This window comes from Sarcophilus harrisii, chromosome 5 (genome assembly GCF_902635505.1).
Source record: "Sarcophilus harrisii chromosome 5, mSarHar1.11, whole genome shotgun sequence".
In the NCBI taxonomy this organism is placed as follows: Eukaryota; Metazoa; Chordata; class Mammalia; order Dasyuromorphia; family Dasyuridae; genus Sarcophilus; species Sarcophilus harrisii.
This window is the reverse complement of record NC_045430.1, coordinates 13,857,425-13,980,975: the sequence shown is the minus strand read 5'-3', so window position 1 is coordinate 13,980,975 and position 123,551 is coordinate 13,857,425. Positions and strand designations below refer to the sequence as shown.

Genomic DNA, 123,551 nt, shown 5'->3' with positions numbered 1-123,551 from the left:
CTCCTTTTATCTTCTGTAAAAATCTTTTTTACTCTCCCAAGATCAGCTGAAATGGCTCTTCCTTCAGGAAGCCTTTTCTGACCTTTCAACCAAAACTCTGCCCACCCTGCTCTGAACTCTGCTTTTCTGATCCTTATCAAGCTCATCCTCAGATTGATGATTATAAGCTGTGTGACTCTGAGCACGTGTGTGGCTCTCTCGACTTCGATCTCCTCCTTGGAGATATTAACCCTTGTACTTCAGACCTCAAGGAGTTGTTGTGAGAAAATGTGCTTTGTAAACCTTAATGAACTTTGTAAATGTGAGCTACTACACAAAACTCGATAAATCAAAGATTGAGGATACCTTAGGGCCTAAAAATGAGCTGAGTTTCCCAAGATCCCCCTCTTCTCTTGACCCTAATGGATTCTTATGATGTCCATACTCTTGGCCATCACCTGCCCACCTGGCTTCCCACTAAAAATCCAGAGTGATGGACTCCCACAATTAAAGGAACAGCAGAGGGATCTAGGGGAACTATTCCCAGAACCGAAATTATATTTCTTTCACCAAGCTCTTCACAAGGGTCAACCATGGGCAGACTATTGTGGTTGTTGATCCTCCAGGGACAGGACACTCACGACCTCCTACAGCAGTTCCCTTCTGCTCTTGGACAACTCAGTCTTGGATGGGAAATAAATGTTTATTGCTATCATAATGTTTAGAGCTGGGAGGGATCTTAGAAAATGGAAAGAGAGAGACCTTCGGACAGAGAATGTCAGAGCTGGGAGGGGCCTTAGAGCAGAGACATTATTACCTCTAAATGTCTCAACACGTGTTAACCTGGATAATTGCTAACCCCTGAGGCTTACCACATTCCACCTGCTCCCCATTCCGTGTCCTTTCCCCCCGAGACAAGGAAGGTTGGAGGTAGGCTGGGTATGGCGCGTGCCAGGGCTCCCTTTCACTGCACCCCAGCCTTCAGGCAAGGAACATTCTTTGGTTAATGTTTACCAGGGGTACCGGGGCAGTACACGGGGGCAAGTGAGGCTTGGACTGAGATCTACTTCAGGCCTTGGGCTTCGTCTGCTGCCGTTCATAGGAACAAGCTGTCATCTGGTCCTACTGGTCCTCCTTGATTTTACAGATCAGGGAACTGAGGTCAAGAGATATTAAAAACTTAACCCAAACTCTTACAAGTAGTGGCCTGATTCAAACCCAAGTCTTCAGCCCCCAAAGCCAATCGGTGAATAAGTTAGCTCTTTCCATGGTACTGAATGCAACATGGTGCAGATTTCCACCTTTTTGTTTGAAATGGAAAGACTCAGGCTCAGGAAATACAGAGACAACAAGCAAGACTCTCATTATCCCCAGGGAGGATTCTTGAAATTCTGGTGACCTTTGGATTGGAATTCTGATGACCAGGAGCTGAGTATTAACTCTGCAACTTGCCATGTGGCCTTGCTGATGGCACTTCTACCCATGCCTCAATTTCCCCAACTGTAAAATAGAAATAATACTATTCATATAGTGAGAAGAACACTGAATTTGGACTCAGAAGAACCAGATTCAAATCCTGACCTTGCAATATATTTTCTGTGTGATCTAATGTAAGTCATTGCCCCCCCACCTCTGAACCCCTCAGTTGCTTTGTATGAAAGATGAGGAGGGGGCAGAACTAGAGCTAGGGCCTCCTAGCTCTAAGTCTTCTGTTCAGAAGGTTGAACTAGATCCGTTGGAAGATCCCACTAACTGAAGATCTCAGGGAAAGAGGAGCTCACTATCTCTCACAGCAGAGCTTTTTTTCACTTTCAAAGTTCTCTAAATCTTAATGTTTCTCCTTACCTCACACCAAAGTCTGTACCTTGCACCCATTTTTTGCTTCCAGTTCCATCCTCAAGGATCAAGAAGAACAAATGTAATTTCTCTGCTGTGTGACAGTCCTTGAAATACTTGAAGGCAGTCATCAAGTCTATCCCACCACTACCACCCCCACCCCATCCCCCAATTTCCTTTTTATGGGCTAAACATACCAAGTCCTTCCAATCAATCATCATACAACAAGACCCTGAGTCAATGTGTCTGTCTGGTTACTCTCAAACATTATCAACATCCTTCCTAAAATGACCCTCCCCAAACTGAAAAAAAAAAATTCCAGATATCAAATGACTAAGGGAGAGCACTGTGGGATGGTTGTCTCCCTTAGTCTCAACCCTCAATGAAATCCCATTTGATTTTTTCCTTTGGTTGTCATATCACACTGTTGAATCATAATAATGTTGCAGTCCAATAGGACCCCCAGATCGTTTTCATTTAATCGAATATGTTGTGATTATCTTGGTACCATAGATTAAGTGTTATACTTGGAATCAGGAAGACCTAGATTCAAATCCTTACTCCAAGAGTTACTACTTGTGACACCATAAACAAGGTAAGAGGAAGGAAATGAACATTTATTAAGCATTTACATGCACTAGGGATAGTGCTAAGTGAGTACATGTGAGGTACATGTCATTATTACCACCATTTTCATTATCATAGTTGAGAAAATTGAGTCAGGAAAGGGTTATTTAACTTGTCCAGGGTCACATAGTCAGTATCCAAGACAGAATGTGTACTCAAATCTCTGACTTCACACCCACACTCTATCCGATGCACCACCTCAGTCATCTTTTCTATAAAATGGCATAATAATTCTGATACAGCCTATCTCAAAGGATAGTTGTAAGTCTCTAATGAGAAAATGTGTACAAAACATTTTGCAGACTTTAAAGCTGTGTATAAATAAATAAATATGCCATAATCCTAATTTAATAATATTAAATTTTCTCCTATTATTCCAGGCTGTCAAGATGTTTTTGCCTGATCTAAATTGGCTGTCCCTGGCTGCTTCATGTCACGTGGAAATTTGATAAACTTATCCAGATGTTGATAAAATATATTCAGCAGAGTAGCCCAAGGACAGCTTCCTGGGGCACTACAGTGATGCTCTCTCTCTAAGCAAACCTTCATCCAGTAAGGATTGCTCTGGGCCTCATCATTCACCCAGTTTTGAAGGCTCCTAACAGCACTGATGTCTGCCCACTATTAATCTCTCCATCTTGGGCCCAAGAGCAACCCAACAAATTTTGTGAAATGCTTTGCCAAAAGCTAAATCAACTCCACCTTCCCCAACCCTTCATCTACCATCTAGGAAATTTGTCAAAAGAAATTAATCTAATTTGTCTAATGTGGATGTTCCTGAAGAAGTCACAAGGGCTCTGCATCCTCTCCTTCCCTTTTTAGATTCAGTAATAATGTTACTTCAAGTTCTATAACTTCTATCTGTGCAAATACACTTTAAATACAAATAATCATAAGTAGATGGTAGAATTTTACTTTGAGATAAAAAAATTTCATCCCACTATATCTTTTTTCATTACCTTAAAGGCTAAAAAAAATGTACTGTGTCAATTAAGGTAGCTCGAACCCTTGAGATATTTTTAAATTTCAGTCCTTCTAATAATAGAACATCCTAGAATTTTATCTGGAAGAAAAATTAAATTTAAATAGCCTAGAGAAATAGCATGAACTTACATAGAAATGGAAGTCACTGATACACACACAAAAAGATCCTTTCAGCTGCATATTAACTTAGCTGAAAATGTAATTATCTAATGTTATCGTGTTTTTATTTATTTTGTTAAATATTTCCTAATTACATTTTATTCAGAATCAGACTGCACTTGTGGGCCACATAAGACCTGAAGACTGTTATTTGATACTTCTAGCTAAAAGTTTCCAACCTCCGATCTCTTTTTAGAAAAAAAAAATAGGGGTAAATAGCCCTCTGAGGTCTGGGGCATTTCTCCCATGTCCTGTGATCTTTCAAAACAGCTTGGCAATCATATCGACCAGTTCTTTCAGTATCATGGCATATAGTTTGTCTGAGCCTGGTGACTTAAATGAATTGAAAGCATCTAGGTGCTCTCTTGCTATTTCCCTAATTAACTTGTTTCAACTCCCTATTAGCCATTTGTCCATCCTGTCCAGCACAACCATTATCCTCCTTGGCAGAGAAAACAGAAGAGTTTTGTTGAGGAGTTGAGTTGTTCTGCCTTCTCTCCAACACTCGTTATCATCATCCCATACAACCAAACTGGGATCTTATTCCTTATTTGAGCATCCTCTTTTCACCAAGGGATTTTTAAGTTCTTTATGCCATTCTTGCCAGTTCTCAGAACTCTCAGCTCATTCTGAACTCCAACACTCCAATTACTAACACTCATAAATAGGACTGTGCTGGGCTTTTGTAATTCATTGATATTACTGTGCCATATTTAACATGTATAGGATTGCTTGCCATCTAGGGGAGGGGGTGGAGGGAGGGAGGGAAGGGAAAAGTCGGAACAGAAGTGAATGCAAAGGATAATGTTGTAAAAAATTACCCAGGCATGGGTTCTGTCAATAAAAGTTATAATTATGAAAAAAAATTTAAAAAGAAAAGTATCTTTGCATGTATTTAGAAAAATAAAATAGAATTAATTATTAGTAATTCATTGATATTACATATCTTGACTAGCAGTATCTATATGTGCCTTTTTAAAACTAAGTTTTAAACTTAGTTTTTAATACTAAGTTGGTCAATGAGTTCCATAGTATCCCACATTAACTTAAAAAACTTAAGGTTTCCAAAGCACTTTATGTATAATATCCCATTTGATCTCTTGTCTCTTCAGAAAACTCTCCCCTTTCCTGATCAGATTTCCCTTTGCCTTTAGAATTTCATTCCTGAAAGCTTTCCATCCCACCTAGCCTGACTTTCTCTATAGAATTTTGGTCTGTGGAATCATCAGTCAGATCCTAGACGCAGAGTTGAAAGATATAATTTAATCCAATTTTACAGATGAGGAAACGAAAACCTCAAAAATGAAAGTGACTTTTAGACAGCTAGGTGATGCAAAGGAAGATTTGAGTTCAAATCTGCTGACTGGATGACCCTGGGCGAGTGATTTAATCTATTTCTGCCTCATCTGTAAAATGGAAGTAAAAACAGCATGTACCTCTCAGAGTTGTTTTGATGATCTAATGAGATACTTGTAAAATGCTTTGCAGACTTTAATACACTGTAGAAATGCTAGCTAGGAAGCAAATTCTTGCCCTTAAGACAGTATTTGAACTAGTTTCTAGGATTTCAAGTTCATTGCTCTATTCACTACACCCTCCTGGCTTGATCTTACAATGATCTTTTCTAGCCTTTCTCAACCTTTATTTATTTAACATAGGCCTCTTGGGCCAGTATTCTGGGGAAGCTCATGGACCCTTTCTCTTTTTTCCAATTTTTAAACATTTTTATGTTAAAGTTTTGAATTTTAAATTCTCTCTCTCCCTTCCTGCCCCTCTCCTTGAGACACTAAGTAGACAAATATAGGTTATACATGTGCATTATGTAAAACATTTCCATATCAGTGATTTTGTTCAAGAAGACTTAAATAAAAGGAAAAAAAATAAAAACTAACACTGTATGCAATCCGAAAATCAGTTCTTTTTCTGGAGATAGATTGTATTCTTTGTTAGTCCTTTTGGACTTTTTTGGATCATTGTATTACTGAGAATAACTAAGTCATGCATAGTTCATCAAACAATATTGCTGTTACTGTGTACCATGTTCTCCAGTTCTGCTCATTTCACTCTGTATCAGTTTGTGTAAGTCTTTACAGGTTTTTCTGAAATCATCCTGCTTGTTATTTCTTATGGCACAATAATATTCCATTACAGTCATATACCACAGCAAAGTTTAGGCACTTCCCAATTGATAGGCATCCCTTTGATTTCCAGTTCCTAGCCACCACAAAAACAGCTACAAATTTTTTGTACAAATAGATCCTTTTTCCTTTTTTGCATATCTTTGGGATAGAGACATAGCATGGTATTTGGTGAATCTAAGGGGATGCAGTTTTATAGTCCTTTGGGCATAGTTCCAAATTGCTCTCCAGAATGGTTGTATAAGTTTAACCAACAATGCATGAATGTCCCAGTTTTCCCACATACCTTCCAACATTTAATATTTATTTTTGTCTCATTAACCTCTCTGTTAAGTGTAGGGTAGTATTTCAGAGTTGTTTTAATTTACATTGCTCTAATCAACAGTGATTGAGAACATTTTTATATGACTATAGGTAGCTTTGATATTTTTGCCTGTTTATATCCATTAATCATTTATCATTTTGGGAATGAGTTGTTTTTTAGAAATTTGACTCAGTTCTCTATATATTTGAGAAATGATGCTTTTATTAAAGATAATTGATGCAAAAAATTTTCCGTTTTCTGCTTCCCTTATAATTTGTTGCATTGTTTTTATTTGTGCAAAGTATATTTTGTCATTTATTTTATTTCATTTGTGCAAATTTTAAAAGAATTTTATATAACCAAAATTATTTACTTTATATTTTGTAATGCTCTCTATATCTTCTTTAGTCCTAAATTCTTCCCTTATTCATAAATCTGACAGATAAATTAGTCCACATCATCTTAATTTGCTTATGGTTTCACCCTGTATAAATCATGTACCTATTTTGATCTTATCTTGGCATACAGTGTGAGATGTTGATCTATATTTAGTTTCCTCTATGTTTTCCAGTTTTCCCAGCAATTTTTTGTTAAATAATGAGTTCTTGTTTTAAAAGCTTGGTTTTTTGAGTTTATTATCATATGCTCACTTATTATCATATGGTCACTTGATGTAATGTAATTTGTATATAAATCTATTCTACTGACCTACTACTGTATTTCTTAGCCAGTTCAGATTATTTTGATAATTACTGCTTTATAGTGCAGTTGAGATCTGGTATGGCTAGACTAAAGCTTCTTCAATTTGAGGTCATGCCTTGATATGGGATTACATAATTGAATGTGGGGGTCATAAAATTATGATTTATTATCAGTAAATGTTTGATTTGTATACGATTTTATATATCTATATATCCAAGATCACATAAAAATTACTCAGGCTAAAAGGAAAGATGAGTGGAAAAAGTTTAAGAAGCACCCAACAAAATCACCCTTCTTTCTGTGGATGGACCTTTCTTGTCAGCTGGTAATTTGCTTCCCTGCTCTTGGATCAATCCTGAAACAGTTTTCTAGTTTTTTGGAGGGGAATTTGGGAGGGCTTCAGAGGATTCCTTCCTCACTCTGCCATCTCAGCATTGGAAGTCTGGATTCTTTCATAGAAATATGCTTTTAAACACATGAAATATGTCAGAAACAAAATTATCAAAAGATTCTTTAAAACCAAGGACATAGATCCCCTGAAATCTATCAACACATCCCAATGGATTCAGCTTAAGAATCCCTATCCTAAGCCCTTTGAGAACTTTTGGTCAAAAATCTAGGTTATCTGGCTATCTTTGACTTTCCTCTCTACCTTTTCCACAGATTCTGAAATGGTGACATCACTTCCCTACAAAGAACCTGCCACTTATTGCTCCAACAATATTTTCTTCTTTGTTAGTTAGAACCAAGTCATGAAAAACAGTTCTCTTTGTTGCTTCTCCTACCTTGAAAGGACAAAGTTATTATCATCAAGATAAGTCCAAAAATTATGAACCATTCTAAAGGATTGATGAAGGAAAATGCTATCCACCTCCAGGGAAAGAATTGGAGTCTAAGTGCAGATCGAATCATTTTTTTTTCCTTTTTTTATTTTTTGGGGGAAGGAGAATGTTTTGTTTTCTTTTGCAACATGACCTAATATGAAAATGCTTTGTATGATTGCACATATATAACATATATCAAATCCCTTGCCTTCTTAAAGAGGGGAGAAGGCAGGGAGAGAGAAAATTTACAATGTTTAAAATTATTTTTACATGTAATTGAAAAAAAATTTAATTATAAATCATTCTGATTTTAGCAGAGTTCCAACAAATATCCAAATCACTGAATATCATCATCCCTATTACATTGCTATTTCCTGACTCCTTCAATTTCTTCTTTCTGACCAGATGGTCTATAGCATGCTCTGATGACAGCAATAGTTTCTGCTGCCTATTATCTTCAGTGACGTACTCTCTACTATTCTTGTCCACTTTGGTTTCTGGATTTCCTCATGTGGGTACTTCTTGCATAATTTCCACCCCCAACTCATTTTTCCCTATTCTGTCCCTTTAAATGTGTAGCTGTATTCCCTTACCAATTATCATCTCAATGATAATTTTAACATTTGTTAGTGTTAGGGTCCCTGAAACCTTGAAAGTTTATTTACACCTTAGATGTTTTTCTATCAGCCTCCAAAACCTTAGGTTTCATTACTAGCACCTTCCACTGCTACTTTTCCTTTACGGGAGCTACCTTGTATCTACTTTGCATGCGTTCAAAGATATAATTGTCTCCCTGAAAATGTAAGTTCCTCCAAAACTATTTCATTTTTGTCATATGCCCAAAAGCTAACCCAGTACCTGGCATATAGTAGGTACTAAATAAATGCTTATTGTGATTTAATCTCTTCTAATAATATAAGCTTCTTAAAGACAGAGAATGCTTTTATTTCCCTTGTATATACCTAAAACTTGACACAGTATCTCCCACATAGTAGAAGCTTAATGCTTATCACCTGATTTTTGTCTCCTCCAATAGAATGTTAAGTTCCTTGAGGAAAGGAAATATTTCATTTTTGCCTTTCTATACCCAAAACCTTGCCCACAATAGATGCTTGTTGATTTGATATGTAGCTTCATAAAGCAGTTGTCTCCCCCCTCCTTTTTTCCATCTGAAGATCTTTTAATTACATTTATAAGGACCGAAGACAAATATAACTTTACCAAGTCCTTGTCAAATACACTCCATCCTAAATATTATTGTTCTATAAAAAATGATGAACAGGCTTATTTCAGAAAAGCCTGAAAAGACTTACACGAACAGATGCTGAGTGAAGTGAGCAGAGCCAAGAGAACACTGTAGACAGTAACAAGATTTTGTAATGATCAACTATAATGGACTTGGCTCTTTTCAACAATTAAGTGATTTAAGGCAATTCCAATAGATTTGGGATAGAAAATGCCAATTATATCCAGACAAGAAATTATGGAAACAAAGTGGATCAAAGCATAGTATTTTCACCTTTTGTTTGTTTGTTTCTATCTTTCTCATGATTATTTCCCCCTTTTGGGCCGATTTTTTTTTTTTCACACAACATGACAGATATGGAAATATGTTTAAAAGGCTCACACATGATGGCTTGCTGTCAAGGAGAAGGGGAAAGGAAAGGAGAGAGGGAGAAAAAAAAAAATGGGAACTCAAAATCTTACCAAAATATTGAAAACTGTTATTACATGTAATTAGAAAAAATTAAATACTACTGAGAAAAAAATAAATGCCTTCCTTCATCAATAATCCACTGTTACCATGGAGAATATACAAATGAGAGCTTTCATTCATCATCTCTGTTTTTCTCATTTGTCTTTCTAAAAATACATCGCCACATTCAAGCCCTTCACCCTCTATCCTCACAGCTTAGTGAAGGAAACTCATCTTATGCCCCAGATAAGTCTTAGCTGCCAGATTGGAGGCCTCCTCCTTGGCGCAATGTGAGATCAGGGTTTTGTAATAAGTCAGAAGGCCGGGAGGTGACACACTAGCTGTGTGAGTTCTACACGACACAGAAGCTTTGGGCCCGATTCCTCATCTGTGCAATGTATGGAGCAGCTGCCCTCTGGTATCTCTTCCAGCCTAGCATCCTATGGGCTAGTCTGTATGACTGTGAAAAGCTTCTTTCTGGATCTTGGTTTCTTCATCTATAAAGTGAGGGATTAAACTAGATAATAAAATCCTTTTAGCTTTTAAATCCTAGGGTCCTTCTGGGATGTCTCCTTTGCCCCAGTTGACAGAGCACCTTCATATCTCATCTGAACCCCCAACAATCTGGGGAAACATATCAGACAGAGATCATTCTTGTCCTCTTTTAGATAGATGAGGGAATTAAGACTCAAGGGGGGTGGTAACTTGCCCTCAGCCTGTTGCAGAAGAAAGGTCAGATTCCCTAGGCGTTACAGGTCCATCTGGTCAGGGGCAAAGAAAACAAGGGTCCCACAGGATCAGGTAAGGTGATCTGAGCTCCAGCAGGGCCTTTTGTTCTCCCAAGGACAGGGACCCAGCTGGCAGACGGCAGCTCCAAGATCAGGAGAGAAACTCGAGCCACTGGGAGCGGGGAGGGGCTGGGCAGACACTGAAAGGCCACAGCAGCAAACGCCCCCTGCGATGGGGAGCCAGACAGGAGGAAGCAAGCCTGGCCAGCCAAGCCCCTCCGAGGGATCTGAGAAGCAGCAGCCAGACACCGGTTTCTGTTACAAATGGCATTTAATTTTCTTCTTTGTACACAGATTCCTAATAAAAAGAGGCTCCTAATAACTTATACACATCAAAATCTCCAGTTTTAGGCAACCCGGGGTTTCCACAGCTTCCATTTAGTATTTTTCAGGGAAACCTAGCTATGTGCAGATGCACACGTGTGTGCAAACGTTGGGGTGAGATTGTACGTGAGAGCATGGAGAGGTGGTCACATGGGAGAACAAGGAGATACACGTGAACATGGGAAAACTCTGCAAATACAGGGAGACCACGTGTTTCTATGTTTTCATACATGGAAGAGACATGGCAACAAGGAGAGTCCATGGGAGGAGGTACGTATAACTGCAGGCAGGTAAATCAGCAGGACAACGAGAACATGTAGATTCACGCCTGAGTAGCCACATGTGCACAAGTCATCAGTGGATTGAATTGTGGGCATATATATCATATAACATGATAACAATGTGGTACAGGAGAAAGAAATCTGGATTTGGACCCAGACGGGCTGGATTCAAATCCTGCCTTTGGCATTTACCACTTCAGAAAGTTACTGCCCTTCCCTGGGCTTGTGTCCCCCTCTGTAAAACGAGGGGATCCCAGATCCACAGCCCTGATGCTGTCTTTGCCCACGTGGGTGAGAATGTATACACATGTGACAAGTGCATCGTGGGTGTGTGTCCACGTATGTCTGTGAACATGGCCAGGGTCACAATAGTGTGACTGCTACATGTCTGTATATACTTGTGTGTACACGTTGGCAGAAGTAAGAAACCTAAATTAAGGAGAAAGACCACATGTGCATGAGAGGCAAGCGTACATACATGTGCATGGGAGCATCCCAGGACAAATCAAAGGGCAGACAGAAGGAGCAGCAGCCAGACTTGCGCCCTTTAGGTCAAGGGCTCTCAACTCTGTTTACATCCTGCGGCCCACAGGCGGGATGCCGATGGATCCTTTCTCAGTATCGTGGCTTATTCACTACATTCATAATTGAAGGCAATACAAAAATTAGATCAGAAGTCGACTAGGTTCACAGACCCCCTGAAATCTCTCCTGTGCACGACATCCATGTGTTCTCACTTGTTTGGGGAGCTGTGGACCCCAGGTTAGGAATCCCTGCTTTCAAGATTTTGCTTAACAGTCCAAGCCAGGTTTTCCTCTGGATAGGAGCCTGGACTGAAAGGCTGTTCAGGAGAAAAGGCGTGGAAATGAAGGACCCACATCCCAACCACTCTGATCCCAGGCAGGGTGCCGAAGGCCCCAAGAGGAGCAGAACAAGGGATCCATCCACCCCACCCACCTCCCAACAGCCAGAGGTCAGTCAGTCTTCCAAGATGGGCAGCTGGGATCACCTCTCAGAGCGAGGGAGGTCTGCACCACCTTCAAAGTGCTTGGAGAAGGAAGGAGTCAAGGGAAAGGAAAGGCAGGTCTGCCCCAAAGCAGGAGGCCCCAGACCAGCTGGGAAACGAGTCCTTTGGGTCACGTGTTCTGCTTTGGGGGCCAACCCCCCGGCTTCCAGCTGTCAGATGTCGCCACATTCCACCCACACGGTCCGGGCCTGCTCCTGCAGAATCCGACCTCGAACCACCTTGGCCAGTTCCTCCGCGTGGGCCCAGGCGTGCGTGTCCACCCGGGCCCAGGAGCACGGCAGGTCCCACAGCAAATGCTCCCCGCCCCGGCACTGCCTCAGGAGCTCCGAGTCTCGCCAGCCCGGGCGGCCCAGCAAACTCCTACCAAAGGAACATGGGGACGTGAGCTGCCGGTGGAGGCCGGCCTGCGGCAGATGCAGCAGTGGCCCCCGAGCTTAGCCTCCAGAGCCACTGTGCTCAGCCTTCCCAGCTCAAATAGGCTGATTCCTGCCTTCTAGAGTCACATCTCCTCGGAAGCTTAGTTTCCCCATTTGTAATACAGCAGTCAAAAAGACCTGAGTGTGGATTTCACTTCAGCCCCCAATTAACTATAGAATTCTAGGCAAGATCTGTGATCTCTCCATGCTTCTGGGACTCCCTCCCTCAGAGGAGACAAGGTCCTTCTCAGCTCCAAACCTGCACTAACCCCATATCAAACCTAGAAAATATTTACCTGCACATCTCTCTACCCAATTAATAGTGATTAAACACATCAAAACCAAAGCTGAGCTCTAAGGAAATACAAAATTTAGAGAGGACACAATCCCTTTCCCTATAATAGGAAATAACTAATAATCCATTTCTATTTCCATTGTGCTTCAGTCTTACAAAAAACTGCCTTCATAATAATGCGAGGAGGAAGGGAGTATCATTTTAAGTAACCCATTTGACAGATGAGGAAACTAAGGACCAAAGAAGGAAGGAAAGTGATAGTCTTAGGATCATACTACAAATAAGAGTCCATGCAATTTGAACTCCAAATGCAGCTTGCTATCTATTTACTGCCTCTAGTTCTCTGTCACTCAGAGCCTCCCCTGCCACCACCACTCCCCAAGCATCCCCACCTTCATTCTCCCAGCTTCTATCCTCCAGTCACTCCCAGGATCCCCCTGGCTTGCTCTTGACCACTGCTGGCTGCTTCCCCTGCACCCCTTCTCCTCCCCTTCCCCAATACACATCCATAGTCCCAGTGCTCAACTTCACCTGATTTCCCGAACATTCTTATCTGTCACATCCACGTGGATGACAATTGGGTAGATCTCACTCCGCACCAGCTCCCTCACACTCTGGGGGCTCAACTCCAGCAAGCAGTGTTTGTTCTAGATTTGGGAGCAAGGGAAAGAGTCTTTTGAGTCCCCTATTCTGCCTTTGGGGTCAAAGACCCAAGCCGCCAGCTTCCAGGGCCCCAGCACTGCCTCCCCACCCACATCATGGCCCCAGATGTAGCCAAGGTCAGGAGAAAATTACAGGTTCTCCACTTCACCCCCATCCAGACAAAATTATCCATCTGGACAAAATGAGGCAATTTAGCAGGAAAAATAACCTGGTCTGAATGTCCTGGGTTCTTGGGAACCTTGGTTCCCATACCTTGGGTATGAGATCTAGGACTAGAAATTACTTCAGAGGTCATGCAGCCCAACTATTTCATGTTTTAGATGAAGTAACTAGGAGCCAAAGGGACCTGGGGGCTTTCTTATGTACCATTGGTCAAGTCATTTCTCAATCTCAGTTTCCTTATCTGATAAATGGACACTTATCAGCCTTGCCCTGCTCAAGACTGGAGGAAATCGGGTCTAAAATCCAAATTTCACGGAGGAGAAAACTGAGACCTAATGTAGAGGTAGTACACAGCAAATTAATAGAGCGTGATAGAATGGAAAGAACTCAGATGTTAAAGAGTCCGAATTCTGGATGGGCCCCCTTGGCCACTTATTTACCTTTCTAGGTAAATGTTTCCTCATCTTACTTTTCCAGGTAAATGTTTCTTCATCTGTCATAATCATAAAGGTAACGACAGCTACCATTTCATGCTCACAAGAGCCCTATGTAGTATGTACTATTATTATCTCCATTTTATGGATGAAGAAACTGAGGCTGAGAGAAAGTAACTTGCTCAGGAAAAGCTAGTAAATGTCTATAGTAGGACTTGGATCTTTCCTATACTCCAAGACTTTACTCCATTCCTGTTCTAGTTTCACGATGTTCTGATTCAATTATGTTCAAATGCTAAGAAACTGACCTTTTGGAAAACTACTTTTCCTAAAATGCAAAAAAAAATCCTATGTATAAATATAACAATAATAATAACAATAATCACTAACATTTACATAGCACTTACTATGTACCAGACAATATGCTAAGTGCTTTACAATTATTATCTCATTTGATTCTCACAACAACCCTGAGAGGTGGATAGTCTTATTATCCCCATTTTACAGATGAGGAAATTGAGAGGGAGCTAGTAAGCATCTGAGGCTGGATTTGAATTCGGGTCCTCCTGTTTCCAAGCTCAGAGCTTACCAAGCTGCTTACCTAGCAGCTTACCGAGCTGAAAGAGAAGGCCTAGGAGGTGGGGAAACCAGGAAAGGTTTTGTGTAGGAAGTGCTGATGGAGCTCAGCTTTCAAGAGACCTTGAAATTCTAAAGGAAAACTGTATGAAGGCCCTAGAGATGCCCACACGGGGCCCAAGCTAAGGCTAGTCTTGGCTTCCAATCCACCCCTCCCAGCTCCGGGCCTCCAAGGATCACCGACCATCCCAGCTCTCCCTCTTCATCCCTCCACACCTTTCCAATAGATTCCTGGATGGTCCGGACCCTCACACCGAGACCTTGAGGAACAGGATGGGCCGAGGGGGCGCCTGGTGGCGTGGAGACCAGCGCTTCATCTCCAGTGAGGCTCTCTGCAGGGGGAGATGTGATTCGTTATCCCATCTGCCCTTCCCAGAATTGACTGTCCCCTCTTCCTCCCCTCTCCCTTCCCAGGCCCATCCTTACCCGCTGGACACACATGGAAATCCAGACGCGACGTAGGTAGGTCCAACAGGTTTCGGATTAAGCGGGGGGCCAGGCATTCCGGGGACAGCACCACAGGACGGAGCGAGTTCACCAGCAGGGGCCGGACCAAGCTATAGGGCTTGGTGCTCCGGTCAGGTTCTGAGACAGACAGACAGGACAGCCTTAGCTAAGAAGGGAAAGACTAGCCCGGCCCTCCTCAGGAATCGCCATCAAAACCTTCTCATAGCCACAAGCTAATAGGGTGCAACCTTATCCACCGATCTACAGCTGTGAGGGACCCTTGGGAACATCTAGAGCCCAATGCTCCATTTTACAGATTAAGAAACTGAGGCTCAGAGAGGTGAATCGACATTGGCAGGACCATAGGAGTCTAAAACTAGACTGGAAGGAACCTTAGAGACCACTTGATCCCACTCCCATCTCTTAAAAAGTAGAAAAGTTAGATCCAGAAAGTAAGTGAATTGCCAGAGGTTTCACGGCTTATAAATGACAGCCAGAATTGAAACTCAGATCTTGGGATCATCAGATTTAGAGTGAAAGGAACCTGGGAAATCCGGTTCCCTCATGATACAGAAGAGGAGTCAAGTTTCAGACAGAGAGGAAAGCTCACACATTCCTCTAATTATCAGGGATGGGATTAAATTCAGGGCTCTCTACCCCAAATCCAGGGTGATTCCCATTACATTATAGCTACCTCCATGGGGCTGAAGACCCAGGTTTAGGACACCCCAGGTGTGAGGGGCAGTCCTGTGGGAGGCTCACCTTGGCAAGGGTCTAGCAACAGCTGCTCCTGAGGATCACCCGGCCCCACTGAGAGTCTGGGTTTCACCAGACGGAGCTGGTCTAAAGCACGTTTCTTTAGCTGGGCAGGCAGAGAGAAGAAAAGACAGTAAGGGAATTGACTGTCGTCTGTCCTTGTCACCCATCAAGACAAGTGAACAAGACAGACAGACCTTTAAACAGATAGATAAAAAAAAGGAGAAAGACAGATCCATAAATAGAGCATTTATTAAGTGCCTATTATATATCAGGCACTATGCTAAGAATTAGGATATCAGTACAAGCACATCCTGTTATGTTCTAATAGGGAAAGTCAGGGGTACAGAATGAGAGAGATAACTAGGGTCCCCAGAAGGGCAAGGAGGGCAAGAAGGGCCTAGAATATTATACCAGAATTTCCCTGCCCTTTTCTGTAGCTCCACCACACCCAAAGGGAAATTTGAGGGAACAAAAGGAGCCTCCTGCCCACCCGTTCCCAGCTCCAGCCCCTACTCACATTACTTCGGTGACTCCTGGAACGACCATAATGTGGGCACTTGTCCTGGGCCTCCAGGAGCTGCTGGGCTCTGCAGGGGAGGAAGGTCTCATCAGGGGGTGGGTGTGTTGTCAATGGTGCTGCTCAGTGGGGGAGCAAGAGCATGGAACCCCCCCTTTTCATACCCAGGGCCTTCCCCCCATACCTTGCCAGGGCAAGCCACCCATCCCCCTACATGCCCATCAGCCCTCGGTCACCTCCGGAAATTGGGCACTGTGCCCTTGTCCAGGTCTCGAAGGGTGAGGGGATCGACTCGGGCACAGTACCACTCAGGCCGGCCTTTGTAGGCTGGGTCTACCACACGTAGGATCTCCTGGCCTTTCACACACAGAGCCCGGGGGTCGGCCTGCTCGGGCAAGGGATGGTTGGCTCGGACGTAGAAGGACTCGGCCCCTGACGATCCCTTCTTGCTGGCGGTATCAGATTCTTCCCTAGAGGATGGGCAGCCTGGGCCCCAAAAGCAGACATGTCTATTCTAGGTTCTCTTGTACATCTTCCCCAGTGCACTAACCCAGCCATGATCCCATTTGTGAGGCAGGAAGGACAAGAAACCACAGAATTTCAGGCCAGGAAGAGATGTAGGAGCCATCCAATAGCCACAGCAAGCAGTATAATTATTATCTCCAGTCTACAAATGAGGAAACTGAGCCCCAGAGAGATCATGGGACTTGCCTACAGTCACAGAGCTGGTAAATAACAGAACTTAATAATAATACTCAATAATTTAACACAACACAATAATTTGAACTCATGTCTTGAATTCCAGTTCAACAGTCAGAACAACCAAGTCTTTCCCAACTACAAACCCAGTGCTCTATCCAGGTATAAGGTCTGGTCCCAGATTACACCAACTGCAGGGAAGGTGAGACATAAGTAATCACAGAGAGTCATGGCACAGGGAGGATCGGGGGGCTTTAGCTGAGGGGCAGAAACAGCATGAACAAATGCCTGGACAATCTATTCCACAGTCAGGACAGTCGGGTGTTCAACAGGTATTTACCACCAAGTGCTAGCCACTGAGCTAAGTGGAAGGCCAAAGGAAGGTCCCTGCCCTCAAGAAGCTCTCGTTCTAATGGAGGAGAGAAAATCTATAGAGGGGATAGACAGCTTGAGGGGGACTTGGAAATGCCTTGCTCAGAAGGTAAGACTGGGGCAGTCTGGGGGACCTTGGGAAAGCCAGGAGTGGAGGTGAGAGAACACAAAATTCCAGGCACGGAGACAGCCAGTGCAAGTCCACAGGAGTCAGGAAATGGAATGACGTCTTTGATGAATTGCAGGAAGGCCAGGGGAGCTGAATCATACACTATGTGGAGGGAAATAACTAGGAAAGACGGGAATATTTGGGGTGAAAGATAATGAGTTCTGTTTTGGACATGTGGAATTAGAAACAGTTCAAGGACAACCAATTAGAGATCTCCAGGAGGCAGCTGGAGACACAGGCCTATAACTCAGATAAATGGCTAGGAATATAGGGCTCTGGGAATCAGATCAGCAAGTGAAATAGTAGAAAGAGAGGAAAGAGGGTCCAGGCAGTTAGGAGCATGATATAGATTTAAAAATCAGAAAAGGAGACTGGGGAGCAGTGGTCAGAGAGGTAGGAGAAAAATCGAGAGAGCAGTACCATAAAAACCTAGAAAGGAAAAGAAAATCTGGGAGATTATGACACAAAATGGCAAAGAAATCATGAAGAATAAAGATAGTGAAAGGTCACTGGATTTGGCAACAAGGAAATCACTAGAGAGAGCTATTTCAGTTGAATCATGACATCAGCAGTCATAAAGCAGGGGGTTTGCAAAAAAGTAAGGAAAATAAGTCAAGAAACAGAAGCTCCAACCTTTACTTCCTCAGTTATTTCAGATTTCACCCATTTCTGTACTTAAGTACTTCTCAAGTTTAGCTGAGAAGGGGAGGAGAAAATATAGGATAACAGACAGCGGTAATACTTGAATCGAGTGAGTATTTTTTAAGGCTGGAGTAGAAAAAGCTGTATTTGTAGGCAGTAGAAAATAGCTAGTTGAGAAGAAAAGAGATTGAGGAGAAGTCATAGAGTGAGGGTGACAGAGGGGGCAATCTGTTGGCAGAGACAGGATGGGACAGGACCACTTGTACAAGTAGAGGGGTTGCCTGGGCAAGGAGAAGACTCACTTCTTTCTCTCAGACTGGAGCAAAGGAAAAGAGAATGGAAGATGTCTGAATGATGAGAGATAAGGCAAAGGGGGAAAGAGGGAGCTCTTGGAAAATGGTTTCAATTTTTTCTCTTCAGCTGAGAGGGTAAAGGGAAGTAGTGCTATTTTAGAAAGAATGAGGAAAGATAAGAGGCTTGAAGAAAGTCGAGATTTGAGACTGCCACTGTGGAGAACAAATCAATTAGGAAATAAGAGAATGTTGACCTGATGCAGTGTGTAGTAGCCCCAGTCACTGGTTTCATGATTTCCATCAACACCATTCAGTAGCATGTGAACAGGAACAAAGGAGGTAAATGGTGGGAATAATCAAGGGGTGCAGTTTGGCCAGGTATGATTTGGTGACAAGACAAGAAGGCAAGAGACCTGAAGAGGAGACAGTGTAGGGTTAAACAAGTTCACCGAGGGATCAAGATCGGGAAAGAAAGAGAGTAGAGAGAATGAAAGGATGATGGCCTGGGAAAGGGCTAAAGGAATTGGGGGGCATTATGAAAGGAGGATGGCCTGGGAAAGAGTTAAAGGGTGAAGAAATTGGGGGATAGAAATTGTAAAACAGAGGAAAAGATGGAGCAGTAAAATCTTATGATCAGATAAAGGAATTTCAGAGTTGTTTGGGAACATGGAAAGTCTGGGTGATGGCAAATTCAAAGGCGGGGGCAGCTAGGTGGCACGGTAGATAGAGCACCAGCACGGAAGTCAGGAGGACCTGAGTTCAAATCTGGCCTCAGACACTTAGCACTTCCTAGTTGTGTAACCCTGGGCAAGTCACCTAACCCCAACTGCCCCAGCCAAAAAAAAAAAAAAAATGAAATGTGAAGCATGATGGAAAAGAAAGCCATGGAAACTGAGTAGATTAAGGAACTGAGAGGCTAGGGTGTTTGAAGGAGGATCAGTATCTATGTTGAAATCCCCTAGTGGGATGATAAGAGTTAGAGAATTGAGAAAGACCATGAGCCACGAAGTGAATTTATTTAAAGAAGGAAGAAACACATCCTTGCAATCAATAGATAACAGTCACTAAGATCCCAATAGGGTGAGAGATACAGAGAGAATGAACCTCAAAGATGGAAAAGTTTCTGAGTGATGGTGGTAGAGAGAGAACCTGAAATTAGCCATGGAAAGAAGGGAGCACTACAACTTCCCCACATACATCTGTGAATTGGGTATATGAATAAGAAAAGACTAAACTAAGATTGAGTTTGGCAGGGACTGAAGCCAGCAATAACCCAAGAATGCTGATTCTGGGAAATCTGCATCCCGAAGAGGAATTTGTGGAGGTCACAGGGAGCAAGCCACTAGAGAGCTTTGGATCACTCCACAGCAACTCCAACTTTAGAAGATTTTCTTTTGTTTGGTTTATTTTAAAGCACCCATTTCCTGACAATGATTAACAGTGAGGTCCATCAATCATGATAAAAGACGCTACCCAAAGAAAGAACTGATGGACTCCACATGTAAATAAAAAGCCTAAAGTGGGAGCATGAGCTGATTTCAGTAAACAGGCATGGGAAGAAAAATCCGTCTCCCTTTCTGAGCAGTATAAAGAAAAGAATAAAGTTAAAAACCACTTGAGAGAAGCAAAAAGCCAAACCCAAGAGCTGCCCTCTTGGGGGAAAGAGTATCAGTTGATTCATGATGGGGGAAAAAAAGAAAGAAAAAGAAAGAAAACAAAGAACATCAAAATGAAGCATTTTTTAAGCACACAAAAAAAAGAACAGAATTAAGTCCAGAGGAGCACAAATGATGAGAAGAGTTTTAGAACTAATATGGGCAATTTATTGCATACTTTTTTTTTACACTTTTTTTATTATAACTTTTTATTGACAGTGAATACTTTTCTTTTTTAAAGCTAAGTCTTTTTATGATGATAAAGAATAAAACATTGAAGGAATGCTTATCAATTGAGGAACGGCTGAAGAAGTTGTGGTGCATAATTGTGATGGAAGACCATTGTGTTATAAGAAACGAGGAAGGGGCAGTGTCAAAAAAAAAAATTGAGAAGTCTCTTGTGAACCAATGAAAAGTGAATTGAGCAGCACCAGAAGAAAATTGTACACAGTAACAGCCACATTGTAATAGCGACAAACTGTGAATGACTTAGCTACTCTGAGCAAAGCAATAATCCAAGACAATTCCTGAGGACCTACAATGAAACATGTTATCCACCTATAGACAAAGAACTGAGGAACTCTGAATGGATATTGAAACAATTCTTTTCACTTTCATTATTTTTCTTGCTTTTTTGTGGTAACATGGCTAAAATGGAAATATATTTTGCATGATTTCACATGTATAATTGATATGCTATTTCTTGTTTTCTCAATGGTAGGGGTGGGCAGGAGAGAATCAAAACTCAGTTTAAAAAATTATATATATATATATATATATTTGCTGAGGCAATTGGAATTAAGTGATTTGTCCAGAGTCACACAGCAGGAAGTGTTAAATGTCTGAGGTCAGATTTGAATTCAGGTCCTCCTGATTTCAGGGCTGGTGCTCTATCCACTACACCAACTAGCCCCATAAATAATTTTTTTTAATTAAAAAAAAGCTATAAGGTAATAGAGATTTATAATTATATAAGTCTCTTTTTTGATCTTTATGCAAGGAAATGTTCCTGTTTGATGGTACTGATCAAGGTCAAAATAAAATAGCAAATATTTATATACACTTACTATGTGTCAGATAAATGTTAAGTGTTTAACAATCATTGTCTCATTTCATCCTCACCATAACCCTGAGAGATAGATGCTATGATTCCCCTTCTTTTATAGATGAGCAAACTGAGGTAAATAGGATTAAGTGATTTGCCCAAGATCACACAGCTAGGAAGCTTATAAGATTACACTTGAACTCAGGTTTTTCTGACTCCAGACCAAGTGCTCTATTTTACTGCACACACTAGGAGCTAGGTAAGGAAAACAGGCACCCAGCAGCAGAGAAGTCAGAATGGAGAGCAGACCCAGACCAGGAGGTAGCACCCCCACAGCTCATTCTCTCAGGCTGACCTTGAGTATAAGAACATCCACCCTCTGCTGTGAAATAAGCATGTTTGCATATGTGATCTCTAACATCTCATGAGACTGATTCCCATGATCAAAAGTCTCCCGATACCCAAGTTCTCTTCTAATCCAAGAGAGAATAAACCAGAGAAAAGGGTTAAGAAGAGTAGACTAGTGGAAGAAGGGCAGAGAAATGACCCTGCCCTCCCACTTGGTTAAGGGCTACAGTGCCAGGGAGACTGGCTGGCAGGCCCCTCCTCTTCTACCTTTCTCATCATGGGGCTCCCTCTGCAGACCAGGGTTGAGCTCCGGGAACAATGACAGTCCTCACCTTTCATATCCCGGAAGAAGGAGAAGAAGGTGGCAGCCTCATTGCAGTGTAGGGGGCTCAGCTGGCCCTGGGCATCCTCCCGGTTAGTATTGTCTCTTCTCGGCTGGCGAAACATAGAAAAGGAAGAAGTAAAGCTGTTACCCAGGATTTTAGGGTATTTTGGGTTTTTGAGAGGGAAGGGCAAGCTTTCCAAAACAATCAGGGATGCGCTTTAGGGATCAATGGAACATCCTCCCACTACTTGATATCCTATCCTGTTCCTGTTTCCCCAGGCTGGATCCATTTCCCAATCACAGACATCCTACTCCTTTCCTGGTCTCTGGGGGCTTTATCCTTAATATGTCAGTATAGAGATTAGGTCCAACAATGATCCTCTAGGTTCTTAAATTGAGGCCTAAGAACGTGTTTAAAAAAAAAACAAAAAAAAAATCTTTTAATTGTATTGCCATATGTTTAGTTTCCTTTGGAGTCCTCTACATTTGATCTGATGCATTTAAAAACATGATTCTGGGAAGGGATCCTTAAGGCTACAAAAAAGAACCTTTGCTCTATTCCCTCCCCTTCTAGTCCCACTGGAATTTAAACCTGATTCATCCACCTCCAAGTCAATTACCAGGAAGTTCCCTGTTTAACATCAACCAATTTGTATTCTCTAAGCCAACTTCCTTCAACACATTTATTGCCCCCATTTGGACAGTCTGTAAAGCTTTGTCTCCTTATGAAGCTGGTACATGCCCTGTAAAATTGGATGGGCAGTAATAGTGCAGTACTCCAGGGCTGGGTCTAGAGTCACAAGATTCATCTTCTAAGTCCAAACCTGACTTTATTATATAATATACTTATTAGCTGCGTGACCCTGGGCCAGACACTTAACCCTGTTTGCCTCAGTTTCCTCATCTGTAAAATAAACTGGAGAGGAAAATGGCAAACCACTCCAGTATTTCTGACAAGAAAATCTCAAATGGGGTTACATGTGATGACTGAAAAAATGACTTAAAAAAACAACAAAATTAGACAACCTCAAAAGACACAGAATGTTTGCCCAAGCCATCTCTGGGACCTGTACTTTTTTATGTTAACACTGTGTTTTAATATTAGCTCTGACATTCCATGAGCAAGGTCCCTTCCAGCTCAAACATTCCAGGTTCTAAGGGTTCTCTTAACTCTAACATTCCATGTTCTAAGGGTCCTCCCAGATCAAACATTCCGTGTTCTAAGGGCCTTCCTGACAACAACATTCCATGTTGTAGGAGCACTCTAGCTTTAGCATTCCATTTTCTCAGGTCTATCCAATTCCAACATTTGGATCTAAAGTCCCTTTCCTGAAATCAAGGTAGAGTCGGTAAAGTTGTCACTCATTCAGATCCACTTCTGTGGTGGCCATTACCCAAAAGCCTTAACCAATGATTCAGAATCTGGGATGTTTAGCCTCTAGCTATTCAATCCATGGTTGTCTTGCCCAGTCCAGGTCCAGGGCTCAATCAACCACAGATCTCACCTCTAAAAATAAGTGGCCATCCCTCACCTCCACTGTGGATTCTGTTCCTGGGCCTGACAGTGCTCGGCGTAGAACCACTCCAGAGTGGTTGCTCCCAAGGAAAGATGTGCTATCTGTTCCCTTCTCTTGGGACTCTGGACCACCTGGAGGACTCTGCCTAGATGAGGCTCGTGTAGCTAGTGACCTGAGGGAAAAGAAACAAAGAGGGATGTTAGGGGTTGAGAATCTGAGTCCAAACAATCAATTTCTGAGAATCTCCTAAATCACGGCATTGTTAACCTGGGATCCACAGGCCATGGTCAGATTCTTGAGTCTATGGATTTGAATAAGAAAAAAAAAATCACATTTTAATTTCTGCTAACATCTAACTGAAATTTAGCATTTTATTTAATTATGAATGTGAGGGAGAGAGGGGGGAAATCGGAACAGAAGTGAGTGCAAGGGATAATGTTGTAAAAAAAATTACCCTGGCATGGATTCTGTCAATAAAAAGTTATTATAAAAAAAAATTATGAATGTGAGCAGAAAAAAAAAAAAATGGTTCTGAGAAGGGGCCCATGGACTTCAGCAGTGTGACTGTTCAAGTGGTCCAGAATAAAACAAGGATAAAATCTTCTATGTATACACCCTCTGCAGGCTCTGAAACATCCTCACTGTCTTACAGGAGGAGACAATACAAGAAAGTAGAAAGACTTTGGACAGAAAATGTCATTTGCATTCAGAAAAGAACTATGGAGATTGAATATAAATCAACATGTGCTATGTTCACTTCTTTTTTCTGTTTTTTTTCCCCTCCCATGGTTTTTCCCTTTTGTTCCAATTTTTCTCTCCCAACATGATTCATAAAGCAATGTGTATTAAAAATATTTTTTTTAAAAAAATACAATTAAAAAATGGGGATTAAAGTATCTCCCCTATCTACTACATAAGGTAGGTGTAAGATTCAAAGGAGATAATGGAGGAAGAGGGTTTGGAAACCTTCCAGCTATAGAGATGTCAAATGCTATAATGAAGAGGAGGAGGAAGAAGAGAATTTAGCATTCATATATAGGACTTTAAGGGTTATGTATGATCTCACTTGACAACATACAAGCTTTGCAAACCTTAATGTTAAAGTTATTCTATATTTATATATCTGGCAAATCTTGAATTCATATGTATATAAGAAGTGTTGTTATTAATGTGTAAGCCAGAAGTTTGAATATCAAAGATGACAAAGCAAGAGCATGCTGGGAAGATGGGAAAGTCTGCCTGCAGTCCCTGGTACAGAGGAGGCTGCAGCTGGTGGATCGCTTGGGCTCAGGAGTTCTGATATGAAATAGAATGTCCCTCTCAAGAAGGTAATCCCCCAGGCTGCCTATGGTGGGGCAAACTGTTAGAGAAACAGGGATTAGGTTCAGGAGGGGTTATTGTATCTCCAACTTGGAGGAGACAGGGAAAACAAGAAATGGTGAGCCCATTAAAGAGTTTAGTGTTTGTCAACATGATTTAAAGTGATTAGGAAATACGTCTCAGAAAGAGAATAGAAATGAGTTTTGGATGATTTAGGCTGTCTAGAGAAGGAAAGGTATAGCTGGTGTGGGGTATAGAATGAACAAAGGAAAAGAGGCAGGTGACAAGTTGGCTAGGCAAGAGTCAGGCCAGACCAAGTGAGCCCTCAGACACCATTGCTCTAAAAGTCTGGTTAATAAAGATCCTGTGACTGTCCCCTGATGAACACTATCTCCTACCTCCTTTAGCTTCCTGACCCTTGTTAAAAGCCAGCCCAACATCTGAACCCCCTTTCTCACTTCTAGATGTTAAGAGGGTGAAGATGGTAAATCACAGTAGGGCTGCTACTGCCCTCTCCATCTTGTAACATCTTATAAACACTCAATGCCCTGGGAAAAATGAACAACTCTGTCCACCAACCCTTCACCCAACATCCTCTACTTTGCCCCAGTTTTTGCATTTGCCCTTGCTGTTTTCTTAGGAATGAATGCCCCGGCTTCCCTCTACTTTGCCCATTGAATTCTTCCCACATTTTAAAATCCAACCATCACCTGCTCAGAGGATGTCTCCCCGCATCCCTCAAAAGGCAATAAATTATTTTCCTTCTTCAGACTTCACGTGGTACAAATGTGACTAGCCTATATTCCAAGCTGGAGGGCTTACCCCCTAACATGGACCAGATCTTATTTAAACTTTGTATCTCCTCTCATAACCAGTCCAGGGCTCTGTATACAATAGTCATCTAATCAATGCTTATATTTACTGAAATGGGCATTTTGTTTTCCCAGTAACATATAAGCTCTTGGAAAACAGGAACTTTTTCTTTTTTATGCTTATCTAAATCTCCCACTGGATCATGGGATCACAAATTCAGGGCAGGATAGAACACTAGAGGTCATATTATAATGAACAATAATAACAACGAGCACCTATATGGCACCTATTATGTGCCAAATGCCACGCTAAGCACTCAATTATTATTTCATTTGATCCTCGAAACACCCTCACCACACAACAATAGGTTCTATTATTATCTCCACTTCACAATTAAGGAAAATAAGGCAGACAGAGGTTAAGTGAGTTGCCCAGGTTCACACAACTAGTAACTATCTGAAGATGGATTGACATGGAATTGTATATATCCAAACATAAAATGTACTAGAGGATGTCTGGAGCACTTCTCACCCCCTTCCTATTTGATGAAGGCACTAAGTCCCAGACATAACTTTAATAATCAGAAGAACAATCAAGGGAGCTAGCACCAGAAATCAGGCTCCACACACACACACACGCTGTTCTTCTCAATCATAGCCAAAAGTCCCCTATTCCAAGTTTACCACAGGCGATATTGTCCTTCCTTAGTCTGGTGCTCCAAATAAAAATGGACTTATCTCACTTTACTCATTTGGAAGTAAATCTCCAGTTACAACTCTCCTGTCCCAGGATTGTACAAAGATCTAGTTCTGTGAATATTTCCTCCTGATATAGGGAGGCATGAGGTGACTGACTATAGCAGGATGTGGTGAATCCCAGAATAATAGCAAGAAGAATCTCAAGGCTCCACTTAAAATGCCAGGCAATTTCTTCTAAACCTCAGTCATTAAGCAATAAAACTTTGTGACCCATTGATGATATCCAATTTATCTACATATTTTGAATAGTCACTTGCATGTTATCTCTTTCAAAGATTGTGAGCTCTTAGAAGGCAGCTTCTGGGTGTTTAATAAATGCTGGTTAATTATTGACTAACTGACCAGTTCCTGCTGTGTAGCTGGAGGGCAAGCTTTTCTAGAAAGATTGTTCTCTGGGTATAGCTCTAGGTATACCTGGGCCATCTCAGTTCCTGAGATACTCGGGCATCTTTAGCCCTCAGAAAAGGTAGGGATGATTGTGAGTGACCCACAAAGTGTCAAGACCACTATCCAAGTCCTTTTTCTGAATTCCCAAGGATACCAGGTCTTGTTTCTAGAACTAGAAGAGGGACAAATCAAACACTACTATTTATGGATTTTTACATTTTATAGGAAACTTGGGTCCATTGAGTTGAAGCAACTTACCTAAGGTCATATAGGTAATGACTATCAGAATTTATACCCAGGTTCTTTGCCTCTGAAGTAATTTTTTCCCACTTTCCAATGCTGCCAAGGCAGAGCCAATCAAACATCAGCTGTAATTACACTCCTTCAGCAAAACACTCCTCCCATGCTCATCATATTCTGGGGGTGACCCTGGGCTCTCAATAGCTTTGGAAGGAAAGTACATGCTCTAGCAGATCCTAGCCCTCCCAGGCTCTAGGGACAGGATTGATCCTAAGATTTTAAGCTGGAAGGCATCTCAAAGGTCATTTAGTTCAATCTACTCATTTTTACAGATAAAGAAACCGAGACCCAGAGAGGTGAATTTCCTTGTTCCAGATCACACAAGTGGAAAGCAGTCAAGCTGGGATTCAAAAACAGGAACTCCCTCACCTTAAAAAGCAAGATGACATGGCAGAGGGAGGGGTAAACCTGAAACAGGGAGACCTAAATTCAAATCTTGCCTTAGATATGTACTAGCTGTGCCACCTGAGAGAGGTGCTTAAAACTTCTCCAGGCCTCAGTTTCTTGTTCTGTAAAATGACATGGTTAGATATGGTGACATCTAAGGTCCTCCATCTGGAAGCTAAGATTCCAAAGGCAGCACTCTCTCCACCGGAACTGTTTGTGAAGGTGAAAGGCGGGAATAAAAGGAAATAATAAATAAAGGAAAAAATCTACTAAGCTGAGAGCCTCATGACCACTACCTAAAAAGGGAAGAGATATCATAGCCACAGAAACTCACAGCTAAAGTAACAAAAAGTAGGGAGTCTGCTTCAGTGGACAGAGCATCCACACTCATAAAGCCACACACTCTGCACAATTTATTAATTATTATGATTTTCATTATTATTATTACAATGATTTTGGACCAAACCTGATTTCACTAGTTTAGAAATCCTTCTGCCACTGCAACCATTCCCAATAAGATCAGGAGTGAAACAAGGTTGCCCACTATCACTGTTACTATTTAATATTGTATTAGAAATGCTAGCTTTGGCAATAAGAGTTGAGAAAGAGATTAAAGGAATAAGAATAGGCAATGAGGAAACCAAATTATCACTCTTTGCTGATGACATGATGCTATACTTAGAGAATCTCAGAGATTCTACTAAAAAGTTATTAGAAATCCTTCTGCCAATGTAAAACTAGGAATGCTAATCAGTCATTTATTATGATGTATTTATTTATTAATAAACATTTATTAATCCCCTTCTTGACCCTGTGCATAGAAAGACAAAAAAAAAACAAAAAACAGTTTCTGCTCTCAAAGAGATCATTGGCTATGGTAAATGGCCTAATAAACACAATTCTGGGCTTGGAAAATACAGAGTATTCAACTTCAGACCTTTAACTAATTTCTGAACAAATCACTTTCCCTGCTTGTCTCAGTTTCCCCATCTGTAAAATGCAAATAATAATAACACTCCCTTTCAGAATTGTTGAGAGAATCAAATGAGATAATATTTGTAAAGTAAACCTTAAGGAATTATAGACATTTGAATTATCATTATTACCTAAGAATACCCCGAGCCTCTGAAAGGGTAAGTGTATTGTATCAGAAGTGGGACTTGAATGTGATCTTTCTGATAGCAAGGCCAGATTGCCATTCGCTGGACCATGCTGCTTCTCACGCCAGTGATAGTTAGTTGGTTAGAAAGCAAGAGGATCTTGACCTGGGATTTCACCAGTATAGGAAATCTCCATGAGGAATCTCCCTCACTATCTATAGTCCCAGAGAGATGTTTAGAGTGCTGAGAGGCTGACTTGTCTGAGGTCACACAGCCAGCATGTCACAGGGGGCCCCTGATCCCACGGATTCTAGTCCATTGCACCACGCTGCCTTTCCAGACTATAAGTATCATTTGGAGTATAATAACGGTGATAATTACTGTCATAATAACCGTAATCATCCTCCTCATCATCATTATTATATCTCCATTAAGTTCTCCTCCCAGTATCTCAGCCAAGCTTGAGGGGGCTCCCCAAGGCTAAGACAGCTCTGATAAGTCCCACCTGATAGGTGAGGATTCCAGCTGTTCCAGGGAAAGACTATCTGGCTAAACTCTGAAGAATGTAGTAACAGCAGCTGGCCACCAGGGGGAGGACGCCTTAGCTAATCCCCTGAATTCTGCCCTTGCCCTGTGCTGACCAGTGTCAATTTATGTATCATTGTATAGAGTTATCTACATCTCTAAGCCCCGCTTCGCCTTCCCCTTGTTAGACACTAAACTCCTTGGGCCCGAGAACTTTCTGGGGTTTTGATCTTAGCATTTTAAAAACTACAAAAATTAACATGTTATATGCCCTCCTCATTTTATTGCAAACAGCTGTTTTACAAAATTTAAGTTTGCATGATTTGCCCAAATATTCTTTATCATAAAACCAAACTTTTAACACATTGGATATTAAGTAAATCTTGAGTGAACAGCCCATTTTTCCAAAGCAGGGACCGTCTTTTGTCTTTCTTTGTGTCCCCACTGTGGACAGTGCCTGGCACATGGTAAGAGCTTAATAAATGTTTATTGGGTGATGGAAGGAGAAGGAAGGAAAAAACAGAGAGAGATAGAAAGAGAGAAAAGAGAGGAAAGAAGGAAGGAAGGAACAGAGAAAGAAAGAGGAAAGAGAGAAAGAAAAAAAGAAAGAGAAGAAGGAAGGAAGGAAGAAACAAAGAGAGAAAGAAAGAGAAGAAAGAAAGAAAGAAAAAAGAGAGGAAAGGAAGGAAGGACAGAAGGAAGAAACAGAGAGAAAGAAAGCGAGGAAAGAGAGAAAGAAAAAAGAAACAGAGGAAAGAAGGAAGGAAGGACAGAAGGAAGGAAGGAAGAAACAGAGAGAGAGAAAGAAGGAAAATAGGAAAGGAAAAGGAAGAGAGGAAAAAAAATACTTTTTAGGACCCATCTAACCAGAAAACAGAAATCAAAAAATTAAAAAAACTTAAAAAATAACTTCATTTATATTCTCCTAAACGGAAAACCTTAAACTCTCTCCCATATCACCAAATAAAAGCCAAAATATAATCTTTAAGCCTCAAGGCAAGGACAATTTCCATGTCCAAGCACACTTCTCTCCCTGAATCTTCTTTTCTATTCCCTACTCTCTCCATCTCCACCTATTCTAACCCTCTGTCCATCCCCCTTTAATCTATCTTCTCCCTGTCATTCTATAAAACTTTCTGTAGGGTTAATTATCCTCCTCCCTCTGGATCTAAACCTCCAATTACATCTATTCCCCCTCCCCCAACTCCCTATCTGTCTGTCCATCCCCCATCAAAATTCTGTCTGTCTATCCCCCCTCTATTTCCTGTCTGTCTATCCCCCTCCCAAAATTTTCTGTCTCTCCTCCCATTCCCTCAACCCACATCCCATCTTTGTCCCCTCCCCATTCCCCCCCCTTCCCAGTCCCCCCACACCACCCACTGCCACCTCTCCCCTCCTCCCCCACGGGCCAGGAAAAACCCTGAAACCCAAAAACCCACATTCCAGTCACTGAAACAACCCGCCCCACTCAGCCTACTCAACTCCCAAGAAGGGCCTAGAGGGCAGGAAAAAAGAAAAGAAAAATTAGTTCCTTCCTATACCTTCCCAAAAACTCTCAAAACAAAACAAACACTTTAACCTTTACGTGTATATTTTATTTTTTTTTTTCAGGAAAATTCTTCTCAATTATTCCAACACCAGAAACCAAACGACAGGAAAAATACCCCCCACCTAGAAAACCTTCTACCTCCCTAGGGAAACTCAAACAAAGTAAAAAATGGATGAAAATTTCTCAAAATAACAAGTTAAAAAGTCCTAGATTTGGAACCAGAAATCTAAGTTGAAATCTTGTGAAACCTATATCTTGTAATCTTGGAACAACCCCTTACTGAAATTTAAAAATGAAGGTCAAAAAACCACTCTGGTCTAAATTTCCCAACCCTCCCACTTCCCAAGAAAGAATTCCAACCAAAGTTTCAGATTACCCACAGCTCACGGGTCACCATAACACATGATCAACAAATAGCCCGAGAACGAAACAGGAAGACCGCTCCAAAAAAAATCCAAAGGACATCACCAGACAGTATATAACAAGAATAGGCAAAGAACCATCGAAACTGGCAGAATTCCTTTCTCACTCCAACGTGGGTAACCAGATACTCTAAGTCCCTACCCTTCCTCTATCAATCAAGGCAAAACAAGTATAAACTGAAAAGAAGGTTGTAGTCAGGATCTCCCTCTCTCCTCTCTTTCCACAAACCGGGAAATCCCTCCCCCGCCCCTTCTCTCTCTCTTTGTCTCTCTGTGTCTCTCAGCTTTCTCCCTTTCCTCCCTCCTCTCTCTGTCTCTCTGGCTCTGGTTCTGGCTCTCTGTGTCTCATCTCTTTGTCTCTCTATCTCTGTCTCTGTCTCTTTTTTTCTCTGTCTGTCTCTGTCTCTCTCATCTATCTCTCTCTTTTTCTCACCTCTTTCTCCTTCCTCTTCTCTATCTCTGTCTCTCTATCTCTCCCTCTCTCTCCCTGTTTCTGTCTCACTCATCTCTGCTTGTCTCTCTCTGTTTCTCTCTGTCTCTCTGTCTCTCTCTCTCTTTCTGTCTCTCTCTCTCTCTCTCTGTCTCTCTGTCTCTCTCTCTCTCTGTTTCTCTCTGTCTCTGTCTCTCTCTGTCTCTCTCTGTTTCTCTCTTTCTCTCTCTGTCTCTCTGTCCCCCCCCCTCTCTCTCCCCTCCCTCCCTCCCTCCCTCCCTCCTTCTTCCTCTCTCTCTTTCTCATATACATCCCCATACCCCAAAGGTGGACCCTTCAAAGAAACAAATACAAGTCTCTCCCCCTCTCTAAACCTCAGTTTCTCATCTGTAAAGTAAGGGATAACAGTCTTTGCTCCGCCCGATTCCTAATGAACACCAAAGGCTTAATCAGCACAAAGCTGTAGGTGAAGGCAGCCATCACCTCTCAGCCCAGTCACCCCCCCACAGACAGCACTCGCAGCCCTCTAAGAAAGGAGGGAGCAGAGCTTGGCCAAACAGTACCTATTCAGCACCTCTGAGCCACAGCCTCGAGTGTCTGACTTCCCTGTGGGCCACAGGACATCAGAGGATGAGGATGAGGAAAGCCCAGGAGACCACGGCTTGTGGGTGACGCTCCCTTGAGGGGGAAAGAACAGACATCCAGGTCAGTGCTGGCTCTGAGGGAGGAAGCCCGAAAGCCAGGGGGGATGGGCAGGAAGAGTAGCCCTCTGGGACCTGGCCCCTCCCCTCCCACACACCAGAGCCCAGAGGCCCACAGTCCTAGGGTCCAAGGTCACTATTTGGGGCTCCAGAGCTTGGGTCCCAGTCTTGTTCCTCCCAGATGTCCTCAGGGGCCCCTGAATCCATCAGTGCTGATCTGGTCTCCCTGGTTTGGCAAAGCTACCATCAAATCTGATACTAACAAGATCCCAAAGGCCTGAGTTGAGGGGACGATTTATAAACCAAGGCTAGATTAAACATTACTCAGCTACTCCCCTAGAATTTCGGTCCCTGCGAATCTCACTCCTGCTCCACAGGAGGATCCAACTCAGGGTTTCCCAGGCAAGGGATCTAAGCTGGGTTGGCAGAAGAGAATTAAAACATAAGCCAGAAGAAGGAAATGGGGAAGGTTCCCATCCTCTTCCACCCCTGGGAGCACAGGAAACTCCCTTGGAAAGAGGCATTTGGCTCCTGCTCCCTCTTCACCCTCCTCCTCTTCCAAGGAAGCCCACTGAGACCCTGGCTAGTGGATCCATGTCTGCCCCTGCCCTCCTCCAGACCGTGGGCTTGACTACCTGGTATGTCAGATGTGCTGCTGAAGGACCTGTAAGGAAAGAGAGAGGAAGAAGAGGATGGGGATAAAGTAAGCAGAGAATCCAGACCCAGAGACCAAAGGACTTTCCATCCCCTCCCCCTCATAACATCCCAGATGAGGAGGATGACTCCATCCCAGGGCAGACAGAGCATTGGTGCCCCCAGGGCCTCAGGACCTCAAACTGGCCGTGTGACCCAAAGTAAAAGGGGTCCCGGAGTCATCCCCTGGGCTTGCCACAGCCTCCTGATGGTGGGGGTCCACCATGTACTCTACCTCTTTGGGGGTGCGGGGTCTTCCTCTCGCTGCCGCCGGAGGATAGAGCCAGCGCTGGGGGGAAAGGGCAGGATGGAGAGGCGGTTGATCTCCTTCTCACTGTCCACCATCTCCTCCTGGAAGAAAAAGATTCAACAAGGATGTGGGGACCATTCACCGGGCCCTCCCCATTCCCTCCAAAGAGCTCCTGCTTTCACTCTGCCCCAGTTATGTGATGTTCAGAGGGTCACATCACCTCCGATCCCCAAAGTGCTCATCTGTAAAATGAAGCCCTTTGGATAACCTCATTCAGGCCCAAATCCTGCGTCCCTTTAGCTCTTTTCCCATTCGCAGTTTGTCAGGAGAGCAAGCTTCAGCCAACGTAGGGGCAACACTGGCGAGCCCAAACCGGTCGGCCTCAGAGCCAAGCTCTGCCCTGGCTGCAGGGCCTCCCCTGCCTTTCAGATATACCTCATCCAGGGACATGGGACCCAAGAATCCCAGACCTCCCAAAACAACTCCTCTTTCTACAGGCTGTTAAAGTTTACGAAGGGATTCCTTCTCAACAATCCTCTGCGAACTAAGGAGTGAAAGAACCAGTTTTGTTTTCTCTGATGGGGAAACTGAGGCCCCAAGAAGGGATGTCAGATGTCTAAGTGACAGAGATGGGAAGCAGCAACGGCAAGATAAAATCCCCCAACCCCCAAATCCAGAGCAGTCTCTGTTTCCTTTCCCTCACAACTAGCCCTAATTCCTTGGGGTTCGGCCTCTTACCAAGGTATGGGGCTCAGATCCTCCGGAAGGGGTGGTCTCCCCAGGCACATCTAGACTCCCAAACAGAGAGGGGCACTCACTGAGACTCCAGGTGCTGCTGAGGTTGGAGCACAGGGAGTGAGAAGAGTTGCAGGCCTGAGGAGAAGGGAGAGAAGGTCAATGATGAGCCTACCAAGCCAAAGCTTCCTTAGCACCAAGTAATGGTAGCAAGGAGACAAGAGCAGTCAGCTCTGCCTTCATGGAACCTCCATTCTATAGAGACTCCAACACAGTCGCAGATAAGCACAGCATCTATACAGAATACAGGAAGCAAAAGTCCCAGAGAATGGGCGCCCGTCCCCAGACCACCCTTCCAGATCTTGAAGACTCCTGCTTCACTTTGGGCAAAGTCCAAATTCGGGGTCACATTCTAGAAAAGACACTGACAGCTCCGGCCTTTCCAAAAGAGAGCAAGATGGCCAGAGATCCAGAGACCGTGTCCTAAGGGGATCAGCTGACAGAGCTGAGGATGCTACATCTTAGAAGAGACTCAGTGGGAGCATCTTTAAATATATGAAGGGCCCTTTGTTCTATGGAAGAGCATTAGGTTTGATTTGCCTGCCCCTCAAGTTGGGAAAGAGGCTGGGAAAGAGGAATTGCCAATGGTTAAATTTCATCTCTTTTAATTATAGATTCAGGGCTAGGAGGAAATGAAGAAACAGACCAAGAAGTAAAGGGATTTGTGTAAGTTCACTTAGTAAGTAGCAGAATTATAATTAGTAACACTCATTTATTTCCACTGAGACACGTTTACAACGTTTAGTCAGACTCACCTGAAAGTCTAAGACTAAATAAAGACTAATTAACAAATAAACTAATAATAATATTATTAATAAATAAAACTAATAATAATAAAATAAAATAAAGAACTAAGACTAATAAAGTGAGTTGCCTAGCTAATGGACAGGTAAGAAGTGAGATTTGAACCTGATCTTCCTTCTCCTAAGGCCAGCCTCCCTGCCACAAAAGAGGCTGTTTCCTCCCTTCAGAATCAAGGCTATCCAAAACTAAGCCAGGTTCTTCTGTTAAGTAACAGAACTGTAAGTGAACTTCCCATCATGGAAGGTCTTTAATCAGAAGCTTTTTAGAGATGTCCTATTAGTAGTGATCTCCCCATGATCTCCCCATTGCAGAAGATCTTCCATCAAAAGCTTTTGAGAAGTATCCCTGTTAAGCAATGACCTTTCCAAAATGGAAAGTCTTCAATCAGAAGCTTTTTAGAGGTGTTCAAATAGGGACTGGACCAGAATGATTATGAGTCGCTTTAATCCTATAATTCTAGGCATGTAATAACCCAGCTCCATGTAAAAGAGAGGGAATAGTGAATCGAAGCTCTTTGGAGTCCAAGCCCTCCCCCAAGCCTCTTTCTCAAGGCCTTCTTCCAGTCTTCCCTCTCGTGGCTGGACATCGACCTTCAGTCACTCTAATCCCAGGAAGTCTGAAGGGTCATCTCTATTCTGGCTTTCTTACCCCTTTTGCCTTTCCCAAAAATCAAGGTCCTGGGTCCCTCTACTCACTCTGTCTTCAGAGTGGACAAGATCACTCATACTGTTCTGATGGGCAAGGAGTCACCAATTATAATCTTTCTAATAATATAGGAAGCCACTAGACCTTACCATCTGCCCTGCTTCTGTGTCCTCCACATCCCTGGCCCTTGCCATCTACCCTACAGCTGAACCTTCCCAGCTCCTTGAGAGTATGGACTGTCTGGATTTTCCATCATACACCCAGCACTTGGCTTAGTAAATGTTCTTCATTTTTTCTTTAATTCCTTTAAGTAGCTTTAAAGCAAGTCTGATTGAAACCCAGCACCTCAGGAGCACATGCCCTGCTTCGGCATCCCAGCCCCTTCCCCAGTCCCACACATGCCCCTGGGGTCATTCCTCTCACCTTCATCCCAGCACTGCCCTGGACGCGCTGGAGCTGGGCTTCCAGCAAGCCCTTAGCTCCCTCCAGCCGGGTGACTGTGGTCAACAGCTCATCCCTCTCGGCCTCCAGGCCTCGCACCTGCTTCCGGTACTGGTCCTTCTCAATCAGACTCTTAGAATATTGCAGCTGAACGTGGTCCCGGCTCTGGATGGCCTGTGGGGAGGATTGGAACATATCAAGAAGACTGAGTCCCATTCTGGGCCGCAAATTTAAGGAGTCGTCAGGGGTCTAGCTCTAGGAGACTCAGAGGCCATTTTAAGAGAAGGAAACTGACCCACAAAAGAGACATGAACTATCCCAGAGTGCCGTGGTAGCAGCCGGCCAAGCCAAGATTTGAACTCGGCTCCCCTGCATCTCAATCCAAGACCAGTGCCCATGGGCATCTGAAACCATGGGCTCAAGAAACTGATAGAAAGGAGCCCTTGAGAGGCACTAGCCTTTAAGGTGATTTAAAAAAAAAAAACTGGAGTTGGATTTAACTAATATTTATTCTCTTTCCTTCTTCCTTTTTGGAGGCAATTGGAATTAAGTGAATTGCCCAGTTACACAACCAGATGGAATCCAGGACCAGTGTTCTATCCATTGTAATCCCTCCCCCCCCCCCCCCCAACTAATGTTTATTCTCAATGAATCAAAGCTTAGAAAGGACCTCAGAGACCATCTACTCCAACTCCCACTCAAACCAAATTCCTTTGAGAATGTTCCCAACAAGGAGCCATGCAATCAAAGCAGAAAACCTCTCCTGAGAACTTGCCCCCATACACAAACAGCTGAGCTACACTGGAAAGGGGAGTCCTCCATATCTAATCCTCATATTTATCCCTCTTTGTGAAGTAAGATCAGAGGATTATGGGACTTAAAGAAGGCCTGAACCAATTCCAACGATCTGTGATGATGAGAGCCATCTGCACCCAGAGAGAGAACTGTGGGAACTGAGTGTGGTTCACAATACAACATTTTCACTCTTTTTGTTATTTGTTTGCATTTTATTTTCTTTCTCATTTTTTTCCTTTTTGATTTGATTTCTCTTGTACAGCAAGATAATTGTATAAATATGTATGTTTATATTGGATTTTCATATATATTTACCATGTTTAACATATATTGGATTACTTGCCATCTAGGGGAAGGGTGGGGGGAATGGAGGGAAATTAGAATACAAGGTTTTGCAAGGGTTAATGTTGAAAAATTATCCTTGCATATGTTTTGAAAATAAAAAAGCTTCAATTAAAAAAAAAAAAAAAAAGAAAGGGGGGGGGAAGGCCTGAAGGTCAAAAAAATCTATACCTCCATTTTACAGATGAGGAAGGGTTAAATATCTTGCCCAAAGTCACACAGTAGTAAGTCTTATGACTTCAAATGTGCTCCAGATGCTCTTTACTCTACCACGCTTCCTACCACCTTGATTGGGTTTTTTATTTTTATTTCATTTCTATTTCCAGTTGCATATTCTTCCCCTTCCCTACTCACTGAGAAACCAAGAAATACAATACCCATTTCATATATAGAGTCATGCAAAATATATGTCCCCCATTGGTCATGTTCTGGGGAAGAGAGAGAAACAAGAAAAATATAGAAAGGGAAAAAAAAAAAAAATGCTTTAATCTACACTCCAAGGATGGAGCATTTATATCATGAGTCCTTTGGGACTGTCCTGCCTCCCACTTTTAGCCTTTTAGCAGGCAGAACTCCCAACTGCTCACTCAAATCAAAGAATGCTCAGGGAGAGCCCTCCTCCCAGGGCGATCTGGCAGTGACCACATGGCACAGCCAGGCCCCCAAGGAAGGGAGATGGGAGCTGGGCCACTGACTTTGGCCTGACTGTGCCCGCACCCTTACAAGGCTGCTTGATCAGCAGGTTTTTTTCTCGGCCTCTTTTATTCAGTCCCTGGAAACAGTTTTATTCTCACTGGGTGAGCTCAAGGAAAGAAAGGGAACATCCCCACATCCCCTCCCTAAGCAGGTCCTCAGATACTGGGGGAGGAGAGAGCCAGAAAGGGCCACACCCCCTAACAGCTGGGGGATGGCCAGGAAAGAACCAGCTAGAGAGAGATAAGAAGAAAAAAAACAGGGCTGGGCTGGAGTGTGGAGGGCTGGCCCCTTTCCTGCCTCAAGTCCTATTTCCTCAATCAATTACATTTATTCAAGAGCCCACTAAGTACCAAGCCGGAGATTACAGAAAAAGGAAAAAAAAAAAAAGCAAAATCAGTATCTGCTAGAAGAGTTTTGATTCTGTTTTTTCCCAATGAGAAAAAGAAAACAGATTTTTATCCATTGAAAAATAATTAAAATAATATTCTGAGAAGGTGTATAGAGAGTGGTACATCCAGGATGCATCCAGAGCAAAAGCAGGTAACTAGAAGAGGGAGATTCTTCCGGCAGAGGGGGGATCTTGAAGGAAGCTGAAATTTTGAGTTGAGAGTGAGGGAAAAGACTTTCAGGTGTGGGGGGAGAGCTGGTTCAAAGGCTTAGTATTCTGAAGGTGACTCGGTAAAATTGCCCAACAAGTCGGTAAAAGAGGCGCTTGCTACCTTCCTGGGTAACCCACCCAATTCAAGAGACAACGCCCGACTGTTGGGAAGTTGTTCCTGATTTGGGAGAAGACCTAGTCTGAACTTCCCCTCATTTCCCTACACGCAGGGCCTGGGGGAGAAGCAAACAAAAGCTCCTCCATTAGTGTCTTAGCCAATCGAGGGGCCGGGGTCCCCAGATGACTAGGAAATGGGGCCTAGAAAGGAAGTGACCCCCATAAGAAGAAGGGGCAGTCTTGGCCACCTGGGATTTCTGCCCACTCCAAATTTTGGCTGGATTTTTTTTTTTGCCCTTTTTTTTTTTAAATCATACTTGACCTTGTAGTATTAATCAATCGCCATAAGCATTTATTAACCATGTTGCCTGTGCAGGTGACTTCAGTTTCTCTGGGTCTTAATTCCATCATCTTGAAAATGGGTGAAATGGACTTGATCACTCCTAAGAAAACTTCCAGGTTTACAACTGAGATCCTCCTATAAATCAGGCTCTGTATCAGGCTATGGAAATACCAATTCAAAAATAATTTTTCATTTGCCCTCAAAAAGCTTCCAATCAGGGTCATGGTAACTATACACAATAAATACAAGGTAATAGGGTGGGAAAGGGAGTGGTCAGCTGCTAGGGACTCCAAGTAGTGAGCTGGGAGGGTGTAGAGGGCCAAGTGTACTTGAAACAAGTCATCTTACAACAAGATGTCAACTTGTAGAACGATACTAGGTACTAAGTATATATAAACTAGAGAATCATTATCTTAATTTCACCGAGTTAACACCTTGTTGTAAGATGACTTGTTTCACTTACACTTGGCCCTCTATAGAAGGATATAACACACAATGGGCTAAGTGCAAAAGCAAAAAGACAGGAAGAGAAATTTATCATGAGAAAGAATAGTAAGACTTTTTTTTTAAATCGGCATTTTCTTTTGCAACATGACTAATGTTTTTATGACTTCACATATATAATTGGTATCACATTGCTTGCCTTCCAAAGGGAGGAAGAGAGGAAGAAGAGAGAATTTGAAATTCAAAATTTTTTAAAATGTATGTTGAAGTATTTTACATGTAATTGAGAAATGTTTAATGAGATGAATAAAAATATATTGGGGAAATTAGCAAGAAAGCTACTCAGATCACCAAGAGTATGATATCAAGTAAAATAAAATAAGACTGGAAAGGTAAAGAGTTGATCATGAAGAGTTGAGACTCAAGACAGAGACCTTTAAATCCTATCAAATTATACGAGGGAGCCACTATCATGAGAAGAATAGCAAGACTTTTTTTTTTTTAGTCTGCATTTTCTTTTGCAACATGACTAATGTTTTGCATGACTTCACATATATAATTGAAATCAGATTGCTTGCCTTCTCAAGGGAGAAAGAGAGGAAGAAGAAAGAATTTGGAATTCAAAATTTTTTAAATGTATGTTAAAATGTTTTCCGTGTAATGGAGAAATGTTTAATGAGATGAATAAAAAAATATGGGGGAATTAGCAAGAATGTCAAGTAAAGTAGAATAAGGCTGGAAAGGTAGGAGGGAGTTGAGCATGAAGAGTTGAGATGCAAGACAGAGATCTTTGGATCCTACCAAGTTATACAAAGGAGCCACTAGAAGTCACTGGTCAGGCGTATCCTTTAGGAAAGTCTCTGTGGGGCCTGAGACGGAGTGAGGAGAGTTATACGTCAGGAAAATTGAGGAGGAAGCTGTTATCATAGACCAAGCAAGGAGGGACAGACTGTTCTGGCCACAGGTTAGACGTAAACCTCCTGAGAGCAGGGATTGTGTCATTTTTTCATCTCTATGTTTCCCCGTGCCAAGAACAAGTATTGTCCAACAAAGAAACTTAAATGTGTGCTAATTAATCAATGTCTGCTAAACTGGATCCATTACTTGAAAGGTGGAAGGGCTTGATTTGGAAGAGCCCTTGTAGCCCAAAATCTAGGTGCCTTAGACCTGGTGTGATTTGGGGCAAGTCTCATGCCTTTCCTCTGAGCCTCAGTTTCCTCATCTGTAAAATGGGGGTTGGGATTATTGACCTTTCAATCCCTTCTACATCCCGTAATCCCAAAGCTTTCTGACCCCAAACTCTTTCCACCCCTGGTCTGATGTAACATTTCCTGGCTAGATCTTTTATATCACCCTACACTAGCACCAGTTCCAGCTTAATCTCTAGAGACCTAGAGATCTCATTTTTCCTTCCCCTGCTCTCCTGGCCCCGAGGTCCTGCCCCACCGCTCCCCTCCCTTCAGTAACCCAGGAACAGCAAAGTTGGCTTTTTCCCTCCCAGCAACAAAACCAGTATCTGAAAAGACGAGAAAATCACAGCATCCCAAAGTGTTGAGTTACAGATTTCAGGAAACTCAGCGGCCAGATTAGGGCTATCTTAAGATAAGGTCAGCAGCAGCTTCCTGGACTAACTGGCCCCTTTCCCATCTCGCTCCTATCTAGCCCTGATGTGGCCACACAGCCAACCACCCCCTAACGCTTCAGCTGGACGTCCTTCCCATCCTCGGCCTGGTCTCCCCAACAAGCAGCTCCTTTGTGCTCCTAAAACAGTGGCCTCTCTCTGGCCCCTTTCAGCTCCCTGTCAAGAGCCCTCCAGAGAAGGGCACTCACTGCATCTATTCCTCCTTCATAGAGAAGATGAATAATAATCATATAAAAATAGTCTAAAATCATAAGAATAAAGTAATAATAGCTGCCAGGAATCAGGAAGAGGGAGCTGGTTGATTAAGCCAGCATTTGCATCAGGGTGGTGAATGGACTAGGAAAGAAGGAAGGCTTTCTTTCGGTGGATGTCCAGACTGACCTTGAGCAGATTAGATTACTGAATGTGGAAACACTGTTTGCGGAGGGTCAGTGGGGGGGGGGGGGGGGGGGGGGGGGGGGGGTATGCTGGGGAGAAGGCAGCAGGGATCACAAGACCCTGAAACTAGAGCACAGAAAGTCATCCAGGCACTTTTTTAAACTGAATTTGTAACGTCATTGATAATTAGAATTTTCCAAAATGATTAATGTTTGCTAATTAATTAACGCTTGCTAATTAATCAGTTTGCTGATTAATCCATGAAAAATTCAGAGAAACAAAGTAAAAAGAACCACATTAGGGTTAGGTCAGAGTTAAAGTCTAATGTGGTCCTTGAAGCCCAGGAGATTTCACCAGTCAGTGAATAATTGGGAGAAACCTCAGAGCATCTAGCCCAACCCAAACTTGACCCAGAATCCTTTTCACCAAAATAAGGAAATGTAGCAAAGAAGAGGGAAAGTTAGGTCCAGTCTTGCCCTGCCTCTTGAAACAGGGTCCCAGGAAGCAACAAGGAATGAAAGGTCATTGGGCTTCGGTTGCAACGCCCTCATCCACCCCCTGCCCACTGAAAGGCCAAAGATCATGTCTCTCCCGGACCAGGAGACAAGTCCCTACCTTGGCGGGCAGGGAACAGGTTGGAGGCGAGTGGGGAAGCCCCGTGGGGGAGAAGGGGAGCTCACCTGGTCCCTCTCCTTTTCAATCTCCTCCAGCTGTACCAGGACAGTGGCCATTCGGTGCTTATAGAGGCCACAATCTTTCTGCAAAGTCCGGTGCTTGAGCTGCAGGTCTTCCATCTCCCGTAGGTACTGTGGACGTGAGGGAGAGGGACGAGCATCAGGAAACCGAGCAATCAGACATTTAAAGGTGGAGTTCACCTTTCCATGGAACGAAACAGTTTATAAAGAACTTCCCTGTTTCACAATCCTTAAGAAACTCAAAGCAGATAATGTGCAGAAACTTCCACTAAAAAGGTGAACCAGCTAGGTTGGGTAATCTAATGAATAGAGCAGGGATTCAAGAAGATAGGGACTTCAAATCCTTCTTCAGCCACTTATCAGTCATGAGGCCCTAGCCAAGTCATTTCACCTCAGTTTTCTCATCTATAAAATGGGGATTATAGAATTTTTGTAAGGATCAAATAAAACGACATATAAAGTGCTTTGCAAGCCTTCAAGTGACACACAAATATTATTATTATTAAATGTTAGAGACATTTACCAATAGGAAAAGTTTAGTTGGCTCTATTTGGTAGATCACAGATTTAGAGTTAGAGATACAAAGGTCTTTGGGGGTGTCAACTAGTACAACCCTCTCTTTTTTCCAGTTGAGGAAATGAAGGTTCTCCTTCATTCGATTGTAAGCTTTTTGAGAACAGAGACTTTCTTTTGCCTCTTTTTGTATTCTCCGTGGCTTAGCACACTGCCCAATATACAAGAGACACTTAGTAAATGTTTATTGATGATTAGATTATAAGCTTCTTGAGTACAGGATTTTTTTCCCTTTTTTTGGATCTTCCACAGCTTAGCACAGTCCCTGACACACAGTAGGCACTTTATTGACTGACTGATAGTGACTTCCTAGGTGATACAGCTTTCAAACATGGGATCTGGGACATGGACAGACAAATTCAAGTGCTTTTGGCTCCCCCACACTATAAACTTACAGTGAAGCAGGATCTGCAGGGTTACCAACTAGAACATATGTTCCTTAAGGGCAGAGTTTTATTTTTGTTTCAGTAAGTCCTGGGTCTTGCTTGAGAGATGCTTACTGAAGGAATTTTTAATTCCTAACAATGGAATGGAGTGAGATCAACGGATCCCGTGGGAGTGGACTCCGTGACCTTGGCCCAGTTAGGGCCATGATTCAATAGGCCGGGTCAGCCAAGAACAGGCCCCTCTAGGAGAATGGCCAAACCAGTTGAGGGTTTCGGGATAGAAAGGAATATTACTAAGTCCCCCAGAAACAAACTTGAAAATTGGGAGAACTACTGGATTGACTGACAGATGCCACATGGAGCAAACAGAACCAGAACCGCAAGGATTCAACCCAAAGACCAACGTCGGCTCAGGTGAGATGGGGAGGCAGTGCCCTTCCCCCATCCGAGAGGCTTGGGAACCGCAGCAGGTCTGGACGCAGCAATTGTTGTTCTGGCTTAATAGGAAGGGTTCCATGGGAGGGGACGGGGAGCAGGAAATGACTGTTCCATAGAAACAAAAGGCAGCATCAGTGAGCCTTGTTTTTAAGAACTTATGAGACCCTGGGGAAATGGAGTTAATCAGGAGCTGCCCCAAAGAGGAGTCTGGGAAAGGAAAGGTAGCGGGGCCTGGATTCCAGGCCTGGCCAGGCCACTTGTCCGCAGTCTGATCCTGGCCAAGTCAGTCTCAAACCTTAGCGTTCTCGTCTTCAGAATGGGCACAATCGTGCTCATAAAAACATAAGACAGGTAAGGAATAAATTTATACAAAGAGGAGGCAAGATTAGGATATAATGGAGGATTCCTGAAGGGGATCTTCCTCTCCACTAAACCTCCGTAAAGGAGGAAGGCAGAGGAGGGATTGACGGAAAGCTTGATTGGCCCAGGAGTGTCAAGAAGAAAGATGCAAGGATCCTGTTTCTGGGCTGGTCTAGAAGGGACCTCAAGGGCCACCTATTCCACTATGTGGAAACTGAGGCCCAATGGAGGCAGGATGGAAGGTTACCTTGTCCCGAAGCTGCTCCGCCCACTGGAGCTCTCCCTGGACGTCATGGAGCTTCTGACAGAGTTCCTGGCGATCATCCTGAGCTTCCTTCCAATCGTGTTCTAAGATGTCCAAGAGGATCTGCTCCGAGCCGGGGTCCTGGGGAACCACCACGCACAAACATAGCTCGGACCTCCATCGTATAGTGGGACGAGGCCGCAGGAGGCTCGGGGTCAGGAAATGCTTCCCCTGCCACCATTCCCAACCAGTGCCAACCCACTCATGGTGGAAGGAATAGTGGTGCCTGAGAAAACACGGGTGGAGCAATCCAACGGGAAGCAAACAGAACCAGGAGAAGCATTTCTGCCAGACTGAAAAAATCCCTAACTTTGGAAATCATAAAATCCCCAACCTATGCAACAACCGGCCATGAGGCTGGAGGACCAGTTTGAGGTCTACACCCCACCAGCCAGCTTGGACTCAGCATGAAAGCGAGACACACGCTGTGGATACGGCCAACAGAGGAATTAGTTTTACTCAACTATTTGTGACAATGGTTTTCTTTTTGTTTGTTTGTTTTTTAATTGAAGCAGAGGTAGGAAGAAGAGAAATAAGTGCTTGTTAATTGAAAAAATAAAGCAATAGTAGTAAATGTTCTGGAAAGAACACAGACAGTTAAATGTGGAAATTTGTCTTGCATGACTTCATACGGGTAATGGGTATTGTATTTCTTGCCTTCTCAGTGGGTGGGGAAGGAAGAGAAGTTGGCACTGATAGTAAAAAAAAGTAAAGAAGGAAGGATGAGAGAGGGAGAGGGGTATGGAAGGAAAGAAAGGAAAAAGAGAAAAGGAAAGAAGAAAGGGATAGAGGAAGAGAGGAAGAAAGAAACAAAGGAAGGAACAAAGGAATGAAGGAAAAAAGGGAAGGAAGAAAAGAGGGGGAAAATGAAAGAAGAGGGGAGGAAGGAAGGAAGGAAGAAAGGAAGGAAGGAAGGAAGGAGGAAGACAGGGAAGGAGAGATGTATGGAGGAAGTGAGGGATGGAGGAAGGAAGAAAGAAGGAAAGAAAGAAAAAGGGAAAGAAGGAAAGAGGGAGAAAAGGAAGAGGGGAGAAAGGAAGAAATGAGAGGGGGAGAAAGGGAAGGAGAAAAGGATGGAGAAAGGAAAGAATGTGGGAAGGGAAGGAAGAGGAAGGGAAAGAAGGGGAGGGGAAGGGAGGGGAGGTTCCTTTCTTCCTTTCTTTGGGCCTTATTCTCCTTATCTGTAAAACAAGAAAACTGGACCAAATGATCTCAGCTCTAAATCTACTCTCCTAGGATTCTATGGGCTTCATTTTCCTTTTCTCTAAGAAGAACTAAGTTATTTCTGCTACCTCTATAAGCTAAAGATATTCCGATGTACGTGGCAGCTTCAGTCCCAGGACTGGGAAACACCTTTCTGCCTTCTCTGTTGTATTTCAAAGTTCCTACTTTGAGAACTTTCCTTATAGCTCTTGGGGGGAATAGAAGGTGAATAAATTAATTTCATTTATAGAGGCCCAGAGGCCAGGTCAGATACCAAAGTTGCACAACTAATAGGTGGCCAAATAGGGCTGCAAGCCCAAGTGTCTGCACTCAATGTCCAATATCCTTTCCCCTACTCTGGAGAAAAAGAGAAGAGAAGGGCAGAGGGAAGAGGAGAGCAGAACATTGTTCCTGTTCTCCCCCACCACCAGGAGACTTAATAGGAACAGAAAAGAAGCTGTGTGAGGAGGTCCTGGCCCACCCAAGCTTCCCGGGCTCAGAACCTGTTTAAGGCCTTCCTGAAGTTCTCGAAGGGAAGTGGTCAGTCTCTGATTCTCGGCCTGGAGTTCGGAGATTAAGTCAGGTGCTTCAGGTTCCTTCTCTTCCACATCCAGGGAGGAGGGGGCCGGGCTCCTGGCTCTCCGGAGCATCGTGCACTCTTCCTCCAGCCGGCTCACTTTGCACCGAAGCTGGTCTACCTAGGAGGAGGAGCAGGGAGAGAGAGATGGTCAGCCACTGTGCATGAGAACGTGTGGTTCCCAGCCTTGTCTCAGCCTTTTAATAACAATCAACCCGTCACTAAACACTGTAGATCAGACACAGGAGAACCAAAGACAAAAGTGAGAGGGTCCCTGCCCTCAAATAGCTTACATGCTAACAGAGGAGACAATCCACAAAGGGAAATGATGGCCAGGGAAAGGAGTTGAGGGGTTGGTTAGCTGGCCCATTGAGCAGCTAATCAATAGGCCTTTTCCAGAAGTAATCAAATCCATCAATAAATATTTCTTATCCAAGGCAATCCCAGTAGACTTTGGACAGAAAATGCCCTCTGCATCCAGAAAAAGAACTAAGGAGACTGAATGGAAATCATCACATGCTGGGTTCACTTCTTTTTTCTGCTTTTTAATCTCTCCCATTGTTTTTCTCTTTTGCTCTGATTTTTCTCTCCCAACATGATTCATAAAGTAAATTTATTTACTTTACTTTATTTATTTACTTACTAAGAAAAAAAATATTTCTTAAGCACTTACTCTGGTGACCAGGGAAACAAAGGTATAGATGAGCAATATTCCTTACCTTCAGGGACCTTACATATTATCCTATTACCACACATTCACAGATGATAAAAACAAAATATATGCAAAGTGAATACAAATTATTTAATTCAAATATATTCATTCAGTGTTTATTGGCCATTTTGAAAGTCGCAGCACCAGCATGAACGGCTTCGAATCAGGAAGATCCAGATGCAAGTCTCATCTCATATATTTACTACGTGACCCTGGGCAAATCACTGTGTGTATCTGGGTCTCGCTTTCCTCAAGTGAAAAATGGGAGGTTTATGCCCTTTTATCTCTAAACCAATAACCTTTGTTCTGCAAAGCACTCTTCTTCCCAAGAACCGTGGGAAGTAGGTGACCCAGAGATTATCATTCCCATTTACAGATGAAGGAACTAAGGTTCTCACCCAGATGATTCCCTATGCTGAGGGTCTGAAGCCATGGCAGACAAGCCTCCTCTAGTGGAAAACTCTTCCAGATTCCCCAAGTTAAGAACATTTTCTACCTCTTCAACTTATCTTGTATCTAGTTATCTTTATATGTCATCTCCCACCCCATAAGCCCTGGGCTAGTGACAGGGCAGAGATAATTCTGTTTATTATGTCTTCATGCACAAGTGGCTTGACTATATCTGACCCACTGTAGGGGTTTGGTGGATTGAATTAACAGCATAAGGGAGTGAGAGGAACAGACACCGAACCATTTTAAGGGGATAGAACACATGGTCTTAACAACTCACAATTCTTTGAGACCCTAAAAGGCCTTTAGTGCCAGATGTGGAGTCAAGAACATCCAAGTTTGAAATTATGTCAGAAGAACAAGGTACAGGACCTGGAATCAAGCAATCCTAAATTCTCACCCCAAGCCAAGTAACTCTAATCGAGTATTTTAACCATTGTCTGCCTCAGTTTCCTCATCTGTAAAATGTCTGTAAATTCGTGTAAATTTTTAAAATATCTGTAAAATATCTCCCTTCCAGGATTGTTGTAAGGATCAGATGAGATCACATTTGTGAAATGCTTTGCAAATCTTTAAAGCATTCTCTCCATAAATGGCAGCTATTTATTATTGTTGTTACTATCTGTGTGAGCGGTGACATCCGTAGTTCTGCCATTAACACTAGAAGGATCAGAATTAAAGAATGCTTCAAAGGAAATATTTTTAAATATAGTGCATTCTTTTAATCCTTAAAACAAATAAAATAGAGTAGGATGAAATTTCAGAGTGAAATTATATTACTACATCATATTACATTAATAAATGCATACCAATTACATTAATACAATATTATAGCAATAAAAGTATTATATTAATGAAGTTATATTGATTTCTTAATATGCTATGTTAATATGTTGGTATATTAATATAGTAATACAATGATATATTAATATATCAATATGCTACATTAATATGTTGATATATTAATATATAAAACATTGTTTTAGGGCAAAATTACATTAATATATCATATTATGATAACATATTACATTAATAAAAATTATATTAGTATATCATAGGAATAAAGTATACTTTATATTAATGAAATTATGTTAATATATCAATATGCTATGTTCATATATTTGGTACACTGATATATTAATCTAGCAATATTCTGTGTTGCTATATTGCTATGTTAATATGTAAAATATGGTTTCAAAGCAAAATTATAATATATTTTACATTAATTGATGCACCCCGTCTTTCTAGTGTTAACCCCTGTGTGATCTTAGGCATCAGTTCCTTATCTGGGCCCTCTATTTGTAAAATAAAAGACTGTAATCAATCATTTTTAGGGTTCCAGCTTTGATATTTTGTGTTCTAAGGATCCTCCAAGCTCTGACAGAATCCTCCCACATTGTAGGTTCCTCCCAGCTCAGGTACATTCTGCATGCTAAGGTCTTTTTCAGTTATGAGAGTCTATATTCTAAGGCTCCTTCCAGTCGTGACCATTTCCACTCTCACAGTTGCAATAAATACTTGTCAAATGGAAACTCAAATGACCCTTATCAGTGTCTGGAAGGAATTCCCAGCAAAGCCTATCAAAACATGCAGTTAATAGCCAGTAAAAGTTACAGTATGTCCTTGACAGTCACAAAATTTTATGCTGCAAAGGCTTCCCAGAATTCCAGACTTCTACCAGAATTGGCTGAGCCTCCCATGAGTAACACAAACCAAAGGGCTTAACCCTGCAGTCCTTAGAAAAATGTCAGGTCAACAACAGGGGCAGACAGAAGAATGCACTCATTATTGGCCAAAGGTCTCCATGAACTCATGACACCGAGTCCCCTCCCTCTCACGAGTCTGTCCTTACCTGGCATCCATCCAGGGCAAGCCAGAACCCGGAGCCCTGAGGGTGCCAAAGATGAAGGAATCACCTTGGGAAAGAACACACTCCAGGGAATGGCCCTGAACCTCTCTAAGAAGGATACATACACAGTCAGCCCCGCAAGGATCCTTAACGCTGATAAGAAGACCAGAGTTTGAATTAGTTCTCAGACACTTATTAGCTACACCATCCTAAGTTAGTCACTTAATTTGTCTCAGCCTCATATTCTTTTTATTTTTCAATTGAAGCTTTTTATTTTCAAAACATATGCAAGGAAAATTTTTCACCAAAACTTTGTGTTCTAATTCCCCCCCCCCCACTTCTCCCATACCTCCTCCTCTAGATGATAAGTAATTCAAAATATGTTATAGATGGTAAAAAAAAAAAATATATATATATATATATGTAAATCCAATATAAGCGTAGTATTTATACAATTATCTTACTGCACAAGAAGAATCAGATCAAAAAGGAAAAAAAGAGAAAGAAAAAAAATTCAAGGAAACCACAACAAAAGAAGTGAAAATGCTATGTTGTGGTCCACACTCAGTTCCCACAGTTCTCTCTTGGTCGTAGATGGCTCTCATCATCACAAAATTACTGGAATTGGTCTGAATCACCACTGTTGAAGAGAGCCACATCCATCAGAACTAAACATCGTATAATCTTGTTGTTGTCGTGTATAATGATCTCCTGATTCTGCTCACTTCACTTAACATTCAGTTCCTGTAAGTCTCTCCAGGTCTCTCTGAAATCATCCTGCTGATCGTTTCTTACAGAACAATAATATTCCACAACATCCATATATCAGAACTTATTCAGCCATTCCCCAATTGATGGGCATCCACTCAGTTTCCAGTTTCTTGCCATAAACATTTTTGTGCATGTGGGTCCCTTACCCTCCTTTAAGATCTCTTTGGGATATAAATCCAGGAAAAACATTGGTGGATCAAAGGGTATGCACAGTTTGATAATCTTTTGAGCATAGTTCCAAATGGCTCTCCAGGATGGCTAGATCCATTCACAATTCCACCAACAAAGTATTAGTGTCCCAGTTTCCCCACGTCACCTCCAACATTCACCATTATCTTTTTCTGTCATTTTAGCCAATCCGAGAGGTGTGTAGTAATATCTCAGAGTTGTCCTAATTTGCATTTCTCTAAACAATAGGGATTTAGAGCATCTTTTCATATGAGTACAAATAGTTTCAATTTCTTCATCTGAAAATTGTCTGTTCATATCCTTTGACCATTTATCAAGTGGAAAATGGCTTGAATTCTTATAAATTCAGCTTCAGATTCTTAATCTACAAAATGAGGGATTTGGAATTAGATAGTCTAAAAGGTTTAAATTTACAGTGAATTAAATTTACAATTCTATGATCTTCTGATTTATTGTACTACTGCGGGCAATTCGTTTGAACTCCTTATTTCTTCTCTTATAAAAATGAGAATAATAGCACCTATCTCCTTGGAGAAACAAATCAAATGAAATCACATTGCTTTGCAAGCAAATGCTAGCCATTAGTAGTATTCTTACAGAGAAGAGACTGAGGTTCAGTAATAAGGAGGGACTTGTCCAAGATGAAAAAGGCAGATGAGAGAGAATAAGGACCAACATCCAGCTCTCTTGTTTCTAGTCTAGGACCTGAAGAACTAAGGGCCAGCCCCCTCTCTATATGGGGCTCAGAAAGAAATCTTCATCTTTGCTTCCAGATGAGGAAATATAAAAGGTTGCCGGTAATCTATGTCTATCTAAGTCTAATCACATGTTCACAAGGCAGTCTCTCCCCAGGGTTGGAGAAGAGGGAGTGGAGCTGGGTTATGGCTAACAGAAGACCTGGATAGTTATGTCTGAGATAGAATGTATGCTCCTTGGAGCCAGAGATTATTCTGTCCCTGTATCTCCAACATCTATCACAATGCTTGGCACATAGCAGGTATTTATAAATGCTTTTTAATTAATTTATTGATTATGATTCTCTCCAGTTTCAAGACAACAGAATCCATGCAGTATCTGATGAAGAATCACCTCTACTTCACTTGCGATGATCACAACCAATCTATACTCTCAAGTACAACCAATAGCACAGTCCCAATAAATCTTGGGCAAAAAACACCATCTGTACCCAGAAAAAGAACTTTGGAGATTGAATGTAAATCAACATATGCTATTTTCACTTCTTTTTTCTGGGTTTTTTTCTCTCCTATGGTTTTTCTCCTTTGTTCCGATTTTTCTCTCCCAACATGATTTATAAAGAAATGTGTCTTTAAAAAGTTAATATACATGTATAACCAGAAAAAAATAAAACAATAAAGAAAAAAACAACAGCCACCAACAGCACAGACACACAAATCAAACTTCATGCAAGCTGCCTAGAGCCACACACAAATTACGACAATCCGTCTACAGGCCTACAACAACCTCATAAACAACCACCAAGAGAACCCATAAACTCCACTAGTACATATCTAGTAACATAGCCCAATCTTGGCCCCCCGCTACAACACAGACAGGTCCCTGGAACCCCTTTGTGCATGGATGATGAGAGCCAAAGAAAGCACATATACTCCACCTCTAGGAGAGCGGTTTGGTCTAAGCCAGAAACACTCTCTCATTCCATCTTCCACGTGACTCCCGTCAAGCCTTTATAATAAAAAACGGTGGGGAATGGATGCAAGGGGAAGGAAGGCAGGAAGTGTTTCTGCTTCTTTAGAACAACAAAATGATCCACAATGGGACTGAGGCCCAAATCCTACCCTGAACTGCATGATGCTCTGGCCAAAGGAGTCAGTTGTAGTGATACAATTATAATGATGAAAAAAAAATTTAATAATAATAATGGAGAAGTAGCATGACATATAAATAGAGGGCTGCCTTAGAATCAGAAAGACTTTTCTCTGACACCAAGTGACCCTGGAGGAATCATTTCTCCTTTCTGAGTCTCAGTTTCCCCACCTGCAAAATGGAGGGAGGGGTCAGACTCAGTGGTATTGAGGTCCCTTCCAGATCAAGATCTAGGATTTTTATGTTCTTTATGATTTATAATAACATAGATGATAAAAGAGAGCAAATCACAGGCTCTAAGTGCCCATGAAAACCTTCTAAGACTATGATCCCTGATACAATGATGATAGGTCTATCTATAGCATGTTAAGGTGTTTAAAAAGGAAAAAAAGGTTTAAAAAAAGGCTTTATAGACATTGTAATACTTGTCATATTTGAGTCATACAATAACCTGAGGAGGTAGGTCCTGCCAGTAAAATTCTTCCCATTTTGGAGATGAAGAAATTGAGACCCAGACCAGTAAAGGATCAAGCCCAAGGTCATACATCTTGTAAGTAGCATTTGAAATTCAAACTCAGTTCTCTCCCCCCAAAGCAATGCTTCCTCTACCAAAGGGCTGAAGATCAGAAAAGGGAATTTTAAGGCAGGTTCTTAAGGAAGGATAGCAGAAGCCCAGACATCTCCTCCCCAATCTCCGCTGACTCCCAGGGACCCCTGGACCATACCACCAGCTGCAGGTCTCGGCTGCGCAAGACGGCCGTGTTCTTCTCTTCACTCAACTGGGCCAAGCGCATGGCAATCATGTAGTTCTCCTCCTTGAGCCTCAGGAGCTCCAGGCTGCCCGATTCCCAGTCCTCCCGGAGTCGCTGACACCGTTCTTGGGCCTGCAGTTGCTCCCCTAGCTTGCGTTCCAGCGTGGCCCGCTCCTCCTCCAGAGTCCGAGTTTGGGCCTGCAACTGCTGCTCCCTCTGTAGCTGAGCCTTGCGTTGCTCTCGCAGCCGCCTCACCTCTGTCATCAGGAACTGAGTCAGGCCCTCGGGACCCTCCTCATCTACAAAAGGGCAAAGTGACAAGTGAGCATCCCACACTTTGCTCAACTCCCACTCAAAGTCCCTTTCTATCCAGGTTCCCATACTGGCTGAGTCACTTAAATAGCTGGACAAATCACTCTCAGTTTCCTCTTCTATTAAATGGGAAATAAAGGCATATCAAGATAAGAGGTTTTTAAATTAGAAATCTCTATTTTCCTATCTATCTGACTTGTGCAGTGATTTGAGTCATGTCCAACTCTTTTGGGTTTTCTTGGAAAAGATTCAGGTTTGCCATTTCCTTCTCCAGCTCATTTTACAAATGAGGAAACTGAGGCAAATGGGATTAAGTGACTTGTCCAGGGTCACATAGCTAGTAAGAGTCTAAGGCCACATTTGAACTCAGATCTTCCTGACTTCAGGCCCAGCACTCCACCCACTTCTCCACAGAAACTGCCCCATCTATCTAGCTATCTTGATATAGACATACAGTGAATAATTTTTTGTGGTCTTCTGTAGGATGGAGAGCTGGCCTTAGAACTAGGACATTCTAGATTCAAGTCTCACCTCTGATCTACACAGGCTATCTGACCTTAGACAATTAAGTCATTTGACTACACGATACTCTCTAAGAATGGAATTGCAGAGCAGATGCCGACATATATTGGTGAAGAGCATTTAATTATCGTAGACTTCTTTGTAGCAATGAAATCACAGGTCCAGTCCCTTATCATCTGAGTCAATCTCCTCCAATCTAACAGAGTCGCATCTGAACACTACCCTATCGATTCTTAAATCTCTCCAGGAAAAATGAGACATCTTTCCTCCTTAGAAGTGGAGTACATACCCTGGCAGATCAGGCAGATATATGGGGTATACTTATGCTGAATTGATTATTTTTTTCTTCCCTCTCTGTTATTTTTTGTTATGAGAGACGCTCTCTAGAGAGGGGCAAAGGGATGCTTGGAAATGAAGATGATATAGAAAATAAATGATATCACCTAAAATAATGTAATATCTCAAAAGATGGAAAGGCTATGGAGGTGCTCCCTTATTCCAGTGTTGAGCTTCTCTCTCTCTCTCTCTCTCTCTCTCTCTCACACACACACACACACACACACACACACACACACACACACACACCCCAAGCTCACTCAGGATGTCCTTTCTCCTATCTGCCTTACATTCTTCCTGTTGCTGAACTCAGGCTGATCTATTCTTCCAGAAGAGGAAAAGTCATGATAACCATTCACATTTGTTGAGTATTATAAGGTTTCCAAAGGGCTTTCCTCAAAAATCACCCAGTGAGGCACATGATGCAAGTATTATTATTACAGCTAGCTTACAGTTGAGGAAACTGTACCCTAAAGAAACTAGGGGAGATGGCTTCAAGAATACATAACTTATAAATAGCAGAGTTTGGATTTAATCTCAGATTCTATGGTTCCAAATCCAACATTCTTTCCATGACATCAAGCTTTGTTATCATCTATATAGTACAGAAGAAGAAACAGGCTAGAAAAAAAGGGGCTTGTTCAAAGCTTAACAGCCACCTGGCTGCCTAATGTCCCCTCCCTCTCTTCCTGTCCTCCAATAATCCATGAAACATGCACAAAAGGCCCTCCAGGTCTCATTTGGAATCTCTAGGATCCTCTACTGTATACTTCTTCTCTAAAATTCAAAGCACTCATTCCCAAGGACTCCTTCCTGCAGAGAACGAAAAAAAGGCTTACTCACCAAGGATCATGGAACAGCGCTGAGCAGGTTCCCTCCCTGTAAGTAACGTGAAGTGCTCTGGGTAGTAGAATTCCAGGGACTCCAGGAAAGCCTCATAGCCTCGCCTGCCTCGACATCTCAGGATATCCATCAATCGCCCTAGAAGAGGGATGCATAAAATGAGGGGTTGTAGCTAAAAATGAATGAAGCATTAGAACTTCAAGCTAAAAGAGATCGTAGAGATTATTGATTCCAACCCCTCTATTTTACAGATGGGGAAACTGAGGCCAAGAGAAGGAAATGGATATGTCTAAGGTTACACAGACTGTAAATAGTAGAGTTAGGCATTGGATCAATGCTCAGATATTATGCCCAAAACATTCAGATTTTAGACCTAGTAGTGACCTTCACAGAATTACAAAAGTTTGTAGAAATTTATCGCTAAAGAAACCATAACTTGAGGTCTTTTGAAAGACTGAGAATAGCTCTAAATTTTTATCATCCTTTTGTTTCATCTTATAGAAGAAGGAAGAAAGATGGAAGGAACTTTACATATTAGCTAGGTAGTATTAGGTCTAAAGTCAGAAAGATCTGAATTCAAATCATATCTCTGATACATATTAGTTCTTTGACTTTAAGAAGGTCATTTAATCTGTCTGCCTCAGTTTTCTCATCTGTAAAAGGTGAATAACAGCTGCTGCTTCTTAGGGTTGTTTGAAAATCAAATGAGTTAACATATTTAAAGCGCTTTGCAAAGTAGGACTTAAGTCTTATTTATTACTACTACTACTACTACTACTACTCTCCATCACTTTGGTCCACGTTCCTCATTTTAAGATGGAGAACCAGGGGTCCAGAAAAGGGAAGTCTTTTGCCCAAAAGCAGAGAGCAGAGCTGGAATCTCTAACCCAAATATCCTAACTCCCAGGTTCCCAACGTATGACAATATCCACCTCAGAAGAAAAGCTTCCAACAGTACCTCCCAGGAAGCCTCTCCCTGCTCTCTCCCTCAATCCAGAGGGTCCAGTCCCTCACCAGTTCGGTTGATCCTGCAGGGAAAACCATAGGTGCTTAGGACCTCCTCTTCATCCTGCTCATCAATCACCCGACACTGGCGTAGATACGGGGTAAGCTTGGCGGGGTTGAGGGCTCGTGTCAGCTTGTGCCGGATACCCTCGATCTTCTCCCACAGTTCTTCTTCCTCAGATCCCACCTCCTCCTCCACTTCAGCTGCCAATGGGGACCGCATGGCCGCATCCTCCGAATCTACAATCATGTGGGGAAAATATATAGGTTCCCTATAAGGGTTGGGGCAAGGCAAGGAGATATAGCCCCAGATGGCTAAGTCAATCCATTGAGCCAAAAATAGCAAATATACCTGGTGGTATGGATTACTTCATAAAATCCTAGAATATGAGAGGCAGAAAGTTACATTAAAACCTGGAATGTAAGAATTAGCAGGAACATGAAAACAAAGAATGTCAGAAAGGTAGAGACCTTAGAACATCAGAATTGGAAAAGACTTGTAGAATGTTTCAGATGGAAGAGATCAAAGAATGTCAGATTTAGTAGAAATCTGAGAACACAGAACGTCAGAATTGGGGAGAACCTTAGAACACAGATTGTCAGAACTGGAAGAGGCATTAGAATATAGACTATCACAAGGAGAAAGTATCATAGAATGTCAGATCTAGGAAAAACAGTACAACACTAACTTCAGACCTGGAAAGAACCTTAGAACACAGATTGTCAGAACTGGCAGAGACATTAGTGTATAGAATATTATAAGAAGAAAGTATCATAGACTGTCAGCTCCAGGAAGAACATTAGAACACCAACTTCAGAACTGGAAAGAACCTTAGAACACAAATTGTCAGAACTGGAAGAGATATTAGCGTATAGAACATTACAAGGAGAAAGTATCATAAAATGTCAGATCTAGGAGGAACCTTAAAACACAGAACTCACAGAACTTCAGAACCAGGAAAAACCTTAGAACACAGATTGTCAGAACTGGAAGAGACATTAGAGTATAGAATATTAAAAGGAGAAAGTATCTTAGAATGTCAGATCCAGGAAGAACATTAGAACACCAACTTCAGACCTGGAAAGAACCTTAGAACACAGATTGTCAGAACTGGAAGAGACATTAACTTATAGAATATTATAAGAAAAAAGTATCATAGAATGTCAGCCCTAGGAGGAACCTTTAGACACAGAACATCAGAACCGGGAAGAACCTTAGAACAATGATGTCAAATTCCCCAACCAGATTAAAATGCAACTGGGAAATAATTAACAAAATAAATAAGCATACGGAGATAATGTTCTGTTTCTATTTGAATTGACCCCACCGCCTTAGAGCAGATATAGAATGTTTCAGGTAAAAAGGACTCTGGGTCACAGAGCATAAAATTCCAGGACCGACGGGGACTTTGGAATAGAAAAAGTGAAGGGTGATGGGAATCTTAGGGCCCAGAAGTGGAGCTTAGCAGAGCAGGGAGGGACTTTAAACCATTAGTAATCGGCTTGCCCAGCTCCATCACTGTCTACACTTAAGAGCAGAGGGGGAAGGGACTTAGCCAGATGTGTAGAATGCGTCCATACCATTCCCACTTCCCTCTCCCGCAGGTGCCAAACTCGGCATTTTTGAAATACTAATGGCCTTGGACGATACTCCCCCACAGCAACCCTCCACAGGGGTCCGCGTTCCTGATCTCCTAGCGTGTAGGAGGCGGAGGAGGGGACGGAGCCCAGCTCTGGGCTGGATCTCTCTCACCCAAGGACGATTTAAGTCAGCCCCCTCTCCTCCTAACGAGCAGGGGTAAAAGGGGTTCGGGACGCTGGGAACCCCCGGGGCACCATTCCCGCTTCCAAAACCGGCGAGAGCTAGCTCCCACCGGCTCTTCTCCCACTATCCTTCCCCGGCTGTCCAGAAGCGGTTTCCTGACTCTCCCCGGGGGCAGCATCCTGTCGGCCAGAACACAGGAGTGCTGGGGAAGTGGGGCAGGGGCCCGCTGGGGCAGCAGCCAGAGCGCGTGCCCATCCCAAGCAGGAGGCTCAGCCTGGATCCCCAAGAAGCTCTACGGCTCAGCCCTCCCAGCGAAGGGAGGCCGCCCGCGTGTCCGGCTCCCACCCCGCATCCCCCCGGCCCAACGCCCGTCGCGCCTCGGCCGGAGCCCCCCCTCCGACGAGCTCCTGGACGCTCTCCCCGCCCCACCCTTACCCCGCATGCCGCCCGCGGGTACCCGCCTGCTCCCGCCACCTCGGACTCCGGGGTCCTGCAGCTGGGGCGGAGGCGGCAGCAACTGGAGGCCGGCGGCTGTGCAACGAGGGGGCGGGGCCCTGAGTTCCTCCTCTCCCCGGACCCCAGCCCTGGCGGCCCCTCCCCTTTTCTCCTCCTCCCCCTTCCCTTCTTTCTCCTCCCACCCGACTCCTAAAGCCCCATCCGACTCTAAAACTACTATCCAACTACACACACACACACACACACACACAGTCCTTTCCTTTCCCTCTCCTCTTTTCCTTCCTTCCCTGTCCCTTTCTTTGCGCCCCTCTCCTCTCTCTTCACCCTCCCTTCCCACCTCTCCTCTCCTAGCCCCTCCCATCCCATCCTTCTCCCCCGCATCTCCTCTTTTTTCCCCCATTCACTGGACTTCTGACCCCTCCCCATTCTCCCGGGGGCCACACTCCTCCCCCAGCTTCCTGTTTCCCTCCCTTTTTCCGAGTTCTACCCGCCCACACCTGCCCGGGCCCTCGGGCGCTCCGGCCGCTGGGGGCCCCTAAAGCCGGGGCGTCTCCCTCTCCCCACTTCGCTGCTCCCAGGCTCCTGGAATGCACCGGCAGCCCGCGGTCCCCCCACTTCCCGCAGCCTGACGCGCAAACCACAGTCCCCGGCCGGCCCCCGAGCTTCCCCGCTCGTACCTCTCTCGGGCGGAGATCTGGGGCGGCTCACTTCCCCCTCTAAAGCCTCCGAACCTTCATCTGCGTCCCAAGCGGGAAGGCAGCGTGACCCCGTCCCCGTTGGGGAAGCCCTTTGTGCCCTGCACACCGAACGTCGCTCAGCCTTTCCGAGCGGCCCCAGCTCTAGCTCCGGGCTCTCCAGCGAACCACTTCTCCTTTACGGACCTCAGTTTCTTCATCTGTTTAAAAAGCGAAGGGTGTGGACTAGAAGATTTCTAAGATCTCTTCTGGTTCTAATTTAGATGCTGTGATTAAGGCTTACATCACGCGCGCGCGAGAGAGAGCCTAAAAGTCCTCTAGGGCTCACGAATAGGACCCAGGAGTCCGAACACCTAATCCCTAGATCTTGACTCACCAGGCTGCGCCGATGCCGATTCCTCTTCTTACCGAGTCGTATAAGGGGGAGGGGAAGGTAAATTAGGCTACCGAGTTCCGGAAACAAGCATCCTGGGAGAACTTAGGCAGAAGATAGAGTATATTACACTTCTCAAACCACCACAGATCCATTATCTGATGACGTTCAGCAGCTTCCTCCTCTGTAATGAGAGAGGTCTTAACTTGTGATTTGTAAACTTTAAAAAAAAAAAAATTATAACTATTTCAGTATAGAATTGGTTTCCTTTATAGTATAGGTGTCAAGTTCAAATCCAGCCTCGGACACTTATAAGCTGTGTGACCCTGGGCAAGTCATTTGAAACTCAGTTTTCCCATCTGTAAAATTAGGGTTGTTAGGTTGGCACATAGGAGTTTAAATTTCCTTCAAGTTCTAAATGTATGACCCTAAAATCCTCTGATCTAGAATGAGTGATTATAAGCAAATCAGGAGACCTTATTGCTAGAAACTTTTGCTTTGTAAGCTACACATAATAAACACTTGCAGGAACATCATTTTCTGCTCTCTGTATAGAAATGCACATTTTATTTTCCATAAATGTGAAGGATAAAAATTGAAGAAAAAAAAAAGAATTAATTTCTTTTTAACCATAAGTATTCTTTGGAATTTAAAGACAGCTGGGGGAGAGAGGATGTCCATAAGCTACACTAGACTGGCTGCCATAGTGTATAACCAAGACATAAAACAGGCCAGCTTGGGGGCTAACTGATCTCTGAAATCTCTGCTGACATTTTATGCCTTAGGTCACTTTCAAACTTGCCATTTTACATTCCAAGGAGTGGACTGTCCTGGTTCTAATATTCTTTGATCTCAGAGCCCTTCCAGGTCTTAATCCATGTGCTAAGGTCCTTTCAGTTCAGTTCAATAAACATTTATTAAGTATGAAATAATGCGCTAAACTCTTCAAGGTCTGATTTTATGTTAGTAATATCTGATAATTATTCCTTAAATGTTTTGCAAAGCACTGCACCCTCTGGGATCATTTAATCATCACAACAATACTATCCATTACTTTTCCATTTTCCAAGTGAGGAAACTGAGGCTGATAGGTGCAGTGATGAGTGGATTTACACCCAGAAGTAGTTGTCTGAATCAGGATTTGAACTGAGGTCTCCCACACTCAAGATCTGTTTGTCAATGATTGAGCCATTTTTCATGGCGTGTTCTAAGGATTCTCAAGCTCTGATATTTCATGTTCTAAGGGTACTCCCTTAGCTCAGAACTGCTGACATTCATTGAAGCTGGGACGAATATCAGTGAATAGAGGGCTAGGAACAGAGTCAGGAAGACAGGGGAGTGTCAGACTTTGGGGCAAGTAATTTTAACCTCTATTTGCCTCAGTTTCCTATAGTGTAAAATAGGAATATAGTATCTACCTTCCTTGTGAGGATTAAATGAAATAATATTTGTAAGGGGCCTGGCCCTTCCCAGATCTGTTGGTCCATGTTTTCAGGTTCTCCCCTCTCCTCCAATCTCTGAAATTCCAGTGCTAAGGCCCCTCCCAGTGATGACATTCCCTGATCTAAATCCCTCCCATCACAGACATTCTCTGTTCTAAGCCTCTCTCACCTCTGTTCTAAATCCCTCCCATCTCTGACATTCCCTGTTCTAAGTCCCATCCCAGCTCTGGTTTCCTATGCTTTGATACAGAACAAAGGCTGTTGTTATCCCTATTTGGAAAATGAGAACACTGAGGACTAAAGAAATGAAGTTATTTGACTGGATAGACCCCCTTCCCTGGGTTCCTTAATCTACACTGATCCACTCATTGGTAGTATCAACCAATCAACAAACTGATTATTACACTAAGTCTTTCTGCTCCAGAAGTCTGACAAGGTCCTTGCACAGTCAGATAAAACCTGCCAACCAGCTAAGAGAATGAGATGAAGATGGAGAGGGGCAGTGAAGGTGACCTTGCCATCCTGAAATAAACATTGTTTCCCTGTAGCCCTAGCCAGCCCAAGGAACACTTCTGGCTAATAGCAAAGCCATATACCTCTACATCCCCTACTCTCCCCTTTCCTGGAACTGCAAAGACCTGGTTACACAAAATCTCTTACCAAAGTGAACAAGACCCATAAAAAAAAGCTGGCCCTGGTTACCACAAACAGCATTTTCAGAGCACTATTTTATACAGTGTCTCTAGGGGTCATCCACAAGGACCTTCCCTATTTCTGAACTTGAAATAAAGACCAGCAGAATAAGGAGGAGACAAGGTACGTAGGAAAAATGGGGGAGATTGGAATCAATAAACATTTAGTAAGTACTTACTATGTGGCGGGCACTACACTAAGCCCTGGGGGTATGCAAAAAGAGGCAAAAAGACTCCTGCCATCAAGGAGTAATCTCCTAGGAAAGATGATGTGTAAGCAAACATAAAGAAAGAAAGAAATTTACAAATAAATAGGAAATAATTACCGGAAGGAAGGCACTAGGATTAAAGGGGGATAGGAAAAGTTTCCAGCAAAACAAGGAATTTTAGTTGGGACTTAACAGAAACCAGAACTCCTATCAAATAGAGCTCTACTAAAAAATAGAATATGTTATCTTGTGAGGTAATGATCTCTCTGTCCCTGGAGGCATTCAAGAGGAGACTAGATGACCATCTATCTGATATATTATAGAGGGAATATTCTAAATAGATTGGGAAGTCAAATTGAACAATGTCTAAGGGAGAAGCAAATATAGGGGTCCAATTATCTACAATTCTGAGGCAGTAGGGAACTATACTTTTTTTTTTTTTTTTTTTTTCTGGGGCAATTGGGTTTAAGTGACTTCCCTTGGTCACACAGCTAGGCAGTGTTAAGCGTCTGAGACCAGATTTGAACTCATGTCCTCCTGACTTCAGGGTTGGTGCTATTTCCATTGCCCCACCTAGCTGCCCTGGGAACCATACTTTTCTTTCTTTCTTTCTTTCTTTTTTTTTTTTTTTTAATTATAGCTTTTTATTTACAAGTTATATGCATGGGTAATTTTACAGCATTAATAACTGCCAAATCTTTTGTTCCAATTTTCCCCCTCCTTTTCCCCCTTTCCTCCCCCCATGGCAGGTTGACCAATACATGTTAAATATGTTAAAGTATAAGTTAAATACAATATATGTCTACATGTCCATACAGTTATTTTGCTGCACAAGAAGAATAGTGTACAATTAGCCTGTGAAGGAAATAAAAAATGCAGGCAGACAAAAATAGAGGGATTGGGAATTCTATGTAATGGTTCATAGTCATCTCCCAGAGTTCTTTCGCTGGGCGTAGCTGGTTCAGTTCATTATTGCTCTATTGGAACTGATTTGGTTCATCTCATTGCTGGAGAAGGCCAGGTCCATCAGAATTGATCATCATATCGTATTGTTGTTGCCATATATAATGATCTCCTGGTTTTGCTCATTTCACTCAGCATCAGTTCATGTAAGTCTCTCCAGGCCTTTCTGAAATCATCCTGCTGGTCATTTCTTACAGAGCAATAATATTCCATAACATTCATATACCACAATTTATTCAGCCATTCTCCAATTGATGGGCATCCACTCAGTTTCCAGTTTCTGGCCACTCCAAAGACTGCTGGCACAAACATTCTTGCACATGCAGGTCCCTTTCCCTTCTGTAAGATCTCTTTGGGATATAAGCCCAGTAGAAACACTGCTGGATCAAAGGGTATGCACAGTTTGATAACTTTTTGGGCATAGTTCCAAACTGCTCTCCAGAATGGCTAGATGTGCCATTCACAATTCCACCAACAACCTATCAGTGTCCCTGTTTTCCCACATCCCCTTAACATTGCACATTATCTTTCCCTGTCATTCTAGGCAATCTGACAGGTGTGTAAGAGTATCTCAGAGTTGTCTTAATTTGCATTTCTCTGATTAATAATGACTTGGAGCATTTTTTCATATGGCTAGAAATAGTTTCAATTTCTTCAACTGAGAATTGTCTGGGGAACTATACTTTTCAAACCACTCCACATTTATTAACTGATGGAAGGTTTCTTGCAATTCAAAAATTCTATAATTCCAAGATTCTTTATATTTGTTCTTGTTGTTCAGTCATCTGTCAGTCCCATTTGACTCTTTATGATTGCATTTAGGGTTTTCTTGGCAAATTTTTCAGTGCCACTCCCTTCTCCAATTCATTTTACAGGTGGGAAAATTGAGGCAGAATTAAGTGATTTGTCCAGGGTCACACAGCTAGGTAATATCTGAAGCAGAATTTTTAACTCAGGAAGATGAGTCTTCCTGCTTCCAAGCCTGGTGCTCTTTCTACCTAATCACCCATTCCAAGTTTCTAGATATCTATAATTCTCTATAATTAATTATTTGATCCTAAGATTCTGGGCTACTATTTTCCTTCAAGGCTTCAACGAAACTGATGTGGGTACCATCTTCTAATACTGTATTGAACTTGGTCATGTTTTTCCATAAATCACAGAGAATCTACCTACCCTTTAAAAAAAAAAAAAAACATTTTATAAGGGCTGATGGCTCCCATCTATTATCTCTTGCTCTTAATAAATGAGCTACTTTCCTTTCTTTTTTTTTTTTTTTTTCATGTGGTGCCTGAAGGAGAAAAGTACCACCTCCAACTCTCAGGATAGGTCCCCCAGAGGATCTCTATTTTTAAGGTAGTTGGTGGAACCCCACTCCTAAAGGTATAACTCACGAGCCTTCACTGATTTATTTATTTTTATTTGTTCAGCTCTAGGAATCATTTAGGTCAAAACAAAGATATTTCTCAAGGTGTCATGGTAAGACATCTATTTCTCCAGTAAATATAAATATACCCAGAGTAAGTTGGGAAAGGGATCTGCATAGATATCAAAATCAGAAAGGTCATATATCTAATCTGTCTCATTTGCATTCGTTTCATTGATACCTTCGGTATTGATACTGCCATTGTTTCCAGATGTATACCTGCAATGGGAGCTATTGGTCCCTTTTCAGGGCTGTTCACCCACTTTTGGTGTCTACCTTTCATTCAATTCTCACTTGTGTTTCCAAGAAGCTATAGTGTGCACAGCGGCCATACCCTGGGAAAATCATCTCTGCAGACCTAAAGGGTTAAGGTAGGGGATGAATATCCCAAGCACAGGAAGATTTCCCCTGACAGAATGAGCAAATGAGAACAATTTATTCCAACAACCATGAAAGTAGCTGAAGTGGGTGCTGTGGAGTATCTAGAACTTGGTCAACTATCAGTCATTCTGACTTTTGTCCTATCATTGGACGTTGATGACTCTGGAAGAGAAGGCGAGGCTGACCACTGAGAAACTCTGCCTAGTTAAATCCAATTCACACACTAGTTAAGTCATCAATTAATGAGGTCGTTGATTCTTTTCTCAAGGACAAACAACTCCCATCAAGTCAACTGCCCATTCAGTCAACTCTGGAGATTCTCTATTGTCTTCAGGATCAGATATAAAATCCTTTGCTTGATTTTTAAAGCCCTTTATAACCTGGTCCCTTTCTATCCTTCTTTTTACAACCTTACACCACTCCTTTTCATGTACTTTGAAACCCAGCCATACTACCTGCTTTGTTGTTCCTTGATTTCAAGGAAAATCCTTGAAAATTTCAGTGATCCATCTCCCACTGGCTTTCCCAGCTATCCAGAGCTCTGTGCCTCCTCCCTCTCCAGCCTGCCTGCCCTGGCTTTCTTCATGCCTCCGCTTGATCATCTCCTATAAGTAGCCTTTCCCCATCTCCCTTAATATTAATGCCTTCCCTGAGTGGATTTATAATTTACCATATATATGTATATATCCTACATATATACATATGTGCATTATACATGTGCACATATACACATATCATTTGTACATAGTTATTTGCATATTGGGGGGGACAGACGAGGCAGTCATTTTTTTGACTGAGGCTAGATTTGAACTCAGGTCCTCCTGACTCCGGGAGTGTGCTAGCTACTATATTTTCATGTTGTCTTACCCATTAGATTGTAATTTCCTTGGGGAAAGGGAGTATCTTTTGACCTTCTTTGTACCTCCAGCCTAGCACATAATAGGTGCTTGTTGATTGATGTTCTCAATGGAAAAAAAGGAAATACATTTCACTGTTTTCTAAAATTTATATTGGTGATTACCTTCAATTTGAGTTCAGCTGACTTTGGGTGTTCTTTTTAATCTCAGGCGTTTTACGTGTGACATAATGGATAAAGAGGTGACCAGAGAACCAGGAAGATCTTTGTGCAAGAGCTTTTACTCCACATGAAGGTAAGACACTCAACTTTCCAGGGCTCTAAACCAGCTGTGTCAAGCTCATGGTTCATAATACTCCAGAAGGCAATCTGGACCATTAAAATCTACTTGGAAAATATTTAACAAAATAAATAAAACATAAATAGTATTGACATTGTGGTTTCCTAAGTCAGTATGTTCCAGTGGGCATCCTTATATTTGATTTGGTCTCCTCATTTCTATTTAACTTTGACACCACCGTTCTAAGCAATTCTGATACATGATAAATAGCGGAGAAAGAAAAAGACCCTCCTTGGAAGAGGGAATTTCTCCATCCGGTGTTTCCTTCTATCCATTAAATCCCAAGTCTGTTGTAGCTCTCCCAATATCCTCTTTCATTAGAGTGTTTTTTTCTGACTTCACTCTATATCAGTTCAGATAATATTGTCCTATTTCTCTGAATTCTTCATGTCTATTAAAATTAATGTTTTAATTAATTTCATCAATTTAGGAAGATCCTGGTGAGGAATTTCTTTTGTGGTTACATAATTATAGTGTTCAGGAATTTCCAGGGGGCACTGGAAGGTTTTATGTGATTTACTCCACCACACCCAGTATGTGTTAGAAGGAAGACTTGAACCCAGGCCTTCCTAACTCAGAGACTAGCTCTCTATCCACTGTTAAGTTCCCTGACCTATGTAATCTTGCAGTACCATAACACTCCACTATGCTGGAAAACTATAATTTATGGAACCATTCTTGGAGGGGCATCTACTTTATTTCCAATTCTAAATGTATTATTACACATGACTTTTATGGAAATGTTTTGCACAATTTCACATATGCCTTTTCTTTTTCTTCCTTTCTTCCTTTCCTTCTTCCTTCCTTGCTGAGGCAATTAGGGTCAAATGACCTGCTTGGGTGTGTCTGAGACCACATTTGAACTCAGGTCCTCCTGACTTGAGGACTGGTGCTCTATCCACTACACCACCTAGCTGCCTCCCACATGTTCCTTTTCAACGTGAGGTGGAGAGAGTGAAAGGGGGATAGGGAAGGAATCTAGAACCCAATTTTTCCCTGAGGCAATTGGGGTTAAGTGACTTGCCCAGGATCACACAGCTAGTCATTATTAAGTATCTGAGATCGGATTTGAACTCAGACCCTCCTGATTTCAGGGCTGGTGCTCTATCCACTGCACTGCCTAGAACCCAAAAATTTAAAAACAAATGTAAAAATAATTGTTTTATATATATATAATTTTATATATATATATAATTTATATAATTGTAACTGAGGAAAGTAAAGATATTAAATAAAAAATAATAATTAGACTAAATGTGTTATCACAGAGAGCCTATGATAAGGTCTTTCTATCTTTGTTTTCCTTGGGATGCAAAGTCAGTAGCAAGAGTACCCAACTGAATGAAAGCCTATGAAAAATTTAGTGATTTTTCTTAACTCCAAATCATTTTCCAGAGCAATCAGCCTTCACAGATGATGCATTCTTCTACCTGATTTCCCCTAGTCCCACCAACATTATTTCTATTGCTCAGCCTCTTGGGTACAAGATGAAACCTCATGCTTATTATTTATAATCTAGCTGCATTTCTCTTCTTAGTGATTTGGAGCATCGCCCCCACCCCCCCCACCCCCCATATTTGCCAATCATTTACAACTTATTTTGAAAGCTATTACTATCCTTTGCCTACTTATCTTTTGGGAAATGATGTTTAATTTTCAATACGGATTAACTCCCTGTGAGTCTTGGCTATCAGGTTTTTAACCAAGATATCAGAAGTCAAGGTTTTCTCCACCCAGCAGTTTTCCCATCTCTGAGGGAGGCCTTCTGGGATATATCCTGAAATCTTCACTTTCAGGTGGAGAAACTAGGTTTAGAGTATTTTGTAAGTCTTCCCTCTTAAAAGTGTCAAGAGTCCCCATTCTTATGCTTATCTTATCTCTCTAGTCAGTCAGGGGACAGACCTCATAGCAAAGGCATTTTACTCAAATTCACAAAAACAACCAAACATACCCCTCCCCTAAAATCTGGCACTCACTCTCCAAAAACAGCAGTGGGAGGAGTAGAGGTACCTAGATTACAACTAGAGATACATAAGACACAACTTGCACCATACCTCTGAGAATAGATCTTTAGTTTCTATTGCCTCATTTCTATTGTTCAGCGGGTAACCTGACCTAAAACCCTTGAATCTCAGAAAGTGAAAGGAAATCACCAAGTTTGTATTTAGGTCAAGATTTTCACTAAAGTCTCCTAGCCTCCAGGCTGGGGGGGTTAGGGTTAGGGTTTCCCCTGTAATATTTCTTTCCACTGGTAATATTGCTTTCCACTGTAATATTCTGCCTCTAGTTATTCAGAAATCAGGCAACTAACAGAAGAAAGGAATCAATTTCTAGTCTCTGGATTCCCCTGAGAAAGGAGAGACAGTTCTCAGGCTAGGTCCTCCAAGGTCTCCTTCCACTCTGGGATTGCAGGAAGTTGTTTTTAAGCCAGTGAATCAGCCAATCTTTTGAGTTTCTTGACAACTCTCTCCCTGTGGGGCCAGGAGACTTGTGTCTCATCCTTTTAAAGGAAAGGGTCTTACCCTGAGAATCTCACCAACGTAGTTAGTGAAAAGAGTGATCGACTGGGAAATAGGACATCTGGGTTCAAATGCCAGTTTTGTGCCTTACTAGCTATAGGGTCTTGGGCAAACCATTTAATTTCTCCATACTCCAGCTTCCTTATTACATTCCCTCTCAACTCTAAAGTTTACAATCATATTATCAAAGGGAAAAACTATTCATTGTGTTTAGAATAAGCTGTTTTTATTGTTAGTATTTCACGGACCTGGAAAGACAAATTTGCAGCCCAGCCCAATGTCCCCATTCGTTTACTAGAACTCTGAGAAATAAGTGACCACATAGCTTTTATGCATACGATCTAGACAGCTATTTCTGGTTTAACTTCTCTATATATTACAAAACAGGAATGAATTGATATCTCTCTATTTTTGTGTTAACAAGACAGGACAACTCGGTGTCTCAGTGGATAAAGGGCTGGGCCTGAAATCAGGAAAACTTGAATACAAATGTGTCCCCAGATATTTACTTGCTGTGTGATCTTGGGCAAGTCTGCCTCTGTTTCCTCATTGGTAAAATAAGAACCATAGTAGCACCTACCTCCTATAGATGTTGTAAGGATCAAATGAGATAATAATAGTACAGAATAGGTGTTATATAAGTTAGTTATTGACTATTAAGGTATAGCAATAATCTTGGGACTCTCTAAGGGGGAACCTTAACACTTACAGATTTCTAAACAATGCCTTGTTGCTACATTTTCAGAGTCAAGTTTGGGTTTATTTTTCCAGCTCTCACTTTCTCTGTCTGCTAACATCCTACACAATAAAGCTTAACTTCAGTCTAAGAACCCATTTCAAATGTTTCTATAATTCCACTTGCTTCTGGATCTCAAAATTCAATCTGATTTGATCAAGACTTCCAATTCCTAATTTTTTCTCTCTCTCTCCATTTCTCTCTTTTGAGCAACTTCAATATATAAATCCTTTTTTTCTTTCTTCCTTTTCTTTTCTTTTTTTCCCTTGAGGCAATTGGGATTAAGTGACTTGCCCAGGGTCACACAGCTAGGAAGTCTCTAAATCTTTTCTTTTTTCTAAGCTAAGACCATTTGAAATTTGTTTCATAATACAAATTAACCATCACAAGGCAAATGTTCTGAACATGCAACTGGCAGAAAGGAAGAAAGGAAGAAAGGAAGAAAGAAAGAAAGAAAGAAAGAAAGAAAGAAAGAAAGGGAGGGAGGGAGGGAGGGAGGAAGGAAGGAAGGAAGGAAGGAAGGAAGGAAGGAAGGAAGGAAGGAAGGAAGGAAGGAAGGAAGGAAGGAAGGAAGGAAGGAAGAAAAGAAAGAAGGAAGGAAGCCCCAAATAGAAACAAACCAAGACTCTCAAATCCCACTGATTATTTTTCATGGAATTCGTTCCCTGGCTTTCTTCTAAGGTCTTTCTCAACATGGATATTGTTGGATTTGTCAGGGATGTGAGTATGCTCCTCTTTCCAATAAATACATTCAAACCTTCTTAATCAGTTAGCCCAACAGCCATGAAAGATCGATGTCCAGATATTTGGGACGGCTGTAGTGAGACTCAATGGCTCCATCACTGCTCATTAACTTTAGGCCTCTGGAATGGAGAATGATATCTCATAGTCCTATATAAGTGAGTGCTGACCAGTTTGCTGGTGACTGGGTAGGCATGATTGTCAGAAAGAAGGAAGGGAGCAAGAGGGAGAGGAAGGGAGGAAGGAAGGGAGAGGAGGGGAGGAAAGTAGAGGGAGGAGAAAGGGAAGGGAATGCAAGGAAAGCAATAAGCATCTACTAATCACCTACTATGTATTAGACTCACTAATAGCTAATTGCTAAGCTTCACAATAACCCTGGGTTTGTTGTTGTTATTGCTTTTGTTGTTTAGTCATTTCAGTCATGTCCTACTCTTCATGATCCTATATAAGGTTTTCTTGGCAAAGGTACTAGAGAATGAGTTGCCATTTCCTTTTTTAGCTCATTTTAGAAATGAGGAACTTGAGGCAGTTAGTTCCCGGGGATCACAGCTAGTGCCTGAAGCCAGATCGGAACTCAGGAAGATGAGTCTTTATAATTTCAGACTTAACTCTGTGCACTATAGTGCCATCTAGCTGCTTCACCATTCTTATCCCCATTTTACAGTTGAGAAAACTGAGGCAAACAGAAGTCACACAGTTAATAAGTGTCTGAAGTAGGTGTTCCTGACTCCAGGCTTAGTGCTTTGTCCTTTGAGACACCTAGCTGCCTATCCTAAATATCCTAGTTACCTTTGAGGGACAGAAAGACTTTGATTGCAGGGAGGTGAATTGAGAAAAAAGTTATATAAAAGACTCAAATCTCTGAAAATAATGGATTGGGGACAAGTTAAATTATAATTATAGAAAGTGCCCTGGGACTGAACTGTTTTGAGTATTACATAAAAGAACCACGGTCTATCTGGACAATATGTAAGAGACATTTTGTGGCTTCTGCCTATAATGATTCTCCATAATGTGAGTCATTGATATTTCCATCCTCTCATTCAGAGAAATTTAAGCATATGATCACATCCATACCCCAAATTTCAGTTCCTGGTTTTTTTGTTTTTTGTTTTTTTTACCACAGCACAGAAATTAGAAGAGTTCAAGTATAGGTAGCATGGGGACACCTCTCTCCAAGGAATGAGGAACATGTAACCACACCCAGAATTTCAAATTATTCAAGTCTTTCCTAGATTGGCTCTTGAGTCACAGGAACTGGGTTCAAATGCCAGCTGTGATACTTCTAATCCGTGTGATCCTTCCTGGAAAAGTCCTTCCCCTTCCCTGGGGAAGGCATCAAGGTTAGACTAGATGGTCCTTCAGGTCCTTTCCCATCTAAATTCATTTCCTTGGTCCTCAGTTTCCTCATCTGTAAAATGAAGAGATTGGCCCGAATGACCTCTGCAGACACTTCTAGCTTTAATTCTGATTCCCTTTTGGCCTGAAATATTGTGGGTATAACTGAGCTATGCTACCAGAACAGACAGTCCAAGAATATCTTGTGAGTTTCGGTCAAAATACAACCATCCACATCCATTTCAGGATCTGGGAATTAGACAGAAACCTTTTTATTCCTCATCTTTCAGGTGAAGTAGGGGACCACTGGACAAAGACCAATGGGCCTTCAAGGGAGTTGATGTCTTCTGGAAGTAAGAAGTATAAATGCAAGATGGAAGACAAATTAGGAAATTTGACTTGGGTATTTCTAGTGAGGATTGTCAATGTTGTATCCTCAGCCTGGCACATAGTAGGCATTTGATAAATTTTTGTTTCTTTCCTCTCTTGGATGGAACAACAAGGTCTTTGTCATCTGTCAATGGTGCCTTTGTATTAATTGTACCCCATGTCTGGAATCTTTTCCCATCTCTGCCCTCTGGCTTCCCAGGTTTCCTTCAAATCTCAAATGAAATCCTGCATTTTACATGCGGCCTTTTCTGGTGCTTTTATGTATTTTATAGTATATAGTATGTACTGTGTATATATGTACATATACACATGTGTATATGCACATGTATGTTGTGTAGTATGTATGTATTCTGTAGTATATATCATTATTACAGTATTACATATATATCTAGTATCCAAATCTAGTGTCTAGTTTGTATCTATTGCATGTAGTATGTATATGTTATATAAAACATGTATCTATTATATGTGGTATTTACATATAGTATGTACTGTGTATATATTGTACTAGTACGTATATATTATATAGTATATATATTGTATATAATATGTATATATCCAGTGTGTATACATAGTATGAAGTGTGTATTTATTGTATATAGTATGTATATATTGCATCTAATATGTATATCTAGAATCTACTATGTATATATTGCATGTAGTATGTATATAATATATATAAAGTATATCTAGTATATACATATAGTATGTAGTGTGTATGTATTATATGGAGCATGTATGTGTTGTGTGTAATATGTATACATACATATATGTACATGTAAATAATGTTTGTGTGGCATGTAGTGTGTATTGTATCTAGAATATATATCTAGTATATATTGTATATTGTATGTATATATTACATATCTATGCATGTATGTATATATGTTGCCGATAATATATATATAGTGTGTGTGTGTGTATACACAGTATGGAGTGTGTATCTATTGTATTTAGTATGTATATCTAGCATGTAGTATGTATATATAGCATGTATGTATACATTATATACAATATATAAATCTAATATCTACTATGTATATATTGTAGCTAGTATGTGTGTATTATAGAGTATGTATATGTTGTGTGTAATATGTTTTGTATCTGATATGTATATCTGAATATATATACTATATATACATATACCACATACTACATATATACATATTTGAGTATGTAGTGTATATAAATTGTATCTAATACATAGTATATATAGATAGATATTGCATATTGTATGTATATTTAGTATATAGTATCTAGTGTCTTGTATACTATATCTTGTATCTAGTATGTATATCTACTATCTAGTTTGTATATATTATATCTAATATCTAGTATGTAATATGCATATGTAGTATGTATATATTATATATAACATATTGTGAAGACCACGTATTTTAAAATCAGCCGGAGTCAGGAATTCAGGTTAGGGGAAAATCGTCAGTCTTTATTCTCAGTGAAGAAAGATCGGAGGTGGAAGGGAATCGGCGATAGCAATGTGTGCAGCTGAGTCAAGAAGCTAGCTAGGCCAACAGCCACACGACTAGCAGCTGAGAGTATGGAACCCAGGCTCAATCTCTCCCAGCTTCTCTTCCTGTCTCTCTCTCTCCCTCCACCCACCAAAATCGTCATTTCCTCTACAACACATGAGGACTTGCACAGAGAGTGGGCAGGGCCATTCTTTATCCAATCATGTATATTAATAGAGTGTAGTCCAATTACTATTTAGCCTCACATACTTGGGACCTCAGTGCATCAACTCAAACCTCAGCCCATTGCAACATATAATATGTATACAATATGTAAAATGTATACATATTATAGTAGACATGTATCTTGTATGTATCTAGCTATTCACATGTTATTTCCCTCATTAGAACATAAGCTCCTTGAAGGCAGGGAATGTTTTGGCTTTACTTTGTTATCCCAAAGCATCGCACCTGCCACAAAGTGATTAATAAATAAATGCCTGTTGGAAGGCTAAATACTTTTTTTTTTTCACTTTGGAAGCATGTGATCTTAGATTTACAGTTGGAAGAAGCTCAGACAGGTCACTGAATCCGATTCCCTCATTTCACAGAAGAGGAAACTGAAGCAGTGTCTTGTTTTCAAGGTCATACATCTAGTGTCCAAGGCTGGAAGCTGCGCCCAATTCCAAGTCCAATGCCTTGTCTGCTCCACCAAGTTTTTTAGCGCCTGACTATTAAAATCTAGTTTCAACACAAACTTCAGTTATTGTAAGAATCCTAATTTGTCATCTTCCCACCTTTTAAGGCTCAGAGTAATGGGGAAGTGAAAGTGGTTTGAATCTTCAATGCCTTGAAAGACTGGGGAGGAAGACTAATAAGGAATCTACTTATTGCAATAGTCCCAGGGAAAGAAGATAAGAATATAAACTTCATGAGGGCAGAGCCTATTTAATTTTTGTCTTTGCACCCCAGCACTCACCTAACTGGGTGTTAACAACTTGTTGGCACATAGAAGGCTATTAACAAATAAATGCTCATTGATTGAATAATTGATCAATATGTGCATGCATATGTATTGCTTTCCTTGGACAGATGGTAAACTCCTGGAGGACAAGTTGTTTCTTTATATCCCCAGTCTCCAGCTAGGTGGTGAAGTCAGGAAGACTTGCATTCAAGTACTTCCTCAGACTCTTAACTCTATAGATGAATGAGCTCAGCCAAGACATTTGACCTCTCTAGACTGTTTCCTCAACTGTAAAATGATGATAATAATTTTTATCTCACATTGCTATTGTGAGAATCATGGAAGATAATCTCTCTTTAAAACTATAAAGTGCCTTATACTTGATATATAATCCCAATCCCAAAGTCCATAGGTATGGGACTGCTCCCATTGATCTCCACTACTAAGGAGAGAGTGGTATACCAATGGGTTTTGGACTGGAGTTGTGAATATTTTTATAAATGCTTACTGATTGATTGGGGTAACAAAAGGACCCCAATCGTTACAGCAAAGTCTGCTAAGATATTCCCTTGGCCAAAATCATTTTAGGGTTTCTGGGTAGCAGGATATTTTTTTTTTACCAATGATGACATTGGTTATTAAATAATAAGACTACTATTAATGATTAATATCATTAATGATTATTATTAATTGATTGTCTTAATATCAATAATTGAGCAGGAAAACCTTACGGATGCTTTACAAAAAAATTACGTTGAACTGAATTAAATTGCTGTGTCTCTTTACTGGTCTCCTAGTCAGCAGTCTCTCCTCTCTCCAGCTTATCCTTCATATTCCTGACTGACTAATATTCTGATCATATAACCTCTCTGATGAAAAATACACTGTGGCAGCGCTGATATCTAAACCAGGAAGAGCCAAAACAGAAGAAGAAAATTATAGATCAATTTCCCTAATGAACATTGATGCAAAAAATTTAAATAAGATATTAATAGAGGGGTTACAGTAATATACGATAAGGATAATACACTATAACCAGGTGGGGTTTATACCAGGGATTTAGGGTTAGTTCAATATAAGGACAACTATCAACACAATTAACTATATCAATAACAAAGGCAATAGAAATCATATGATTATCTCAATAGTTGAAGAAATACCCATCATATTAAAAGAAAACACTAGACAGGATAGGAATAAAAGTAGTATTCCTTAAAATGACAAGCAATATCTATCTAAAACCATCAGCAACCATTATCTGTAATAGGAACAAGCTAGAAGTCTTTCCAATAAGATCTGGGATAAAGCCAAGATGCCAAATAATCCGGACAAATAAAAGGTCAAGAAAATCAAAGGCATTAATGAAAAAAAAAATTGCAAAGGAAGGTGACCTAGCCATACCAAATCTAAAATTGTACTGTAAAGCAGCAATAAGAAATGGAATGGGAAATCAGTGGAATAGATTAGGTACACAAGGCATAATAGTAAATTATTATAGTAATCCACTGTTTGATAAACTCATATTCTAGCTTCTGGGATAGGAACTCACTATTTGGCAAAAGCTGCTAGGAAATCTAGAATAGTATGGCAGAAAGTAGGCACAGACCAATATTCATACTAACCATATACCAAGATAAAGTCAAAATGGATACATGATTTAGACATAGACATAGACAAGCAATTAGAAGAGTGAGAAATAGTTTATCTGTCATATCTATGAAGAAAGGAAGAATGTCTAACTAAACAAGAGATAAAAAACATTATGAAATGCAAAATGAATGATTCTGATTACATCAAATTAAAAAGATTTTCCACAAACAAATCCAATACAAGCAAGATCAAAAGGAAAGCACAAAGATGGGAAACAATTTTTATGACCAATGTTTCAGATTAAGGCCTCATTTCTCAAATATGTAAAGAAGTATCTGTAAATATAGGAATATAAGTCATTCCTCAGCTGATAAATGGTCAAAAGATATGAAGACAATTTTCAGATGAAGAAATTACGACCATCTATAATCATATGAAAAAATTGGTCTAAATCACTATTGATTTTAGAAATGCAAATTAAAACAACTCTGAGGTATCACTTCCACATCTCTCAGATTGGCTAAAATGACAGGAAAAAATAATGATAAATTTTGGAAAAGATGTGGGAAAACAGGACACTAATGCATTGTTGGTAAACTGATCTAAACCATTCTGTAGAGCAATTTGGAACTCTATTCAAAGGGCTATCAAAATATGCATACCCAGCAATAGCACTACTAGGTCTGTAACCCAAAGAGATCGTTTAAAAATAAAAAGGAAAGGGATTCACATGTACAAAAATATTTAGAACAGCTCTTTTGGGGATGGCAAAGAATTAGATATTGAGTAGATGCCCATCAATTAGGAAATGGCTGAACAAGTTGTGATATATGAATCTAACGGAATACAATTCTCCTATAAGAAATGAAGAACAGGTGGGTTTCAGAAAAACCTAGGGAAGACTTGTATGAACTGATGCTGAGTTAAATAAGCAGAACCAGGAAAACATAGTATATAGAAACAACAATATGTGATGATCAACTATGATATAATCAGATCTTCTCAGCACTACAGTTATCCAAGACAATTTCAAAAGATATATAATGGAAAATGTTCTCCACATCCAGAGAATAATCTGTGGAGTCTGAATGCAGATTAAAGCACGCTCTTTTAACTTTTAAAAAAATTTTTGTCTTCTGTGACTTTCCCTTTGTGTTCTGTTTCTTCTTTCACAACCTGACTAATGTGTAATTATGTTTACATGATTGCACATGTATAACCTATATCAGATTGCCTTAATCTGACTTAAGGAGAAGGAAGACAAATTTTGAAACTCAAAATCTTATTTTTACAATGAATGTTGAAAATTATCTTTACATGTAATTAGAAAAAAATACTATTTAGATTTTTTTAAAAGGAAAATAAACTGGTTTCATATTGACTATGGAATAGAATGTGAATTCCTGATTCTGGCATTCAGGGCCCTTCTAATATTAGCATTCAAAGCTCTAACCTACCTCACTAATGCTACATCTCACCATTACTTCATGGATTCTGTTTATCAAACTGGGTGGCTCACATTCCTGTTCTTGTCTTGCCCTCTTTCATGTCTTATTCATGCCAAACTCTGTGACTGAAATGAGCTTCCTTAACCCCATGTCCACTTGTTTCTGATGAGAAAATCCTTTCTAGCCACATGACTCTGCTTATATTACTTCACCTCTGTAAACTTCAGCTTCCTCAGCAGCAAAATAAGAATAATGACATCTGCCTCATAGATTGTGTGTGGGGCTCAAATGAAATAACATATTTAGAATACCTTGTAAACTCTAAAATTCATATAAATGCCACTTCTCATTGGAAGAAATGGGAATATCCCATGAGAGATAGCAGGGAATAGTGGTTAGAAAGCAATCACAGGAACCAGGAAATCTAGAATTCGAATCCTGCCCCGTACTGGTTATATGACTGGGCAAGTAAGATAAGCTCTCAGTAGTCCAGACAACTTGAAAGCTAGAATTCGATATTTTGTTGGACACCATTGTGGTTGTTGGGCTCCATTGTTGTTTTTGGGCGTCTTCTTACCAAGTCTTCTACTGATGAAATGACAGGTCTAATCAAAACAATCATGAGAAAGCTGAGGCTCACAGGACAGAAAAAACTTAGCCACACCTGCCCTGGTGGTACTCCTAGGACTGAGTTCAGTGTGCTTTCCAAGTTTGCCCCCCTAGATCTCACTAGCTCACCTCCCTCTTAAGAAATGGGGCAGAATCTGGTTTTTTAATAGCCATTTTACAGATACATTTTACAGAAAACAAAAATTAAAACAAAAAACTGGAGTATTTCAGACTTGCCCTAAAGTCTCATTGCAAATTAGTGGCAAAATGGGAAATAGATCCAAATCACCACCCCTCTATAAATATTTAAATGGCCAGAATCGAGAGTGTGGACTCTAAGGGCTATTGTATTTGGGAAGAGTCAGGCTCAGTTCCAAAGTGAGTGACTCCCCAAAAAAGTAAGGTAGGTGTGGTCTCACAGCACCTACCTCAGTGACTTAAAAAAGGTGCATGGAGCTCCCAAATTCCCCAGCTCCCCTCCCTGCTCAGCCTTGTTGGGGCTAGTAGGTAGTCTATGGAGCTGCTGGAGCAGAAAGGGAGGGGTGGCCCCAGGCACAGACAATCAACTTGGCGAGCTGTCTTCCTGCACCGGGGGTGATTAAATCTCCAAGGCTTTGGCTTTGGTCTCCGGTCTACCAACAGAAACAAACTGCCGATGAAAGGCCCCTTCACCCCAGGCTGCCGAGGAAATCCCAGACTCTTGGCCTCTCATAGGCTTGAGGCAAATGGCTTCTCTATGAGATCAGGGCATTTGGAATGCTCCAGCAGGGAAAGTGTCGCCCCCGCCCCCAACTTGGCCCTAGACCAGAGCTAGACAAAATCAGACAAGCCATCCGACTTGGTAGATCAAGAGTTTAAGAAACATAGTGGGGGCAATTAAGCGGTACAGTGAATAGAATGTGAACTTAACTGAAATGACTGAAAATGAAGATAATAACAGGACCGACTTTCCAAGGTTGATGTGAAAATCAAATTTAATAATAATTGGAAAGCATTTAGCTTAATGTCTGGCACATAGCACCTACAGAGTGGGTATTTAATAAATGCTTGTTCTCTTCCCCTCAAAGATCATTTTCATCTCAAACTTCAGTCACGCTCACCCCATCCTTTTTAAGTCATCTTTCATCTTTTACATGGATGTCAAAAGACATTTGAATCATGCCATCCTTTCTTATGCTTAAATATTCATCACTTGCTCTGTACTGGCCTAAATTCCAACTCTGCCTGACATTCAAGGCCTCCCACAATCTGACACCATCTACCTTTTGGGCCTTATCTGATGTTTTTCTTTTCCCCTGCACTAGCAGGATGCTCCAGTCATTCTGGACTGATCCCTCCTTCCACCTCCTCCTACTCTAGTCTCTCCAGCCTCCCTACCTTTCTAAGTCATATTCCTTACTAAGAAATTTTACATACAAAAGCAAGGGAGAAAATTAGGGGCAATTCTCCCTCCCTTCTCTTCACCTGTTGCCATACTTTCAAGAGCAAATCAAATCTATCTCCAAGTTCCGAACTCCATCCACTGTACCACACTGCCTCATTAATGAGCCAAAATATGTAAAGCACTTGGTATGCTTATTATTCTTCCAAGAGGCAGACGTAGGGAGGGAGAGCTCTACTAGAGCCCTGCCTTCCATTCTCAAGCTGAGTCAGCCAGCCTAGAGGAAGGGGAGGGGAAATTCTGTCTGGGCAATCGAGCTCTATAGTAAAGAGTTTGGGAACAATTGGAAGGCATAATCTCTGCTCTGAGTCACTGAATTCTCCCCACTGGTTCTAGAGCTTCCATACTTCCCTCTCTCATTTAGCAGACTCTGCCTTGTGTTAGAACCATTTTATGTCTCTTATTCTCTCTCCAAGACCATGAACAGGGCCTGGGTCTTAAAATGGTTGAGCTGGGGGGGGAATTTGCAGTGAGAGTTCAAGGGGCCTTAGAACACAGAAAGTTGGAACACAGAATGTTTTTCCTCATCTGTAAAATGAGTGAGTTCCATTAAATTACTTTCTCCGTTTCCTTCCAGCTCTAAAGTTATAATCCTATTTTCTGGCTAAATGACCCTAGTTACTTAAGCTCTTGAAGCCCATAGCAACTTTCCAAGACAATCCATCGCAGACAGGTTGCTTTGGTAGGAGTATTTTTACCAATCTGGAAAAAAAATTAAAAGTGGAGAAGGCTGGAAAGGTAGGTTGGTGCCAGATTTTGGCGGGCGTTAGAAGCCAAGAAACGAAATTTGAATTTTGATCAGCCCACCATCGGGCTGAAAAATTTTCAGCAAAGGAGGCATCTAGATTTCTGGATACAGATACATGCATGAGGGATGGTTTGGAATGAGAAATTGGGAGAGGTTGTGACAATAGGTTAAGAGGGAAATAAGGAGGGCCTGCCTGGGGGTGGCAAGCAGTGGGAGAGGATAATATGGATGGTGGAATCGCCACAAAAATAGGACAAAAAAATGGCAACAGCTTAGATGGGAGAAGATAGGAAGGTGGAATAGGCAAAACAACCTCAGTTTCAAACACTGGGGAGGAGAGAGAAAATATCTGGGAGTGGGAGGGAGAAGAATCTTGAAATTTTGAACATGTTTGAATTTGAAGTCTTACTGATAATTACTCAGCAAGTGTACATGTCCTGCAAGAAACTGGTGATATGAGTCTTGAGCACAGAAGCAAGGTCAAGTAAGGAACCATAGGTAAAATGCCAGGCAAATGTGAGAGGGTTATTTTTTTTTTTTCCCTATACCTTCTTACATAAGCTATAAATATTTGTGCAATGAGTGGTGATGACTGTCTCGCCTCGGGTTATAAAAAGAAGTCTCCTATAACTAAAGGATAGACAAAACATATTCCTGACCCCGTGCTTCATGTAGAGAGTTTGGAGAAATATACAGCTGCCTGGAAGTAGAAGAAGAAACACTGAATTAGATAGAAGTCCAAAGAACTGCCTACCGTTGCTAGCTCAGCCATCAAACTTTGTGTAAATCTGGGCAAGTCCAGAATTGGAAAAAAGATTCTGCAAGATGACTCCAAACTCTAACAAAGTTTGACTTGGAAATGTGCATGGGATGGGGGAGTCAGAAATCTAGGATTCAATGCCAAGTGCAACTAAGTGATATTGAGATCTAGGATATAATGTAGCATGACTGACTTTGAGACTTGGATTCAAATCCCATCACTGATGTTCCCTACTTCTAGACTTTAAGTCCCTTGACCTCTGGTTCTCAGCTATTATTATTATTATTATTATTATTAAATTACATTATAATTGGAGTTGTTCAATCATATTAAGTTATAGTTATTTTATATTATATATAATATTATATTATTTTTATATTCATTCTTAATTTAAATTTATTTATCTTATATTGTATTTTTTTATATGTGTTCTACATGTTCCTTCTTTGATCCTCAAAATAATCCTAGTAGCATTAATAATAGGAGGTAGTATTATTATCCCCATTTTACAGACGAGGAAACTGAAGTGGAGATAAGACTGACAGCAATATTCAAACTTGGGTCTACCTGACTCCAAACTCATTGCCTCCAAATCAAGGTCACCTGGTGCTATTTGGCTGACTAACCTGAGATTAGACAAACTTAACTTCTGAACTGGTTTTTTGTTTGTTTTCTATGATCCCATGTCTCTTCAAGCTAGCATGAGAGACAAAGCCAAATTCTAGGTAAACTCTATCTGTGGCTTTCATCTGATCCACCCATCCAGTAACCCTACCAGAAAAGGAAATGAGGTTGGTCTGGTATGACCGGTTCTTAGAGGTCACCACTTCCCTTTCTAACTGCTCACAAACTTTAGTGAATTGTTGGATCTGGCCAAGAATCAAAATTAAGTTCATCAAACTCATAGCGTGAAGAATACAATCTCTTCTCATTTTGTAAAACTCAACTTAATTTCTCCATGACTCAGTTTCCTCTTCTGTAAAAAGAGAGGGTTGGCCTATATGATCTCTGAGTTCCCTTTTAGCTCTAGATCTATGAATGAATGATTCTGCTTTGACACTTATAAATGGTGTGACCTTGGGGGGAAATCCCTTTATCTCTCGGATCAATTTCTTTTTCTGAAAATTAAGGAGTTAAATGGCTTCAGAGATCTCTCTCGGCTCTCAATCTATGATCTTTTAATCCTTCCATCTCTGTGATCCTTGCTTCCACCTTATACTGCTGCCTTTCAACAATCTATTTTTTTACACAGTTCCCCTTTTTATTCCTCATTGGAACAAAGAGTTACACTGTTCTATTTTCATTCATTTTGTTCTGTCTTTAGGCTGAACTTTCTGAAATCAGCTCTGACCAAATATAAGGTTTGTATGTTTCAAAACAGCTCTCCCTTCTTTATCTCTCAAAAAATTGAAGGTAACTTGTCATTTCCTCCCAAGGTTCCCATTCCTCCTCTGGTCCACAGTACCTCCTCCTCCCTAGTCACAAACCGGTCCAGCTCCCTTGTTAATTCCTCCATCTTTTGAAGAACAAAATGTTCCGTAAGACCAGTCAGGAATTGTGTGGCTATCTCATTTCTTTCGGACACAGACAATTCTAGCAGATACTCAAACAATGGAAGTTTCCCCTTGCCTCCTTGTCAGATTTGGTATCTGACTTTCTAAGGCAGCATCCATTTCTTGCTTCTGTTTTAGTGTCCCAAGCTAAGCTTAGAATTAGGAGAAATGATGCAGGGCTAAGACTCAAATCCAAGTCTCATGGTCTACTTTAAGGGCTAATTCTCCACCAGGGGAAGCTTCAGTTTAACTACTCTACCCCCAAGTGAATATGCTGTGTTCTGTGACCACTAAAATCACTTCAGTGTCTGAGACTATTATTCTTCCTCACCCAATTATTCTCCCCTGTGCTTTCCACCTTCAGTTTATGGACTGTCTCAGATGAAGTTTTGCTCTGGATCGGTGTTTTGATTTATGCAAGGGAATGCAGGGGCAAATATTCTCTCCACAAATCGAAATCTATAATATGGCTATATTATAATCTCAGAGATTTTATGTTGTGACATCCTCGAAACCTCATAAAGTAAGGTGTTCTTATAATCCCCATTTTACATATTAGGTTAAAAGAGTTAAATGCTTTTCTCAGGGCCACAAAGCTAATAAGTGTCTGAGGTGAGATTGGAACCTGGGTCATAACTCCAAATCCTACTCTGTGCTACCCAGCTGTTTTTAATGTGCATGTCCTTCATAGCCAATCTGTGTAACACATTAGGAAACATTTATTCACTCATTGGGCCAAAAGGCCACAACTCAGACTTTGACAGGGACTAAGGTGTGTGTGTGTGTGTGTGTGTGTGTGTGTGTGTGTGTGTGTATTCATGACACATACACATTCACCACACAAAGATGGACATACATCTATATTTCCGGGTGCAATCAAAGAAGGAAAAAAAACAGACTGGCAAGCTGAAAGAATAGACATAACAAAACTCATTGCTGTTTTTATCAACTGTGCTCCATTTACGTGAGGCATTTCCTTTCCTAGCCATATTCTAGCCATGAGTCACATCCCACTAAGCTTCAGTGATACCTATCAAGGTGCTTTTCCTTCACTGTGTTTTGCTCTCCGGTTTACCTAATTTCTAATTATCCGGGTCCCTTCTCGGATATTGTCTCTAAGGAATTATGTCTTCCGGTAGATAACTGATATCATGGCCAAGGATATTCTTCTCATGTGATACCCGAGGGGTCAGAAGAACAACAACGGTTGAGAATGTGGGAAGATTTTAGAGATCAAGTACTCCAGATCGTTCATTCTTCAATAAGAGGAAGCTGAGATCCAGAGAAGGGAGGGGAATTGTCCAAGAGAATAAGGAGCAGGGCGGTGGTTGCACAAGCTCACATCTTCCACCTCTGGATCCAGGATTCTTTCCATGGTAGCATGGTACCCATCTACTGCTCTATGCTTTGGGAGATCTCTATGGGCAGTTTTCAAAGCCTTCTTGATCACAGCTCCCGGTAAAATTTGCATATGTACACATATGCAGATTTTCAGATTATCCCAAAAGTCTTTATGCAGTTTTAAATTATTAAGGCTTAGCCATTTTAATGATAGTTTAATAACAGCTTAAAAGTTATTAAAGCTTATTACTTTACTAAGACTTTTGGGACCCACATACATACATATATGCGCAGATAACTGATCATTTCTATATCTTAAGCTGTAGTCCATAAATGCAAATCTTACTCTTGGCCACAATCCTCTTAACCAGCTGTTAGCTTCCCAAATCTGCCTTTCTCTTCTGAAGTTCCAGCCTTTTATTCAGTAATATTGAAAAAAGTCTGCACCTTCAGGCTCTATTTCTTATCCTAAACTATATAACTCCTCGAAATGCTTTCTAGGTTCCTGCTCATGGTGTCATTTTTCCATTCCATGAATCACCAAGAGCAAACAGAGGTCATCAGTTTAACTAGTCTTGGGTGACTTTTGGTCACACCTCAGGAAGATATATAACTGCCTATTGTTGTGCTAGGTCAACAAATGGTAGCATCACCCAGGCGTCATCAGACAGTTTTACTTGCCTCTTTTTCTTTGTAATTCTTACTTAACAGTTACTTATAAATGGTTTCTATGGGACCCTCAAGTTTCAACATCTCCACCTTGATGTCCCCACCAAATAACATATACATCTCAAAATCAACATGTCAACATCAACAAAAGTCCTAAACTCACCATCTCTCTCCATTTTCCATTTCTGTGGATGGTAACATTAATTTTCTTTTCTTTTTTTTAATTTTATTTTTATTACAACTTTTTATATACAAAACATATGCATGGGTAATTTTTCAACATTGATCCTTGCAAAAACTTCTATTCCAACTTTTCCCCTCCTTTTCCCCCAATCCCTTCCCCTAGATGGCAGGTAGTCCCATATATGTGTAACATTAATTTTCTAAGCACCCAAGTGCAAAACCTGGGAGTCTTCCTCAACTCTTCATACTTCTCACCTCTCTGCCATATCTAGTCAATGGCTAAGATTTACTTCTCTTCTTAAATCTGTCTACTTCTCTCTCCTAATTTAAGAGGTCCTTATCTGGACTACTGCAAATGTCTTCTAATTAGTCTCCCTTCCTCCAGCCTGCCTTCTCCAATCTATGTCCCACTCTACTACAAAAATGACTTTCGGAGAGAATCCCATTTCTCCACCCACCATTTTGCATGGGAGTCTAGGGACACTACTTGAGACATAGCAGTCTCAGCCAAGAGCTCACAGGTCTGACAGAATCTTCTTTTAAATGACCCAGCACTGCTACTGTCAGCAGGCAGGAGAGTGACAAAAATGACCACTCAAGATTGACCACAGAAATGAATAAATGAATGAAAAGTATTTATTAACAACCAATGTGGGCAAAGTTTTGAATTTTGCCTAAATGTTCCTGAGGGTTTTCATTTAGGGATTTCTTTTTTAAAAGTGACCAGTTCTTTTACTTTGTTCTCTGGTTCCAAGAGCTGTAAGAGGCAGTTTCCTTTCATGATTTCTTAAAATATGATTTCTAGGTACCTTTTTTTTATCATGAGTTTCAGGTAATTCAGTGATTTTTTTAAATAATAGATTTTTATTTTTCCAAATACATGCAAGGATAATTTTCAAGATTCACCTTTGTAAAACCTTGTATTCCAAACCTTTCTCCCTCCCTCCCCTAGATACCAAGCAATCCAATATAGGTAAACTTATGAGATTCCTCTAAACATATTTCTATATTCATCATGCTGCATGAGAAAAAAACAGATCAAAAATGGGAAAAAAAAACATGAGAAAGAAAAAAAAAAGCAAATAACAAAAAGAGAGGAGAAAATATTCTGCTTTAATACACATTCATTCTCCATAGTTCTCTCTCTGAATGCAGATGGGTCTTTCCATCAGAAGCCTATTGGAATTGGCTTGAATCACCTCATTGATGAAAAGAGCCGAGTCCATCACAATTGATCGTCACATAAATTCTTCCATCTCAACTATTAACAAAATCTCGATTTTTCTTACCCTTTTCAAATGCTTGATTGGTTTTTTTGTTTCTTTTAAAGTCCTCTTTCTTTCCGGGATTACAAGCCCAGGAACATTTCATTCTTTCTGATAATCACAGTAGTTTCTCCCTGTCCTTGGGTTATCTGATGATCTTGAGAAGGAAAAGCATGGGACATGGAGGTCACCTAACTGCAGAGGTCAATGAGTTAGACTGGGAGGTATGACTGGAGCCTCCAAAGCCCAGCATCAATGGGGATCCCAACACTTCTGATTGGCTGAGAGCAAGCCAGGGATTGCTGGTGCAGACAAAAAAAAAGTCATCTCATCTGGAACACTGGGGTAAAAGAATTTTATGGTCCAGAGCTGAATAATGGGATTGCTCTGACAGGGAGGGATGGCGTTCTTCTACGGGCAGAAGTCAAACAGGAAAGGAACAGAATGACATAATAGCTTAAGAAACAGACCAAGTCTGGAGACAGATTATTTCTTCATCTTTCACATGAAGCTGCTAACAAAAGTTTCTTGTTTGTTTTTTGTAAACCTCAAAGGACTACTGAAATGTGAGCCATTCTAACAAGCAAGGATCATGGTAGGGGAAATGCTAAACAGGATGGCTTAGAAAGTGCTCAGGCTATCCCATGTGCACTAGGAAAAATGTCAACTCTTGGCAGGAAAGTGCTGTTTTCACGTTTGTCTTTGGGTCACCAGCACCTACACAAGTGACTGGCTCGGGTTGTGGTTTATTTAATGCAGGTTGGATTGGGTAAAATTCTCTTGATTCAATGAGCCTTACTTCTGTGCTTTCCTTTATTCTCTTTTGCCTTGTAAATAAGTGTCTTGGGACAGGTATACTGGTGGTCCGGGATGTGCAGTGGGGGGCAAAAGAAGGAAAGAGGAGAAGGGAGTTGATTATATAGAGATGATGGCAGTACGATGATGGTGGGATGGCAGCAGAATGACAACAAGGTGGAAATGGGATGGTAACTGGATGGAAGTAGGATGGCAATGAGATGGCAACACAACAATGACAAAGTTGATAGGAGATGGTGGCTGGATTAAAGTGGGATGGCAATGGAATCGCAGCAAGATGCAGCAGGATGACAGAGAGAAGGATATTTGGGTCTAAAGCCACATTACAATGGAGCAGAATACTGAGTTGATTCAGGGGCAGGGGACCCAAAGCAGTGGTTTCAGGCTGAAACTCATCATGAAATGAAGGAAGACCTGGTTCAGGGATAATGATTTCCCAAGTCATTTCTCTAGGGAAAAGAACCCATCCTGTCTATCTTCCATCCTCTACTCAAGTAATCTTCCCAGTGCATCACTATAATTTATCACTCCTGTGCCCACCAGTTTAAAAAAAATCTGAGTAAATATACATACATAGACTATTACATACAAATTCACATGTGCACACATATAATAGAATTTTACATATATACATGTAAATATATTTTAAATCTATAAGTCAGATCTGATTAATTCAAATAACAACCCTCTCAAATGACTGCATATATTTGAATTTGTACTCTTCAAGGTTATAACTAAGCAAACTATGGTAATTGGTTCCAGCCCAGTGGAAATATGCAGCATGAATTTAAATAATGAAGCTACTTCAGGAGGATTCACTGATCATACTTATCAGGAACTAGCTGTATGTATAGTTATAAATTATATCCATGTCATATAAAGTGTGCATTATAAAAACACACACAAAATAAGTTCAAAGGAATAAAAGCATCATTAAACAATATTTGAAAGCATTTTGAATTAAATTAAAGTAGATTTAAGTAACAATACAAAAAGCCTTTTTCCTCTCAGAAAAGAGTAATATGTTAATAATATTGTTAGTGAGAAAAGTAGGAGTGAATGTGTTTGCTTATTTTTGAAAAGCTTGATTTAATTCTTTGTGAGATAACAATTTGAAGGTCCGGTTATGAGTTCAGTTTGGATTGTTTGTTGCTAGTTTTTTTTTGTTTTGTTTTGTTTTGTTTTTTGTTTGTTAGTTTTACTGACTGTCATGGCTAAAAACTGCCAAAGCTACCGAGATCCAAATAAAAGGAGTGCATCATTGACTATGCTTATTAAATCATGATAATCATTTTCCAATCCAATCCACCAATTATGCAAAGGTTTTGGTTGAAATCCAGCTATTAAATTTCCATCTCCTTCCTCTAATACATATGTGGGGAAGAGGGAGGTTGGGGAAAGATGGCCCCTGGAAGTCAGGCCCTGGGTCTGGAGGGCAGCTTTTCTAAGGAGAAAAAAAAAAGGGTGCTAGTGCAGCGGGGATGGCAAGATGCCCTGATTTCCTTCTTTATTGCTTCCCTGCTCTCTGATGGACTGAGGCTGAGTTACAGATCTGAGAGTTCTGCACCTGAATGCCAAGCCCACTAGCAATGGTTTCTCACCTCATGCTGCCTGCTTCAGGCTCTGGGGTTTTGCTCACATCAGCCCTTCCCCATCTGGTATAGCCTTTCTTGTTCTCCAGGTGGACCAGGAGGGGAAGAGCAACAGTATTGGTCTCAGCCTGGGGACAAATGATCCGGGCTGCTGCTGCTATAACAGAGACTTGGGAAGGAGGACAGGAGCATGGAAGGCCAGAAGGCATGATAACTCCTGCCCACCTCCTCACCTGCTGCCGGCTTGTCCATCTGCCAGCAGTTAACAATCCAGGCAAAGTAGGCCCCATGCCCAAGCAGGAGGAGATCTGAGGAAGGTAGCAGCTGCAAGAGTGGAGCAGCTGTGCCGCTTCCCTCAGCCCTAATAGTTTCTTGGACATAAAGGCACAAGTAGATTGGATCACCTTGCACTCTCTCTGGGTTGCAACGCTACATTTTGGAGACACAACCTAGAGAATGAAGTATCCGTGCCCAAATGCAGTATCCCAGGCCCTCCATGGGGTGAATCCAACCCAGAGATGCTGATAAATTTTAACAACCAGCTTTCAAGGGAAGGGGGGGGGTGGGAAGGACCTATGATAAATTCTTCATTTTAATGGGCATTATTGACATTTTCTCCATCACTTTCTTAAGTCTAGATAATAACCAAAACCATGAGCCAATCCTTAATTTGCAGCATTTGCTGATTTCCAAGATGTCAGTGCTCACTCTGGTCATGGCTCCACACCCTTGGTCCAATCCAACCATCCAGTTTTTTATAACCCTATTCGCCTTCACACGCTTTTTGCTGCAGCAAGATTGTAAACTCCTTGAAATCAGAACTGAAAGTCATTTTTGCCTTTGGAGCCTGGCCCTTAGCATGATCCCTGGCAGATGGGCCCTAAATTAGGACTTATTGACAGCCTACCCTCATACCCTACTGTCATCCTATTCCAAGCCTCTTTTCAAAGAGCGCTCCATCCCTGGAGCTTAAATCCTCAATCTCCAACTCTTCAAGTCCTTTTCTTCCTCTAACTGCCAACTCAGCTGTCTTCCCTGATACCATCTGCAGCTGAAACCAATAGCTGAATGAGTTTTCTCCCCTTTCGATTTTCCTCCAGCATTTCGTTTTATTTTGCTTTAATTTAATTTTCTCTAGCTTTCCCATTCCTTGTCATGGGAGAAAAGAAAGAAAATGACTTCTTCTAATGAATATACCTGAGAAAACAAAATAAATTATGATGGAAATCAAGTCCAAAAATACATTTGTCTCGTTCGACACGTCGGGTCCATCTGCTCTCCATCAGGAAGTACTTTGTCACCAGGCTTGATGGTTGCATGGATGAGTGCGAGATTGTACTCGTATCCTTCTTCATCGGTTCATATAAGTCTTCTTACAAAGCTCTCAAGTTCCCGTCCTCATTACGATTTACAGCAGACTTCCTGCTTTACCTTGCACACCCTTCTCATCCTCCCAGGGCAACCATCACTGGCTGAGCTTATTAAATCATGATTCTCATTTCTCAGTCTCATCCACCAATTATGACAATTACCCTGAGGACAAAGACTGGGCATTATCTTCTAATACCCAAGTCCAAGATCTGACACATAGGAAGGGCTCAATAAATACCTGTCAAGTATAAGTTCCAGACAGTTTCATTTTTGTCTTCCGGTCTCCAGCTCCTAGAAAGAGGATCTGTCTGCCTGCATGTTTGATTTCCTTCTCAGGTTAATTTTACCTTATTTCTAAGTCCTATTCTTCTTGTGCAGCAAAATAAACTGCATGGATATGTATACATATATTGTATTTAACATATACTTTAACATATTTAACATGCATTGGTCTACCTGCCATCTGGGGGAGGGAAGAAGAGGATAAATTGGAACAGAAGGTTTGCAAGGGTCAATGCTGAAAAATTACCCATGCATTGCATATATCTTATAAATAAAAAAATAATTAATTAATTTTTTTAAAAGAAAGAAAGAGGGACAGTGAGAGCCAGATCTGGCTTCAAATCCTATCTTTGACATATACTGAATCTGTGACTCCAGACAAGCCCCCTAATCTTGAGGTCATCGAAAACTATACAATTCAGAAAAGATGCCCACCTGCTTTGTGAAGGGATTTTCCTCACCTGAGAGTTTTCCTCATCAGTAAAAGCACAGATCCAATCCTTGTTCCCTAACTTATGCTGACAACCTGGCATACAGTTGGCATTTAATAAAGGGGTAGCTAGATGGCTTAGTGGATAGAGCATCAGTCCCAAAGTCAGGAAGACTTGAGTTCAAATCTGATCTCAGATACTTAACAGTTCCTGGCTGTATGATCCCGGGCAAGTCACTTAACCCCAATTGCTTCAGCAAAAACAATAATAATAATAAAGATTGATTGAGTTGAATTAGAAAGTTAAAGTTCTCTATAGGATCTATGGTGAACAGTGAAATTGTTTGAAATCAGATTAATGTGGATCATTAAGCTCTGGACCTGGTCTCCCCTATCTCTGTTCAGGAGACCCTACAGGTCATGCTCATTACCCACCCTACACCTCTTTCTTTTACCTAGTGCTATTTTTCCTCCACCCCCTTAGAAAAAACCAACCAGTTGACCCTAAGGAGATCACTGAAAATCATTTCTGGTCTAAGCAGAAGGAGCAGAATCACTCTGAGGGAGTAATTTCAAGTCAGTCCTTGCCCCCTCTCTCTGCCTCTATTTCCTTATCTGTTAAAAAAAAAAAAAAAAAAGGAGGGGTAGACCTTTAAATCATAAGTTTGGAGTAAAAATGGTCCTTAGAGGACGAAGGGTCCTTTGTCAGAAACAAAGGTTCATAGAGGGGAAGGGACTTAACCAATATTTGGTAGTGAATTAGTAGCAGAATTGAGATTAGAACCCAAGGCTTTGGACTTCCAGACCATTTTTTTTTTTTTTTTTTTTTGCTATATATCCTCTTTAAGGAAAGAAGGAAAGAGTTAAGAGTTACAGACTTTACTTCCCCATTCCCACCTCTCCACCGGTTCCTCCCTGCCACTACCAGCACGCTGCACATAATAGATACTTAACAAATGCGTGGAGACACACCTGGAGAGGGGAAAACTGGTTCTGGTTTGGCTCTGGATTCCTTGTGTGACCTTAAACAACTTGGATTTTTCTCTACATCTAGTTGCCAAGAACACTGGGACTTTGGGATCGAAGAGGAGAAACTTCTACGGATCCTTAACCATGGAAACTGGCCTGGCCCCACCTCTCCAGGAGGGAGGGATTCCCAAGCACCCAACCTGGTCCTGCTGTGCCCTCTCCTGGCTATGGGGAAAGAAGGTGCTCACAACTGATTCAATCTCTCTCTCAGGCAAAGCACCAGCTTCATAAGACAGAAGCTGACCACTTGCTTAGTAGGTCTTTCTGTGGGCCTCAATGAGATCGCCTGTAAGTGCAGGAATAATCTTTAAGCTCTCTCCTACCTCTGATGTGGCCTAGGATGTGCCTCCCAGCTCTGACATCCCCTGTTCTAAACTCCCTCCCAGCTCTGTTCAAAGCCTCCTCCCAACGCTGACATCCTGTGTTCTAAGGCCCTTCCCAGCCCTGAAATCCCTTGTTCTGAGCCTCTTCCCAGTTCTAACATCCCCTGTTCTAAGCTCCCTTCCAGCCCTGACATCCCCTGTTCTAAACCCCCTCCCAGTTCTGACATCCCCTGTTCTAAGCTCCCTCCCAGCTCTGACATCCCCTGTTCTAAGCCCCCTCCCAGCCCTGACATCCCCTGTTCTAGGCTCCCTCCCACCTCTGACACCCCTTGTTCAAAACTCCCTCCCAGCTCTGAAATTCCTTGTTCTAAGCTTACTTCTATGTCAGGATCCTGTGAACTTAGGATTCCATGGGATAATCTGTGCTCGGCCCTCTGAGTAATAAAAAGGAGGGGAGTAGATTCAGCTTTCCACATCTCTCTAAAGCATTCAGTGGGAAAGAAACTGGATTAAAGGGCAGAGGACCTGGGTGAGAATCCTTACCTTCTGTTACTCTGGTTCAATTTGGAATGATGGGAGCGTCCTAAGCCTGTGGTTTCATTTGCCATCAATGGAGAGGGAAGCCTATTTTGCCATTTCTGTCCTTACACAGCTGCCTGGGACACCAGAGGCAAGTGACTTATCCAGGCTCACTCAGCCAGGATGTTATCATTCCAAGATAAGCCCAAGCCTTTCAGTCTCCAAAGCCAGCTGTCTGACCGCTATAATGAGCTATTTCTCCCTCTTCTAGCCAGAATGGATGGTTCCCATTCTAATTACTCTCATCCCTATTGTCCTATGAGAAAAACCTCCCAAATAAGAATAACTCCTTAATGTTACCCCTGAGGGTTTGCAAACATTCCCCCTCCATCAAAGCCAACAAAGTGAGTCCATAGGTGATGTCATCTCCATTTCACAGAAGGAAAACTGAGATACTGAGATTAAATGAATTGTCCATGATCAGAAGTATCTGAGGTAGAATAATAATGCAAGTCTCTCCATTCTAGGTTCAATGCTAGAATAACAATCATAATTTTTAAAATAATAACTAGCATTTCTATAGTGCCTTAAGATTATAAAGACTTTAGATATGTTTACTCGTTGCCTCATCACATCAACTCTATCAGAGACACAGAAACACAGAGAGAAAATAAGACCAAGACAGAGACAGAGACAGAGAAAAGGAGAGAGAGACAAAGACAGTGACAGATAGAGACAGAGAGAAAAGGAGAGACACAGATAGAGAGGCACAGAGAAAGAGAGACATAGAAACAGAGAGATGAGAGGGTGACAGAGAAATGTTATTATCATCCCAATTTTTGAGATCAGAAGAAATTACATGATTTCCTCAGGGTCACATAGCTGGGAAAGTATCCAGGAAGAATTTGAATTCAGCCCTTCCTAACTTAGTCCATTTCCCTCTCCCCCATCACATGTAACTATATATAACTGAAGATAACAAACTAACTAGATAGATGGATGGATGAATAGACAGTTGGGTAATGGAATAGATTAGATAGATGGATGGATAGATAGATAGATAGATGGATGGATAGATAGATAGATAGATGCATGGATGGATGGATGGATAGATAGATAGATAGATAGATAGATAGATAGATAGATGCATGCATGGATGGATGGATGGATGGATGGATGAATGGATAGATGGATGGATAGATAGATGAATGGATGGATGGATGGATGGATAGATAGATGGATAGATGGATGATGGATGGATGGATAGATAGATGGATGGATGGATAGATGGATAGAGGAACAGATAGATTGGTAGACAAATAGTGGAATGGGTAGACTGATGAATAGATAGAGTGAGTGGATAGATAGATAGATGGGTTGGTTGGGGGAGTGATTTGTGGCTATTACTGAAGAATCTTCAATGTCCTTGTCACTTGTATGTTGTAGGCTAAGTCACTTTAATTCTCTGGGGGTCCAGTGCCTCATTGGATGTGGGGGTGGGATGTAACAGGAAACTCAAGACATCACAGGAATTAGAGGAGTGATTTAGCATCCTTTATTTTATAATAGAGCAAAATTCAAGTTAGAGAGGTAGCTATTTGCCCAGAGACTTTCAGCAAATTATCAGCAAAGGCAATATTAGCAACCAAGACTTAGAACCCCAGATTCAAGGTTCCTTCCCCCATATGACAGTTTTCTCTCTTAGCTAACAGACTCTGGGAATTTGTGTCTCTTCTCTCCATGAAGCAATCAGGGTCATTCCACTGGGGCTCTGCTTAGGTCAGGCTAACAGAGAACTTTTCTGACTTTCCTCCCTCCCTTCTCTGAGGTAGGGTGAGGTAGGGTGACCACTTGTCCCGTATATTCGTATAAGTATTTCTTTTCAGATATGGGTCAGACTAGATCAGGAGTTCTTAATCTGGGGTCTGTGAACTTGTGTGTAAAATTTTCCATAGCTATTTCAGGATAACTGATTTCCTTGGTAACCCTATGTATTTTATTTGATGCATTTAGAACATGAGAAGGGGTCCAGAGGCTTCATCAGATGCCAAAGGGATTAAAAATATTTATATTAAAATTATTTATATTTATTATATATTATATCTAATATTTATATTAAAAATATTTGACTTAACACTCTTTGATTCAGCAATATCACTACTGCATCTGTATCCCAAAGAGATCATAAAAGGGGGGGAAAGGGGAAAGGACCCATATGTACAAAAATGGTTATAGCAGCTACCTTTTTTGATACTAAAGAAGTAGAAACTGAAGAAATGATCATCAACAATCGGTGATGGCCGGACAAGTTGTTGTATATGAATGTAATGGAATACTATTATGCTATAAGAAATGATGAGCAGGATGATTTCATAAAATCCTGGAAAGACTTACATGAACTGATGCTAAATGAAGTGAGAAGAACTAAGAGAACATTGTACATAGTAACAGAAAAACTGTGGATGGTCTACTATGATGGACTTAGTTCTTCTCAACAATAAAGTGACCTAAGACAATTCCAATAGACTTGGGAGAGAAAATGTCATCAATTCAAAAAGAAACCAATCAAGAAACAAGAGACTACAGGTTAGGAATAGTCTTCAAAAGAATTGAAGCTCTAAATGAACACAGGAAAAAATGTTCTGAATCACTATTAGAGAGAATGCAGCTAGAAGCATACTATTTTCACTTTTTGGTTTTTCTTCTTTTTTTTCTCGTGGTTTTTCCTTTTTATTCTCAGTCTTCTTTCACACATGACTAACATGGAAATGTGTTTAACATGATTGTACATGTAAAACCTATATCAGATTGCTTGCTGTCTTAGGGAAAGAGAAGGGAAAGGGGAAAAGGGGAAAAAATTGGATCTCAAAAATCTTAAAGATTTTTGTAATTTTGATGAATGTTGAAAATTATCTTTACATGTAAATGGAAAAAATGAAATACTATTATGTAAAAAAAAAATTAAAGAATATCTGTTCAGAAAGGTCTGGAGAGATTTACATGAACTGATGCTAAGTGAAGTGAGGAGAACCAAGAGAACATTGTACATAGTAATAAGATTATATGATGATCAATTCTCATGGACAAGGCTCTTGTCAACAATGAGATGATTTAGGCCAATTCCAATAGGCTTGGGATGGAGAGAGCCATCTGCATCCAGAGAGAGAACTCTGGGGACTAAATGTGGATCAGACATAGTTTTTTTCCTCAAGAAAGGAAAAAAAATTCCCCTTTTGATCTGATTTTTCTTGTGCAGCATGATAAATATGGAAATATGTTTAGAAGAATTGAACATGTTTAACCTATATTGGATTATTTGCTGTTTAGAGGAGAAGGGAAGTGGGGAGGGAGAAAAATTTGGAACAAAGGTTTGGCAAGAATGAATGTTGAAAACTATCTTTGCATGTATTTTGAAAATAAAAAGCTATTATTTAAAAAAAAAAAAAGAATATCCGGCCTATATAGCCACTGAAGTCCCATCCTGTTCTGAAGTTCTGTGAAGAATTCTGAATGTCATCGGTGAGACCCATGCTTCAAGTAAGAAAAGGAGGCAAGAAAATAAAATTTTATTAATTGAAAAAAAATTAATTTAAGAAAATACTATAAGGCTGAGGAAAATGAAGTCCAAAGAGTGACTTAAAGTGAAATCTAGGATTCTATAAGACTGTAAAAATAGGAGCCTTAAATGTGAGAATGAAAGGTTAAAACTTTATGCTGTTGCTAATGGGGATCATCACAGGTTTTTTAAGAAAGGAGTGGCTCTGCTTTAGAAAGATTGATTAGTTCATGTGAATAAGACGACCAGGACATCAATGGGGATGGAAGCTGGCAGACAACTGGTACCATCTGCACTATCAGAGTAACAAGGGCCTTCCTGTCAAGTTTTAGCTTTGTTTGGGGACCCCCACATTTCTCTCTCCCCATTTCATGTGACATCCTGAAAAAAAAAAAAAAGAAGAAGAAAAAAAAAACCCAAACTGATGTGAAATTATGGACATCATAGGGATGCTGGCAACCAATGGGAACTTGGGTCAGATGGAGGTAATAGAACCTTTATCATCACAGGATCTACACCTCAAAGACCATGTGACACTGCACCTTTACTTTACAAAGGAGGAAACACAGAGAAACTAGAGAGGAGACTGCCTCTCCAACTGCCAACTGCCAAAGACACATCCTGGATTTTCCCTGGACATTGTTGGGGAAGCACAATGAGAAGAGCTATGCTGTCTCAGGATACAAGGGGAAGTAACATGATATAAATTGAAACAATACTAGTTTTGCCATCAGAAGACTTGGATTCAAATCCTTTCTTTGGCACTTACTACTTTTGTGACCCTTAATCTCTCTGTGCCTCTTTATCTGTTAAATTGAAGTGTTGAACTGGTTGACACCTAAAATAATCTCTGGCTCTAATTTAAGGATCTCTGTTTTAATTCAGAGGTGATCCATCCTAATCCAAGCCTAAACAAGAGTCCTTTACCCAGCATCCTTGAAAAATGATCATTACTTGAATACAGCTAGTGATAGGGAACTTTCTTCCTCTTGAAGTAGACTCTTCTAGCCCCTGATAAATCAAGTCATTAGGAAGTTTCGCAGAATCTCAGAGCTGACAAGAACCCCAATCTGTACTTGAATAAGAGTTTCTTCCTTGTCGTCCCCATGAAAATATCAAGGACAGAAACGACGAGCCAACCTATATCAAAATAATCCCACCAATATTCTGCATGGTAGCAAAGAATGGGAAATAAAATGGGACCCATCATTTGGGAAATGGTTAAAAACTATGGGTGGTATGTAAATGCCAGTTGATATTATTGTAGCTAGAAATAGTAAATACAAGATATTCAGAAAAACTGGAGCAGATGATTGTTCACTCATTTCAGTTATGTCTAACTCTTTGTGACCTCATTTGGCATTTTCTTGGCAGGGATAATGTAATAGTTTTCCATTTTCTTCTTCAGCTCGTTTTACACATGAGGAAATTGAGGCAAACAAGGTTAAATGACTTGTCACACAGTTAGTAAATATCTGAAGTCAGATTTGAACTCAGGAAGCCTCATCTTCCAATTTAAAATGTTCCAATGCTAGAGAGCCCGTTTGCTCCAGGGGCAGGATGATCCACCTTGGACAGTTCTATTGCTGTTCAAGTTTTTCCTCAGTGGGAGCTGATAGCTCTACTTTGCAACTGGCATCTGGGACTTCTAGACTCAGAGTTTTCCTTGAAGGAGTTCACAGACTAAACAGAGACAAAAGACTTCTAGCCATGACCGAGAACAGCACCAGACAATAGAGAATTCTACCCATGACCGCATGCCCCAGGAAACTCCCAAAATGAGACATAAAGCAACCAATCAAGAAATAAGTGACTACAGGTTAGGAATAATCTTCAAAAGAATTGAAACCCTAAGTGAACACAAGAAAAAATGTTCTGAATCACTATTAGTAAGACATGCAAATTAAAACAACCATGAAGTTTCTTATTACTCCACACAAACTAGCAAAGAGATTCAACTATACGAAGGGCAGCTGGGTGGTGTAGTGGATAGAGCACCAGCCCTGAAATCAGGAAGACCTTAGTTCAAATCTGGTCTCAGACACTTAATACTGCCTAGCTGTGTGACCTTGGGCAAGTCACTTAACCCCAATTACTTCAGAAAAAAAAAAAAAAGATATTCAAACATAAGATGAAACTTGTCCATCTTGGAGGGGTATGGGAAGACAGGCGTGCTGATACATTGTTAGTGGAGCAACAAAGTGGTCTAATCACTGTGGGTATCAATTTGGAATAAAGGAAATAAAGAGACTAAATTGTCCCTACTTTTTAATCTGGTGGTCAGTGTAGGCATATGATATTCTAAGGATATCAAGGCAGAAATGAAGAGCAAATCTATATCAAAATAAGCACAGCAACATTCTGTGCGGTAACCAAAAAGGAGAAACAAAATGGGTGCCCATCAATTAGGGGACGACTGAAAACCATGGGTCGCATGTAAATGTCATTTCTTATTATTATAATTAGAAACAGCAAATACAAGAAATTCCTACAAAAATGAGAAGATTGTTGTTGTTCAGTCGTGTCCCTCTTAGTGACCCCAATTAGAATTTTCTTCACAGAAGTAATGAAGTGGTTTGACATTTCTTTCTCCAGTTTATTTAACAAATGAGGAAACTAGGGTGAACAAGGTTAAATAATTTGTCCAGGGTCACGCAATTATTAAATGTCCAAGGTCAGACTTGAACTCAAGAAGACTCACTTTCCTAATTCCAGATTCAGCTCTCTAGCCATTGTGCTACCTAGCTTCCTTGTCAGAAGAGTAATTTGAACTAATGAAGAGCAAAACCTTTATGTGCTAAGAAGGGCCCAAGTGGATACAGCACTAAAGGATAGAGCACTGGGCCTGGAGTCATACAAATCTAGTTCAAATATAACCTACTAGCTCTGCGGTCCTGGGCAGGTCATTTTAACTTCCGTCTGCCTCAGTTTCTTCATTTGTAAAACGGGGAGGATAATGATAAGACCTCCTCTCAGGGTTGTTATAAGAATCAGATGAGACTGTAAGGCACTCAGCACAGTTCCTGGCATATGGAGACACTTCAACGCTTATTCCCTCCCAGTGTACACAGGGAAGACAACATTCCAAGCTGCCAGATCACTGTAAGGAAAGCTAACCCCAGGATGTTAGCAGCAAAAGTTTGGGAGACTGAATTATGAGACAAACCTCTTTCCTTCATGGCTCAGAGAAAAGGCTGACAACTGTGTCAGACACTGATACTAGCTGTTGTTGCTGGATTGTTTCTCCTTATCAGAAGGAGCGATTCACTGTCGGGGTGCTAACTTCCCAGAAATGACTGTGATATAAAGACAAAAGGCAGCAATAAAGCAATTTTTGGTGAGATGCAAGCAAAGCCTCCTTGATAGCCACTTTTGATAACAACTGCATACACACCTCACTCCCCCTCCAAATCCCAGCGGGGACCTGACCATCCATAATACACATCATAGTCTCTGATTATAGGAACCCAGGTTTCAAGCTGAGAGGGATCTCAGAATCATTTGATCTAACTACACTGAGGGACTCCCTCTCTTGTAAAGTGAATCATTCTAACTCCTGATAGTTTAAATTGTTAGAAAGTCTTCACGGAATATCAGAGCAAAAAAGGAATCAAAGGTCATCTTATTTATTTTACAGATAGGGAAACTGAGTCTCAGAGAAGTCAAACTAAGAGGAATGGACAGATCTACAATTCAAACCTAGGGTTTGACTCCAAATTCTATACTCTTTCCTCTATACTGAATGGATTCTGTTCTTCTTACTCTTCCACATATGGGGCATCTCTTCCCTTCTCTGTCTCTTTCCCATCTGTGACTGTAACAATCTGGGAACTGACAGTGCCCAAAGCCTCGAATCATCTCCTCTTCTTCTTTCCTCTATGTCATATGTTCAATGTCTGACTCTTCATTATCGTCTCCAGGGTTTCTTGGCAAAAATACTGGAGTGTTTGCCATTTCTTTCTCCAGTTCATTTTACAGATGAGGAAATTGAGGCAAACAAGGTGAAGTGACTTGCCCAGAGTCACACAGCTAGTAAGTATATAATGCCAGATTTGAACTCATGGGAGCAGCTAGATGGCACAGTGGATAGAGCGCCCACCCTGAAGTTAAGAGGACCTCAGTTCAAATTTGGACCTCAGACACTTAATACTTCCTAGCTCTGTGCTCTTGGGCAAGTCACTTAATCCTAATTGCCTCAGGGGGGGAAAAACAGATTTGAACTCATGCAGATAAATCTTCTTGATTCCAGGCCAGGCAGTCCCTACACAGTGGTGTTTTCCAACTGCCTTGCTTATATCTTATTTTGCCCTCTATGTCTTAAATATCTTATGTCTTAAAATCACTAATTTCTTTCAAGAATCAACTCCAGCACTACATGATACTTTTCTTGGTTAACCTCAGCTGATAGTGTAGATACCCCAAATCATCTTGTCTCTATTTTACATGCATCTATCTATTGATTGGTTAATTAATCTATATCTATTAGTTGTTTGATCCGTTTGCCTACCTACTGATCTACTGATCTTTCTACCTATCCCAACTCTTTATAGGGAGGAAAGCAATTCCCAGAGTAGGAAAGTAACTTGCCCAAGGTCACATATCAGAGTGACAGACATGAAAATAGTTCCTGATTCTTCATCCGAAATGACAGATACCATCAAGGTGAGGAAGAGAAACTATAATTGGAAAATCTGTCTTCAACTCAGGTCAGACAAACATATATAAGCAAACATTACGTGTCAGGTATAATGTACCAGGTAATAGTGACACAAGATCAAAAATGAAACCATTGTGTTGGAGAACAGAACATATGTCCGGGGAAATAATACCAAGTCCATTTAAGGAGAGAAATAAAGACACAGAAAGAGAAACAAAGAAACAGACGGAAAAAAAAGAGTGGAGGGAAAAGAAAGATAGACAAGAACACAGAAAGAGAAACAAAGAGAGAGAAACAAAGAAACAGACGGAGAAAAGGAGTGGAGGGAAAAGAAAGAGAGAAATACAAAGAAAGAAACACAGATCAAGAAAAAGACAGATAGTGAGAGAGAGGGAGAGAGAGAAAGAAAGGAGGGAGGAAGGAGAAGGGGAAAAGATAGAGGGAGAGACAGAAGAGAGAGAGTAGAGAGAAAGATGAGAGAGAGACAGACAGAGAGAGAGGGTAAGGAGAGAGGGAAGGAGGAAGGGAGGGAAGGAGGGAGAGAGAGAACTCCTAGGAGAATCCATTCTAGGCTAGGAGGATACCTTATGTCATTATGCAAACGCCTGGAGGCCAGAGATGGAATGTTGAGTTCTGGGACTAGTAAGCAAGCCAGTTTGGCTGGAATGTAAATTGCCTAAGGGGGAAAGTGTGAAATAAGACTAGAAAGGTGGGTTAGAGGCAAACTGAAGGACTTGCTGAGGGTTTTATTTTTTTAATTCAAGAAATACAAGGAAATCACTGAACACTTCTAGAGCAGCTAGGAGGCGCTGCAAGTGGATAAAGATTCAGATGAATCTTCCCGAGTTCAAATCTGCCTTCAGAAACCTCCTAGTTGTGTGATCTTGAATAAGTCAATTACTGTCTGCCTCAGTTTCCTCAGCTGTAAGATGAGCTGGAGAAAGAAATGATAAAACATTCCAGTGTCTTGGCCAAGAAAACCCCAACTGGGATCATGGATAGTCAGATATGGCTGAACAACATTTTTAAGAAGGTTATTTACAAGGTCAAATTGCTTTGATAGTTATGCTGAGGATAAATTGGAAAGACAGAGGCCGGAAGCCAGGAGACTAATTAGAAAGATTATGATTTGGAGAGTTTTGTCTTGTTTTTCTCAACAGAAATCCTTTTCTTTTGTTAGCAAGTGGGAATTCATTTGCGTTTTGAAAGCACAAATTTCCTAACTAATGTATTTTTTTAGCCGAAAACTAGAGTCTGAACAATTCATACATCAAACCAAATCAATGTTTGGAGACAATGATGTGGTAGAGAAGGGCACGAGACCTGGGTTCAAATCCTGCCTCATACTCTCACAAATTCCATGAGATTAGGTAAACCACTTCATTTTGTCAAGTCTCAATTTATCTGTGAAACAAAGAGATTGGACTTGGTGGTCCTAAGACTTAGGAGACCATTGTAAGAGTCTGGGTTTAGAGGTAATGAAAATAGTGGCCCTCCCTGGAGACAGATGGGAGACGATGCAACATATATTAAGAAGATTAATGCCAATGAGAGGATCCAATTCAGTTCTAATCGATCAGTGATGAACAGAACCAGCTACACCCAGCAAAAGAACACTGGGAAATGAGTATGGACCACAACATAGCATTTGCACCCTTTCTATTATTTTTACCTTCTTTCTAAATCTGATTTTTCTTATGCAACAAGATAACTGTATAAATATGTATACATATATTATATTTAACATATACTTTAATATATTTAACATGTATGGGACTGCCTGCCATCTAGGGGAAGGGGTGGGGGGAAGGAGGGGAAAAGTGGGAACAGAAGTGTTTGCAAGGGTTGATGTTGAAAAACTACCCATGCATATGTTTGTCAATAAAAAGCTATAATAATAATTTTTTTAAAAGAAGATTAATGTCGGACAAAGACTTGGCAATTGATTATCTGTGGGAGAAGAGGTAGGGGGAAGAGGTGAGGATGGCTGTGATGTTACAAAGTCACTGGGTCACTGGGAAATCTGTGGTGTCCTCAATAGACAGAGGAGAATTTGAAGGAGGAAAGGCTGAGGAGAGGACATACCTTGGGACCTGTTGATTTTGAGATACCTATGAAATGTTTACAGTTGATCCTGAAGGCAGTCAGTGACTCAGGTCTGACACTAAAGGAGAAAGATTTGTGCTAGATACCTAGATGTAGTTATGTAGGCAAAGCAGGGCACTCATGCATGGGTGAGTAGAGCTGGAGGAAATCTTAATCATGTAAATGTTCTGATTAAATCTACTCTGGCCCTCACAACCACAAAGCAGTCCTGTAACTTTGGCCCTGAGGAATTCTCTACTACAGTCCCCAGTCTCCTCAAGCCTCCCATTCCCCCACCCCTCCCACTTTCACAGCTGAGAACCCTGACTCAGACTTAACGGAAAAGATTGAGGTCATTCCCCTTAGGTCCTTCATCTTCCCTTCTCTAAACCTCAAAAATCCCGATATTGCCCCCCACCCCTCTATTCAGGAAAGAAGCAAAACAGGAAAGACATCCCAAAACCCACATTCTTCTTAGCTTAGATAGGACATGTATTTCAACTACCCTGTATTCACACCAATTACCAGCCCCTCCAAGATGTCGAAAGCAAGCTCACTCAGTCAGCAAATAGAAAGAGAAGAGGGTAAAGCTATTTATCTCTTTTAAAGGTCCACTTGGTAGTTTTTACAGCTCAACATTCCTTCATTTCTAATCCCTAAGACATCCATATTCTTGGAAGTTACCAGGCAGCCTTAAACATGCTCTGTGAGTTGCAACTCTTGCTACATTTAAAATGCAGCCATCTCCCCTATTAGAAGTAAACTCCTTGGGAAAGGGACCCACATGTGTTTAAATGTTTATGGTGGCCCTTTTTGTAGTGGCAAGGAATGGAAACTGAGTGGCTGCCCATCAGTTGGGGAATAGCTGAATAAGTTATAGTATATGAATGTTATAGAATATTATTGTTCTGTAAGAAATGATCAGGAGGATGAATTCAGAAAAGCCTAGAAAAACTTACATGAACTGCTGCTGAGGGAAATGAGCAGAACCAGGAAAACATTGTAGACAGCAACAAGAAGATTATATCAATGCTGACGTGGCTCTTTTCAACAATGACATGATTCAGGCCAATTCCGATGGTCTTGAAATGAAGAGAGCCATCTACACCCAGAGACTGTGGAAACTGAGTGTGGATCACAACATAGTATTTTCACTCTTTTTGTTGTTTGTTTCGTTTTCGTTTTCTTTTTCATTTTTTTTTCTCCCTTTTGATTTGATTTTTCTTGTGCAACATGATATTTGCGGAAATGTGTATAAAAGAAGTGCACATGTTTAACATATATTGGATTACTTGCCATCTGGGGAGAGGGGGAAGAGGGAAAAAATTGGGAACCCAAAGTTTTGTAAGGATGAATGTTGACAATTATACGTGTATATATTTTAAAAATAAAAAGCTTTAATTTAAAAAAAGAAGAAGTAAGCTCTTTGAGGGATCAAGGACACAAAGAGAGGGCTTGGTCTTGGCAAGGAGAAAGGTCAGCTCTTCCTCAGAGCAAAGAGGACAATGGGGAGCAGGGAAGATGTTTTTCTTTTGTGGAGTCGAGGGGAAGACTAAGGCTCACAAAGGATGAGCTTGATGTAATCAATAAAGTTGGAGGGGAAATCCTCTGCCAAGGGTGACATCAAGACTTAGGGAAAGAAGACAATGATTGAAATAACTGCTCCACACTTTGGAACTATGTCTAAAGGGCTATCAAACTGAGTTTACCCTTTGATCCGGCAGTGCCTCTATTGGGTCTGTATCCCAAAGGAATCATATAAAAGGAAAAAGGACCCACGTGTGCAAAAATTTTTATAGCAGCCCTTTTTGTAGGGGCAAGGAACCGGAAACTGAGCCCCGCAGTTGGGGAATGGCTGAATGAGTTATGATATATGAATGTTATAGAATATTATTGTTCTGTAAGAAACCATCAGCAGGCTGATTTCAGAAAGGTTGAACTATGTTGAGAGAAGTGAGTAGAACCAAGGGAACATCGTATACAGCAACAACAAGATTATGTGAGGATCAACTCTGATGGATGTGGCTCTTTTCAACAATGAGATCATTCAGGCCAATTTCAATAGACTTGTGATTGGGAGAACCCTCTACATACAGAGAGAGGACTGTGGGAAATGAATGTGTATTACCACCAGTTCTTGTTATTGTTATTGTTTAATGGCTTAGGTTTTTTTTCTTTCTCATTTTTTTCCTTTTGATCTGATTTTTCTTGTGCAGCATGATAAATGTGAAAATATGTTTAGGAGAATTGCACATATTTAACGTCTATTGAATTACTTGCTATCTAGAGAAGAGGGGGAGAAAAATTTGGAACACAAGGTTTTGCAAGAGCAAATATTAAAAATTATCTTTATATATATATTGAAAAATAAAAACTATAATTATAATTTTTTAACTTCTCCAATGTTGGACAAGTTCATAAAACAAGAGTAAAGAATTACCCTGAAGTAATATCTCCAGTGGAGCTGAAATAACATGCATTGGTACAAGCTGAACAGAGTTATATGGTCTCTTCCAGCATTAATCAGAAATATAAAAAGAGGAACAAAAGTGGGGTAACGACTTATTGGGCCACTTCTAACAGAGATGTAGGGATTAGTCTCCAGGTGCTTCTCACCTCACCTCTCTAGACCTGTGATTCTTCAAGAAAAGAGGCAGTCAAAGAGAAAGGATGAAGGAGAGTGGAACTGATCAAATATGGGTCATGACATCAGGGAGGAAAGGGGGACCAGACCAGGGTCTATAACCCAGTTAAAAAAAAAAAAAAGTTGGATGGAGGTTGAAAAAGTGGAAAGACTGAAAGTTGCAGGAGAGGTAAAGAATAAGTTTATGAGGAGTAAGGGAAAGGAAGAGAGGGAAGGACAGATTATTATCAGACAGGACTGTTCAGCATCATAACTATAGGGTAATTCAGGTGGAGGTGACATCTCAAGTGAGGTAGTGAGATGACCATCCTGATGCAAGAATGGAAGATAAAGATATTGGGAGTTGAAGCACCTGATAAACTGAGCAGTCTAAGCCCCCTCTCAGCTCTGATAGTCCCTGTTCTGAGCGCCCTCCCAGCCCCGACATTCCAACAACCTCTTCTAAGGCCCCTCCTAGTTCTGACACCAGTTCTAAGCTCCCTCCCAGCTCTGACATTTTGGAGTTTTTTAACTTTATTTTCAGTATTTATTTTCTCTCCATCTCACCTCTTCTCCCACATCACAGAAAAACAAAAAGAAAGCAATTTTTTTCATAATAAACAAGCAAAACAAATTCCCACATCATTCACAATCAAAAATCTACATATGTCCCATTCTGCACTTGGAGTCTATTCCCTCTATCAGGAAGCAATAGCAAACATCATCCATTAATCGGCTGGAATTGGTCATTGAATTGGCCAAAAGTCACAAATCTGATATTTTGTTCTAACTTGAGTCTAGCCCGCTCCCCACATCCCTCAGGTTTGACCTTCTGTATTTTGACGCTTCCCCTGGAGGAACAGCCTATCTTATACAATTGAATACTAGATTTGGAGTCAGACAGACCATTTACCAGCTGACTGACTCTGGGCCTGAGTTAAATAGATCCCTATAGAGAAATTTATAGAGAGATGTGTAAGCAGACATATTTGGATACAATTTGATCAATGGGATAATTATCCAAGTCAAAGGTATCATAGATCCATTTGAATGACTTTAACCAAGTCCAGAACACCGGTATTTCCTCATCTGTAACATGGCAATAATACTAGCACCTACCTCCCAGAATTGTTGTAAAGATCCAATAAGTGAAGAGCTTTGCAAATCTTAATTTTTTTTTTTTTTTTTTTTTTTTTTTTTTTTTTTTTTTTTTTTTTTTTTTTTTTTTTTGTCAATGGGAGTTATTTTTTTAGAAATAAAAGATAGAAAGTGAGTCCTGGTATCAGAAATACACATTCAGGTCCTGCTTCTGACAACTCAGCCACGTGACCCGATTAAATCACTGAAACTGTCAGGACCCACCCTCACCTACCATCAGCCAACTATTTTATCAGCAAGGTGATCCTCTGTATTGCTCAAGAGAATTTCCCCCTCTAGAGTTTCTTGTTCAATGAAACCTAACTTAAAGCAAATCCAAAAAGGAACCTCCATATTCTGACTATAGAGAGCTTAGCTTAGGGAAGATAGACAATAACTCTGTCAAAAACCCAAGCTGATTGTAAGGAAACTCCATGGTGAGCCCTACAGCACTCTCTAAAGAGATTATTATCATGTTATCATTAACATAATATCTTAATATATCGAATTATTACCAATAGTTTTGTTTTCATCAAATAGGCAAGTGTTGGGTTTTTTTTAATTATTATATCTCCAAGCAACAATCCTCAAAGGGTCTTTTCTCTGATTCCCCACCTTTTCCCAGAAGTTCTGGAAAGTTGGAATGGATGAGAAAAAAATATCAACTTTAAACGAAAATAATAAAATTTTAACGAGGAGTTAACGAGTAACAATTTAACAAGTAGAAAGAAAACAGGATTTGGAGTTAGAATATGGGAATTTGAGCCCTAGCACTAATCATTTATTAAGCCACGTGACTTAGAACTAGTCATTTGCTCTCAGTTTCTCTGTAAAAGGAGGGGATGGGATTATTCCTCTGAAAGAATGTCAGACTTGGAACCAATAGACTTGGGGCGATCCCAACCTGGCTGTCAATTATATTCTCCCGATTTGGGGAGTTTATGTGAGTGTGGGGGTATAAGGGTATGGAGGGTGTTGGAAGTGAGGTTCCCCAAGGCTGAGAACCCCAAGATTCTTTTCAGTTCTAAATCTGCGGTCCTTTGGGAGATGTCCCCATCTGAAGAGTAAGGCTCATGCTTGCACTTACCCAAATCGGCCACAAGATGACATAGTCTCCCAGCATGCTTCGAACAGTTCCCCAAGCCCCAGGTTGGCTTCTGAAAGCATTATTTGGATCTTTGGAAGAGAGACAGATTGAGGAGAAGTGATTATATTGGGATGAGGAAGGAAAGTGGAAGTTGGACCAATAAGTCTTTGAGTCATTCAGGAAAAGTCACTCAGCTGAACATCACTTTCTATAAGTGTTGGGCAGCCTTTAATCATCAGACCAGGATGATCCCTAAAAAGCTAGCCATCAAATAGGGCAGGGGAGACCTGAGTTCTATTATGGCCTGGCTACTTTAAGTTGCCATGTGCTCTGGATCTCAGCTCCTGCTTCTGACAACTCAGCCATGTCACTGAGACTGTCAGTGAAATCAGTAGCTTTCAAATCAAACTTTCTATCTGAACCCTAGTTCCCTCATATAGCAAAGGAGAAAAAGGTGATTTGTTAGACACAGCCCTAGTTCATGCCTTAAGTTCTCCATCTCAAAAATGAGAGTTAGAAATCCTAGAATGTCAAAACCAAGGGAAAGCTAAATAGAAATCCTAGAATGGTAGTTTGGGAGCTGAAAGGACCACACCAAATGCTGCTAGTCTAAAACCTCTAATTTCACTGTTGGAGAAACTGAGGTCTAGACAAGGGAAGTATCACATAGTTCACTCCCTTCAGAGACAGGATTTGAATCCTGAACCTCAAATCTCATCTCTTTTCTATCCAAAATTCTCTCCTCATTTTACAGATGAAGAATTTTGCCCGAGTCTGGGGAAATTACTTTTTTCTCCATGGTCAGCCAAGTAATGAGACACAACCCTAATAACAGTCTTTTACTATTTCCCTGCCCCTTTGAGACAGCCCCTTTGTTCTTACCTCTCTCCCTCCAGAGTAACAGAACAATATCTTTCTTTTCTTTTTCTTTTTTTTCTTTTTTTTTGAGGGGGGGGCTTTAAAAAATAATAGCTTTTTATTTTTCAAAATATATAAACAGTTTTTGATATTCACCCTTGCACAACCTTGTGTTCCAATTTTTTCTTCCTCCCCCTCCCCTAGACAGCAAAAAATCCAATATGGGTTAAACGTGCAATTTTTCTAAACATATTTCCACATTTATCATGCTGTGCAAGAAAAATCGAATCAAAGGGAGGGAAATGAGAGAGAGAAAAAAAGAAGCCGGCAAGCAAACAAACAACAACAACAACAATAACAAAGGTGAAAATACTATGTTGTGATCCACATTCAGTTCCCACAGTCCTCTCTCTGGATGTAGATGGCTCTCTCCATCACAAGTCTATTGGAATTGCCTTGAATCACCCCATGACAACATCTTTCTTAGTAAGTAACTCTTAGTAAGTAACTTGTGTAGATTTCAGATTTGCAGTCTTAGCCTCTTAACAAGCCTTGCACAAATAATATAAAGATTATTATCCCCATATCACAGATGGAAAAACTGAGGCTCTAAAAGGTAGGGGGTGAAATGATGCTTTGTGTCTTCAGTCACCTAGGCAGAATTCCCCCTTTTATAAATTAGTCTCATGAACAGAGGAAGATAGCCATGAGGAGAAGGGAGCAGGGATCACAACCAAGAGGGAATAACCTAAGAACATTGGCCCTGGAGTCAAAGGACCTAGATTCATATCCTAAATCTGATGGCTACTGCATGTGTGACCTTGAACAGGTGATCTGACTTTCCAGAGGGAACTAGATTTGTCCTTCCAACTGAGATTCCTTCCAGCTCTGGCCGTATGACTCTAGAAGTAGAGAAGTCTAAAAATGGGATGAGGCTACCTTGTGAGGTAGTAAGATCCCAGACTCTTGAAGGAGTTCAAGAAGAAACCAGTAGTCAAAGGATATGAACAGACAATTTTCAGATAATGAAATTGAAACTATTTCTACTCATATGAAAGAGTGTTCCAAATCACTATTGATTAGAGAAATGCAAATTAAGACAACTCTGAGATTTATGCAACCGTGATTCAAAATGGGGAAAAGATAATGTTGGGGGAGGGGAAAACTGGGACACTGATGCATTTTGGGGAGTTGAAACGGATCAACCATTCTGAGAGAACTAATTATGCCCCGTTATCAAATGTTATTTGACCAGCAGGAACGGGCTTTCCCCAAGGAGAATGAAAGGAAAGGGACTTAAAAGCAAATGTTTGTGGAGCCCTGTTTGTAGTGGCCAGAAATGAAAATGAACGGAGCCCAATTATTGTTCTGTAAGAAAGACCAGCAGGAAAAAGAGAAGCTTGGGGAATTAAGAACTGATGCTAAGGAAATGAGAGAACCAGGAGGCTTATATATTAACAACGATACTGTATGAGGATGGATTTGATGGAAGGGTCTTTGAAAAGAAAGATCTAACCGTTTCAATTGACTGATGGAAAATAGCACCTAAAGAAAGAAACTGGAAATGAATGTAAATTTTGCATTTTTTTTTTCTTCCCAGCTCATTTTTTTACCTTTCTGAATCCAATTTCCTGTGCAACAAGAAACTGTTTTTCTGCAAAGATTGTATCTAGATATACTATAACCACCAACATGTATAGGACTCTTTCCATCTGGGGAGGGGTGAGGGAGGGGAAAAAATGAAAGAAGTGAGGCAAGGGATAAGTAAAAATTACCCTGGATGGTCTTAATAAAAATAATATGAAGAAGAAGAAGAAATCAGTAGGTGACTTTCTGCCAGAAATGATAGGGTTAAGGACAGATCTTCCAACCAAAATAATCCGATTTCAAACCCTTTTCTGGATTTTTGGGTTTCAAACTGTACCCACCTCTCTCCTTCCTTAGGCTTGCTCCACCAAGCTCAAGTTCCTGCCCTGCTGTGCCCTTTCCCCTACAATGGCATTACCCAATCAGACTCCCTCCTCAGAATCAACAATAGATTTCACTTCACACACTCTCAACTGTACTTTCTACAGTTTCCTGGACTGAAATCTCTCCTGGCCCCCAAATACAAATATCCCAGGATCCCCTGGGGTAATCTGTAGGTGGTACCCTGGAACCTACTGTTTCTGGTTTCCCTCCTTCCTTTTGTCTCTTTCTCCCTCCTTACCAACCTCTCTTGTATGTCTTCATCTCTCTGTCTCTGTCTCTATTTTTCTGTCTCTGTCTCTTTCTGTCTCTCTGTCTTCTGTTTGTCTCTCTATATGTCTCTTTCTCTGTCTCTGTCTCTGTCTCTTTCCCTCTCTGTGTGTGTCTGTCTGTCTCTGTCTCTCTGTCTCTTTGTCTCCCCCCCCCCTTTTTCTCTCTGTCTCTCTGTCTGTCCCTCTGTTTCTCTGTGTGTCTCTGTCTCTGTCTCTGAATGTCTGTCTGTCTTTGTCTCTACCTCTCCCTCTCTGTCTCTTTCTTTCACCTTTCTCCCTCTTTCTCTGTCTCTATCTCTGTCTCTCCCCATTTCTCTCTGTCTGTCTCATTGTCTCTCTGTCTCTCTCTGTCCTTCTGTCTCTCCCTCTCTCCCTCTGTCTCTGTGTCTGTGTGTGTGTGTGTCTCTCTCCCTCCTCCCTCTGTCTCTCTATCTCTGTCTCCTCCTCTCCCTCTTTCTCTCTCCGTCTCTAGCTCACTCTGTGTCTCTGTCTCTCTCTGTCTCTCTCCCCTTTCTCCTCTCTCTCTCTCTCTCTCTCTCTCACTGGCTGATAAGCTCTAGGTGGGAGCGGCCCTAGGGGAAAAGGGGAGGGGGACCTCTAGGTGCGTCATTTGTTCTAAGAGATTGTAAACTAAACCCCAGCAAGATTAAAAACTTGGAACCTGGGGTGAATCAGAGCCCAGGACGCCACCAGAACCAGACATGTCAGGGGAGGCAAGCAAGCCTTCTCTTCCTCCACCCCCACCCTGACGCCTCCAGCACTGCTGGTTCCAGATGCTTGCAGCTGCTCTGTTCTGAGGGCTGTTGCAGCTTCTGGCTCTGGGGAGGGCGTCTGTCTCTCTGATGCAATTAGAAGGGAAAGGGTATCACCCCATTACCACCATGGGTAAGGACCTTGGCTTGGAGTAAAATAGAGCCTCAGGAAACTGGAGGGTGAGACTCAAGTCCAAATCAGCCAAAGTAGGAGGGTGATTTTAATGAGATCACATTAACTGGATGGGACCTTTCTGGTCATCCCCTCATTTTACAGATGGGGAAACTGAGGCCCAGGGAACAGTGACTTTTCTAACAGCTAATATATAGAAGAGAACTAGAATTTAAACCTGCACCTTCTGGCTCCAAATCCAATGTACTTTTCTCTATATGAGACTCCATCACTCACCACTTCCATCTTCATGCTTTCAGCCTGGTTGTCCCACTTGTCTGGCGTCTACTTGCTCTGCATCTTTGCCTCTTGGAATTCCTGTTTTCATAAGATTCAGCTCTAGCCCCACTTCCTTTTCTGAGGCCCCTCTGGATCAAATGGGATTATCAAATGTGGGACTTTTCTCAAACCTTACATAAATGCTAGTTTTTGTTATTAACATCCCGAACTCCTCCCAAACAACCATGTTTTGTCTATTCAGTATATATTTGATATTTTGTTTCTGCTGTTAGAATGTAAGTCCTTTGAAAATAGGGTCATTAATTTTTATTTTTTCATCCCCAATGTCTACCTAGTACTGTGCCTTCCATGCAGGAGGCCCTCAATAAATGTTGTTGAACCACATGGGCCCATGGGAGAAGTAGAATCCTTGTTCCTGCCTTCGGGGCTTCCAAGAGTGAGTTTGAAAGTGGCGTTTAATCAGGACCAGGATGTTGGGAGGGACGCACTCAGGAAGAGAAGCATGGGTAGAGAGAGCAGGACCTCTCACCTTTATCTCCCCTTGGTTGTCTATCTCTCAAACGGAGGTAGGTTGGTCCAAAGGCTCCAGTCCTGTAACTCTCTTTTGTAGAATGGGAGAAAGGGAGAAGAGTTACCAGCAAAGCTTGGAAGGAGGGTAAGTCCTCCTCTGGTGTCTTCAGGTGATCTCTATCTTGCCACTGGAGCCAGATGGCTCTGAAAGACAAAATGAGGCTGGTGACTTTGTACAGCCCACCCTCGCTTCAATCCAATCCACTTGCAAGTCATGGTATCCATTCCCTGATATCATGGTCCTCTATAAGAATAGAGGGCAAAAAATAACAACAAAGATTCTCAATGTCTCGTGGATTACCTGCTTCTCTGTCTTTGATTCAGCCCTCACAAACAAACTCACTTTCAAGAAAGGATCTGATACACTCATTTACATTCCAGTATAAATGACTGAGGATGGTCTGAATGAATGTTAGCCCTCCCAGCCTAGGACTGAGTAAAAAGACTGGGATTTGGGGTAAAGCCATAAGGCAAAGGAATGGTTAGGGGCTAGAGACAATAGGATCCTGTTATTCAGCTTGAATCTACAGACAACTCTGGTTGTTCTGGGGGAGAAGTGAACATCAAATTAGGCCCATTTCCTGCCATCAGGTAAGTTGGATGATCATACTTACAGCTATTTGAACTTGGGCTAGTAGCAGTAGCAGCAGTAATAGTAGTAGCAGCAGAAAAAGCAGCAGAAGCAGTAAAAATACTAATAGCAGTAGTAGAAGTAGCAGCAGCAGCAATAAAAATAGTAATAGTAGCAGTAGTAAGAGTAACAGCAGTAGTAGCAGTAGTAATAGTAACAGCAGTAGTAGCAGTAAAAATACTAATAGCAGTAGCAGCAGCAACAGTAACAAGAGTAGTAATAATAGTAGAAGTAGCAGCAGTAGCAGTAAAAATAGTAAGAGCAGTAGTAGCAGCAGCAGTAGTAAATAGTAGCAGCAGAGTAGTAACAGTAGTTAATAGTTGGTAGTAGGTAGTAGCTAATTGTACTTTTACAAATATCATCTCATTTGATCCTACAACCTTACAACATTTTACAGTTGAGGAAAATGAGGCCAGAAGAGATTCAATGACTTGCCCAGGATCACACAGCTAATAGGTATCTGAGGCTAAACTTGAATTCAGGTCTGTCTGACTTCAGGTCACTCTATGAACCCTACTTGCCACCCTTCTGAGTCTCAGTTTCGTCATCTGTAAAGGGGGTCCGATAATATTTGCATCATGCACCTCAGAAGAATTAAGAATTAGAACGTTCAAATAAGATTTCTATTTGCTCTGCAAAACTTAAAACACAGCACAAATGTGAACTATTGTTATAGGAAGAATAAGACAAACACTTAGATAAAATATAGTTATGGTAGCATAGGTACTTGTTTATATATTTCAGGTGCCAAATAAATTTGTTGGATGAATGAATGAATAAATGAATGAATGATGTAGTGGTTGGAGTGCTGCACTGGGAATCAGAAATTCTACCTGGAACACGTATTAGCTGTGTCTCCAGGCAAATCATTGAACTGCTGTCTGTCTCAGTTTTCTCACCAATAAAGTGGGGATAAAAATAGCACCTACTTCACTGGATTGTGTGAATCAAATGGAACACTATAGAGAAAGTTTGGCAACTCCCCAAGCACCATATAAATGCTAGCTATTATTATTATTCTCATTATTATGACCCTTAATGAATGCTCCACCAGCAGGTTGGCTAACCCGTTTCCTGGCCAGGTCCCAGTGCCCCCAGGGCATCGGGGTAGTCCCTCCCCCTCACTGATCCTCAGTTTCCTTTTTTTTTTTTTTTTAAATAAGCACTAAATGGTTTCTGAGATCTGAAATAGCAAGGGAGGGAGGGTCCCAATGCAGATGAGAGGTTCAGGGAGGGATAGATCACTCACACCTGGGAGCAGGGAAGGCTTCACAGTGAGGGAAGATCTGTTGATTTGGGGCACACAAGCGAGGGAAGAATTCTACCAACTGGGGAGAGTCGATTCCAAGTATGAAGGATAAACAACAGGAGCAGAGAGAATGTGGGAGGGGGTAGGAGGAGGACAGAGAGGAGGGAAAGAAGGAAGAGGAAGAGAAGAAGGAGAAGAGGATGAAAAGAAGAGGAGGAGGAGCAGAGAAAGAAGAGGAGAAGAAGAGGAGGAGGAAGAGCAGAAGAAGAGGAAGAGGAGAAGAGGAGAAGAGGAGGAGGAGGAGGAGGAGACCAAGAGGAGGACCAGGAGAAGGACCAGGAGGAGGAGGAGGAGGAGGAGGAAAGGAGGGGGAAAGAGGAAGAGGTGGGGAGGAGAATAGGGAGGAGGAATCGAAGGAGGAGAACAGTGATTGGCTCAATTTGACTGGAACACAGAGCATGACTCAAAGGATAATGAGATAAGACGAGAAGGATGGGCTGGAATCTACTCTGGGAGGGCCTTGAATGCCAAACTCTGGGAGGCTGCATGGGGTGGTAACAGGAGCACTGGACTTGGCATCAGAGCCTCCCCACCCAGTTTCCAGTCTGGGCCTCGATCCTTAGAATTGGAAGGATGTGTTGTGCATGTTTGTCTTGCTCCTCTCTGAAATGGAAATAATTAATCACGTGTATATATACACTACCTCCCTCCCAGGGTTATTGCCAATCACATGATCTATCAACAATAATTTATAGCGTGCCCACTAAATGGCAGCCATCGCACAGGGAGCTGGGGATAGTTAGACAAAGGTGAACTTAGTCCCTCTCTTCCAGAAGAGGTGTGTGTGTGTGTGTGTGTGTGTGTGTGTGAGAGAGAGAGAGAGAGAGAGAGAGAGAGAGAGAGAGACAGGCAGAGAGAGAGAGAGAGAGAGAGAGAGAGAGAGAGAGAGAGAGAGAGAGAGAGAGAGAGAGGCCTTGTGTGCACTTGGCCCAGAATAGGACAGTGGGACAGCACTGGGGGTGGACAGAGCATCAGAGTTAGAGCCAGGGGGCCTGAATTCAAATCCCTTCTATTACTGGTGTAATCTTGAGTAGACAACTTCGCTTTTTGAGCCTACATTAAAATCCTGTTTTGGACACTAACTAATAGTGTGGCTTTGCTAATAATAATAATAAAAAGTAATAGGATGCAAATAGTATTTTAGGGCTTTCTGGGGGTAGCAAGATAGTGCAGTGGATGAACCATTATGCCTGGAATCAGGGAGATTCACCTTTGTAAGTTCAAATGTGGACTCAGACACTCACTATTTCATAACTATTGTTATTCAGCCACTTTTCAATTGTGTCCAACTTTGCGTGGTCCCTGAAGCTGGACACAAGACAGGATTGGGGGGGGGGGGGGGGAGTGTTCTCAGGGAAAATTGCTTGAGCTGAGTTCTGTCTGAGCAAAGGGTTCTAGCAGGCAGCAGTGAGGGAGGAGTGTGTTCCCAGCATTCCCACATATTAGGAACCTGATGAAAGTCAGCTTGACTGAATCCCAAAGTTCAATAAGACTGGGAAAAGAGGCGAGGACTGGGTGGGGAACGCTTTTAAACTCTAAACTCCAAACATCCAAGTGTTGATGTTGTGGGATGGATGCTTTGTAAATCAGAGAGAAAGAAAGAAAAAAAAGGAGCTGACGTCATTATTGGATTTCACAAGTAATTAACAAGGCAATGGAGACTCCAGGCGTACAGGTGAGAGTGGCTTCCATAGCTTACAATTCATCAGACAAATAGAATATTCTCATAAAGGAAGCGGGTGGTAGGAGGATCACAGAGACAAAACCGCCCAGAGGCTTTCAAGGACGTCAAGGAGGAGCGTCCTTCAAGCTCTGCTCCCCTGCCTCCTCTCCTGAGAAGCCTCCCAGGATCCTGCCAGTTGGGCTCTCTCCTTGTTCATATTAACATCCATCTCTTGTTCCATGAAGGGGAGATGCTACAGGGCCAAGTGGGGATTCAAATCTTTCCTGTAACACAGCCTAGCTGTGGGATCTTGGGTGGGTGAATTACCCCCCACCCACCCACCATTCTCTGGTAACTCTTGAGAGCATCAGTTAGAGATGAAGGGTCAGTCTGCCTCTGTGGGTAGATATTCCGAGTGAGGAGTTCTTAACACTGATGAAATCACAGATTTCTTCCTTCCCAAAGTGTCACTTAGCTACATAACTATTGTAGCATCTCCCCTCCAGGATAGAGACTTGTCACAGTGAGTTTCATTTCAATTTCATCTGGTTCTTAGCTGAGAGATTCTGGACAAGTCACTTCAGCCTGTTTGCCTCAGTTTCCTCATCTGTAAAATGAGCTGGAGAAGGAAACGACAAACCACTCCAGAAATCATGAAGAGTTGGACACAACTGAAAAATGACTGAATGATAATAGTTATGGGACAGCTAGAGAGTGTTTGAGTATAGATTTGAACTTGTGAAGGTGAATCTTCTTGATTCCGGGCATGGTGGTCCAACCACTGCACCACCTTGCTGCCCCCAGCAAGACATGTACTATTTACATGTTAGTTATGATTATTATTCCCAAAGCCACATTATTAATAAGTATCTAAAACAGAATTTTAACCTTGGATCAAAAAATGAAGCTAACTACCCAAGATCACATCAGTAAGAGCAGAGATTTGAACCCAGGTCCCCTGGCTCTAACTCTAGTGGTCTGTCTGTCCACCCCCAATGGTGTCCTGCCTCTCAATATCTCACTGTCCTATTCTGGGCCAAGTTCACCAGGGAACAGCCCCAGGCTGTGACCAAAGTGTGACCACAGAATCATACAATGCCAGAGTGGGATCTTGGGAACTATCCCCTCTTCATCTGACAAGGGAGGAAACTGAGGCACTCCAGAGCAGGGAGATGATTTTGTATGGCAAGAGTACTGGGTTTGGAGTCAGGGGACCTTAGCAAGTCACTCCACTATCTCAGCCTCAGTTCCCTCCTTTGTAGAATCGGGATAAAAATCTTGAACACATCTCACAGTGTCCTTGTGAGAAAAGATGGTTCAAAATGAATCAATGAGAAGTTTTCTGTGATTGGCAGTCTTGAATCCCAAGTTACAGTAAACATAAATCTTTCTCTGTGAGTGTATGTGTGTGTGCATCTCAGTCTCTTTGACTCTGTTTCTGTCTCTGTCTGTCTTTTTCTCTCTGTCTCTCTTTGTCTCTCTGTGTGTCTCTCAGTCTCTGTCTAGCTGTTTCTCTGTTTGTCTCTCTCTGTCTCTCTGTCTCTGTGTGTGTTTCTCTCTCTGTCACTCTCTCTTTCCTGTGCCTCTCAGCCCCACAAAAACAGACTAAAACAAAGTTCTGGGACTGAGAAGGAGTCCAGAGAGACGAAGCAGGAAGGCCTCTTGTCTCCAGGCCTAGTGGGAGGACTAAGCCTCAGAGAGCAGAGAGTCTGGGGGACTGCTTCCTCTAGACATTTGACTCCTACATTCCTGACCATTCCCAAGGCGTCTCCTCATTCCTGGATTCCCAGCCAACATACCCGTCCATCCCTCCTCCTCCTCCCCTTCCACCATCCTGCCCACAGAGATGGCTCAGGCCAAGGACAGAGACAGAGAGGCCCAGTGGGAAAGGGAGAAGGGTCCCCAGACTCCAAAAAGAGGAGGTGTACCTACCCCCCCCCACACACACACACACCATGGGGAAAGGTAACTGAGGTTGGAGTACTCTGGGGCGAGGGGCTGAGGAGTGGGGAGATGCCTGGCCCAAGGGGCCCCAGGTTGGGAAGGAACCCATCCCCCAAGACTTCCCCCTTCCCTCCCCTCTAGGGGGTCTGTGAGTCTGATAAACAGGAAGAGGCCACCCTCTCCTTCTCCTCCACCCCCCTCCAACCTTTCACTGCTGGCAGATGAAGTCCTTGTGTTGTGCAGACGCCCCGGGGGAAGGCGCTGCTGCTGTCCAGCCCCTGACCTCGCTGGCTCGGTTTCCTGTCCCTTTGGAACACGAGCGAAAGAGAGGAAAATGGGAATAAGAGAGATGGGAAGAGAGTGAGCTTGGAATCCGTGCTGGTGAGGAGGGGCGGGGGTGCCAAGGAACTGACCCACTGGGAGGCGATCAGCTTCAAGAGAGGAAGAGATGAGAGAGAGAAGGAGAAAGAGAGAGAGAAGGAGAGAAAGACAGAGACAGAGAGAGAAGGAGAGAGACAGAGAGATGGAGACACAGAGAGAGATAGAGACAGACAGAGAGAGGGAGAGACAGAGGCAGACAGACAGAAATAGAGAATATGCATTAAGATAGCACCTTCTATGTATCAGGCACTGTATTAAAATCTTTTACAAATATTGCCTCATTTGAATCTCACAACAGTTCTAGGGGATGGTGCTATTATTATTCCCCTTCTATAGTTGGGCAAATTGAGGCAGAGGTTAAGTGACTTGCAAAAGTCCAAGTCCAGCACTTTATTATCATTGCCCTACTAGCTGCCTCAGAGAGACAGAGAGAGAGAGACAGATGGGTGACGGGGCTGGGATGAATAAGCAGAGTGGAAAAAAGAGAACGGGAAGAGATGATAGAGAGAAATAGGAGAATGGAAAATAGATGGAGAAAGAGGAATGTAGAGGGGGAATGGAAGGGAAAAGAGGGAGAGCTAGAGAGGGGTAAAATGAGATGGAAATAGAAATGTAGGAAAAAATGGGATCAGAGAAATAACAGAAAGGAAAAGATTGCAATGAGGATAAATGGAGAAAAAAGTGGAAAGCAATGGGAAGAAAGTGAAGGGGGAGGGTCCAAGAGGAAGGTGAGAATAGAGAAACATTTGCATCTGTGGAGAGAGTCCAAGCTGGTAGCCCCAGGCTTCCTTCAAAGAAATGCCTACAGCCTATCTCCCTGATTTCTCCAAGTTGTTTGTGCTAATGAACAAGCAAACAAATGAATTAATGAATATGCTAAAAAAAAAAAAAAAAAGTAAAAAGATTTACACTTAACCTATACCTCAGTTTCCCCAACAATAGAAGAGGAATAATCATTGCATCTACCTCCTCGGGCTGTTGTGAAATGTAAATGAGGTAATGTTTATAAAAGCATTTAGAGCAGTGCCTGGCACATAATAGATGCTTTATCAATGCACATTCTCTGTCTATCACTCTCTATTTCATCTCTTCCTTTCCAGCTGAGATTTGAATAGATTTTGAATCTACTTACCTGCAGATGTGAGATTTCCTTCTAGTAAAGGCCCTCTGAAAGCAGGCTCTAGGTCCAGAACTTTCTTATTCATTTCCCTACCAGCTGCCTCAGAGAGACAGGCAGAGATGTCTAGAGATAGCAGATCCCCAGGCTTTGCATGCCCAGTCCTACCATCGGTGCCCTGCCCATATTACCTGCAAATCAGTTTATACATGATGAATAAATTAAATCAATTAATAAGGAGGTAGACCAGCAGCCTCAGAGGCACCCAACACCTTCATTTTATGGATGAGAAAACTGAGGTACAGGACAGTTAAGGGATTTGAGGCAATCAGATAGTACTGTGGACCTGGAGGCAGACCTGAGTTCAAATCTAGAAACAAGGAAACAGACACAAAAAAATGGGAGCTTTCAGAGATCCCAAGAGCAATTAGAGGCAACTCTATGTCACAGGTAAGCCCCATTGCCTTTCTCCTGGGCACCCCAGGGGCTTCTTTCTCTAGAATGAGGCTGCCCGGAAGGGCCAGGGGGGTTGCTGCCAGCGTGGGAGATTGAGGGAGATTTAGGGTAAACTCAGGGTACACTGGAATATCAGATTCTCCTCCCCCACCCTGCCTCAGACCCCCCACCTATAAGATCTTGTGGTCCAGGCTCTGCCTTAAGGCCCTTTATTTTTAAAATCCCTGTGGGTTCCCTCCCCAAACCAAAGACCACACTATGGTAACCCTAGCCTTGGGCCCAGGAGACTGGGGTGGGGCATCCGGCCACACCACCCCCTCCCTGGGGATGGCTGAGGGCCAGCAGAAGGGCAGGGAGGCGCCTGGTCCCAGCCTCCGGCAGCTCAGCTGAGAGCCCTGGCATGGCCCTAGCGAGGCGTAGGGAGGACTACATTAACCCTCCCCTGCAAAAATAATAATAATAATAATAAAGGCATTTATAGAGTTCCTGGTCAGCGAAATAGTTTCCATGCATTGTCTCATTTGATCTTCACGACATTTGGAGGGAGGTGCCATCATCATACCCTTTTTGCAGATGAGGCAGAGTTTAAGTGACTTGTCCAGGGTCATGCAGGGCTACAGGTCTTCCCGACTCGGGGCCTATAGGAATACAGCATCCCTATGCTCTGGGCCCAGCTCCTTCTCTCGACCAGCCTATTTCCCGTCTGTGTCCCTTGCTTCACATATTAGTGTGTGCCTGGGCAGAATCGCACAATCTGTGATTCACGGAATCATAGAACAAAAGATCCTTAGAATAGAAAATATTAGAAAATGGGATGTCAGAGTTGGAAAGGGCATCAGAACAGGGGATGCCAGAGCTGGGAGGGGCCTTAGAACAGGGAATGTCAGAGAGGAAGTTGGGGATCATCTCAACTGGAAAGGAGCCTGAATCTTAAATATTAAACTGTGGGATGTCAGAGCTAAGAGAGGTCTTAGAACAGGGGATGTCAGAGCTGGGAGGGAGCTTAGAACAGGGGGTGTCAGAGCTGGGAGGGAGCTTAGAACAAGGGAAGTCAGAAGTAGGAGAAGAGGAACCTTGGGGATCATCTAATCCATTCCCTTCTTTTAACAGGTTAGGAGTCATAACTGGGTTATAACTAAACCAAAGGGTTGTAAATCAAATCAGTTTATATGTGCTAAGACAAGGTCTGGGGGCACAACAAAGAAAACACTAGAGTCTCCCCCTCTCTAGACTGAATGTGAGAGACGGATCAAAAGCCAGCTTCAGAGTCTAGAAGGCCTAGAAACAAATCCTACTCTGACACATAATGTTTATGTGAGTCTTGAGTAAGTCACTAACCCAGGAGTTCTTACCTGGGATCGCTGAACTTGTTTATCCAAAATATTGTGAAAATGCTATTAATTAGTATGATTGATTCTTTTCTAGTTTTATTATCCATCGTCCTCAAGAATTGAAATTGTTGACTTTCTTTGTATTTCCAGGGCTTAGCACAGAGCTGTTTTCTCAGCAAAGACACTGTAGTGGTTTATCATTTCCTTCTCCAACTCATTTTACAGATGAGGAAACCGAGGCAAACAAGGTGAAGTGACCTGTCCAGGATCACACAGCTGGGAAGCGTCGGAGGCTAGGTTTGAACTCAAGAATTGTATCTTCCCAATTCCAGGCCCAGAGCTCTATCCATTATGGTGCCATCTAGCTGCACTTTGATACATAACAGGTGCTTAATAAGTATTATTGCCCAACAGACCATTACTCAATATTTAAAATACTTTGTTTTATGTATTTAAAGGAATAATCCTTTGAGAAAAGGCCAGTTCTTAAGGAATTCTTAAGAATTCCTGACTTAATTTCACAGATCCCTCAGGCAATTCCCTGAAGACATTTTCCAAATAAGGTGCTAACCTTTATTGGTGGATCGAGTTTCCTCACCTGGAATTTCCCTCTCCTAATGAAATCCCCAGTCTAGTCCCTAGGTCTCTTCTTCCTCCTTCCATGAACTCACAGCGAAGTGAATAATCATTACCTCCCACAAATATTCAGGCATGCTCCTACATGCATTTTTATTTTTAGGGGAGCAGACAGGTATGATACATATTTTTCTAGACAAGATTTACTCACATGAGGGATACCTGGACTGCCACATGGGAAGTGAGAGAGATTTCCCTCACAGCAGACCCAGACAGGTCAATACAGCCAAGTTCCCTGCATTGACCCATAATGGTGGACCCTCAAAACCCTTCCCATGCTCACCTGGAAAAACTGTCTTCAAACTGTCATGTGCTCTTTACTTTCAAAAGTATTTTTCCCATCATTCCCTCCTCTGAACCAATCTGCAAAATAGCAGAATGAGTATTAATATTCCCACTGACCAGATAAAGATGCTGAGACCTGGGGACGGTCACAGAACAAATCAGTAGCAGAGTTTCTATTGCTTATTATTGGGGGGGGGTGTACCCACAATCTGCAATCCCAAATGTAACAGCCACAAGGACATTAAGTAACACCGGATCACAACAAGGCATTTTATCCTTCTCTGTCGTAGTCCATGGAATATTAAATATAAAAGAACAGTAAAATGTGGTGTGTCTCAAGACCATTTCTATGTCAATACCATCAAAATAAACAGAGAGAGAGATTGAGAGAGATTAAGAGAAAGATTAAAAGAGTATGAGAGATTAAGAGAGAAGAGAGAAGAGAGAGATTAAAGGGGGGAGGAACAGAAGGAGAGAGAGATTAAAGGGGGGAGAAACAGAAGGAGGGAGGCAATTACCAACCACAATAGTAATTATAACAGCTTGTACAGGGTTTTAAGTTTTACAATGCATTTTCCCCAAAAAACTTCTGTGCTAGATCAACAGTCAAGCCTTATTAAGAGTTTACTATGTCCCAGACATGTGTTAAGTATGGAGGATATAGGGAGAAAGGTAGCAAGTCTTATTGCTATTTTACAGATGATTTGACTCTGGCTCAGAGACAGGTTATGCTCAGGGTCATAAAGGGAATGCCAGAGTCAAAAGAATCTTTCATCTGAACAGCTTCGGACATGTCACTCTGCTCAGAGATCTTCAGTGGTTTCCTCTCACCTTCCCTAGGAAAGTTCCATTGCCTTTGTCCTGCATTCAAAGACCTTCATTATTGGATCTTACCTTCCATTGCTGCTATCGTGCTGAATCCAGCATCAGAAAACCCTGAGTTCAAATGAAGCCCCAGATTCATGCTAGCCGAGTGACTTTGAGTAGGTCATTTAAACTCCACTGACCTCAGTTCCCTCCTCTGTAAAGGGAGAGTAATAGCAGCACCTACCTCCCAGGGTTGTTGTGAGGACAAATTGTGACCATGTTTGTCAAGTTCTCATCACCCTTAAAACATTATATAAATATTAGCTATTATAATTCTGTACTCCCAGGAGAAAGGGCTACCTCTGACTAAACAGGGCTTGTTCCCTGGAATGTCTTTGTCTCTCTTAGTCTGTGGCGCCCATTTCCTACCCCCCCCCCCACTTCTTCTTCTTTTTTTATTTAAAGACCAGATTATTTGCGATTTCATTTGATATGGGGAACATCCATCGATCTGGTGTCTGGGTAGGTTTCTGTGCCTTTCCTCCCCAGTTCCATCCATGCTTTATACGGTTACATGACCATGTTCTCAAACATAGATCTGGAGGTCACTCCTCTTCTCAAAAGTCTTCAATGGCTCCCCATTGACCATGATTGGTGCCAATCTACCTTTCTAGGCAGCCCAAGGTGACATCCAGCCTGAGATCACAACTCTATATTCCTCAGAAGAAACCTAGTTCCTCCTATCTGCATGACTTCATTCACACTGCTCCCTTTACATGGAATGCCTTTCTATCTTTTCAAGTGAAATGCAGCCTCCTCCAGGAAGACTGCCTATATCCCAAATCAGGAAAGCCCTCCTTCAGACATAATATACACTAGGTTTGCACCTTACTAATGTATTTTGTGGGAAGAACTGGTCGGCTAGACACCTACTTTTTTAGCCTGGGCAATTTACTTAATCCACTAGAGAAGGAAATGGCAAAGCACTCCAGGGTCTTTGCTAAGAAAGCCCCACATAGGGTCATGAGGACACAACTGAACAACCACAATGTCCTCTAGGCAACAGAGTGGACAGATGACTAGACTTGGACCTGTAGGTTCAAGCCCCTTTTCTGGTTGACATATTGAGCCTGGGTTAAGGGCTTCAACTCTCAGTGATTCAAAGAACTCCCCAAAATGAAAGTTCTGGAGAAAGTACTGCCCTACAGCAACGAAAGGACATTTCTCAAAAAAAGTTCCCTATACCAACGAGATCACAGGGTCAGTCTGTCAAGCCCCACCTCCCTTCCCCATAAATCTGAAATGTGTCAGTATAGTGGGTGTTTGTTCTTTATCTCCTAGCTCTCAGAAAAGCACGGACCCCTGCTATCTTATCTCAGTTTCGTTGCTCCCTGTACCTAATCCCATTCTCTGGCTAGTGTTTGGTGACTGAATAACCGAGAAACAAAAGCAGCATTCAAATTCAGAGTTTCTGCTTCTAGGGCCAATGTTCATCCCCCAAGAAATCCCAGTCTTTAGACTCTAGGTTAATCACCCTTTCTATTAGGGAAAAGATCTGGTCTTATCTAAACTTTGGGTCTCCCCCAAGAGATTCTCTGCCCTAAGTAATCAATGCTTGTTAGGCAAAGAGCTTCCAAGAACCACCCTAGCCCAGAGCCATTGTAGGCCCTTTCTTCTAAAGGACACTAAATGGCTCTTAACTCTCACCCTGCCCAAAGGCATCCTGGCTTGCTCTCCAACAGAAGGGAGCTCCAGGGCTGTGCTAGGGTTCCAATAGCCTGTGCTATTGTGACACCTCTCCCTCCCCACCAAAAGTGACTGAAAATTACATGTAGAAACTCAGGGGCGGCAGGGACCTTGGACATGTCAGCTGCCAGCTAAGTAAATAAAATGACTCTGGCAAGCTTTCCAGCTTCAGTGTCAAAGACCTTGAGAAAGACCCAGCCCCCCTCCATGCCCTGTCCTAGCCTGTCCCAGTTCAGCATACACATTCACCACCGAGACTGCCCTTCCTCTAGGGAACATCAAGCCTACTTAACTCCTTCTAGCCAGGACTGGGAAGCAACTCTAACATTTATCAGACTTAGAGCTGGAAAGAATCTCAGAGGTTATAGAGTTTAATTTAACAAACGAAGAAACTGAGGTCCAGAGAGGTAACCCATTTCACACCAAAAGTAGTCGAGCCAGATTTCCAACACAATTCCTAAACTCCAACTTTCTATCCCCTTTGAGCAGTAGATTAACAAACTCCCTGAGGGCAAAAATTTTATCTTACTTGATCTTTTTGTATTCTCCAACTCCTTGAAAAAGGAAAGTAGCAAAGGATTACCTCTTGGAAAAGTGGACTGTGTGTGTGTATATATATACACACACACAGTCCACTTTTCCTCTCTCTCTCTATATATATATCCTCCTATACATATATATATA

General features: G+C 41.7%; 1 protein-coding gene across 3 annotated transcripts; it reads right to left on the bottom strand.

Moving 5' to 3' along the window:
* Positions 1-10,269: 10,269 nt before the first annotated feature.
* CARD10 (caspase recruitment domain family member 10) lies at positions 10,270-58,298 on the bottom strand. 3 transcript variants are annotated; one of them, XM_031940939.1, is made up of 21 exons: positions 58,153-58,298; positions 54,870-55,100; positions 53,856-53,993; positions 51,816-52,141; positions 45,201-45,395; positions 43,438-43,575; positions 41,419-41,544; positions 35,366-35,557; positions 33,437-33,571; positions 32,684-32,799; positions 32,391-32,419; positions 31,618-31,732; positions 23,079-23,235; positions 21,554-21,656; positions 16,235-16,484; positions 15,999-16,068; positions 15,485-15,584; positions 14,702-14,860; positions 14,492-14,607; positions 12,912-13,027; positions 10,270-12,029 (listed from the first exon to the last, which is right to left on the bottom strand). In XM_031940939.1, exons 2-21 carry the CDS (start codon positions 55,081-55,083, stop codon positions 11,822-11,824), a joined length of 3,003 nt encoding a protein of 1,000 aa, XP_031796799.1. In that variant the 5' UTR covers positions 55,084-55,100; positions 58,153-58,298; the 3' UTR covers positions 10,270-11,821. The 3 variants fall into 3 exon arrangements, with proteins under 3 accessions (XP_031796799.1, XP_031796798.1, XP_031796797.1); XM_031940938.1 differs by lacking the exon at positions 58,153-58,298 and adding an exon at positions 57,759-58,145; XM_031940937.1 differs by lacking the exon at positions 58,153-58,298 and adding an exon at positions 57,061-57,203.
* Positions 58,299-123,551: the final 65,253 nt, after the last annotated feature.

Excerpts from the sequence above, each read along its gene's own strand:
- CARD10 (XM_031940937.1), bottom strand. Across the intron at positions 52,142-53,855 it reads GCGCTGTTCCATGATCCTTG|ATGAGGAGGGTCCCGAGGGC; the intron begins GTGAGTAAGCCT and ends GCCCTTTTGTAG. Across the intron at positions 45,396-51,815 it reads GCCGAGACCTGCAGCTGGTG|GTAGACCAGCTTCGGTGCAA; the intron begins GTATGGTCCAGG and ends TCCTCCTCCTAG.